General features: G+C 40.7%; 1 protein-coding gene across 2 annotated transcripts; it reads right to left on the minus strand.

The window, feature by feature from the left end:
- Positions 1-9,610: 9,610 nt before the first annotated feature.
- On the minus strand, positions 9,611-88,476 carry Itga6 (integrin subunit alpha 6). Of its 2 annotated transcripts, XM_027946072.3 has the most exons (26): positions 88,103-88,476; positions 54,552-54,676; positions 52,779-52,858; positions 50,777-51,032; positions 49,044-49,175; positions 45,742-45,952; positions 44,772-44,965; positions 44,554-44,642; positions 44,012-44,130; positions 38,378-38,476; positions 38,066-38,127; positions 31,392-31,552; positions 31,067-31,210; positions 29,773-29,888; positions 29,218-29,407; positions 29,044-29,127; positions 28,869-28,948; positions 28,639-28,716; positions 28,449-28,551; positions 26,573-26,746; positions 25,232-25,330; positions 25,026-25,136; positions 24,833-24,931; positions 17,608-17,733; positions 14,175-14,304; positions 11,720-11,808 (listed from the first exon to the last, which is right to left on the minus strand). In XM_027946072.3, the coding sequence occupies exons 1-25, from the start codon at positions 88,282-88,284 to the stop codon at positions 14,197-14,199; spliced, it is 3,222 nt and encodes a 1,073-aa protein (XP_027801873.2). In that variant the 5' UTR covers positions 88,285-88,476; the 3' UTR covers positions 11,720-11,808; positions 14,175-14,196. The 2 variants fall into 2 exon arrangements, with proteins under 2 accessions (XP_027801872.2, XP_027801873.2); XM_027946071.2 differs by lacking the exon at positions 14,175-14,304 and having other exon boundaries at positions 9,611-11,808.
- Between the last annotated feature and the right edge of the window lie 55,703 nt (positions 88,477-144,179).

Raw genomic sequence — 144,179 nt, forward strand, 5'->3', positions numbered from 1 at the left:
GACCACCCCAGCTAGGTATGTCTCAGGTGCAGCAAAATGACTTTACCATTGGCATGAAGTTTATCAGTTAAATAGAATTTATATGTCTATCCCCAGCAGTTACTAGTACAGAATAACATTTCATTTCTCCATGGTGGTCAGGTCTTGGATTGTGTAAAAATAGGAGAAATGAGATGAGAGATTATGTTCAGCACAAAGGGGAACATTGACTACCTGGAAACAAATGTAGTGATTGGGCTTCTAGTGGAGGAAATGTTAAGTTTTTCTTCAAGCCTCATGAGCCCTTTCAGTTAGAATGGACGCCTGAAACAAGAGACAGATGAATAAGAGAAAGACAGTTGTTTATTAACATGTATATTTCATGTATACATGGGAGATATCCAGAGAAAAATTCTCCAAAAGTGACCTTGAATTCCAGCTTATAGAGCCTCTTCAACAAAGGAGTAAATTTTTAGAGAGTGTCAAGATGTAGGAAGAGGACTTTAAGTCTCCTTTATAAATGGAAATTTCCTTTACTGAAGAACAACTTGTGCCCTGTTTTTATAGCTTTCCCTGTGTCTGCTGGCTTTTCAGTGGCCTTTAGCTCAAAATAATGCATATGCCAAAAGAGGCATATTTGGGGGTAGTATATTCTGGCACCTTTCAACACCATATCTTCAAATGTCAAAGAGCCTGCTCCATGAAAAAGGATTAGGTTAGGTTTGTTCTGGGTCAGCCAGACAGCAGATGGAAGACCAGTGGGTGGATACTGTAGAGAGACAGATCTGACTGAACATGGAAAAACTGGCAATGGTCGCAGCTATTTGACAGTGAAATGGGCAGTCTTAAGAGAAAGAAAGTGACCTTGTCAATGCCCGTTAGCCAAGAGTCTGGACAAGAGCTTTATAAGGATGATACAGGGAGGATTATAGGGAATCAGGGTGATGTAATTGTTAGGTAGGAATTCAGGGTCACCAAGATGATGGAGGCAGGGTATAAGAAAAAGGCCGTTAGAGGACAAGACAGGGAGATGAGTCATCATGTCCCTGTTTATAGTGTCCCATTACCATGACAATTTTCGCCACTGGGGACTCATCACCCATGATAACTCCTACCATAGGTGTGATATTCTAAAATAACCAGTGGGAGCAAGTGGGATAAGTTTTTCAATCAGAGCCACATAGGGAAGAGAATGCCTCACAGCTCAGCATATAAAACATGAATTTCCAGATATGAGGCCCTCAAGCCTCTCTCTATCTCTTGCTTGGCCCACTCTGCTCTATCTTAGGAAATGCTACTTTCACCTTCAGTATCAATAAATCTGTACCTTACCTGTTACTTCTAGGTATCTTGATCAATTCTTAGTTCAGGACATTGGACCCCAGCTGGATACCCAATAATAACATAATGAAAAGAGCCTGGGTTCTGGTTTTAAATTTTGACTCTGGCTTGTGCTGGCTAGGTGCCCTTGTGTGAGTTTCTTAACCCCTCGACTTCAGTCTATTTACCTAAAAAATAAAATAAGTATGTCTATCTTACTGGGTCACTGTGATATAACAATGTTAGCACAAATATTTAACAAATGGCATCTATTTTTATCATTATTACTGTTTTTGATTATTGCCTTATTAGGATTTTACAAGAATCACTCATATACATGTTTTGCTTAAAGCATACTTTACCAAAGCTCTGGGAGAAAACAATTTAAAGTTTAATATTAGACATCCTTAAAATAGCCCTTCAACCATTTCCATTACTTCAACCTCTCACATTGCCTTCTTCTTTCTTTTTTCTTTCCTTCTAGATCATTCCCAGAGCTCTGGATTCTTTTTACTCTCCCAGGCACAGTATTATCCAGTTCTTCTCAATCCCTATCTGCAACTTGGTTGCTTTCCACTTGAGCATTCAAGGTACCCAGCTGAATATTAACCTGCATGGAAGCACCAAGGCCCAGCAGAAGCCATAAAAGTTATTTTACCAAGGTTCTTCCAGAATATAATCACCTGTTTTATAGTATTTTTTCTTTCCTCCAAAGTGTATTCTCTGAGCTTCCACCAGATAGAGAAAGATTATATAAGAGCACAAATAAGTGGTATGTCAAATCCCCCCGCCCCCCACCCACACGCAACCACCATTGACTTTTTGCTTCTTTAGGGAAAAGTTTAAGGTCCAGAGCTGGAGAGAGACTTAAGGGACTCAACTAAGAGGCTATATATTACTTACCTATGTAGATATAAATTTACAACTGTAACAGTGATCCACTTTATGCTTTGAATGTAACCCTTGCTGCTCTGCCACTGCAATTTATTTTTTTTAATTATTTTTTTAATAATAACATTATTGTATATTTTAGATCTTTATTTCGTTTATTTATATTTTTTATATGGTGCTGAGGATGAACCCAGTGCCTCACAATGCTAGGCAAGAGCTCTACCACTGACCTACAACCACTGCAATTTATTTTTAAAGTGGAAATGTTTCTTTCTCTTCCTCTCTCCCTGCTCCTCCCTAATCTCTCTCTCTCCCTAATCTCAGGGGAAACAGGATTACCTTTCTTCCCCATCCTAGGCAGAGTTATCTGTCTCTGAGTACACACCCACCATAGGAATCAAGTAATCCAGACTTTGGGGATGTACAGAAGATCTCAGAAATGACTATCTTCAAAATCAACAAGTGAATTATAACTCCAACAAAGAACATGTGGAATGTAGCCTTTGAATCACCTCTTTAAAAGCCCCCTGTTCCTGCTGATGGGCAGAATCACAGTCTTTGGGACAGGAGTCCCTGTGTTTCTCTTTTGCTAGCAAAGCAATAAAATTTTTTCCTTTTTCTCAAAACAGTGTCCTTGTAATTGCATTGGCATCGGGAACAAGGACCAAGATTTCAGCAATATAACCATACTCTCAGACTTCTTAAGATTTTTTTTTTTTAGCTAGCCAGACTGTCTAAATTCACTGAGAATTTGTGATCCATATTGGGCCGATTTGACTCAGAAGAGGTGGGGTGGGGGTGGGGATGGAAACAAGCTAGGCTGTATTGCCCTGTCTCTATTACATGCTGGCTTTGTGGGGTTCAGAGAACAAAAAGAGAGAAGAGTCATATTTATTCCCCTGGACTCTTCCTGCTAGGCCATGGTTTGTGTTCCTCTGTGTGGCTCCAGTTCCCTCCCCATGCCCAATGAGCATGTAGTAGAAGTTTTCCTCTATTGCTAACGGGGTGCTTCACCAGCCCCAGCTGCTTAACTCAACCTACATCCCTATAAATAGTTCTTTCATCAAACACTCTTCAGTTTCCCTTTTGAGTGTGCTAATATTTCCTGCCTCGACTTCTGTTTGATACACTAGAAAGATAATTTTCAAAACAAAGGTAAAATCAAGTCTCATGAAGCTATAAAATGAACACCTGCCAAAATTTTTATTTAACACATTAATTTAATGAGAGAACCAGGAAAAAAAAAGGTACAATCAGTTCAAAGGAGAAGTCAAACAGTAGCAATACAGAAAGGAATTTGCAAAGGCTACAAAACTGACTTTTCCCTAGGGAATCAAGGAGGGTGGTCGCTCTATCTGGCAGATTTATTTGCATTGTTATCAGTTATCTCCAATTTACATAGTTATAAAACTGAAATAGTTATAAACCCTGGAAAGTTTTGCTTTAAGCAATGTTTAGCATTCCACCAAAGGTCGGTTTATTCCTATATACATTTGACTGCTTTCTTGAAGGGGTACAGTCATTCAAGTCATTACCAGTGCCCATGATGTGGAGGGATTTGTTTTAGGGGAAACACAGGTTTTATTTGGAATAAGTACTTTGATATGCTGCTGGAGTGGAAGGAGCAATCCCAGAGGAAGGCTCACAAAGAGCTCTGCAGGAAGCCAGAGGAGGAATTCACTTTGTAGAGCAAAGGGGAGGGAGAGGGGGCAGATTGCTAAGGCTGGTTCAAGCAGTGAGCACTATTTGTAACGCCCACATTTAGTGGTTTACTAAAAAAAAAAAATGTAAAACCTTGTGGAGACTGAATTCCTTGTGCCTTTGTGCAAAGTGGAGGAAAAAGGCAGACTTTTTCCCCCCCCCCCAGGAAAATTGGAGCCAATTGGGACAGCATTTGTACCTAAGGCGTATAAGTGGGGATGAGATGGGGGAGTATAAAGTAGTAAAGCCCTAAGAATTTTTAGACACAAACAAGTAGAACTCTGGACTTAGACAAATGGGAATTGGTAATGTTAAAAGATAAAACTCAGGGCTGGGGACATACCTCAGTGGTAAAGCACTTGCCTATCATGTGCAAAGCTCTGGGTTAAACTCCAGTAAAACAAAACAAAACAAAACAACTTAGACACATTAAAAATTTAAAGATCTTGGGGGGCTGCGGTTGTGGCTCAGCGGTAGAGCGCTCGCCTTGCACTTATAAGGCGCTGGGTTCGATCCTCAGCACCACATAAAAATAAATAAATAAAATATTGTCTCCAACTACAACTAAAAAATATATATATAAAAAAAATTAAAGATCTTGAACAGACAGACAGAAGCAATTCATGCTTTGGGCAACTCTGGTCTGCACGGGGTTCCTGGTTCTAATGAAGGGGCATGAAGGGAAGGCAAGAAGATGACGCTGGATCAACAGGCTTATCTGGATCATTCCAGTGGAAGGATCTCAGTTGAGATTATTTTGCAGTCTGCTTGGTTTATACTGGGTTGGGCTTTAGTTTGCTTATGTAGAAACCCAAAGCCCTGGGGCCCCTTACATATAATGACCTCCAATTAATTATTTTAATAGTGATTTGAACTTAAGCCCGAGGGTTAAGAAATCTTCTGGCAAGGTCTGAATTACATGTGTGTGCAAGACCAGAATGCACTTCCCCCAAAAGTATAGATTTGTTGAACTGAAGACCAAATGAAAGATCCAAGAGAGCTCTCCACCCTCCGTATATTGATCTAAAAACAGGGCATGGATTTCGAAAGACAAGGTTTCCTACTCTTTCCCAGGGAGAACAAAGGTTAACCATTAAAGCCAACTTTAGATACTTAACAGCCTGGAGATGGTTCCAGAGGAATTTATATTTACAAGTTTCATTAGCCTTTATTTGCCATTCATTTGCTGTCTCTAGACTCAAAGTGCTTTTCCTCTGTCACTACAATTCACTGTTCTTTGTTGAAGATGCTGTATAAACTGTAATTCAAAGTTACCTCTAAGGAACTATTCATTTTCCCAGGGTTTCTCATGTACATGAATTATACATATTAATAAAACTTGGTTTTTCTTTTATTAATCTGTTCTTTTAACAGGTATCTATTTCAACTAATATTATTTTTTCCCTACATATGCATCGGGTAGTTCAATGTCTAGTTTCAGCACAGATTTTCCTTTATTTCTTCCATTTCATGTCTTAAGTTCTTAGTTATTTTTCTGGAGTTCATTTGTTCAATAATTTTCTTAGAACATGCTATGCGCTGGGCAGACACCATGTTAGGCACTTGGGAATCCAGGTCCCTGTTCTCACAAGACTTCTAAGGGGAAGAGACAAATAATAAATACAGTTATTATCTCAGAAAGTGCTCAACATTACAAAGAGAAGGATACAAAGTCATTGGGTTATTCATTGCGGAAAACTACAAGTTGCCACTTGGGAAAGGAAATATCAACTTACAAAAGCTCAGCTTTTTGAGCCAGCCAGAGCTTTACTTCAGTCTTACTGCTGATTTAGAGGAGTCACTGTAACTAGATCAACAGAACACTGCTTCTGTGGGTCAGCTACCAGGACTGGCACATGGTTCCCTATGCAGCTGTAATGTCACTCTGCCTCTCATGGGGTATCTTGATGGCATGGCCCACAAGGGTAGCTTAAGACAAATGTCTCACGTATCTTGTCAAACTCAGACACAACAAAGACTACTGTGTGCCTCCCAATGTTCTTTATCCACACATTGGAGGAGTTAGGAGTTAGGAAATTGCACAGAGGTAGGTAGGATACCCCAGTGGCCCAAGTTATATCCTATTGATTTCACATACCATTTTACACATGAGGATACTAAGGCATCAGCTATTTAAACTTGCCTGGGACATACAAGTAGAAAGTGGCACAGAGGGACTTGAATGAAGACCTGGCTGCAGAGATCCTTGATGCCTGAAATGTGATCCATGGGCCAGCAGCAACCCAGGCCTTGGCACCTGTTAAAATAGGAGGCTCTGAGCCCCATCCCAGATTGCCTAAAAAACAAACTTGCACCTGAACAACATCCTCAGCTCATTCTTAGCATGTTAAAATCTTAAGGACTGTTCTATATATATATAGTTTAGTCGTAGTTGCACACAATACCTTTATTTTATTCATTTTTATGTGGTGCTGAGGATTGAACCCAGGACTTTGCATGTGCTAGGTGAGTATTCTACGGCTGAGCCACAACCACAACCCCTAAGGACTGTTTTTAACCACTCTGTTGAGACTTCCTAACTACCCTTAGTTTCCTCAGGTAAGAATCCTGAACTTCAGTTCCACCAGCAATTTGGTGACACCTTGGAATCAAACATTCCCCAAGTCTTCCTGGAGGGGGAAAAAATTGCATTATAATAGCAGTTAACAGGTCTTTGAATCAATGCATTTTGGGATGTGGGAGCTAGGCATGGAATTTTTCTATCTGGTCTAACATATATGATGTAACTTAAGTGTGAGATGGGTACTGTGAACATTTCATCTTCTGCCCAGCAAAGGAAACTGCAGCCTGTCTTCCCACTAGAGGAAATCAAGTAACTGAAAGTGTGAAAATAACTCCAAGAAAATATCCAAAAGAAAAATCTGCTGTTTAATATTCTTCCATTTCAGGAGGGGGAAAAATTAAGAAGAATCAGTACATAGCAATGTCTAGATACCTACTTGATGATTGTAACATACCGGCTATGAGTTACCTGATCCCAATCTACCTGATCATAATCCATATTATGGTCATGGTCTTAAGGAGAGTGTGTCTAACAAAGAAATAAGATAGGTCTTGTTCAAACTGACCCATGCTATTGAGTACCTTAAATTTAAAAGTTGGGTCACACTGTGTTGCCTAGGTTGGTTATGAACTCCTGGGCTCGAGATGCTCCTGCCTCAGCCTCCTAAGTGACTAGGACTACAGGCACGTGTCACCTTGTGCACCATGGCACCTATGTTATGGTGTATATTTTTAGCTTGCGGGAAGACATTTGGGCTTGCAGATTGTAATTTCAACAACTACTACTAAATCATGGGTTGACATATTGACGGATGAGGAGATAAAGTTCCAATGACAACAAAAATTAACTGTTTATCTGTGAGAGGAGGAAATAGATCTAGATTTCCATGCTCCTTAACATTTTATGATTCTACATCAACATGTAAAAGTAGGTAACATTTAATGAGCACTTCCAACTTTTCTCATTTACTACCTACAAGAAACTATGAAAGAGATTATCAACCATATTTTACAGATGAAGAGAATGGGACCAAAGATTTGAATAACTTCCCCCAGCTTATATCCTTAGAGGTGAAGCTAACATTTTCCAACACGCTTCATGCTTTTCTGTGTTGTCAATCATGTCTGGATGGCAAAAGCACCTCTAGCTACTTAGCTCCTATTACTGATGCAGTGGGAGAACCACAGAGATGAGGCATTTGGTGGGCAGAGCCCTTTTAATACACAGGCCATCCAATGATCTAAAGCAGGTCTCATGACTGCACTTTGTGTCATCTGGGAGCTTCAAGCAGTACTAAAGTCTGGGACTTACCCTCCAAGATTCTGATACGGTCAGTGTAGACAGAATTCTGGGCATCAAGACTTGGGGGGTAAAAAAATGTTCCTTAGGTGATTCAAATGTGTAGCCCAGGTTGAGAAGGTCTACTTCAAATGTTATGTAAAAAGGAATTTTCTAGGGTCAAGTTTCACCCCCAAAGTATCAGATTGTCTTATATATAACCATTAATATCTAGATTCAAGGTTTTTAATTCTGCAACCTATAAAGTGAAGTCACTTATGCTTGTCAATACAATGTTATTTTAGATTATAAGCTTCCTATAAATTGTCAGAGGTAGTGTCTTATTAGTATATGTATCCCCAGAACTTAATTTAATATCCCTAGGGTTTGTTTTTTTTTAACTCCCAATTGGAAAATGATCAAACCACATCTCACAATGACAGACCATCTACTTAAATCCACTGGTTATTTGCAAGTTGAATTCTTACCTAATAGGCTTTAAGATAATTCAAGTACCACACTCTAACCCTATAGTTTTGAGATCTGGGGGAGGTGGTCCAGGTTGAATAGTGAGAAATTACCTGATCTCTCCTAACATGGGTCTGTTTCCATGTCCTGGAACAAGCAGCATAATTGAGATGGTCCTGGGCAAGGGCAAAAGATTGAGGCACTTAAGCTTGGCTGACAGCTACAAAAATTGCACTTGACTCCCTCACTCCAGTGTAATCATCAACCATTACCTGGTTAGATTTGCGCTCTGTGGTGCCTGGCCCTCCCTTGCACAGGGCTGGACCAATTTTCTTGCTCTAGTTTTTTAGTTTATCCTTTGAGGATTTGACCATGCGTGCCTTTATGACTTTCCGACTAAATAAAGTCTTCTGGTTATACTCTGCAGACATGGCTTCAACTCCTAATAAAGAGCAGTCCCTAGTTCTAACAGCTAGATGAAATGCCTTTCCCAGACTGGCAAAATCTGAATTTTAAGGTATAAGAGAAAATGCATACTTGACAGCGACCTTGACCTATAAGAACAGGTGCCCCATTAGCTTTGCAATAGCCACTCTTTTGAGGTCATTCTGAAGTTCATTTTCTTCACTTCTTTGAACCTCCCCTTTTCTTCAATAAAAGTGGTCAGCCCCATCCTTTGATCTTGAGGAACTGCCTTAGTCATTCATTTTATGCTATGCAAGCTGACAAAATTCTTCTGCATTTGTTTTCTCAGCCCTGAAGATGTACACATGCAGAATCCAACCACCTACAGCATTGTACTTTTCCCTTCTTTAAACTCTCATTCCAACTTGGTCCTCCACAACATCCTTTCATCTCATTAAGATGTTTTCATTTAAGAAAAGGCTTGGTCCTATCCCTAAAAATTGTAAGCAGTTTTATGGAAGTCCTCTAAATTAAATGCTCGGGCAAAGAACATATTTTCTGACTATTTTGCCAAACCAGTTCTGGTGACTAATATAATGACATGCCACATCCCACATGCATTCTAGAAAGCAAGTGACTCAAGCCATAAGAACTTTTATTTTTTATGCCATGGTCTCATTACTGAGTAATACCTTATCCTTCACAGCCATAGCCTTTGAAGCAGATCAATCAATGCAAACTTGCCATTTATAGGTATCTTGAACAAACCACTATAAGGCCATTTTCTGTAACTTATAAAAAAAAAAAAAAGGAAATTTAAAACATCAAAAACAGTTTCAAGAGGATTTAAAAAAAAAAAAAACCCCTCAATCAAATTTACATTGCACTCCTTTGGGTACTAGTATCTTTGGCTGATCTGGGATTATTTGGGCTCTTAAGAATAAATATCAAAAACTTTAGTTTGGCTTGATGAAATAAGAAAGGGAATTCAAATTGTCATTTATGAAGTTGTTTCACAATATAATGTTGTGTCACTAAGGAATGAACATTTTCATAAAAAATTTATTTCACACTTTTATACAAATATCCACAGGTATTTTCTAATCATGAAATAATTTTACAATGATAGTTAGTATAAAAACGTATCAAATGCAAACAGACCAGTGACTTGACTTGAGATGACATTTTTAACAACTATAAATTTAAACACCACAAACATTCTTGTTTTGTTTTTGAACTACCCTCCCACCCTTCTTTTTAGGACATTCATTTTCATAACAATGTTTAAAAACACCGTCAAAATATTGGATTAATATCCTATAAAGCCAATGTGTCTATTAGGCTCCATGTTATCCAAATAAGAAACTGAGACTTAAAACACTGTTATGATCTGTTTTAGAGAAATTTTTGTAAATAAAACATCATTTATAAAATTTTTATGAATGAAAATTCCAAGTACAACCAGAATAAAGTTCTTAGTATCTTCAGGGTACAATATTTATGAAAATAAAAAATTAAAACTCCAAAGCAACAATGGCATATATAGCTGTATTTTGTTCTCTTAAAAGATTGAAACACTGCTTATGCTATCGCCAAATGAATTAGCACCTGTTTGCTCTTGCTCCCCATATAACTTTAACATTTTAAAGCAGAGAATTTTGTTTAAAATTCCACTTTCATATATATTCAATCTCTATTGAATGTCTAGAGTCATTGCTGTCTTTCCTTCCCACCCCAGCCAGCTTTTACAATTAAACAATCTGAAGATCTTCTTAAAATAGTTCCAAAGTCATCTTGGAAATTTTGATAGGGAAGGACACTAAATATAGAACACCAACTCACTAATTAAATGGTTCCAATAACATTTAAAAAGCTTACAGCCATGATGTTCCATCTGACTGGGTCACCATTTGGGTAGCAGATACTCATTCAGTAGTCTTACACTGGATCGGTTTGGATCCACCATAGGCACTCACCGATTAGTTCAAGTCCTGAATATACAGTATTTGCAGCAGTGAGTAAACAAGCCCTAGAGTTCAATGAACAAACTCATTTTCTCCACAAAGTTCCTGAAAGTTATAGCACTAAATTCAGAAATATCACACAGGGCTCTAAACTAAAAATAATAATAATATCAGGTGTCAGGTAAGAATTAAACATCTTTGTTACATCAAACATCTTGATTGTTTTTTCTTAAACTTTTTGTGTTGGGGGGGAGAAGCTGTCATGAAGGAGATGTCATAATTTACAGATAAGTTATTAAAACAACTCTCTGGTATATTTTATAAAGGATTATTTTCTTTTTGCAAGAAATAACTTGGGTCAATCAATGATCTCCCATGTTCCAATTCTGATTGTTTAAATCAACCTGAAGGATCTTTGGCTTGTTAGTCAATAACAAAATGGTTTAAAGAAAAAAATAAATATCACATACAAACAAGTATCACTAGCATTCAAGTCTGTTGCACCTGTGTGTTTTAGTGAAAAGGGAGAAGGGAACCTGTGTGCACTTGGTGTGAGCAAGGAGTCACATCTAGGGAATGGACAGAGAGAGTAGGATGGCAACATCACCTTCTATTGCACACTTAACTTTAGACAGCACTTGAAACTGAGACACAGCTGCCTTGATGGCAGAGTCTTGTGCTGCAGGACACTTAACTTGCAGGTTCTCTGATCCTACAGGAAGGATGCTCACAGCAGCAGGCTAGGACGGCCATTCTGTTAGCGCAGGTGAATGTGGGTGCTACCAGGAGGATGTTGCCTGAGTGCACCTGGGCAGGCCCGTCCCCAGAGCGTGTGGGTCAGTCACACCAAAAACAAAGGCAACCCAGAAAGTTAAATTAAGGCAGTTAAAGAAAGATCCATTTCAATAGTCTTAAATTTGGCTGTGCAAAACAGAAGCTTTAGGCTGTGTAACAATATCCACAGTGAAAACTGTAGGTTCGTACTGTGTGTAGTCAGTCTGAAATTAATCCTCAGGTACTGAACAGGCTCTTAAATCCATTTGTATTTGAGTTGGGAAAAAAAAACAACAAATAAACCAAAAAGCATTTTGGGTACTGTGAAGCTTTTCTGGTCCCCTAGGAATAACTTTCATTTTCATTCCACTTTGTGACCCACTGTTTTTTTTCAAGGTTATCATTGTATTTTTCATCTTTGATCTCTCGCTCTTCTTTACGGATCCTTACAGCATGGTATCGGGGAACGCTATCATCGTACCTAGAGCGCTTAAAGAATCCACACTGGAGAAGGGGGAGAGAAAAACAGACACAAATTAATTAGTCTCAAGAAAACCAACTACATCAAATTGGAATGGCCTAAGCTTTCTGTTCATCTGTATCTACCTTTGGATTAAGGGGAAAAAAAGACACTATCTTCTTTCAAGAAAGCACTGGTAGGTTGAAAAGAAATAGCAGCCAGTGGAAACAAGAGAACAGCCCTAAAACTCAAAGAAAAGTCCATTTTTTATCTGGTCTTTTCATTGTACAATAATGTAGGTTTTTTTCCTTTCCTCCATACTGGGAATTGAACCCAAGGGTGCTTTACCCCTGAGCTATATCCCCAGCCTTTAAAAAAAAATTTTTGAGATAGTGTATCGATAAATTGCCCAGACAGGCCTTGAACTTTCGATCCTCCTGCCTCAGCCTCCTGAGTTGCTAGGATTAGAGGTGTGCGCCAGTGCACCCAGCTGTAAGTTATCTCTTGACTAACAATTTAAGAGTTTGTGAAAGCATGCTTCTATTAAAAAAAAAAAAAAATCATGATATTTGTAAAATATCCAAATTTCAGATTACTAAATGACTTGAAAAACAATTTTTTAGAGTGATTTTTAATAGACATAAAACAAAAATTATTTCATGCCCTTCTCCCACTAGTTAGGTGGAAACCAGGTCACAAATACTTTACAAATTTGAAAATATTGTGTTCCAATGGGTCAATTTAAGAGTCTTTTCCTGTCCACTGAGACTTCAGTACACATCACATTTCTCATTAGCTAGAAGGTATTTTATATCACCTGGATTTGCTGTTGTTTCCAATTAAGATGTTACCACAGTAAATCATGAAGTAATAGTGTACTGCAATAAAATCAATCGTGTACCACACAGGACTTAAGAAAAGTAATGGAGTTTGAATTTTGGAGCATTCCCTAATTTTTCTTCTTCTTTTGCAAAAAGACAGCATTTACATTCAAATTGGTAATGAATAGATATTTTATTCACTTTAAAAAATTCATTCTGATCCAAAGTATGTGGAGAATATACCTGAATATTTTTGAATCAGATTGAATTTTTAATGCATAAAAATGTGGGGGTTTTTTTGAAGGTATGTTTTCAAGTTAAAAATGCAGCTTAGAAGGATGAAGAAGATAACTTAGAATGGTTGATTAATGTGTTTATTACATGATGGCAACAGGAATAGAACATTTATGTTGAAGAATGTTATATTATAAAAATGTCAGGGCAAGACAAAATCATATGCCTATGAACCATGAGGTTTTATTCTAGTCATTTCTACATGGACTTGTTTAGTATTCTGTGCAAAAAAAAGTCAGTATATTTATCACAAAATGAAACTGTTGCCTATTCCATTTTTAAAAAGTAAATTAAGGATAAAATGTAAAGTCAAAAGAGCAATGCTGGGAATTCATTGTGACAGTGCCACATGAAGGAATTCAGGAATCATTCTTTCTTTTTGTGTCCATAGAAATGGAAAAAGGAATCACCCAAAATTCCTCCTTCCATGGCTTTTCAAACCAGAGAAGCAAAACATGAATTAAAATTAACTGAGACTCAAGGCAGAATAAAATCTCTATAAGCATGAAACATGGTCAAACTCCATTACAACATAATGAAATAAAAACTACCCAGAACTTTTTTGTACTGGAATTTTGTATATAGAAAGTTACTTTGGCAGATGACTATTTTTCTGAAGTTGATCATAAAGCCCATAAGGCTGACAGTCACTCTTTGTTGTAATGGTCTTTGGCCTGAAGGAGATATGCAGGGAAAGGAAGTTGCATGCTTAGGTAGCATAAAATGATTTCCAAGCAACCATAAAAAGCATTCCAAGCCTGCCCCATCATTTCATAGCAAGGAGAACAAAAAGAGGAAACCTCTTTGTCAAGAGAAACACAAAGTTTCCAACATGCAACAGGTTAATTAGGCAGTCAACACAAGCTTCTATCCCTGGGAAATTCCAAAATGAACAAGAAATCTGAGAGATTTCTTATGCACCTTTGAAATTCCGAGTGGGATGCTACACACTGGATTAACAGCACGGGGCAAACTGGGCTACTATGGAGGTCTAAAACCTCCTTTTATGTGTGCAAAGGTTGCGATTTTCTTCATTGCTGTGGGTGATGTTTAACAAGAACACAAAATAACTCACCTGCAAAAAAAGATTCTTTGTGCATTGAAACAAACAAACAAAAAACAAACCTGTGTATTTTCAAGTGACATAAATAAAATAAATCCAAGCAAGGCAAGCCAGTGTGGACATTTGGAAACATCTGTTAATGGAACACATAGCAAGCTGTCGCTCTTAAAGTTAGCCACCACAACCATAAGCAGGTCCCACAGCTAGCAATTAAAAAACATTGATCAATTACCAATTACAGAAGTAGATCAATACTATGCATCAGAAGTAAGCCTCTCTTTATCAGACGGCTGAGCATGGATCTCAGCCTTGTGATATGTGGCATCATAATGATCTTTCTTATTTCTCTTGAAGAAACCACACTATAAGGAAGCAAGGTATTTAGTCAATTTTACAGCTTTGTGGATAAGAGAAGAGCTAAACAAAAGAACATCTCAGATTTTAACCTGCTTTCTATTTATGGCCCCTTGCCAGAGACCTGGTCAACCAGAAGTGAGCTGCCACTGCATATATTATCCTGGGACAGCGTTCAACACATGCTATTATTGAGGGTCTCTGGTCAAATGGTTACATGGAGATGCTAATCCACTAATTTTTTTTTTATTTGTAGACAAAATCCTAAGGACAAAAATCATTCTAAAAAGGAAAAATCTATGCATGTTTGATTGTAGTTTTGGCTGATTTCTTCTCACAGAATAGAATCCAAAAGGGCAAAAGAGTGACTTTTACAGTCTATTGAGACAAAGGTTAGAAACTAAATTCCCTAAGTAAAACTTAGCACAAATCCAAATAAAATATAGACATACTGTACTTTTCTGCCTTTTGCAGTAAATTTTACGGAACAAATTCCATTTACTTAAGACCTTTGGATCTGTGGGGTGAATCGCAATACAAATTCGAATACACTGTCATGAAAGCATGATTGCTATCATTTTCCCAAATTCTGAACCACCACATAACCCTTAAATGGTAGGAATCTGTGTTCCTCAGGTTAGGACACTCTAAATAAGTATAAAAGTATAATTCCACTTTCTACTATAATTTCCTTCATTCAAGAATGGAGAACTTTTTTCTGTTTATTTTTATCTAGTTCATAAGGTCATGGAACTGCTCTTTGGAATAAACTTGGCTGAACAAATCTTTCCTGGAAAATTCTGCCAACTAGTGAAAGTAAAAATCTAGATCCATTTTGCATGATATGACAGCTACTAACTACATGTGACTATTCAAATTTAACATTCAGTAATTCTGTCACAATAGCCATATTACAAGTGCTCAATGGCCACATGTGACTCTTGTCTACCATACTGGACAGTGTCATTCCAGAACATTTCCATTACTAAAGAAAGATGTGTTGGGCACTGTTGAACTAGACTACTTGAGATTTATCTATGACATCCAATGCAATAGACAGTGAACACACCCAGCCAACTTTCAATAAGTACTAGTAGATAGATAACGAGTAGGAAGAATGAACCAGGATCCAAGAGTCCTGGGTCCTGCCTCCAACATATCAACATATTTTTTGGCAGAAGTGCGGGGGGGTGGGGGTGGGGAGAGAAGGTATTTGGGGATTGGATTGAATCCAGGGATACTTTACCACTTAGCTACTTCCCCAGTGCTTTTTATTTTTATTTAAATTTGAGACAGTGTCTCATTAAGTTTCTGAGGCTGGCCTTAAACTTGTGATCCTCCCACTGTGGCCTCCCGAGTCTCTGGGATTACAGGTATATACCACCACAGCCAGCAGCAACATTCTTAATATCCCTGATCTAAAAAATGAAAGTGAATGGATCAGCTGAAGACTTTTACATTCTAGCAAAATCCTAGGCAAAGCAGATAAAAGTAGAACTTCTCTGTTTAAAGTAGAGGTCTCTATCTGCTTAGTTTAGTTGTGCCACCCATGCAGAGGTACAAAACTCAAATTTAAAGACCACTGAACCAGAATCTTTTCGGACCATAATATTCTATGGCCTTAAAAATAAATAATTTAGTTTCAGAAAGAATATAAAGTAATAAGAATTACTTTCATGTGGGGATTAGAGAAATTATCTGATAGAGTCCCCTTGAGGGTCTGGATACTTCAGAGCTTAAAACAAAAAACAAAACAAACAAACAAAAAAAAAACCCAATGAAATCACCAAAGTCCAATCTGCTTATTAAACAGCTGAAGCAAATCAGAGCCCCAGAGAGGTGAAATTATTTGCCCAGGATTATAATCACAGAGCATGGTCTCTTAACCCTCAACCCACTGCTTTGTCTCAGTGAGGATTAAAGACTGCCAATAAGATCTGCTCTGAAGATTGTCCTTGTGACCTCCTCAAAAAAAACATAAGCCCACACCAAACCCCAAATTTAGTTTCTGAGATAATAATAATTGTCATGGCAACTCCTACATGGGCTGGCTATGCGTGCTAGAGAAACATACTGCCTGAGGTAAACATCAGGGATAAAACTAGCTAAAGTCCCATCAATAGGAGTCTTGGTATGAACTGATAAGTGGCATCAATCACATGTTAAGAGCACCTTAGAAAATTATCTTAGGCTGAACCAGGAAGTTACTTGGAAGAATAGAGCAAAAGAGAGATGCCTGACATTTGAAAGTAAACAAATCCTTGAAACCTTGTCCATTTATATTTTTGAGTCAAGGAAAGGAAAAGGAACCCTTTGATTCTAGAAGGTGATTAGTTCAGCCAAAACTCTCCAGACCAGATGTGTTTAGGAATCCAGAATATGGGGCATTTTAGAAATGCACTATGCTGCATACATAATGCCACTGTAATAAAAATATTAATATTTCTGCAGTAAAACTGATGAATAAAGGACAAAGACTATACATGGCTTTTCTTCATATCATGTCAGGTTTTCTGGTAAATCAATCCTTAAAAACCTTTCTTGGAATCACAGATAAGGTACTAGAGACCTTTGATATTCACTGGGAATAATACAAAATCTATAGGTTGGTTTGTATCCAAGTCATATGCCCTTTTCATGATATAGATTGTTTATTGGTGGGGAGAAAGAGGGATGATATCATATGTATCATATATAGTCAAGAGACCAAATTCTAATGAGCATCACATTGAGCCCAGACCTCGCTTATGTTTGATGTAGGCTATGATGAACCCCTTTGAGATGGTGCTATTCATTCATTTCATGTTTTCTTTTTTTTAAATTTAATTTAATTTTTTTATTAGCTACACATGACATTACAATGCATTCATTTCATGTTTTCTATTTGTACTCTAGCTGCAAATGTAACCAACGCCAATGGCTGCCTTGAATTTTTTTTTTTTTTAAATAAAAGTTGAAACTAGCTGGAATACAAAATCAGATTAATCTTATATCCAATAATTTATCTTAGATCCAGACTTTGATTTTATGTAAAGAAAATGCTAAAGTAGTAAAATTTAAATTTGTTATTTGCCAAATATGCTAAATTATATGCATGAGACAACAAAATGTATTATTTGAGAATCTTCTTGTGTGCTAGTCATTGTAAAATCCTCTCAAATTTACTATATGTTGGAAAAATTTCATCATAAAATGTTGGGAAAAAAGGAAGCAATGAAAGAGAAAAATAAGCCATACTCTGATATTAATTCACCCTTTTTAAAATGTGAAATAGTTTGTATCACGAAACTCAAATGCTAGATATGACTTACCTTCCATAGTAAAAACACTAATAGAGCAAGCATCAAAATCCCAGCAAGAATAGCAACGAGAATGATCCACCAAGGTACTCCGGAGTACTGAGCTGCAGTTTTTGAGGGAAACACAGTCACACGAACCTACAGTGTATAAAAGAAAGCAAACTGCTGTAAATTGGGGTGTCGGTTAATGCCAGGGGTCTATAGTTCTACTTCTGATTCTGAACATATTTTGAACAACAGTCTATGGACAGATAAGTTGACTTTCTGGTGAAGATCCTTTTTCTTAATGTAGTGGAATCACAGTGCTCCAAGAGATATTCCCTGAAGATCTTTTCCCAGGGACTGGAAAAGGCTGGGCTATGCTCTAACAAAGTAGTTATTTCTTTGCCAACTTATCTTTTTTAAAAAATGTTTTTTTAAGCAAAGGTAGAGAAACTAAAATGAACCATCATGTATTCATTGCCCTGTTTTAACAATTATCAATAAACAGCCAATCTTCTTTCAACTATATAACCTAGTATCTTTTTTTTTTTTTTTTGGTCTGGCTAGGTACAGAACCTTCCATTTGCTAGGCAAGTACTCTGACACTGAGCTACGTCTCCAGATCTTAACTTGGTACCCTTTTGAAAAAGATCACATTTTTTTTTTTTTTTTTTAAGTACCCAAGACTGAACCCTGGGATGCTTAACCCCTGAGCCACATTCCCAGCCCTTTTTGAATTTTTTATTTTGAAACCTCGATAAATTGCTGAGGTTGGCTTTGAATTGTCTTGGCCTCCCAAATCCCTTGAATTACAGGTGAGCAGGTTCACACTTTCTTTTAGTTACCTTTTGGCAAGGAAAATAAAAGGGCCAGTTTTCACACAATTAACATACAAGCTTCAGATTTTAAAGATATAAAATACAAATAGAGATGGAACTGCATGAATAATAGACAGCATTTTATCTTTTTCCTATGATATTGAAATGAAAGGCCTTATAAACAATACGATTTCCTGAAATGGCTACAAAACTGTGTGAACAAGCTAGACCCTAGATTCATTCTGAAGCAGTTTAAACTCAACTTTTTATTTCTTTTTCGTTTTTTGGTAGTACTGTGGATTGAACCCAGGGGAGCTCTACCACTGAGCTACATCCTCAGACCTTTTTATATTTGAGACAGGGTCTCGCTAAGTTGCTGAGGCTGGTCTTGCATTTACAATCCTCCTGCCTTAGTTTACTGAGGGCTGCGTCACCATACCTGGCTTAATCTCCGAACATTTGAGAGTTGGCAAACACTTATAAAAATAAACATAGTGTTTATCCAGAAACCTAAAGAGTTGTTTTTGGCAATTTTGCAACCACTCAGATGCGCTCATTCACATTTGTCCACTCTGTCTAAAGGAAGTCCAGTAGAATCCAAACGGATTTTTGTGATGCCAAGCACGATTTTTCAAAGCCTAGAAAAGACTGTGATTGCTACAATGATTAGAGAGCTGCTGGCTTAAAAGTTTCCAAACTAAGAGACTATAAAGCAAAGGGTAAACAAAACTCCAGGGAGTACTTAACTTGAAAGACACAGGCTTCAACCCTGAATACTGCTTGAACGTGTAATTATGTCTACACTGGGCTACAATATTTCTATAGTGTACTATAACTCATTTTTTAAAACCTCTTCATTAAAGTACTTCTTTTCCCACTTCCACTAGAAAACAGTTCATCAACCTCATGTGACTTACAGAAAATAAGTAAAAAAGTAGAACTGATTTTAAGCACTTAATAAACAGGAGGTTACATCAGGTTAAACAGGAGGTTAAACAGGAGGTTACAGGAGTTTGCAGTCAACAGTCTACGATAGGCATAACACATTCACGAGCTGCCATTTTTCCTGGTGTGCCCTGAATGAATTTTCCCCCAAGCTTCCAGATCCAAGGTCACATCATGGCTCTTATGTCCCCTCCCCTCATCTCATAGGTGTCCGGCTTTAAGCCCAAACAACCCTTTTTTGAGATTGCTGGGTCCAGGTCAGGGGCATCAATACAGGGAAGAAAGAAGAAATGTGGGTACTTACTTTTACTTATCATATTTTCTGTTATATTTGGCAGCCAGGAAGCTTTGATATTCTCTACCTACTTCCTTAGGAATAAAGTGGAAATACACACCCCCCTAACAAACAATCCCTCCTTCCTTAGCCTGCTTCAATAATTCTCTCCTGGTTTAATCACCCAGATCATGAAATCCTTGACTGTATCTTTTTCAATTTTGCTTCTAGGATGCAGCACAGAGAAGGCAGATGTGTCCTTAACAGGTGCTTAACTGCATGGACTTAATTTAGTATATATTGGTAAAATATACTGGTAAGGCTGTAAGCCAACTACAACAAAACGATGACTTCCGCCAGCCTAGGCTGGACCTTATTTAACCTCGCTCCGTAAGTACCTAGCACAGGGAAGACACAGTGTGTCCTTGGGGCAAGATGATCAATGGATAGTCTCATTTATAAGAATAAATTCTCATAAATCTGAAGTGGATAGTGGGGATAGGTCTGTGGCAAGGGCATCAGCCTATGATAATTACATTGTGTACCAGTGCCTTTAAAACATCCCAGGATGGGAGAAACCATGTCCATCAATGGCTGCTGTCCAATAGGGTTAAACAAGATAATTTTTGGTTTTGTAGCCTGGGCCGAGATCCAGCAGAATCACTAAGCCCAGGTCTAGCCATTATTCCAACCAGAACTGAGAGACTTTAAATATTATAAAAACAAAACAAAACATTTCTCTGGGTATCAAAGAGTGAAGATTCAAGTCAGGACCTGGGCTAGCTACACATTTAAAGGACAGATGTGATTTGGAACAGGGAAGGTGAGAGGCCCGGTATCGTTTGTTTACTTTGTCAACTGAAGGGATTTTTTTGGCATGATAGTCACCCCAGCTGGGAATGGGAAGATGTGGGGAGCTGGCTGCAGGACTAAGTTAAGGGGAGACCAACTATGGGCTATGATCCCCAGCTCTGAGAAATTTTGTTTTGTCACTGTAATTGTTACTAATGAACAAGGATAGCTTAAGGCAAGTAGAAGTTACTATAGAGTGTGATGTCTCCAAAAACAACTTCTCCCCTTCGGTGTCATTAAAATGTATGCATTTCCACTAGGGTGATCTACACATGTGAACCTTATCCATAAGGGGAAAGGGCTCAAGCCCTATTGATACTTTACATTCCACATTAGTGAGCAGTGCAAAGACTACACTAGCTTGCCAACTGCCAAAATACTTTTGCTGAATTACTCTATAATGTAATGCTCTCAATTCTTATTGAACATCAGAACAAGAAATCACCTGGTGAAGGGATTTTCTATCTTTTATAAGGCTCTCTATTAAAGATACTATCCACTCTTAGTGAATGTTCCTCATATAAGAACCCATCTTATAAAAGGTATATCTCAGGGCTGAGATTGTGGTTCAGTGGTAGAGTACTTGCCTAGCATGTGTGAGTCACTGGGTTTGATCCACATAAAATAAATAAATAAAATAAAGGTATTGTGTCCATCTACTAAAAAAAAATATATGTGTGTGTGTGTGTGTGTGTGTATGTATATATATGATATATATCTCAAGGTCTTCTCTAAACTTAAAAGCAAAAAAGGAAATCTCATTCTCATGAAGAATGGAGTACTTACTATTATTATTTATTATTATTAGGTATCAGGGATTGAACCCAGGTGCACTTAACCACTGACCCACATCCCTAGCCCTTTTTTATATTTTATTTAGAGACAGGATCTTGCTAAGTTGCTTAGCTCCTTGATAAGTTGCTGAGGCTGGCTTTGAACTCACAATCCTCCTGTCTCAGCCTCCTGAGCCACCAGGATTATAGGCGTGTACCACCACGCCTGGCTGGGGGTACTTACTTTTTCTTATAATATTTTCTGTTATATTTGGCAGCCAGGAAGCTCTGATACTCTCTACTACTTCCTTAGGAATGAAGTGGAAATACACACACCCTTAACAAACAATCCCTCCTTCCTTGGCCTGCTTCAACAATTTTCTCCTGGTTCGATCATCTGGATCATGAAATCCTTGACTCTGTATCTTATTCAATTTTGCTTCTAGGATGCAGCCCAGAGAAGGCACATGTGTCCTTAACAGGTGCTTAACTGCATGGACTTAATTTAGTTGTTAATATGGAACCATCTTATCTAGTTCAACTGTGTAATTTTGGCTCTGATTCTGTTATGACAGTACTAATATAAAAATAAAAATGTTTTATTGAAACATTTTGGGTAATAAAGAAAAGGCTTTATCTTATTACTTTTTAAAATAGCATTAGAATAAAAGCAGTGAGAAATTGTTTTGATGTTAATGTCAAAAAGAAGACCAAATATACCACCTTTTATGCTTATCTGCAAAGAAAATAATCTTCAGACTAGAAAGGAGAGATGAAACCAAGATGAAGATGAAACTGCATCCCATAATAAGTAAGGGAATAAAGAAGGAAGTACAGTCTGACACTTGAATTAAGCTCAAATCTTCAGGCCCCAAAACTGCACCTTAAAATACTAAAGAAAAGTATAGGCATGATATCTGAGCTATTGTATCTCAGAAATCACAGAAAATAGGGGAGATATCAGAAGACTAGAGATGAGAAAAATGTCTCAATTTTCAAAAGAAATAGGCTTTAGATAAAAGAGACTAGTAATCCATTTACAAATCTACCAATTGTTCAACAAAGTAGTATCACGCCAAAACTCCACTTCTCATTGGAGTCTTCCAAGTCCTAAGAACAAAATTCCCAAGGCAGTCTCCTCCTCACTCATGACTCACCATCCAGACTGGACACCAGGTCCCCAATTCCATCACCTTGAAGACTCTTGAGACCTGAGACCTGGTCTCCACTCTACTTGCTGGTCATGTGACCTCAGAGGAGGAACAACTTTCCTTCAATTGTTTCTTTTCTGAATTTGAGATTTGAGGGCTTAATAGTGACCAAGTGTTACAGAGTCCAAGGACAGGAGCCCTGAAATCATTTATGAGTTTAATCCAGAACTCTTAAGTTACATCCTCCGAGTCTGCAACCTTGTTGTAAAATAAGCACAATGTCTACCTTGGTATTCTTCTGAAGTCTAAACAAATAAAGTATCTGGTACGTTATGGACATTTTATTAATGTCAGTCTCTTCCATCTTAAAGTCTTTACCTTTTTCCAGTTTATTAAAACTGGAAGAGTTATTAAACTCTTGTGATTCTTGGAGTTGCTGATTGTTGCAGGACACTAACAGTTGCCCTTGGTCAAAGATGCAGATGAAAAATTCTCAGGGGGAGTGTGGCTTATCTGAAAAGTCCTTTAAGATGCCTTATTGATGAAAAGATGCAGAAAGGTAGGCTGGAGCAACTTGCAGAAATAACTGAAACCCAAGGTAACCATACGTCCTGGTGCACCTGTATCAGCCCTGGTTTATACCACTTGTTCCAGTGTCCTGCCCAGTTTAGCATTTTTCCAATATAAATGCATTCTGGTTTGGATGATAAATTATTAGGATATCCACTATATCTCAGAAGCCAGAATGATCAGGGGAGACTCACTAATATTTCAGCTAGCTAAATAACCAAAGCCAGAGCATTTCCATAAGCAAACCTGCAGACAAATGCAACAGTGGCAATTCATAATCTTCCCTTTTTTTTTGGAGTCTTTTGCAAAGCATTCCCATTCATGATTCCCACCCTGGCACGTAGTCATTTATCTGGAGTCCTTGTGGATTCTGGACCCTCGACAAGGAACCCCCCTCACTAGTGGTTCACCACAGAATTCTGTTCCTTGCCCTGTTCAGTATTTTTATTAATTGCCTGAATGAAGACATAGCAGGCATGTTGCTCTTTTGTTTGTTTTTAAAAATTTTTAGTTGTCAATGGACCTTTATTTTATTTATTGATAAGCGATGCTGAGAATCAAACCTAGTGCCTCACACATGCTAGGCAAGCGCCCTACCACTGAGCCACAACCCAGCCTGCCAGTTTATTTTTAATTTTTTTTTTTTAGTTATACATGGGCACAACATCTTTATTTTGTTTATTTTTTTATGCAGAGGATCAAATCCAGTGCCTCACATACGTGAGGCATGCGCTCTGTCACTGAGCCACAACCCCAGCCCAGGTTTTTAAAAAAATATTTTTTTTTTGTAGTTGGACACAATACCTTTATTTTATTTATTTATTTTTTTATGTGGTGCTGAGTACTGAACCCAATACCTTGCATGTCTAGGCGAGCGCTCTACCCCACAACCCCAGCCCTCCCACTCAGTTTTGAAAGACAGTTTCCAGGGATAGAAAGTTGAGACAGCAAATGAGCAAGATTCAAAATTACTTTACAAATTTAAACAATGGACCAGAAGCAAATCACATAAAATGTGAATACACATCTAAAGACGTGCATTTAGATTTGTTTCAAACTGCTCAGAGACAAGCTGCAGGAAACATAACTTGACAACAAATTCTGATGAAACCACCTGGAAATTTCAGAAGACTACAACATAAAAACTGCAGCTGCCAGAAATTCAAATACACTCCTCAGCAAAAGTATAAAAAAATCACATTTTAGGCTGGACTGACAGAAGCATGGTATTGAGGTGCTGGGAGGTAAAGGTCCAGGGTAAGCTGAACAGAGTAGACCGCAGCTCAGCTGCCCTGTCCATGTGGGATCACACTGCCAACAAGGGTGGGCCAGGAAGGGGAAAGGCCAGGAACCCATCTGGCTGTGTCCTGCATGACTGAAGAACTGGGTGCATCTCTCTGAAACAGAGTAAGAGACACCTGTCCAAGGAGGCAGGACAGTTGCCTTTAACTCTTGGAAAGGCTGTTAGATGGCTGGGATACAGAATTTATTCTAGACTTGTAAAATAAGGCATTAGTTTTGCCCCTTGAAACAACATTCAGTTTTGGACTCATATGAAGAGGTCTTTGCAAGTAACCACAACTGGCCACAGTTGGCACAGGTTCCAAGAAGGGCTGCAGCATCAGGAATGGTTTGCTATAGGGCTGCAAGTATACCCACCAGCCAAAGCTCTCAAATCTGCCACAGGTCCTGCTGAATGGTGGACCCTAGATTTACTTCAATGATTCTATTCAAATACAGGGTGGGGTGGCAGAACCTTAAGATTATCTTGTTTTTCTCTTAATGGGTAACAGGGTTATAAGGGACATAAGACCAAAGAACGTGACCTCAGGCTGTGGGCTCTAAGCAGGAGTATAGCCGGGAGCATCTCACCTGGGTGCCTGCATTTGGCAGCTTGATATTCTCTGCGGCATCAGTCACATCAATAGAAGCTCGCACAAGAATGTCCAAGTAGTTCAGTTTGGAATATTCCTGATGGGAGACAGTGAACGTTATTAAAAAAGTGACAGATGTCCTAGGTGGTGGCAAATGACTTCCTGGGGACAACCTCATGGCAGGGGTATACCTCTAGAAATGTGCTGTTCCATAACCTTGAGCGCAAAACAAGGGAGGCCTTGCTGTCCAGCCCACGCAGAGGACACCTGATGTTCACACACCTCACGTTCACACTACAGTTCTAGAGCGGGAGGAGGACATGGTCAGAACCCACCATCCAGGAAAGCCCCTCCCCCATCCTCTGTCTTGTGTTCATAGTTCTGGGAAAACACTCACCAGGGTCTGGTATTTTCTTTCAGCAAATAGAGAAAATTTTCTGCTATCATCAATCTGTTTTTCAGCAATTGCCCGCTTTTTTCTTGAGTTGTGAGACTCCTAAAAAGAATTATATCCAAAGTAATTCCGCTTGCTGTAGTTGTTTATCATTACTATGCAAACATCCCAAATAATGCTGAATTCATATAATCAACAATTAATATTCATCCCTCTCCCATCAAAGTGTAAAACCAGTGTTATGACCACCCTGACTTCAGTTCACTGACAGATTCATAGGACTATTTAAGTGTTTTATTCTTACTGTGACCTTTATACTCAGGGAAAGAGAAAGATGCTTCCTTTGTTCCTGTGTCCCTACCAAAATGTGAGCAAGTGGCACCAAACCATGTACCTACTGAGATCAGGGATCAGTCCTGTTGCTGTATCCCTGGCACCCAACTCAGTACCTAACATATGGTAGACAGCACATCTGGAATGACTACATGAAACTGAAGAACAGAAAAAGAAGCAAAAAGACCCATTATATGATCAATTCAGGAAAGATCCTGAAAAACTAAGCCAAGTTTTTAAAATTGATTTTCCTTATACAGACTGGGTTTGCTTTATCTAAAATGCTTAAGACCAGAAGTGTTTCAGATTTGGGAGGAGTTTTTTGGATTTTGGAGCATTTTGGATTTTCAATTTTTGCATTAGGGATATTCAACCTGTAATAAAGAATAGGAATGATGGGCCATTTTGTTTTGATGAGTAAGGGAGTATGCTATCACTAAAAACACTGTAACTAAGAACATGGATCACACCCAGTCGCCCAAGAATTTAAAATGAAAGAAACAGGCAGCATTGACAATGCCAATCTTCATCAAGCTGGAACATAAACAGGCCAGTTATAATAGTGTGCAGCAGGAGAGAGAAGGGTAAAGAGGGGCAGGTTTTGATTTTAAAAAAAAGAAAAAAGAAAAAGAAGCTTTCCAAGTCATTTGCTAAGGTGCCAGTATCTTTGGTGATGAGTTCCTAATGATCCTCCTTGGGGTTATACTGGCTGGTTCACTCCCCAGGAGTATGTCCTAATTCTCCTTATATCTCATTTTTGGGTTGTATTTAAAAAAAAAAAAAAAGTCATTTGTCCCAATAAGCACTGCCTTACACACCATAATGGTAACTGGTCAGCAAAAATGCCTCAGCCCGATTTGGTTTCTAAACTATAAAAGAGAAATTGTGACAACCAAAGAAAAGTCAACGTGCCAGAATGCTAGTTTCTTAAGGAGAGTCATGATTTACCCCTAAAAAGTCAGCTTCTTTTATTTACAAACAGGGAGATGTTAGATAAACCCACCAACATACCTTTAGGTTCAGGAGGTTTATTTCACTTTGTGGCTCACACACTATCTTTTCCAATCCTTTGGATTCTACTTTCACCAAATAAAGCAACCATTTGCCATTGCTAATTTCTTTTGGCCACTGAATATTCAAGGTTGCCGTGCCGAGGTTTTTAAGAGGTTTACCTAAATTAATCACCTGTTGGAAAATAATACACATATCTCAATGAAATCCTTTCAATGTAAAATTAAGTAGCACCTCCTATTGCCAGAGGAAAAAAATGGTAAAATATCTGTCATAACATAATAAGGCTCCAAAAATGGACTATGGATAGGGTGTGCAAAATGCAGATTTGTGCTTAAACATTACTGTGTCAACAGTTGGGGAGAAAAGGTCAAAGAGATTGCTAATTTAATCCAGGATCAACTGTTGTCTACAACAGCATCAGTGGTGTTTATCTGCCATGTCCTCAACAAGCCTAGGGTAAAGGCCTGTGTGCATTTGTGGACTTCTTTCCCAGCCATACCTGCATGGAGATCATAAGCACCTCCAGTTTCTGTCTCAATTATTTATGTAAGGCTAAGAGAAACCAGTGGAGAATTCACTCTCTTCATCCTGCCAGGGTGGGCTCATTCTTGCTATTCCAGACTTTCACCTCAACAATCACTGTGTTTTCAGGAATGTGATTTGAGCCACACAGATAAAAACCCACGTTTGAGTCATGAATGGATTTCATATTATGTGTTTATGTTCATGCAACTGGACATAGAGTCACTGTGACTGCCTACTTTGAAATGGTTCAGAGATAACCATTAGCCTTCCTTATTGGCATATGCCAAATCTACTAAACTTGCCATCACAAAATTGGGCTTGTAAGACATAAGCAAACATTAACATTCATTCATCCATGAGCAATAAGAAAGATGCCCTTATCAGGGAGGAATAAATAAATTATAACATTCTATAAGATGAACTACTTTGAGATTTTTCTTTTTTTGCGGGGAGGGGGATACCAGGGATTGAACCCAGAGTTGTTTAACCAGAGCCACATCCCCAGTCTTTTATTTATTTAATGTCCCCTCAACTTTTTTTTTTTAAAAAAAGAGAGAGAGAGAGAGAGGAGAGAGAGAGAGAATTTTTTTAATATTTATTTTTCAGTTTTCAGTGGACACAATATCTTATTTTTATGTGGTGCTTAGGATCAAACCCAGCGCCCCTCGCATGCCAGGTGAGCGCGTTACCACTTGAGCCACATCCCTAGCCCCAACTTTTTTTTTGAGACAGGGTCTCACTAAGGCTTTAGGGTCTTGATAAATTGCTGGGGCTCGTCTTGAACTTGTCCTCCTGCCTCAGCCTCCCAAGTTGCTATAATTATAGGTATGCGCCACAATGCCCAGCTGAGGTTTTTGTTTTACAGACTCTGGGGAAAATAAAGTTTTACTTTATACCACATATTAAAATTCTCTAGTCAACTCAGGAGGCTGAGGCAGGAGGACTGCAAGTTCAAAACCACCTCAGCAACTTAATTAGGCCCTAAGCAACTCAGTAAGACCTTTTCTCTAAATAAAAAATATATAAAAGGGCTGGGGATGTGGCTCAGTGGTTAAATGCCCCTGGGTTGAATCCCTCCACCCCCATACCAAACAAACAAAAAAACAAACTCTCTAAAAAGAAAAAGACTAAACTGTACTGGATTCTGAGCCAAAGGCCTATGGTGAGTGACAGTTGTTTGCCATTCTGGAGGATGAAGTTTTTACTGTAAGCCAGTTTGCTGTTTAAAAACTGGCAAGCTCATTGTTTAACTGAGTATTTATTATTATTTATTAAAATTACATATTCAAGACCACATCTAGGATATGTTAGTTCTAGTTCAAGAAAAGGCCCAAATGCTCCAACTTACCCTGAATTCATACTCTATCAAACTTCCTACTTCATCTTCAGATTTCATAGCTTGCTCCCCGACAACTGTACCTCCAAAATACACCTGGGAAGGTTTAGCAACTCTGTTAAATTAAAAAACACCAGTTTTAGTAAGGATTGTAAATGGTTCTTTCAAACATTGATTTGTTATGCTAAACACAAACACTTACCCAGAGACCGATAAAAGCAGTTCAATAACCACTTTTGCTTTAGCTGTAATTGAAGCCAAATTATCTTGATTGCTCGTTCTGAAAATGAAAAGGAAACAATAGGGTTTTATTTTAACAGTCAGTTTTCTCATTTCAATTATACTTCTTTTATGGCTTAGATCAGTGCCAATTCATTGACAGCCAGGGTTTTCATAAAATAATTCTGAATGGGAAGGTTGAAATAAACTTACGTCTCCAACTGCAGGTTAATGTCCAGATCTGTAGTGTCAAAGGTGACCTCAGTTGTACTTAAAATCAAGTAAAAAGTAACCTAAAAAAATAAATAGCTATTAACACAGGCCAAGCATATGGGCACTTAAATGGTATTTAGAACTGTAAAATGCAATATGTAAAGGCATCACGTACACTGGAATTTCTTTTAAAAGGATTTCCGAGCTCACAGTCAGCTTGGGAACCATTCTGGTTGGCAACACAACTCAACTGTTTCTCCTGTAACAGAAAAATGCCCCAGGTCACAGCAGGATCCTGTGCCCCATGGTGTTGATTTTTCCCTCTCAGCTAGTCTCAGAAAATACTTACAGGGAAAGCCCTCAGCTCTCTATAAGCAGAATAGGTCAAAGTGTCCGGAAACGTTGCAATGAGTTTGGCTTCGTGGGCATCATCACCATCTTTTGTGGGATCTCTTGGGTTGGAAGGGCTATTTGTCACTGTTATTTCCAAAGCAATATCTTTCTGATCTTTTAAAACTAGCTCTGGTATGCCTTTTTGACTATTAAAAAAACAACAACAAAAAAGAGAAAGTCATCAATACACACACAGTAACTCTCATTTTTCTTTTGTGGTGCTGAAAATGGAACCAACCCAGGCTTGTGCATGCTAACCGAGATCTCTACCACCAAATCCCAGCCCCGGCCTTTTAGTAACCTCCCCCTTATTTATTTATTTAGTTGTTGATGGACATTTATTTTATTCAGTTATTTATATGTAGTGCTGAGAATCAAACCCAGTGCCTCACACATTCTAGGCAAGTGCTCTACCACGAACCACAACCCCAGCCCCTCAGTAACCCTTTCTTAACAAAAGGCCACCTAGAAGCCAGAGTCACTTTTGCTAGTACTATAGGGCGATTCTTACATTGGAAGGTAAGAAAATTTGTCTTGATTTCCTTCTCGGGTACAAAATTTATATTCTAGTTTAAGGTTGCTGTTACATACGTTGTCGTCTCCACATCCCTCTTTTAAGAAGTGCACCTGTAGGAAAAGAAAGCCAGACAGGCATCTAAAACAGTTCCCATACAATCCATTTGCCTGAGTGCTGACGACCATGACAGAATTCAAACACACCTTGCTATATACTCAATTCCTGCTTGGTCCTTTACCAAAACACTGGCCAGGTGGGCGGGCAGGCAGCCTGGAGCAGCAGAGTGTGGGCAGTGAGTGGAACCACAGAAAACCTGGCTGGGCCACTTAGATGTGTGGCTTGAGGCCAATACCGAACCTTTCAGAATCGAAGTTTTATAATGGGTCCACTGAAGACACTACCACCCTGTGTTCTAGCCCACGTGTAGGAAGAATTATCAAAAACAATGATGGTGCCAGCTAACACATCGTTTATATATTTAAACTCAATTCTCACAATAGATCACTGAGGAAGAAAAGGTCCCAGTATCATGAGCTCCGCAGTGGAGATGAGGGAAGAGAGTTTAAGGTTAGGAAGGCAAGTGGCAGGGTTTCTAGCACAGTGTTTGATAATGAATTCAATAATCACACTGCTCCATAAGCAGGAGAACTGTCTTCTTTCCTTTATATTTAACAGAACTATGGATCTGGGAATATACACAAGAAATACTTGCTGATAACAAGCAATAAAGTCAAAGCACACAAATTATTCAAAAGTATAAGCCCTAGCAAACAGATTCCACCTCATGAGGATCCCATGAGGTGTCCATCGAGCCATATAATGTATATTTTTCTTTCTAAGATGACCTAGGTTGCATTAGGCCCTAACTGATTACTTCATTGTGAGTACTTCTTTGCCTTGCATAATTTTGATATTCCTTAATTTTTATGTTCTAACAGTACTTTGTTTTCTGTCTTACTTTTCCCAATGGTAAAACCCAATGAGTTTTTCTTTCTACACACAGCTACAAGAGAAAAGATCTTCGAACATAAGCTGTCAATGCCAGTCTCAAAAAATTATAGTGGCCCCAAATCATGAAGACAAATACTCTCTGGCCTCAAATTATATTTCACAAGTTTCTCTATTCATTGCTAATTTGGGAAACAAGTCTTTTGAGACCAACTTTGTATATATTAAAAAAGGATATAAATACAAAGGAGGGGCTTTTAAAAGCCATCCAGGGTTCCATTGCATTTAGCATCATGAAAATGGCAACAACACTGGCAAAGCCATAGTCAGGGAGACTTACATCTGTGTGGGCCATCTTGGGTTCGTTTGAATTCAAGATTGGAAGAACTTCTGGTAGTGAATTCACTCGCCTGCGAGAGCTGGGCTCCTGGATCTCCACGGAAGCAGTTATGGGGATGGGGCGCAGTTTGTCTCTGATGTTTTCCTGCAAAGTGCGCAGCGATAAAGCTAACCATGGTGAAAACGCAAGAGGGGAACTCCTCCTAAATGATGACTGTGTGTTGATTAACAGGCTGCTAGAATCAATTTCAAAAAAGCTATGTGTGTGGCCATAAAACCCAATTGCTCCCCTCTGTAAGAGCCAAAGTGACCATCACAGTCCCCACCTGCAGCCAGAGGGTTTCCTCCATGCAAATCCGCTGCTTCTGCCTGTTCAGAGTCAGTTCTTGAGTGTACTTGGGCTCAGTAGCTTGGTTTCGAAACTGAACTCTGGATGACAGCCCAGATTTCCTTCTTTCTTTTTCAGCTTCCAGGGTGCCCACAATTGCTAGAGAAAGTTAACAAAATGACATTAACTTAAAGCATGCTCATGTACCATCCGGCTGCAAGGGGGTTGACCTCCTTTTAAAATATTTTAATTCCTCATAACGGTTTTTCTCAGTGTCTTTGCTGCTCTCCATATTTCCTGGTCAGGTACATTTCAAAGATTTGTGATGTTTAGAATCAAACTGTCTTTTCCTTCCCCCTGCTGTCAGCAATGTCTTGAAGTTAAATTTCCATTGGGCCACCTGGGGGAGCTCCAGAATAAGTCAAAACCTTCCTGCAGCAGCAACCAAGAATCAATCACTTGTGGATGGATTTTGGGAACCTACAGAGTAGATAACCAAACACACCCCAAACTCCCTCAGGACTCTTTCCCTTCAAAGTGTTTGTGCTTCAAGGACCTCGGGGCCTTTGCTATTCAAAAAAGGTCTCTGGGAAGCAGCATCTCCTGCCAGCTCAACCATCTCCTGCCAGCTCAACCGGAACCTGCATTTTAACAGCATCCCCAGGTGATCTTATACATATTCAAGTTTAAGAAGTGCTGATAAAGAACAGTTGTCTAAACAAAAAAATAACATGTATTAGACATAAGAGGTCTTGAGAGTCAGATGAGAACTTTCATTAAAAAAAAAAAAAAAGGAAAAAAAAAAGATGCTAAGTGACGTTTCTTGCAGAGGCTGCTGGAGGGCCTGTTTGTCAACAAAATGCAAATGGATTCCAATCTTAGCAGTCTAGGACGGCCTGCCCTCTACCAATGGAACTAAGAGGCAAGCCAGGATTTGGATGATCAAAATCTCATTTCTGGACTTCAGAATGCATTTTTCATCAGGTCACTGGATGTAGCTGCTAACTATGTTTTTCAGGGCTCAGTACTTAAATTACTTAATTCATTAAGCACTCACTAACCACTGGCAGGGAAAGCAAATCACGGGGTGCAAAGGGCTGGGGAAGGAGAAGGCCGCAGAGGGAAACACTCTACCATAGAAAATAAAGGAATGAACAACTGACATTCCAATACTCATGCAGGGCTAGGAGCCATCTTTTTAAAAATTTTTTAAATTTTAATTTTTTGGTAACAGGGATGAAACACAGAGGACCTTTGCCCTACCCAGTCCTTTTATTTTTTTTGGGAAAAAGTCTTACTAAATAGCCCAGGCTGGTCTTGAACTTGTGATCTTCCTGCTCAGTCTTCTGAGTTGCTGGGATTACAGGTGTGCATCACAATGCCCAGCATGGAAGAAACCTTTACAAAAGCATCTATTTTAATAGTCTCTTTGGTAGATGAAGAAAAGGAGGCTGGGGTCATGTAGTGAGGGACAGAGGCATCATCAGCTCTAAGTCTCTAATATAAACACAAGAGATGGCAGCTTTATCTAGCCACTTAGATGCCCAGGTTTCAACTGTCCCTAGACCTCTGCATGGGTCCCATCCCTTCCTCTGCTGGATGCATTCCCTCCTTTCCCACCATCCCTGGCCTAACCCTACTCCTCCTTCAGATCTCAGACTGGACATCACTTCCTCCAATTAGTCTGTGCTGGCCTCTCCTACACCACCCAAGAATGCTCCATGTCTCCAGTCCTGCTGCCCACTTCACTGAGATTGCCGGATTGTCTTCTGCAGCAGGGCCAAGCTCACCACTGCATTCCAAGCAACTAGCACAACACCCAATAGAAAAATTATCTGCAGAACAGGTGAAGAGGAGTGAGAGGAACTGCCCCCGCATCTACACACACAGTGACTTATTCTTATGCTGAAATGATTGATAGCTATTCAGATATGTAAGGCCAAAATTTAGAAACACTGACAGTTTTAATAGTCATTTCTGTGTCTATCTGAAATATTCTTAAATGTCACAGCTGCCAAATGGAAGGCTCCTCCATTTTAGGCCCTCTGTAGCCCTGACACCATCCATTTATCAGTGACCTGCTACCTTCACAATGAACCAGTCGGCTCACATGCCGACTGCCCGCTCGGCAAAAGCACAGGAGGGTGTGGGTGCATTAAAATCATTTATCTACCAAACTCACTCTGACCCTCTCTAGCCCTCTAAACTGTCCACGTCATCTTAAAATCCCTTCATGTCACTTTTGCTGACTTTTTGAGGGGGGAGCCAAGTAGAATGCTCATTAAAGTTCAATTATGAATATCTGTATGTATGGGACACTACATCTGAGCGTTTAATATCCTGGTCAAACAATAAGCTCACATTTTGGGATACTGGGAGAAGATTCTAGATGTATTGAGTTATGCAGCTTTGTGCAAGCCCTATTTAGCCGCTTCTAATACTATGGAAGTACAAGCTATGAAAAATAGTGTGCTCTGAATGCCTTCAAAGAAAAAAGTTCCAACATAATGAGACATCAATAAGCACCTGGTTAATGGGACAGTCAAAGCAAACACATGGCATCAAATGTTGCATTGAAGCTAGGAGAAAGCTTATGATTTCTCTTATACAAAAGATTAATTTGGAAGAAGGAGAGCTCTGATGAGGTTTCATATTTGTTAGTGAAACAGAATGGCATGAAAAAAATGGCAATCAGCATGGAATAAAAAATGTTTCCCCATTTCCTCTCCCCATCCAAGAATCACTTGCTTCTCGTCTCTCGAATCCATGTCAAACAAAGGAAAAAGGCCTATTTTCCAGGAAGTGTAAGATAAGTAAGTTAAGGTACTGTATTTGGGTAAAATAACACCAACGAGGATGAGAGGATGAGAGATCCAGAGGAGACATGGTATATGTTGTCCTGTCATTAAAAGCGGTGCAGCCAAGGCTGGCTGCCCCAGAGAGCAGAGAGTTCCCCTGCACACTGGGATACATCACACCAAAGCCCTTCTCACAGTTCTGCCAGTTCCCCTTCAGAGACAAGACAGCAGGAGACAGCCCAGTAGAAAGGGAGATGGGGAAACTACCTGGGGATAGATTAAAATCTGGAAGGAAGAAGGCTAACTAGGCCTACAACAATGAGAAGTGGGTAAAGACAGACATTTAAAAACCTGCTATAAACAATATGTTTATTTAAACTGTTACTTCTCATAATTTATTAAATGTTCCCACTTTCTTACTGGGTGTATTCAATACTGTTACATGAAACGTTATATGAAGTTAAATAAGAATGAAAAGTACCCCTAAGAATACAGTTGTGACCTGGTGTGGTGGCACACACTGTAATCCCAGTGACTCAGAAGGCTGAGGCAAAAGGATCACAAGTTTGAGGTCAGCTTCAGCAACTTGGGTCCTAAACAGCTTAGCAAGACCCTGTCTCAAAAATAAAAAATAAAGAGGTTGGGGCTGTGGCTCAATGGTAGAATGCTTGCCTAGCATGTGTGAGGTACTGGGTTTGAACCTCAGCACCACATAAATAAAATAAAGGAATCCCGTCCATCTACAACTAAAAAAATGTATTTTTAAAAAAATTTTAAATAAAAAATAAAAAGGGCTGGGGATGTGGCTTAGAGGTTAAGCACCCCTGGGTTCAACTCCCAGTACCAAGAAAGAAAGCAGTAATGATCTGTGTAAGATTTACCACTGTGTATCCTAGTCCCCCAGTGTGGTTATTTTCTTCTATTTCAAAGAACCACCTTAGTTTATTTGAATTAAATTCTGGTACATTAGAAGGGACATCTTTTTTTTTTTTTTTTTTTTTAGTTGTTAATGATCTTCATTTATTTAATTATATGTGGCACTGAGAATCAAGCCCAGGGCCTCACACATGCTAGGTAAGCACTCTACCACTAAGCCACAACCTCAGCCCAGAGGACAACTTTTTAAATAAAGAAAAGAGTAATATTTTCAATAACAAAAAGAAGCTTCAAGCTAGGTATAATGTTGCATGCCTCTAATCCCAGCTTAGGAGGCTGACGTAGGAGGATCCCAAGTTCAAAGCCAGCCTCAGCAACTTAGCAAAGACCTATGCAACTTAGTGAGACACTGTCTCTAAATAAAATACAAAAAAGGGCTGGTAACATTCCATTGTGTATATATACCAGTTTCTTTATCCATTCATCTATTTAAGAGCATCTAGGTTGGTTCCACAGTTTAGCTATTGTGAACTGAGCTGCTATAAACATTGATGTGGCTGTGTCACTATAGTGTGCTAATTTTAAGTTCTTTGGGTATAGACTGAGCAGTGGAATAGCTGGGTCAAATGGTGGTTCTTGCACTTTTGGTGCTTGCATTCTTGATAACTGCCATTCTGCCTGGCATGAGATAAAATCTTAGAGTAGTTTTGATTTGCATTTCTCTAATTACTAGAGATGTGGAACATTTTTTCATATATTTGTTGACCGATTGTATATCTTCTGAGAAGCATCTGTTCAGTTCCTAGGCCCATTTATTGATAGGGTTGTTTGTGTTTTTTTGGTGTTAAGTTTTTTGAGTTCTTTGTATATCCTAGAGATTAGTGCTCTATCTGATGTGTGTGTGCCACAAATTTCTTCCCAAAATGTTGGCTCTCTCTTCACCTCATTGATTATTTCTTTTGCTGAGAGGAAACTTTTTAGTTTGAATCCATCCCATTTATTAATTCTTGATTTTATTTCTTGTGCTTTAGGAGTCTTCTATACACATGATGGAACATTACTCAGCATTAAAGAGAATAAAATTATGGCATTTTCAGGTAAATGGATGGAGTTGGAGAATACCATGCTAAGTGAAGTAAGACAATCCCAAAAAACAAAGACCAAATGTGCTCTCTGATAAGTGGATGCTGATCCATAAGGGGCAGGATGGGGGGCATGGTAAGAATGGAGGAACTTTGATTGGGCAAAGGGGAGGGAGGGTAGGGGAAGGGGAATGGGAGCAGGAGAAAAGGTGAAATGCGATGGACATCATTCCCCAGTACATTTATGACTGCACATATGGTGCGATGCTACATTGTACACAACCAGAGAAATGAAAAGTTGCATTGCATTGTGTACTATGAATCAAAATGCATTCTGATGTCATATATACCTAATTAGAATAAATACAGGAATAAATTTAATTTTTTTAAGGGCTAGGGATGTGGCTCAGTGGTTAAGTGCCTCTGGGTTCAATCCCCAGTACCAAATAAATAAATAAATATATTAAAAAAACTACAACGACCAAAAACAACAAAAAAAGAAGCTTCAGAGAATTCATTGCTCAAGGCAGGGAAAAAGATATGAGAACAGATTGACCCTGTCCTTCCCAAAGCCTCCCTTGGTGGTATCCATATTACAGAACACTGAGCTGAGATGGAAATTCCCTCATTCTTTTTCTCTTTGGAAAAAGAACTCCCCCCAACTCCCTGTGGTACTAGGCATTAAACCTAGGAACTCACAAATGCTAGGCAAGCACTGGGCTACACCCCCAGCCCATTTTATTTTTATTTTGAGACAGGCTCTTGCTAAATTGCCAAGGCTGGCCTCGAACTTGTGGTCCTCCTGTCTCAGCCTTCCAAGTAGCTGGGATTACAGGTAAGAGCCATCACACTGGCAGAAAAGTATTTTCTTTAAATTCCCATGCCTTTGCCTCAACTCTAAAGCTGGGTCAGGTGGCTCAAAACTATAGGTGTTGCTGTTACTAAAACATACCAGAGAAGACCTTAGCTACCATTGGTATTTTAGAGCATAATTAGCCAGGTCAAAATTTGTGGCAAAAATCCTATTTTGGATTACAAAGAAAGGAGGCAGAATACTACAAAGCCTTTATCACATTTCTGGCAGTGGGGAGTGGGTATCAGGAATTGAACTCAGGGGCACTTGACTACTGAGCCACATCCTCAGCCCTATTTTGTATTTTATTTAGAGACAGGGGCTCACTGAGTTTCTTAGTGCCTCTGTGCTTTTGCCGAGGCTGGCTTTGAACTCGTGATCCTCCTGTCTCAGCCTCCCAAGCTGCTGGGATTACTGTGCCCAGCCCTTTATCACATTTTCATTTGGTTACCATCACTCCAGGCACTGGTGCCTAATAGAGGCATTGCTTTTAACTGATAGAAAATAAAAATTCAGAGGTTAGGGCACTTGCCCTGGACTGTGGGGTCAGGGACACTGCTAAAACTAGAAGCAAGCCTCAGTCTCTTCACCCCTCCCTACCAGCAGGGGCTGCCCTTGAGAATACAACTTGGGTGTCCCAGCCTCAAAGCCCCTGAGAGGGGACCTTGAAGGAGCAACAAAGCCACACCCTGCTCCGGCTCCTTAGCCCCTTTCCACAACCACCGCCCACCACCTCACAACCACAAAACCAATTTTCCACATTGCTTTTCAAAGACAGAAACGGAGGAAACCGTTGTGGTAGCAAATAAGTATTTTTCCAAGGCATTCTGTCTCAAACCATCTGCTTTGGAAAATTCAAATGGGGACCAAATGCAGAGTTTTTCCTGCCTCACTGAGCTGCATCCTCTTGATTAAAAGGGGAAACCACAAAAACACTTAATTCTTTAAGCAAGAATTTATGGACCCACTTTCGACAGTGCAGTTTTGTTTTTCTGTGATGTTTGTAGAATTTTCAATCTGGCAGAGAGAGAATATATATTTTTTTAATGTACTAGGTACTTACATATTGAAGGATTATAACCAGCGGGTTTGGCAGTATATTCAAAACAGGCTTTAACCTTGAGGCTGTATGAAATCAAACACGTATTTCTTAAAAGATGTATTGCTGAAGTAGGAAAAAAAACAACACTCTCCCCAGCTCTCCAATTCCCCCCGCTGCCCACTGATGAGTAAAATGTCATATATTCACTGGACAGATTGCTCTTTTCTTTGCCCAGCATGCCCTTAATCTTCCCTGTGGCTCCCCAGGGCGACAGGGTCACCATAAAGCAGAGGAAACTGAGCCAGGCTTCTTGGAACCCGGAATAACTCTCACCATATTCCACTTGGCGCACCGCATGCTGTTTTTTGGCGGAGGTCAATTCTGCTAGGAGTTACTGTGATAGTTTTCGCAATGTTAATCACAGGCCGGGACCTGAAGACAAAGGAGTGAAAAACAGCTCAGCCTTTGTTACCTTGAATATGAGATTCATTCACATAGTACATGGCCTTTTCAGCTGTCCTGGTACATCTTAAAACCCACAGCAGAAATTTGCACATGCGACTCCCTCATCATCATCAAAGCAATAACTGTTGATATAAATGTATATCACTTGAAGGATACAATATTTAAAATTATACAGTATTTAAAATTTACAAACTTATGAGTAATACATACAACATGTAAGTTTCACAGTCTTGGCACAAATATCATGCCTCTGATATACCCAAACCCCCTAACAGTCTATGGGTTTGTTACAAATATTATCTAATATTAAATATTAAAAAGTTTCAATTAAATGGGAGCTTTTTATGCTTATTGTCCTGTACACTGCTTTGCCTAATTCACTGACATCTTCAAGGTCTTCTCAAATGTATACACTGAGATCTCATTCATATTTTTCCACAACTAATGGCTACACTGTGTCAATGCAGTGTTCTTTATTTAAATCAGTCCCAATTGGTAGACTTTATTCTTGTTAGGCTTTCTTCTCTGACAAATATCACAGCACAAACTCACACATCCACGTGAGTTCATCTGTAGGATGAATTCCTAGCAGAATTTCTAAGTCAAGGAATATATACATTTAAACATTTTTATTTAAATTTATTTTAACATAAACATTTGAAAATTCTACACACATAATTATACATACGTAAATTCATAAATATATGAAAATTCTATAGGGTCCCGTGTGATGTTCTGATACATGTGTAATGTGAAATGTGTCAATCAGGGTACACATACCGATCTGCTGAAACGTTTACCATTTATTTATGGTGAAAACATTCAAAATCCTTTCTTGTAGCTTTATAAAATATAGCTTAGTTATTTTTAGTCAACCTATGGTGCAAGAGCACATGCCAACTCTTTGCTCCTATCTGGAACTTAGTCCCCACCGAGAAAGTTCTCCCCACCATCCCTCTCTATTGCTCTCCCTACTCTCCTACTCTCAACTTTCATGAGATCAACTATTTTAGATTCTACCCAAGTGGAATCATGCAGTATTTGTTTTTCTGTGCCTGGCTTATTTCACTTCACATAACGATCTCCAGTTCTAGCCAGGCAGTTGCAAATGACATGATTTCCCATTTTTTTATTGGCTGAATAGTATTCTATTGTATATACTAGCCACATTTTCTTTATCCGTTCCATCAGTTGATGACACAGGTTGTTGCCATTTCTTGGCTCTTGTGAATAGTGCTGCAATAAACACGGAAGTGCAGATGTCTCTTTGAAATACTGATTTCATTTCCTTTGGATATATAGCCAATAGTAGGATTGCTAAATCATATTGTAGCTCTTCTTTTGCGCATGTGTTTGGTACAGGAGATTGAACTCAGGGCCTTGCACATGCTAGGCAAGCACTCTGACACCAAAAACTACAGTCCCAGGCTACCCTTTGTATTTTTATTTTTCAAGACAGGGTTTTTGCTATGTTGTCCAGACTGGCCTCAAACTTGGATCCCCGTCTCAGCCTCCCAAATGTCTGGAACTACAAGTGTACACTAACTCGTCTGGTTATTTTTACTTTAAGGAACCCTCTGTACTGTTTTTCCATGATGGTTACACTAGTTTACACTTTTACTAACAGTGTGCAAGTGCTCCTTTTCCTCCACCTTCTTGCCAGCACTACTTCATTTCTTCTGATTTATGAAAAGCCATTCTTACTGGGGTGAGGTAATGTGCATTTTTAATTCTGAGTAATCTTGCCAAAATACCCTTCCACCACATCTTACACCAACATACATCTAAACCTGGGCTGCTGGCAAGGAGTCTATGTATCTGTGAATTTTAGCAATACAGCCAATCCTGAACTTTTTAATCTCCATCTTATAAACATTTGCCCTTCTTTTATCCTCCTCCCAAAAATCCCACCACCTTAAGAAGGTGTAGTCATACAACTTCCTTAGCCCCACAATAACTCTGAGCAAACACTCGAATCCCTCCACCTATTCCCATCTCTCTTCCTCCTGGAACCCACAAACAGCACTGGGGAATTACACCTTTGTCCTGCTCACCATGTGAAACATCTTTTCTCTCCCTAAGTATTCCTCCCTGCTCAAGACAGTCAAAGAGGTCACCATGAGTCAGAGCTCCATCACTGCCACAGGAAATACCAGTCCATGGTGAGCTTGGAAGATCCTGCTCACCTCCATGGCTCCCCAGCCAGAACTCAGAAGGTGTCAATGTATTCAGCAAGGCTTATTTTTGTGAGCTTGTGATAAATCTAGCCATCCTGGAGAAAAGTGTTTTTATAGAAAAATGGGTTCCAAATCCCAAACAGTGAGCTTGAACTTCTGGAATCAATCTAGGTTATGGGCTGGAGAGGGCATGAGTCCATTCAGGGCAAACACAGGGACCAGTAAAAGGGAAAAATGCCCATATTTCCCATTTCTCCATTTTCCTGTCTCTTTTTTTGTTATATTTAGCTAGCTGTTGGTTTCCAAGACACTGATTCAATATATTTTTGAGTTTTGAGAGCATATTTAAAAGGCAAAAACTCACACTTTTTTTTCTTACTGTATTTTAAAATCAGTAGCCACAGATGTAGAGTGTTTTACATGTCATAGCATTAAAGCATTAGTGTGGCATAAATTCTAAAATATTTTAACACATTTCTGCCTTAGGCTTACTTTAACTTCTGTTTTTTAAACAGACAACATATAGTTTTGAGGGCACTATACATAAAAATGAAAAAAAATGTGTCTAACACATAAGGCAAATCTTACTTGGCTGCCTCATGTTTAATCAGTGTTCAAATACCCTGAAGTACTTGTACAATTTAATAGGACTGAGGTTGGGAATATTTAGGTACTATACCCTGTTCTCTAAGGACCCAGCCTTAAAACCTCAAGCAAGTCCTGGGCCTCAGTTTCTTCATTTGAAAAATAAGAGGATTGGTTCTCTTCTTACCAAAGGGTTTTGAAATTTGCTTTTACACTATCTAGGGAGAAAGAAGGAAGAAGTTAATAGGGTTTAATCACCAACCTAGTTATGAGGACTGCAAAGTAAGGACAGTAAAATATCAATTACACCTAGACAGAGGCAAATGCTTATCTAAAGTTTGGTTATCTATTTATGGGGAAAACTTGGTAATGAGATTATTGGCAAAAGAAGTCTAGTGTCTTTGATAGTATGATACCTCACACTAGAACTTTGAATCGCCTTACCTAAAAAGCTTGCTAAAATAGTTGAATGTCATAAACTCTACCTTTTAAAAATATTGAATTACTTTAAGGCTACTACCTCCGTGAGCAGAGAGAAGCATGCATGTAAAGGCAGCATCTGAGGATTGCTGAGGAACCCCTCCTGAGCATGTTAACCTGGGAGGACACACAGTGCTACCTGCTCTGCTCTCCAGCATGGTGGATCGGAAGGTCAAGGGGATCTTAAGACTTCAAGACTTCATCACCAAGAACACAAGCCACCATCTACGTAGCCTCCTCTCCCCCATGCTCTTTCCCTACCAGGTCCCATACAGATCTTCATGTATTTGGTTAACTTTGGTTTCTTTCTCATATCCTCTTCTCCACTTATTTTGATATCTCGTACTTTTGCCATCTGTAACTCATTTCCATGGTTCTTAAGTTTTCATGAGATAGCTTTCCTAGCTCTTGCTATTTAACCAGAAATTGATTTTTCTTTCACTGCATCAAAACAGTCTCTTCAGAAGCATTCTTGGAGCCCGGTGCAGCATTGCAAACCTATAGGTCCACCCCGAGGCTGAGGCAGGAGGATGGCTTAAGCCCAGGAGTTCAAGACCAGCCTGGGCAACATAATGAAACTCCATCTCAAAAAAAAAAAATCGTCCTGGGGTTGGTTTCTAATCTCTGGGGCTTTGAGGGATTATCTTTTAGGTGTGGCAGCTGTGCCTATACCTGGAAATCTTCTGAAAGAATACAGGGCAATGAAAGCATCCCAGTATACAGAGAACACAGCTTTTCTAATTTAGAGTTTTACCATATATTACTGCCCATTTCTCTAAGGTTACTTTTTAAGAAATGAAAACTACTATAATGACAAATAGCTAACAAAACATCCAAATGGTTCATTTTCACTAGCAAAGAAATGCAAATTACATCAAAAGGTGAGATCATTTATCACACTGGCAAAAATTAGGTGCATTATATTCAACATTGGTAAGGCTGAGAGAAAACAGGCCCTCTCCATGAACAGAAACTGTTGCACCTTATCTGGGAGTATATGTACTAATGCAAAAAAATGCTAACCTATATTCCCAGAATTCTATTTCTAGGAATTTTTATTAAAAAACATCATCACTCAGACATGAACAATGTACTATGTATTCAGAAGCATCCTTGGAGCCCAGTGCAGCATTGCAAACCTGTGTGTATGTGTGTGCATGTGCACATATTGTTTATAACAAAGATCAAACTATCTAAAATTTTTTATCAACTGAGGATTGATCCACTGCATATGATGGATTAATATTAAGTCATATTACATGTCTGTATATATGTTTGTATTGACAAGGAAAAGTACCCAAAAGACATGACATTTTTACACACCAGAGAAAAGCAGTTGTAATATGGCCTTTGAAGATCCTAAATATACAGAGATACTCAAAACTGCTAAAATTTGTTTTGTAGAGGATAAGAATACTTATGAACTCACACTTTCTACAATTCTGTTTTAAAATAAGGATCTGCTTTTATAATAAAATTTTTAAAAATAATTTTTTAACAGTGATTCTCAGTAGCAATGAAAACACTGGGGAAAGGAGATTCAAAAGCAGCTGATGGGCACAGTCACAGCCTTTCTGGGGAAACTGAGTCAAGTCTTCAAACCTATACAGTAATTTCACTTTCAGGAGGAGTTTGTCACGGGGAAAAAAATCAAGGGCATGAACAAACATAAGCATTGGGACCACTTCTTATAATATGACAGTGGTGGGAACTGGGAAGCAATGTCAATGACCAATGACAGTGTGGTTCAATAAATCATGAATCTGGCATGGGAGGCCTCCCAAGCTGTTAATTTCATTTTAGAAAAGCACTCCCTGGTATGGGGGAAGTCCTCTATGCAGCATGAGTGGACAAAAGCAGGTTACAGGCAATATGTACATTATGATCTCAAGTTGGTAAATATATATATCCCACCAGGAAATAAGACTAAAATCATATGTTTGGAGTTCAAGAATGAATAGTGAATTTGTAGGGTATTTTTGTTCTTTACTTTTTTTGTACTGTCAAATGTTTTGTTTTGTTTTTGCATCAAAAGAAAGGTTTCAAAGGTGTATTTATAGTTCAAAATGAACAGGATATTACAGAAGTAATTCTATGATGATATTATACCCAGCTCAAAAGAAAAAGGAAACATCTTTAAAATTTATACAAGCTGTTGCCTTTAAGCATGAGTATTACAAATTTCAATTTAAAAGGTCAAAACCTGATATAGAAGAACTTGATTATAGAACATCCTTAACCAAAGTTAAAGAAAACAAACCTGAAAATAGCTACTGAATCTGAGAGGGAACCAACAGCAACATCAGGATAGGAATTTCTATCAAGATCCATATTTCCAGCAATTGAATATCCAAAAGAAGGTGTTGTACCCTCAAGAACCTGAAATACAAAGGACATCAGAATGGATACCAAGCCACCAGAAATGAGCTGATTATCTATGCTTTGAAAAAAGACACGCAAGTTCTTTTTTGAACTGAAGTTCGAGTTCACTTATGCTTTATATTAAATTATAAATAAATTACAAATACACATATAATACTTCATACATTTTATTTCATAAGACTCATGATTTACACAGTATCTCAAAGGATAAAAGAGCAAATTTTTATGTCTATTTTACTACATTAAGTCAATCAGAGCAATGCAAATCACTCCTCCCTACCTTAATATTTTTTAAAAAAAGAAAAATTCATACTATTACAGACTAGTAAGTAGAACAATTCACTTAAACGTAAATATTACAAGGCCAGAAGTCTTGGGTCAACTTTTTGCTGAGACTCCACTTATAGAAATCCAGGTTACCTGTGTTGGTTTGGTATTTATTCCATTTGCGGATCCATGATAGATAAAAACCTTCCCCAAATCATCATAGGGAGCTCCAACTGCAATATCTGTCGACAACACCACAGTTTTACCAACACTCCAGTACAATGTTTTTAAAATAAGAAGACACAAACATTCATTGAAATAACCAAATAATCCACCTATAAATCATTACCATCTCATAATTTGTTATCTACCTGGATAGCCATCTTGATTAATATCTCCAATATTTTTTACTGCAATGCCAAACATAGAATCTTTGGTTCCATTAAGACGAATTGGCTTGACATTATTCCATCTGCCTTGCTGGTTAATGTAGACATACACTGCACCTCCAACTTCTCCATCTCTGTCAAAATACTGTGGGGCTCCAATTACTATATCTTGCCACCTAAGAACATGAGGGGAAAGAACTATGAACCATTGGCTAACAGACCTGTAAGCCTGGGGAGAATACAAGCAGCCCAGTATTAAGGACAAACAAAAAGATAAAATAAGACCTCAAATCAAGATTTATGTAACACCAGTTAAAACATTTTAAAGAAAAATCAAAGTAGCCTATAATAATTACCCCAAGAAAAGTATTAAAGGTAAAAACTCAAAGTCACTTCCTCAAGTTACAACAGTACAGCAGGATTCCCAGCAAAGATCTCACTACTTCACACCTGTCTACCTGGCACCAGTTACCACAGATTATTTACATATTGACTTTGTCACCAGTCCCTATTTTTTGGGTGGTGGTGGGAGGTGCTGGGTATTAAACCCAGGAGCCTGTGAGGGCTCCAATACTGAGCTGCACCCAGGCTACTAATCCCCACCTTCAAGGAGACATTCTGGATGCTCTATGGCCCCTTAGGAAACCACAGAACAGAATCATGTAGATGTAATTTTCTGAGTTAATTATTTTTTCAAGTTTTAATTCTCATGAACCCACGTTTCCAAGACATGAGTAAACACTGAGCATTAAACGTGTAATCCTACACCCTGGGTAGGATAATGAATATCTGCTGCCATACAAATGATGAAGATGGGGTGGGATGGTAAAAATCTAGCAGCAGATACAATCTTTACACCCACTAACCTAAAAGGATGACTGTTCTTAAGAATTACAAAAGGTGGTAAAAGTAGCCACGATTCCCAGCATAAAATCACCTCCTACTTCCTTACCCGTCTTTGTTGAGGTCCACCACTGCCACGTCATAGCCAAATGAAGAGGCCAGACCTTCTCCATCAAATATGTGCTCGGGGAGAAGATGTGCAGACTTCATGTCTCTTTTTAGCAAAACCACAGCTCCACTGTGATTGGCTCTTGGTGCACCAGACACAAAAGTGATCTCATCTTTAGAAACAATACCTTTCCCTGAGTCCAAAGAAAAGCCTAGAAAAACAAAATAGAACCTCTGGCATCAATCCTGTATTTCAGGAAGTATATGGCACTGGTAAATTCCATCATTACCTTCTCCTCTGGCTTCCCACCCAGCTCTCCTCCTGACTATCCTCCAGCTACCATATTTATAATGGGAGTTAGAGAGCTGAGATATTTGACACTAGAACAAAGTACTAGGGCTACTTCTCTGCTTTCTGAGTTTTTAGGACTTTTAAAGAAAAGTGCCTATGTTATTTAGCATTTGTGTAATTTGAATTATGAAGTATTCGTGTATCTTAAGAATCAGTTCAAATCCTACTTTAATATTAAAACTGATAAAAGGACAGCAACCCATATACTCATCATCCATGTTCATCAATCTCCTTGGTAATCAGGCAAGAAAAAATGCCAGCATCATTAATAGACCATAGATAGCACTGCATTATTTTGGATGAACTTAATTCTCAGACACAAGCATGCAAACAAAACCATGACTGATGATACACAGTATTTGAGAACCTACTGTGAACAATAGAGGTGAGTAAATTGTCACTGGTATCAATTACATTCTTGCTCAAAGGGCAGAAAATGTTGAAATACTGAATTATAAAGCATCAGGTAGGATGTCAGATTACAAAAGCTGAGATTTGCTGGCCAGCAAAAATAAATGGCCATATCAAACTTCTTAAAATTAAGCAAATCTTTCTATATAAGGGTGAGGCAGATGTAGAAAAATATAAGCTCACCCTTCCTGTAGGACTTTATTCCTGAAAAGCTTCACCACTACTGTTGCAGTTCTCAAATTGTGAGTTGAAAAATATGATGAGCCACAAGTTTAGAATAGGGTGATATAATTGAATCCAGCTCTGAAAACCATCTGGCAGCAGAGCCTCAACCAATGGCATGCTTTTTGTGTGTGCTTCACTTGAAATGAAATAGAAAATAAAAAGATTTATGCTCTGTATGGATCAAAAAAATTTTTAAATGACCATGACCAAGACAATTTATTTGTCATCTCAGAGGTCACAAACCTAGGTAGCTATTCATCATCACATCGGGGGATGTGTCAGGCTGCTCCCTGGGAGGCCGTGTTTTATAAACAAACTGATCGGGATCTGTATAGGAAATGCTGGTCAAAAACAGCAGGCCTGTACACATGCACGGGATGGAAGAGATTGAAGAAAAAATCATTATGCTTGGTAAGAGGCAGGAGCACCGCTGCCATTCTGGCTGGCGGATAAGGCTGCTACCATATCCAGTGAGCTACCCTCCCAGCCAGCTCCCCAGACCTCAGGCAGATCCACTGTATTCCCATTCTTCTCTTCAACCACAGCTTCACACACAAGTAAAATGGAATAATACCAACTGATTTCTTTCTCAGACATTCATATTGGAGGAAATCCATTCTAAAGGTGGCAAACGTGTTTAAGAAAAAATGTTTCATATTTTCATATGTTCTGACAGCAACTATGTTTAAAATCCACAGGCATCTGTCATAAAAGCCCAAAATATTGGTTTCTTGACCAGAACAATTAAAATTAATACTTCTCAATCCCTAAATAATACATGTAAAGAAAGGCTGTTGGTTAACACAACCATAAATAAAATATTGTTTTGTTGCTACTCACCTTGAGGGCTTTTACCTTGAAAACCCACTTTTTTTTTTTTTATTTTTTTTTTTATTTTTTTATTGTTGGCTGTTCAAACCCACTTTTAATACTTGAGGCTACAAACCCTTGACACCCCCCGACCCAGCTCCCTTCCTGTCCTGCGAGGACACTAGTAGACTATTCACATGACCAGCTGCTCCCCAGCTTCCTCATTGTCAGGAGGATTTCTTGTCTTGACTGAGGGATTACTTATGTGGTGGCCTTGGGTTAGAAAATTAAGCTCCCTGAGCCACAGTTTCACTCAGCAGTTAAAAAAAAAAAGAAGAAGAAGAGGAGGAGGAGGAGGAAGAAGAGGAAGAAGAAGAAGAAAAGGGGACGGGGACAGTAATACTTATTCATAGATATATAAGGCACTGCATATAGCACACAAGAGGCTTTTAACAGAAAGCATAATTTTCCTCTTCTTTTACACCTTCATAGCAAGTTTTTCTTCGGGAAAAGAACGACATATCAAAAGTATTAATTCATAGTACCATTCATACATATTTATGCCATTAGAACAACTTAGGTATGTCTACTAGCACATTGTTTCAAATTATTTATGTACCATACTCTAGGATTTTTTCCTTATTTTTAACCTTCCATTGTTTCAATAATATCTCTAGCATCTGGGTACTTTGTCTTTTTTTCTTTTTTTTTTTCAAAATAGGTTACTATTCAGGTTTAGAAGATTTTTTACATTTTTTCCAAGAAATGCGCAGTAATTATTCTTTATGTCAACTCATCCCAAGAATTAAAGCTTTTAAAAGCCTTTGTGTAATTACCATAATGCACAGGAATAATTTAGAACGCCCATTAGTAATGCAAACAAGCCTCAGGAGTTAAGGAATTGGCACTTAGATACAATCCGGGTGTCCTCTGAGCTGCTTTTGCAGTCCCGCCCACCCTCAGCCCAGAAGGCCTTGTGCCACCCGCCAGAGCCCTGTGACATAGGAGCTCCAATCCAGACGCAAGGGCCAACCCCTGAAGAATGGCAATCACAGAGGAAGGAACTGGAGGTCTCGACCTACCACTTATGAGTAACTTTGTAAGTTAGTTCTTAAGAGCATCTCCAGAGGAAAGGCCTCAAAGGCAGAGGGAAGGCAGATGGGCCTACTGTGAACACCCAGGCCACATTTTCTCTTGGCCACATGAATGGCCTGCCTCAGGCCACCACTGGTTCAGGAGACAAACTTCAAAGTGATAGAATGGATGGTTTGAGATGATGGCAAGTTTTTTTCTCCCCTCTTTGAGGGAGCCCAGATCAGAAGGGAAGGTTCCCAGGCAGTCAGGTTACCTACAGATCACCAAGACTTATTAAGCTCCAGCAACTGCAGCCAAGGCCCCTAGCTCCTCCTGTCCTATCTCAGCCTATAAGGGCAGGGACCCAGAGCCCACTGAAGGAGAATCGCAGTGTCTGAAAAGGTAGGCATGCCACCTACACTCATTCCTACCTAAATAACTGTTAGCAGGAACAGGAACGAGACTTTCATCATGGTCAGTCTCTCCACCAACTTCATAAGGCCCATCTTCAAAGATGTTCATGTCAAAAAAAGTATTATTCTTTTGCTCTACTCGAACAATCCCTAAAGGAATGAAATGGTGAAACAACAACAAAAAGAATGAAGATGAAACAAAATAAAATAATGGTTCCTAATAAACACGCCCCCCCATGTTATCAGAGAGAACAGGTAGAAAAGGTTAGAGGAAGAAAAGGAAGAGGAAAGACATGACCTTAAAGGTTGTTAGATATGTTCATGTAAATTTTTATGTGAATGAAATCTGTTCTAGTAATTGGAAAAATGCCCCATGCATTTTAATGAACCATCTTTATAATGCGATGAAATTAGATGAAAAATGTAATGTTCATGCTTAGTCAACAAAAATCTTTACAGAAAACTAATTTTTTAAATGATACGAACTTGATATAAATGATATTTTATGTTCTCTATAATCCTAAATTAATTTTGCTTTTCTATAATGTAAAAGTATGATATATTGGATCATTTCTTTATATTGCTTGAACTGAAATTTCATCCAAAAAATTATTGCAGTTATTATAAAGTTTTCATACAGTAAATACACAACTTTTTAAAAAAATGCCAATATTTTAAACCAGAATGGGTAAAGCAGATAAGATATATTTACCATGAGTTAAAATACATAGTTGGCAGGTGTTTTCACTGTTTTGTTTGTTCGATGGTCCTAGGGATTGAACCCAGGGCTTCATACATAGTAGGCAAGTGCTTTACGTTGGAGAAACGTTCCCATCTCTTCTTGCTAAAATAAAGCTATTTCTAAATCCAACGTGTCATTTCAATTAGGTCAAAGCAACCTGATGATTTGTCTCATGAAAGACTCTTTTTGGGGGCACAGTGGGCACAGGAAATTACTCTCCAAGGTTACAATGACAGACACACAGAGGACATGTGCTCAAGCATCACTTGCGATTGTAAATAAAACTTGGAAAAATTTTTTAATGGAAAAGGGAAAATTTTTCTATGCCTTTCTTAACTGTAAAAATGTTACACAATTTTAAATAAATTTCTCAAAAAAAAGTTTAATGTCCGAATCAGATGCATCATGCTTTTTAAAAATATATATATAGCAATTTTCTATAGTGGCTTAATTTGTTCAGAGAAGTTAAACTTTATCACAGGAAGTGACCAGGTGTATCCACTCAGAAAATGTGGGTATTTTCATCTTTTCCTACCAGTGTCTCCTTTTACTCCTTATAATAAACAATATCATTAAACAACTAACAATTTTTATTAGTAAAACAAGGTCATCTGAGACAATGTATAATGAAAGAAATGTTCCTATTTTCCAACTGTTATTGGTATCCACCACTTGATTCTTTTCAGTTTTCAGATCACTTAAAATGAAAACTAGTTTCATGAAATAGACAAATATAAAATAATAAAAGTGACTTATGTTAATTACTCTATTACATTAGAAAAACGTTAACTACTCACACTAATGTAGCATACTAACTAGAAGAGGGAAAAATGTAGACATTTTCTTTATTCGTTCTTAATCATATTAGACATTTCAACATCCTAATCCTTTTTTATAATACATAAATGCCTTATAACACATTTTAACTTGAAATATACTAAATGTGATGCACATTATAGGAATTATACAGACATTCTAATATCCGTTTCTGTAAATATAAACACCATACCTTTCCAGTTATAAGTACCCGGGGCTCCAAACACAATGTAATGAAAGTCTTTAGTAAAAGTAGCTGCTACACCTTGCTGGCAAGAACCAAACTTTTCATGGCCTCTTAATCGACCATCACAAAAACTCCAGTCTCCTCCATCCATATCATCTTCAATTTTAAGATTCTGACTCAGGACATAACACCTCCCAAAGATGTCTCGAGACTCCTGCTTTGTGTTAACATGTTGCCTTTTTTCATATCGATGAGCACATGTCTGCAAACACATGGAATAAAGTAGCTCATTCATGTCTATATACCTTGTTTTAGAAAAAAAAAAAATGTTGAAAAAACTGTCAATAATAAAGAGGTCAATTCTAAATAGGATGATTAAACATGTCCTCTTCCTAGGATCAAATTCCAAATCAGCAAATCTTCCCCAAAATGGTACTAAAGAGTCTATTAACAAAAATAGAAGGAGGAGGATTTCTGCTTATTCTCACTCAGAATAATGCTTCAATCCAAATATTGAATGCCAGAGTATCCACAGGCAATTTGTCTGTAAATTTACTTGTCACATAAACAAAGAGAAACACTTTCCTGCTTCATTTTCTTAACTTAATTGGCTTTTAGTGACTAAGAAACTTCTACATCAGTGTGAAAATAATTACATTCTGGAAGAAAGAAATCATGGACTTGTTTTCAAAAGAATCAAGCAAACACAGCTAAAACAAAGATATTTTCTTTTTACCTACACTATTTCCTTCTAATAAGTCCTAATTTACACTCTGCATTCTGAGATTATTTCTGGGAGTATGACTATTTTAAAAAGGCAGAGAGAATTATCTTACCAGAAGAGATGAAATAATCTCTATAATCTCTACAGGGTATTCTACATAACATAATCTGGGTATCTGAAAAATATTTTACAATACCCAAGACAATTTCCCATAATTCACGCCTTAACTATAAAAATTCAGTGTTCATTAAAATGTTAATTTTTCTCATTTTCTGTATAAATTTTGCTATAGCAATCAGATTTTGAAAGTAAGACAAAAAGATCTTCATATCCTAATGTGGAAGCAGTTCCAAGGCCACCTAGCATAATCCATCTAACAGACTCTCTTTTCTTTGCTACAACTTCTATTGGAAGAAGTTCAATGTTAATGGCTGGGAAATAAGATGTCCTCCAAAAGCTCCTATATTAATGCAGGAGATGAAATGACTGGATTATGAGAGCTGCATCTAATTAATGGATCACTCCATTTCACGGATTAATGATTTGAACGAATTGCTCGGTGGTTACTATAGGCACATGGAATGTAACTAGAGGATGTGGGTCACTGGGGGCATTCCTTGGGGGTTATATATTTTGTCCGTGGCTCCTCCACTTCTCTCTCAGCTTCCCACCACCATGAGCTGAGCAGCTTCTTTCTGCCACATACTTCTCTCATGATGTTCTGCCTCATCTGGGACCCAAAGCAATGGAGTCAGCCAATTATGGACTGAACCTCTGAAATCATGAGCCAAAATAAACTTCCTCCTCTAAGGAACTTCCTCCTTGTTCTTGTCAAATATTTTGGTCACAGCAACAAAAAACTGAATAACACATTCAGAATAAACAAGAGTTTAAAATTACCTGATATTACTTTTCAAGATCATTCCCACATTTTTTATAACTTATCTATAAAAACTAGAATATTCCTACGACAGAAACCACGTCTAGTTTTGTTTTGCTTTTTGTTTATGACCATCTAGAGTTTTAGGAATACTTAGTAAAGGTTCATTGATAAGTTCTTTGAATCTGAAAGTTTGTATGACTTTGATCAAAGCGCATCAGGAAGCACAGGGAAAATGATGGTTGGTTTCTTCTTGAAATCACTTCCTGCTATAATGTAGGAAGTTTGCTATAATGTGCATCTCCAGAGGTAGGGGCTCTGCCTGTGTTTTCCACTGCTGTAAGCCCAGCGCTATCACATAGCAGGCATTACAACACTGGAATTAACTATTTCTTGGCACTTACCACCACTTTGCCCCCTGGACCTTGACTCTGGACAGTGACCCCCATCCATTGATCTTCCTTGCTTTCTGAGGTAGGGTCAGCTGTGGGAAGCAAGACAGGTTATATAGACTCAGATTATAAAATAACAGATGAACAAAAATACAAGAAACCGTTTCCAAATTGCCTTAACTCCAAGTCTAGCTACTCATTAAATTTAGTCAATACAGAAAAATGATTTTTCATCTCAAGAAAACAGAGAAATTGTTATTGGTAAGAATGTATCATAAGCTTCTATAGATAGGGGCATAGCTCAGTGGCAAAGTACAAGCCTGGTAATGCATAGGCTTGTACTTTGATCCCCCACACTGCAAAAAAAATAATAATAAAAATAAAAATTTTATACATAAAAGACATCTCTCTATATGATGGCCCATGTTACCCAACAATTCCCTTTGCCCTCCCTTGAAACCCAAGGCCCTGCATATAGAAAGGTTTTGAAAATTGCATGGCTAAGGAGTAGCCCTAAAAGCAATAATGTAAACTCCAGACTCCAAAGTCCTGTTCCATTCAAACTAACAAAAAGTTGGTGCTTCTCTATGTACTCCTCATTTTTACAAAATAGCATGAATTATCCTTTTCTTTACTAGAGACAAAGATAAGGCACCAGATTCACTCACATTTGACAAGTGAAATCTTTCACAAGTACCAAGAAGAGAGAGAGGTACTTTTTTAGCCAGAAAAAAGAAAAAGCACAAATACCACCATGTGGTCATTTCAGCATCAACTCAAACCCACATGTTATGACCCTATATCCAGATTTCTGTCTCTTTCAATGAGAAGCAAGACAGGCACAACCTTTAATCCTACATCATTACAAAAAGTATAAAAACTAGACACCTTTACATAGACAGAAAGAAAAGTGCCAAAATATTAAAGAGTATACTAAATACTGAGGTTACCAGTATATCTTGATTTTTTGCTTTATATGTCTATGTATTTTACAAGTTTTTCTATTATTAGGATCTATTTTTTAATCAGTAAAATAAAACACCAAATGCTATTCCTATAAGATAAAGAAGAGAACATAAGCATGAATCTATATATTCATTTAGAATGAGCACATTAAATTAGGTTTGGCAGGAGCATCTCAGTACATTAATGGCTCTGCTCAACCAGTTAAATTAAATGTTAACATGGTCTACATGATGGCAGCTTCTAGACACCCAGAATCCTCAAAAACAAGTCTATGAGAGTGTAGGACATATTTTATCCATGTTAGTCAGCCCTGAGAGTGGTCTGATATTTAAAATAATCTTTTTCAGGGCTGAGGATGTAGCTTACTGGCAGAATGCTTACCTGGTATATGTGAGGCCCTGGGTTAGGTTTCCAGCACCATAAAAAAATAAAAAATTTAAAAGTCTTTCTCCCAAATATTTTCAACAACAAGTGATAACTTTTGGCTGTTTGGGTACAAGACATACACAATGAATTTTCTTCACTGTTATAAATTTAGCGTTCCAACAGCCTCCTGCAGAACTTCAATATAGCACTAGGTGGCAATGGCAACACATGGTAAGAGTTAAGGAACCAGGATTAGAGGACACAGCAAAAATGCCTCATCCCAGTGTGAGCCAGAAAGTAAATATTTTCAGGGCAAATAAAAAAGTCAGGACCAGAGGTCCTCTCTGCAAGAATAAATGCTTGCATCCTCTCCTTTCCTTCCTCATGAAAAGAGCAAGTAGGGTGCAGGCTGGGGTGGCCAAATGAATACCAAGTGAGGGCAGAAGAACCCACCATCGTTATCAAATTCAATCCGCGTGCAAGGTCCTCGGGAGGTGATGTCACAGCTGTACAGGCCTCCAGTCCTGTTGGCCCTCTGCAGCGGGAGGGCTTCTGCCCGAGGTGCTCCCACCAGCAACCTGGTGATGAAACAGAATTTGAGGACCTCAATTGAATACACATTTAATAATTCAACATGTCAGAAGGCAGAGCTATTGGGATTATTCTTTGTCAGGGGCTCCGTGAATTCTCAGCCAGAGAGAATTCTCAGTCCTGGTTCACACAGCACAAATACACATGACACAGTAAGGCAAAGGAAGAGGGGTCTCAAAACAAAGGGGAAATAAGACTGTCTGTCACAGTGTCAGCAACTCCTGCCAGGTATGATTCTGGTGTTTAGGATACTTTTCAAGAATATGACCTCTGCACCTGAGCCAAGGATGGCATAGGCAACTCGACAGAACAACCCACACCAGCAACCCATTTAATAAGCAATGACATGTCAATCCTGACCCTGCGTATTCCTGAAGTACTTTTCAACAGTAAAGTACTAGACTGTGACTAGACTCTAGACCTTTAGTTTATCTATTGACTTTGCATAAGATACAACTCAATTAAATTACTCTTTTGCAGCCTCAGCCTCTTTCAATTTTTTTTTTCCCTTCCCCAGCTCTCCTGGGGTGTGATTAACAAATAGAAACTGCATTTATTTAAGGTGCAAACTTGATGTTTTGTCCTCCTAAGTAACTTATTGCACTCTCGTCTTCCCATAGGAGCTCCTCCACCACCATCAGTTCTCCCACAAAGGATTAGGGATGAATTGGGGAATGCCAGGAGGAGAGATATTCCTTCTCTTGCTCATCTGTGTTCCTATTAAGAGGGCCCTCAATTGAAACCCACAATCCTTAAAACTTTACTATTTCACAGCCAGAAGGTTCTTCACTCACCATTGGTTTATAATCTTTGGGGTCTGCCAGACTAATGGAACAACTAGGAGAATAAATAGGAAGAAAAACCAAGGACTGAAAGTTCTGTAAATAAGGCTGGATCTGGGAAAGAGCTGGGAACAGAAATGTACAAACAACAAACTCTCAGAACAGAAAGCAAGCCACTCCTGGCCTTCAAGAGGCCCACAAACTCAGGTGCAAAAGGAAAACAAAACACAATCCAAACCCAATAAAGGACTTGATTTTTTTTGTTTGTTTGTTTTTGTTTTTCTTTAAACTGATACAATGCAGCTGGTGCAGCAGGAGGCAAGTACACTTGGAAACCCGGCTGCCGGTGGGGGTGCATCCTGCCTAAGGAGGCTCAGTGAGGAGACCCAGGGTTGCCCTTCCTCCCACATCCCAGCCTCCACCTCTAAGCCATCCCTTTTTGAAAGAATGAAAGAATACACATCAAGGTACAGAAATGAAGCAGAAACTTAAGAGACCAGTCAGTGACTTTGGTGCTAAAAACTTCTCACTAGAAGGCAGAAACAAGGATGGGCTGCCAAGGTCTGCTGAGGTCCACCCCACATCTATCCCACTCATGTTGCTCCTGACCCTGCAAGTTTGGTCAATGGCACTTGTGGGGATGGAACCTGTGCCAGATCAGAACGGGGTAAGCAAGGGGATGGCACATTGACTCTGCAAGCCCTGATTTTACAGAGGGAGAAACGGAGGTCTGGTGGGAGGTTCATCACTCTGCCCATATGATCTCATAGCTACTTGGCAGATGTGGACAAAATTACCTGGGGCAATGTCTCCATTCCTTTAGAATGCTTCCTAGCTAGGAAACAAATCTCAGGATTTTAAGGAGTTCACAACCAGTTGAGAGGGCACAATTTATACCAATGAAACCCTGAAACAAGAACTCTTCCGTATATTGACAGATTTAAAACTAAACCCTGACAAGTTGAGGGAAGGAAGAATCAGCATTACTGCAACTACAGGGGTAAAGGTAACCAACTGCCAGAAGGACGCTATAAAAAAGCAGCCCAGGAGGCCCAATGTTTTTACTGTGTCTTCTCTAGCAACTTCCTCTTCTTTCCCACACCCAAGGAGGCTCCTAAGCTACCTAAGGCAGGCAGGAGGCTGGTTATTTCCATTCACCCCATTTGCTCATTCATTCACTTACTCATTCAACAAACACTCACCAAGAGCCCTCAAGTTGAATAAGGAATGGCATCCACCCCTCAAACTCTTGGTCTGGAGACCTTGAATCCATATATAGGACACTAAACCACAGGGAGGTAGAGGACATAACAGAGTGCTGCCCCACTAACACCTGCCTGGGAGGAAGAGTGTCACCAAGAGATGACAGCAGAGCTGCAGGTGGCCAGGTGAGGAGCACAGCACAGCAAAGGATGTAGGGGAAAGCACTAGAAGAAACAGAGAAGTGGGACACAGTGGCATGACAAGCCTGGGGTGGGGATGGGCAGCCTGGTGGGCAGAACTCTGGCCCAGGGGAGAAGGGTCAGAGGGTGAACAGCAGAGCCCCAGGCTTCCACTATCTCTCCTTCTGGTGCCCTGCGAGGAACAAGGGATCCAAGGCTTCCCGAGCTGTGGAGGTTCAAAAGCTGCTTCAAGGGAGAGTCCTTCAGGGCTTCCTCTGGCCCTTTTCTCCTTGGTACCTCTAACCCTCAACATGTTCCCTCTACCCTGAAGGCCAACATGTATGTATGGAGCAGCACAGGCATCTAACTCGAATGCACAGGCTGGATTCAGGGGCTGTAGTGAGAAGAGTTCCCATGTACCAGTGCCAAGCTCTTGCAGACAGGTCCTCCCATTTTACATGTGGAGGCTCCTGCAGACGAAAGTACAGGATACAGAAGGAAGCATCAGGGCGGTTTGGGGGATAGAGACAACAAATTCAAAAAGACAACTCTACAAAATAGGGCAATGTATCTATGGGGAATGATGTTAGCTGTCAAAGTCCAGACACATCCTCATCCCACCTTCATGCAGTCTACCCGGGGTGCAGGAGGACAGGTGCTTCACCGCCTTTGGCAAATCCCCTGGTGGTCGTAGGAGGAAGAGTGGATGTGGACGGCAGAGGGCACCCTGCTCTGATGCAACCCTTGCCAAGGGACCACTGCACTGACCAGGTAGAATCTGAGTCATAGGAAAGCGAGGCCACAACATGATGGAAGAACATGGTAACCCCAACCACGCTCAGCAAGTGGTAGGGCCTTAATCCCCAAAGCTGCCCTTTCTGGCTCAGAAAATAAACAAGGGCTCTTAATTGTGCTTTGAACCAGCCTTAAATGCAGGAGGTCACTGTCCATTAGCTAAAGCTATATTTGGCAGGAACAAGAAAATAAGCAAAAAATAGAGCTGTGTCTAAACAATGACACCAGGGAACAAACTACTCACTTGCTAATCTAAGTCATTTAGGACCTGGGTGCTGGTCTAAGCTGTTCAGCATAGCTTACCTCCTGAGCCAGCAGAGTGCAGGTACAGAAGGGACAGCCCACCAGAAAGGGACTCTCAGCCCATGCCAAAATGCCATATCAGCTCAAATCCCAGCTTTCTTCCCTCTCCATCCAGTACCCTTTGATGCCAAGTGCTGGGCCCCAGGCTGCCCAGGTAGTTCACTGTGAGAACCAGGTGCTCTCTGGGTACCACCAGGATGCCCGGCAACTCTCCTGGGACCATCCTGTTCAGAACATTCTCTTAGGCAGCCACACTCATTACTGACCCTTCCAGAGCAGAGGGAGGAAGTCAGAGCTAGTACCAGCTCTACATTCAGAGCAACAGGCCCAAGGGATGTGAGTCACACCTTTGTAGGGAAGTGGTGGAAGTTAACAAAATAGCAACGAACAAGTCCATTCCCATACCAGGTCACAAAATAAAATTTATAAAAATGAAGGGCTAACATCTGGGTTTGAACGAAGATCATTTCAGACACCAAAAGGAATAGGAAAGATCACTTTCCAGGTTGCTTTCAATACAGCTAAGGGACCATCACCCCTACTAAAGCTGTGCTGAAATAAAAAGTGCCTAGGGATTTCAACATATAGGAAATCCACATAAAAGAAAAAGACTCAGAATTTGCAAAAACACAATGTCATCTTTAAAGGTAAGAAATAAATCTAGAAAATAAAATGCACCAAAGTCTAACTATACCCATATGACAGTAAGTGATAGGTATGATATGAATTCAAGTATTTGGGATCTCGATTAGAAGTCTTGGCACAAAGGTTCAGGACCCATCACACCATGCTATTAACAGTGTTATTTCAAAATCTTCAAGTAAGCCAGCCTTCTGTTCATATATTCAAATCCTCTCCCAAGGAGAGCTGAATTATTTTTGCCCACCTACTTCAATCATTAGTTCTAAACACTGGGGCACTTTTAAAAAGTCAAAGGACTTTGCTTTATTGTCTTTGGCAGTAATTCATTTCCTCAAGGATTAAAGATTCTGCCTCTAGCTATGCAACTTTGTCCCAGGAAATGTGAAATATCACTTCATTAGAACAAGGACACTATTATTGCATAATCTGAAACACAGCACCTTAGTTCATCTAAATTATGACCTGAAAAATTAGAAGATGGCATTACTGTTGGTAATCTCTCATATGAAACCCATCTTCAGACTCAGTATTTAATATCTGGTAAAGTAATAAACATCAATTATAAGAAATAAAAAATAAAGAAGTTTTGGTGGAAAGCAACAGATTCCAAACTCATTATCTGAAGCTCTACTCTCTAGGTGAATCTCATTTTTTATTCTGGGCTTAATTCTTTTTAACTCTAGATTATGTTTATTTCTTGATTTATCAGTTTTAGGCAATAACAGTTTGCCCCACAAAATGAGAATGGAAGAACTTTCATACACTCAATTCTATTTGCTACTCTAATTTTTAAATACTTAAACTTCTATCTTCTCTTCAACATTTTTTTTTTAACCTCAGGATACCATTTTATTTACTTACAATTTTAAGTCGTTCCAAAAAAATGTATATTTTTAAATTTGGAGGCGAAAAAGAAAATACATTTCCTTCACTTCATGTTCTTTAGCCCTTCAACATTTAACAAAAAACACCACTCCCCAGTTGGGACGTCAAAACTATCAGCATTTTGACCCTTTCCTCTATACTTTCCTCTTGGTTTCTCCAAGTCCTACCATCTGTCAGCTCCCCTTTTACACACCATGAGAGCTATCACTATTTGTACCTTCCAACCACAATCATCTACTTTTACATACCCAGTTAAGTATTATTCAGTGTTGAACCAAATTATCCAGATTATCCTCTTTCCATCTAAGGCCAGTATTGCACACCCTGACCTCAACATCCTATCAACTGCTTGGTGTCCTTCACCTTTGGACCATGACTTCTACTTTTCTTGGCGTTTCTCATTGCTTTTCTTTTTTCCTACATTGTTTGCTTTTACTCAAGCTCTATCTTCTTTCTGCTCCCAATCACACCTTGTATTAAATTGAGACTTCATCTTAACCCTCTCAGAGTCTTGGAACCTTCTGTTATGACCTAAGACAGATTGGCCTTCAAGGTCTGCTATATAAAATGAAGCTAAAGCACCTTCCCTGCTATCCAGGAGTAATCTGCTTTGACCTGGGATCCCATGTTTTCCTCTTGTTTGTTTTAAATATCATCTTAATAGTATATGATAAGTAAACCAAGTCTTTTTTTTGGGGGGGGGAGGCAGAGCTGGGGATGGAATCCAGAGCCTTGTACATGCTAGCTAGGCAAGTGTTCTTCCACTGAGCTGCACTCCCAGCTCTGACCCTTTATTCTGCTCCACCACCGGGTTGAGAGTTTGGGTGTAGCCAACATGGAGGAAGACACTTCTCCAGAACCCTGATGATTCTATTCTGGCATCCAGTGTGGCCAGTGAAATTTCTGCTGCTTGGCATTCCTTTGAGGGCAACTTTTCCACTTTACCCCAGGTGTCCTGGACAGCTTTACAGTGGTGAGCCTTTATTCACATATTTCACACTGCAGGCCAAGGACATTAATTTCTAGGAAACACCTGTTAGTGTGCATGAATCATGTCAGGCATTACATTTTCTCTGTCCTTTTTCTGGAACCTCTGTTAATTAGCTAGGTGTTGAACCTCCTGGGGTAACCTACTTTATGTCTCACTGTCCACCCCTCTGTGGCTTTGATATTTTTCAGCTTTATTTTCTAATATTTCCAGTGAAAACTTAAACTTCATCAGTCATATTTATAAACTATAAAAGCTCCTTTGTTCTGATTGAGTCTTTACATGAAAAATCCTACTACTTTTGTGCATTCAACATATTCTCTAAATTCTGAGCATTTTGAAAATTCTCCTGAAGTTCTGTGATCGTGGACTGTTTCTTTGAGCTTTTCCATTGGTTTCTCTGGCCACACTGCAAGTATGCTGCTAGGTCTCATCGTATGCCTGATAGTCCTTATTTGTTTGGCTGTTGGAACACAAAGCTCCATTTCTGACTAGGTCTCACCCCAAACAGGAATTCTGAAAGGGAGTCATGGGTGGGGCCTGTAGACTCCAGGGATTCCCTGCAAGCAGCAGGTCATCAGGCTATGCACCAACCCTCAAATGCCAGAAGGAGGCTTTATTCTCCCAGTGCCATCACCCACAAGAGAGGCCCTAGTATTGGGCAGGGGTGTGGGATGGGGGGGGTGTGTTGAGTGGCTTTGCTTTGTTGTTTTTTCAGTGTCATGGGTTGGCCTTTCCTACCTCTAAAGGAATTCATTCTTTTTGTGCTCTGTAATTAAATTTAACCTTTATAAAACCTACACATCAACCCCCACCCCCACCCCCCCCACCCCCCCCCAAAAAAAAACTGCTGTAGGCTTTTGTGGCTAGGATGTTAAATGACAGCAGTTTCTACTCTGCTGAGGTGGATGGTATCGACTGTTGTCCTGGCCTCCAGACCCACTCCTTGTCCCCAGCCCCTGCCTCACAGGATGACTGGGGAGGGGGAACATCCAAGAGCCAGCCATCTCCCTCTCTTCCCTAGGCACCAAGGGCTCCAGACTGCGGTTCCTTCCCCTTGAGGTCATCTGCCAGATATCATCTGCTTTCTGCCCTTTGGTGATCTCTCAGATCCTGGAAGTAAACCTGGACACCCAGTGTGCCATCTGGGTCCTTTCTCGAAGGAAATTCAGTCATTTCTCAAAGGAATCTGAGGAACCAGAGTTCCACCCAGCCTCGTTTCCCTATCTCTTATCACTACTCATCTTTCATACTCTACTTAATGCCACAAATGTATGCCTAGATGAATGAAATGGGGGGAAAAAAATCCCAAAAAAGTTTTTTTTGCCAACTTGTACACTATACTTCTATGAATGAAAACAGTCAATTGACAATTTATACAAACTTAATTTATACAAACATTTAAAATCATTGTATTAAATATTTTTAAATAATTTTATTCATCTCGATTTCATTCAAACTCTAACTTCTTTGCTATTCCTTTGTCAAAAAAAAAAATTTAACCCAGTTTTCCTGAGCATTTTAAAGTTTATAACATCTAGGACTTATAAGTATGGCGTCAAATCCCATTTGAATGTGACTCTCCTTTAAATCAACTTAAATGTATTTCAATTTAAAATATTTTAATACCAATCTCTATAGGCACCCATATTAATTAAAACTGACCAAGGTACTTTTAGGCTAATGTGTTTATAACAAACAGAACTTGGTCATTTGAAATAAAGTAAGCAAGAGAGCAGCTCCTTTAAGAATGCTTTTGTGAAGCCTCAAACATAAGAAGCAATAATTTGGGTGTAAAAAATAAATATAAATGAATATAAAATATAAATAAATAAAATAAATTATAGTCAGGGGTATGGGAAAAAAATACCTCTTTGAGACCACAATATGATAAAGCTCTCTATGCTATGGACAGGCTTGTAAAGAAGGGTACCTGGGCCAATCCTTCTCTTTCTGGGAATCCTGGGCACTTCTGCATAAAATCCACACTTTACTGAGCCATTTTTGGTCATCAGACTGTCAGATGAAATGGTCACTACTTCCAGGCCTTAGCTGGACTGATACCCAGGTTTCCCCTGGACAGCCCTCGGTCTGAAAGCTCAGTGCTCACCCGGCACCTTTTCTTTCATTCAAAAATGTTGCAGGTTGGAAGATAAATGATATGGTCACCCCATCCTCATGCACAAAGCTGGCTGAGGAACATGATTGACACAGCAGACAAATTCCACAGTGAGTCCTGCTCAAAGGTGCATCTGGCAGTGGTGACACTGGCACTGATGAGTTCTGGCTGGGAGTCCAGTGGTCAGTCTCCACATGATCAGGTTACCAAGGGCAGGCAGCCTGTCTTGTCACCGAAGGTCCACTGGCCTTATAAACTCCCCACCACACACACATTGACTTTCCAGGAGCCCACTGAGAGAAGTACTGTCCCTCTTCCAGAGGAAGAGACTGTGCTTTGTTCTCCAAGGACCAGTGGGTTATTAAATGTCCTCACCCTGCCACTACTCCCTGGCCACTACTACCTTTTGGTCATTTCTCAAAGTAAGTATAAACAAGTTGGACTAAGCTCTAGTTTTCCTCTCAGGAGTTAAGACTTCTTTTTCAGGGAAAAGTTTCTGCCAGTCACAACTGCCTTGCTGTGCTCCACTGCTGGGTTTCGCATGCAGACATGAACTCCCACCCTTGCGGGCCCTCTGGGTGGGTTGGGTTGTGAGGCTTCTAGACTGAGGCTCCTTGAGAACAGACGTCTTGCCGCTTTTACCCATGAGCTCATCCAAGCAGGGTCAGGAATATGGAAGGCCCTCAGAAAATATCTACTGAGGAATGATCATAGGTCAACCACCTCGAGGGTGTAATTTGCAAAGGTACTCTCCATGCCAACAGCAAGGAAAGTACCAGAGGCTTTATGACCAAGTGACCTGGTGTAACAGCAATCTATGCCATGAGTTGTGGAGCTGGGCAGTATGTTAATTTTCTATTGCTTCTGGAACAAGTCACCACAAACTTAGTGGGTTAAAACACACACCGACTTATCTCACAGTTCCTTAGGTCAGAAGTCCACCCATAGGTCTCTGGGGCTAAAATCAAGGTTCATCGGAGCTGAAGGTTTGAGAACAACCTGTTTCCTGGTCCTCTCCAGACTCAAACCTGCCCATTTCCTTGCCACGTGGTCCCCTCCATCTGCCAAGCCAGCAGCACAGCAGCTTCAAATTTCTCTTGCCTCCAGTTTCCACATTATTAAGATCCTTGAGACTGTGTCCAGTCCACCTGGAGAATTCGAGATGATTTCCCTAATGAAAGTCAACTAATTAGCAGCCTTAATCCCCCGTCCTTGTCCTTCACCAGAAGGTCACCTCCATGGGGTCAGAGGTTACATCTGTTCTGTTCACTGTACTGTTTAACCTAACATTCACAGGCTTGGCAGGTCAGGATGTAGATTTCTCTGTGAGCATCATTCTGCCCTACCACAGTAGGACATCTAACAGTATCTCTTAGTCACATTAGACTCTGCTCACATACCAAGAACTCAGAATTTGATGATGGCCTTGGTAAACAGGTTTTAGGTTATATACTCTCAAGGGCAAACTCTGGGTTGACCCACCCTCTCACTCTCACCACACTGGGCTTTCTTCACACTCTTCCAGCTGACCCAGGACCTTTGCACAGGCTCTTCTCTCCCGTGGAATCCTCCCATCACCCTCCAGGTCTCTGCTTAAAATGTTCCTATGCCTTTCAGGCCAAGCCCCGCCTCTTACTTCTTATTTACCTTTCCTTCCTCATAATAACCACAGGTGGCCATTTTCCCTGTCCTTATCCCTCACCAGAAGGTCACCTCCATGGGGTCAGAGGTTACATCTGTTGTGTTCACTGTTGTTTTCCTAGGACCCAGGTCAGTGTCTGACACACTTAAAAGAAAGTCCAGTTTTAATAATTTCAACCCAGCAGATTTAACCCATTAAGTCTGAAGTTTTCAATTCTATGACTATTTCAACAAAATTGACAGATGCATTAAAATAGGTTGGAAATCATAACCTAGAGTTTATATAAGTTATTATAATTATTGTAATATCATTATACCATCATATGTTACATAAATCAAACTGTATTTAAATTTTTTTTCAGTGTTCTACATCTGGGATAAGGTGACAAAATGGATTAGAACTTTAAATTTTCCAGTGTTTCTAAAAATAGATCTCTACAAGCAGAGGAAAATGGGCAGAACTTCCCGCCAACACCCTGCCCCTTATCCTTGGCCCAATACCAGCGAGCAAGAGACTCCTTCAAAGATTCTTGTATGTCCTTAAAAATTATTTTCCATTTGTACTATGATTTTTAGAAATTTCACATGTTTATAGTTAATGTAGTATTGTTTGAAACAAAAAGTTTTGCCTGCAAATCTTTGAGTAAAGGTGACACAGAAATGCCAGCTGCCAGTTTGAGAGCACAACTTTTCCATGTTCCATGTGCCCATTCATTCAGAAATATTGTCCAAGCTTCTTACCAAATGCCTACTCTGCACTAGCTGTGACCCACTAGCCAGTGTCTCTACTAGCAATGTCTACTAATAAGTATATTTGAAAGACAGAGAGAAACGAGTCTCTCAAAATTGAATGTTTAGGAACATTTTCACTTTGCAGCAGTTTGCCCCGAAATGCATACATTATGTTGGAAAACCTAGAGAGGGTGAGAGGTTTCCCAAAGCAGCTCTGAGTAAGGCAAATGCCCTCACCTATAACGCACCAGCTACAGCTAACACCAAAATGAGCCCAAGAGAAGGGTTTAAGAGAAAGCTGAAGAAATGTCAATTTGTCAAATGAAACTTGAACTTTATTTCTGGTTTTAAACTGGCAGTTTTTTTTTTTAATATTTATATTTTAGTTTGAGGTGGACACAATATCTTTTATTTTTATGTGGTGTTGAGGATCGAACTCAGCACCCCACCCATGCCATGTGAGCGCGATACTGCTTGAGCCACATCCCCACCCCTAAACTGGCAGTCTTAATGTTTTGTTTCTTTTTGCAGTGCTTGGGGTCAAAACCAGGGCCTCATGCATGCTGGGCAAGTGCTCTCCCACAGCACCCCAGTCCCCAGTCCCTTAACGTTTTTGTCTTTACTGGACCCATTTTGGCGTCTCCACTTGAACACACACAGATGAGAAAATACAGCAGAAGTACCACGTGAAGCTGGCCCAGTGACACTGTAGCCTCCACACTAATATCACTTCTCTGGGCCCCAGCCACTCTCCTCCAGGCAGAATACCTGAATGGCACATCCAGCCCCCAACTCCTCCCTCAACAAGCATCACCTCCAGCAGCAAAGCCTGCCATTCACGCCTCCCATGTCACTGTCTGCACTGTAAATGGGCCAGCATCTCCTTGGCAGTATTGCTACCCATCCACCCCCACTGGTCTCCATTCTTGATCTCCTCTGAGCTCTGAATTTTACAGGAATAGGGATGAAGGCTCAGAGAGGGCCTCACAGGTCACGTATCAACGATGAGCCTGCATTTGAGACCTCTGAAGGCCTTATCAATAAACCACCTGAAAGGAAGAAATGGACAGCTGCAGGACGCTAGACAAAGAAATAGCTGTATTCTACCTTTCTCCACCAACTTAAATTTCAAAACCAAATTTCATTACAACATTTAAGTGGAATCCGCGGAATGTCACATTCCTTCATGGCCTTAATATATAGTCACCCAGCTAAAAATGGAGGGAAGAAAAGACACCAGACAAGGTAACACATAGCCTTAAGTACCATGTGATTTCAAAAATATGTGGGATGACAGGAGGGTGGGATCACTGCTCTGGTGTCTAATTTTATGAGTGGAAAATGTTAAGACTGTTAGGAGTTTGCTGCAGTTCAGAGGAATGGAGAGGTCACCCTGAGGTGAAACCCAAAACACACTGGGCCAATGCAAACCTGGTTAAAGCTGGCAATGAGAATGTGCACCAAAGGTGCCTCTTGGCTGTTGGCACTTCAAATGTTAACACGAGGGCCTTTCTAACCCTTTGGGAAATGTCCTGTTGCCTGTCCATTCTTCAAGGTCAGATGCTGTGGCCGCTGTAATCATTCCACAAGAGGAGATTTAAACTGGGGGCTCACCTCCCTTATTTAAGAGGAGAGGGGTCTAAGGGTCTGTCTCTGTGGCTTCCCGTATCTGGTTTGGCTTTGACCTTCTAATCTGATGTAGCTAGGAACTGGACTGGAGAATTGGAGGACGGACAGCAAGGCTGATGCACAGTTCAGGTCGAGCCTGGCAGACTGACCCTCACCTTTGCTGGCTGCTCCTCTTCCGTCGCATCTTAGCCCCTTTCCTAGTTCCATCCTGTGTCTGGAAACACCCATTCACTAGTGACTTTCAAAACATCTCTTTTCAACCCAAACTTCACCCTGACCTCCACATTCAAACACTCCATTGCCCACTAGATGTCTGCACTTCGCATTCCACACCTAGTATAGTATGCCAGGCCCCACCCTGTGATTCCCACACACCATCTGCCCAGGTGCTCAGGCCAGAAATCCAGCACCGCCCTCGATTCCCCACTTTCCCCCACCGCCCACAGCCCTAGCTTCCATGGGTTCTACCTGCACATTTCTCTCTGAATCTGACCACTACCCAGTGGCTTCTCCGCTATAACAAGTGTCTGAGCCACCACCAGGTCCCACCTGGACAGTGGCAAGTGTGTCTGCTTCCTCTCCTGTGCCACCCTCACATCCCCCTCAGAGGACCCTCCACAGAGCAGATGCTATTCTTCCTGTAGCTCAGGTCACGTCAGTCACTGCTCTGGTTACCCCCAATGGCTTCCCATGGGCATCGGCCCTTGGGGAGCTGCTCATCTGCCTCTCCAGCCTCATCACCTTCAGGTGTACACTCTGGCCACACAGACCTCCCATCCTTTTGAGCATACTAACCACATTCCCATCATTCCTTGCGGCTGCTTCCTTCAGTTCAGAGCATTCTTGCCTTGGGTCTATGTGTGAGAGACCTCCTGTGTCTCCCTGAGGGCTAACCCAACCACCCCCTCCTCAAAGATGCTCCTCCTGATGAGCCCTTCCTAGAGAGCTGAAAGCTCTCCCCAGATCTGCCCCACATTCACACTAGCACTCTTCCCTCCTCCACTAGGGTGCTACTAGCTCCAAGGGTGCAGGTGCCCTTGTCCCTGAAAACAACATACCCTTGGCCTTCTACAGATGGGACAAACGCAACTCTAGGAAGGCACTCACTACTCATTCATCACAGGATCTTTCTTGGCAGGGGAGGCTGCAAACCCAAGCAGTGCACAAACTACCCACACTCACAGGACATTCTATAATTACAGAGTCCTCCAGATACATTTTTTCTAAGTATGTCTCAGCAGTTGGAGAGAAGAAGCTGAGGCTCAGACGTTCCTGACAGGGGCAGACCTTCAGGCCCAGCACCCTTCCCTGAGGGGCTGTGGCATCCTCTCCCCAGGTCAACTGGAGCCATCCCTGCACCACCAGGCCATGGCCCCGTCACTGCCCTATGCTGCCTCTACTCCCCTCACTTCCTAAGCGAGCCAGGGCCAAGGCGCCTCTGCTCATGTGTTTCCTGCCAGCCCACCCCACCTCTAAGAGCCTGCTCATCTACGATTCCCAAGCTTCAACTGCAGGCGGTACCTACCAACCTGCCTTGAAGACCCCAGCTCCACTTTCACCCTCTCCCAAGTGAGCTTCCCTGGCAGGCATTTCTCCCACCTCCACTTAACATGGCTACAAACTCCTTGAAGGCAAGAATCTGGGCCTAGTTTTTGTAACCTGAAGGGTGTTTGGCCAAGAAAAACCAAAACTTTATCTAACTACACCAACTGGCTGATCCAGTTGGGCAAGTAGGAGCTAAAACTCACGGCGGAACAAAAATGTTCACCTCCAAGCTTGGAGTTTTCATGTTTATATAGAAAGTTGATTACAAGAGTAAGATTCCCTTTTTCAATGAAGTACAACCTCATGTTCAAAAAACTAAATTTCTATACTTTCCAAGAAACCCCCTACCAAGATAAACATACCCTTCCTGAAAATTAGGGTAAATAAGATATTAAGAAACTATTGACAGCCATCATCTCCTACACTCTAACTCTGCCATGAGTTCATTAAATAGACAGTACTACCACTACCCATTTTACAAATTCAGAGAGGATAAGTAATTTGCCCAAGGTCACACAGCAGGGAAGTGACAACACAGGAATTGTGCCCAGCACCCTTGGCTCCCAGATCTTGTATTACTGTAGCCCTATTCTGCCTTTCTACTTGGTTATAAACATCACTAGAGAACCCTGATTAACCATTTTTTAAAAAGTATTTATTTACAAGAGGTCATTCATAATTAAAATCTATTAAATGCTTTATGATATATGCCACAGGAGCCCAAAGAATTACTTGTAGCCTTTAGCTGTATCACAAGATCAGTAATTTTGTCCTGGCCTTCCCAAAATTTCACAAGAGCCTTTTCTTCCCGTCTCCTTGACAGAGCATGCCGGAACTAAACTCAGGTTCCAGTGGCTACAAAACTTGTGATGTTTGTGCCTGCGGGTTCTAGTTCTTGCCTGACTCAGTGCACCTTCCCATAGGTGTGTCCCTGACTAACAGCACAGGAGCTCTTGCATAAAGGAGCCTCCACAGTAGAACCTGTTTTGATTACCCACAACATTCTACTCCTGCAGCTCAGAAATCATTACTATGTGCTGGGGTTGGGGGTGGGGGTAAAATCGCAATCATCAAGTTCAGCTACCTAAATAGAGTGCCAACAGAAGTGATGAGATCAACAGAACCAAGAGGAGACGGGAAAGGAAACCTGCTTCTATCCCTGGGATTGAGTTTTGGTGTGACCTTGGTTTACCAACACTGATCTCCTAACAAGAAGTTTAAAAAATCTCCAGGAAAAGAAATACCATCGGCACTGACAAGGTAAAAATCACAACAGCTACTGGCCTGTAATTTAGATGGCCACTTCAACAAAAATTTATAAAGTACAGGTTTAAATCTATAATCAGTTCATTTAAAAAACATGAGGGGCTGGAGTTGTGGCTCAGTGGTAGAGCACTTGCCTGGCACGAGTGAGTCCCTCGGATCCTCAACACAGCATATAAATAAATAAAATAAAATAGATGCATTTATGACTAAAAAATATTTTAAAAACAACAACAACAAAAAAAAAAACCACTGTTAGCTCTAATGGGTTTTGAGCTGATTGAGCAACGCATACCTGTAAGAAAGAATTACAATTAAAATGTTGCCGTCTATAATAGTAAGAAAAGGAAAAAGACCCAAGTTCTGCTGAATGGCTCCAAGCAACCCTATTCTTTCACTTTCACAAAGTCCCTGCCACACCTTATAATATGTGGCACTTAACCATTTCCTGCGCCTCTAAATTAACAGATACCTGACTTTTCAGTTGCCAAATCACACCTGTCCATAGGAGGCCAATCTCTAGTGAATTTTCCTTTCAAGGGAACAAGTCTAAGAAGCTGTCTACACTGGACTGAGCCCACTTTCTCGTTGTGTACTACTTGGCACACAGTAGTTGCTTGCAGTAGTAGCTTGGGAAATTTCTGTTTCAGAGAATAAAGATTATTTTATAATTAGTCATCATTCTTAATTTTGTATTCACATATGTAGTGATCAAGCAGATTTTTATATGCCAGGTATACAACCATCAATATTATAAAGATCCATTTCTTTTTTCTTTCTTTCTTTCTTTTTTTTTTTTTTTTTAATAGTTGTAGATGGACAGAAGTGGTACTAAGGATCGAACCCAGTGCCTCACACATGCTAGGCAAGCGCTCTGCCACTGAGCCACAGCCTCAGCCTAAGACCCGTTTCTTAAAAGCTGTTATCAAATAGCTCATAGCTCATTTGCAAAAGAAAACATGACTTAAGTTTTATCATTTTTCAAAAATATTTTTTTAATTAAAATCAGGAAGAGAAAAGGTATGTTTAACAAGCGTATACCTGGTAGGTCGCCATATCCATTTTATTATTCCAATAACTTAGGAAATCCAAAATTTTCAGTGTTTTCAAAAGGAAATTAATATGATCGCATAGTTTATTTTCTAAATGAGATAACTGAAACAACAGACTTAGTAGCTGTGCCAGGGCTGCTGGCTGTTGCCCAATATCAGTTCTCTCCTTTTTCCATAGTAAAGGACTTGTAAGCTGGGCATAAGGCCACCCCAAAAAGGGGCCTCATCCCAGCCTCCCCTTCCAGCTGGACATGCCAGACAACTTGATCCTGCTGAATGGGATGCATGACAAGGTGTCCCAGTGCTGCTTCAAAGAATCTTCCTTAAAAGGTGGTGTACATGTGCCTTTGGCTAGACCCTTTTCTTTTCATGAACTACCTAGAATGTAGATGCTGCCATCTTGGATGATGAGGTTGAAGCTCCAATGGTGGAGCGACAAGACAGTGGGTCCTGGGTCCAAACACCTCAGACCAGCTCCAGCTACTCATTTTTATAGACCAGGAAGACAAAAGCAAAGTACAAAACAAAAAGCAAAACCAAAAGAGGTCTTTCAGCTTTTAAGTTAGATTTATAAACAGAATACTGTGAACAAGAAAAGAATGCAACTTGAACAGTGTATAGATTCACAGAAACCAAGTTCTGAGGCTAAATATTTACAGTATTTACTACTGTATGCCTATGCTTAGATTTTTAGAATATTTAGGAACCAGTATGGCTGGATAACCAATTAATCAGTATTGATGGTGGCTGTAGCTCTGGAGCTATGGTCCAGAGGCTCACAACTGTAGGAGGGCATTTCCCTTTTAGTTGCTGGGTTGTGGGGGACATATGTGGTGGTAGAGGCAGGGGTTCCTATGACAAGGAGCGTATGACAATGGGAAAGGATGCACAAGCAGTTTGGGGGCAAAGCTATTTACTGAAAAGTATTTCCATATTTTAGCAACTACTACCAGTTCACTGGGACATACAGGATTAGTCCTCCTCTGGCCTGTTCTTACTAGGATAATATGGTACTATCTTATATTGACTACCACACGGAAAGCTTATGCCTTCTTATCCTCCTGGTAACAGCTTGGCAGGCCAAAACTTTAATCAGAAATACCAAGGGAGTTTCAAGACAACTGGATGGGTTCAAGTCCCAGGTATACCCACTGTTTTTTAAATATGGATTATCTGAAATCATTCAATGGGGTGTTACAAGGATCAAAGGAAATAATGCCAAATAACTTTGGAAACTCTTAACACAATGATGAGGCACTGTATGTGACTTTATGCATTACTACAAGCCACTCCAAATTTAACAGTTACATTTCAACAAGTATAGGTAGGACACAAACAGTGAAGCCATCAGAAACTCAAAAGCTTGGGCAACTCCTGTTGTCAAAAAGATTCTCCCAACCCCACTGGGAGTGGCCAGTGGTAACAACAGATGGCTAGGAAACAGTTTGTGACAGAGAGAAATGAGAGCAGTTACTCCTCCAGAATCAGCACAGTTGTTAGAAAAATGACTCTGGGCACTCCACGGCACCAGGAAGTGACCCTGTACTTAAGGTGAAATGTGGGAGGTACAAAGTTCTTCACTGCAGCACTGCTTTTAACAGCTAAGGATTAGAAATTGCCAGAACATCCAAACTGGTTAAAATAATCACTGTTCGTCCTTTAAATGTTAGGCATTTAAGGAAGCAGCTGGACACAGCAGCATGCACCTGTAATCCCAGTGACTTAGGAAGCCAAGATAGGAGGACTGCAAGTTCCAGGCCAGCCTGGGCAACTTCAATGAGCTCCTCTCTCAAAGTAAGGTTTAAAAAATGAGAAAGTAGGGGCTGGGTATGTAGCTCAGTGGTAAAGCATTTGCCTACCATGCACAAGGCCCTGGGTGGAATTCCTAGTAGTGCAAAGAAAAAGGAATAAGAAAAAAAGCACTAGGGAAGCTATTTACAACATAGAACAAGTTCTAAAATATGACAAGAGAAAAAAAAAAAAAGGTGAAGAATATGCCTGGCATGCTACCATACAGGTAGAAAATGTATATGCATATATCTGCTTATAAATATATGGGCAATATTTGTCCGTTTGCTATTGCTACACCAAAATGCTTGAAGCTGGATACTTACAAAAAAGAGGTTTACTTAGTTCAGTTTTAAAGGCTAAAAGTCCAAAATGAGGCAGCCGCTTTGGTTTGGCCTCTGATAAAGCTCATGACTAATGACATCACAGTGATGGGGTACATGCAGTCTTGAAGAGATCACATGGTGAGATGGGAGCCAGAGAGAGTCAGGGGCCAGGCTCACTTGTTTTATAACAATTCATCCCAAGGGAACATATTTGTGTGTGTGTGTGTGTGTGTGTGTGTGTGTATTTTTTTGGTGATGCTGGGGACTGAACCTAGGGCCTTTATATGCTAGCCCTTGAGAACTTTATTAATCCCTCCAGAAAGCTTGACCTAATGACCTCCCACTGGCCTCCCTACCAGGCCCCACCATCTCTCAATATCACCACACTGAAGATCAAGCCTTCCACACATGAACCTTTTAGGAACAACCCACATCCAACCCACAGCAGGAACCTCTGAAGGGATTCACAACAAACTGGTAAAACAATGGCTGCCTCCAGAAAGAATACAAACCAAGCATGGGAGGAGGACTTCCACCCTAACTCCTGGTGGCTTTTAAATCTGTATCATACAATTGCATCACCTATTTACAATTTTTAAAAATGGTATCAGTCAATGGACACTGGATGCAATGGAAGTCTCACCAAGAAAATGACATACAGTTGCAGAGGTAAAAATCAGTGGCCAGATGTCATGAAGTAAACCTCATGGTTGCACAAAACATGCTCATATTTGCTATCTTTGTGCAGCCAGTTTCAGGCAAAAAGTGGAAAAAAAAAAAAAAAAGACAGTCCATTCAAGAGGTATGACAACCCACCTAACGTGTGTAAACACACCTACTATGCACCACCACTGTGCTGGCAACTTGGGCATGACAATGAAGTGCAAATCCAAGGCAGAGGTTGGACAAGGAAAGGAAGTGCAAGTAGCTGAGAAAGTGAAGTGCAGCGTGAAATGTAGTGCCATCAACAAAATCTGTGGCACTGACAGCATTCTAGGGAACATCTCCACTATGGAAAAATATCCAACATGAACTCCTCATCCCCATATCCTCCTTTTGGAAGGGAATGAATTAGTCCAGTTCTGGGGAGTTCCAATGTTGGAAGCTAAAATATGGAAAGTACTGCTTCTAAATAGCTGTGGGGTCCTTCATCTTGGATGCCCAACCTGCCTGCAGCAGTCACTTCCCGCAGGGAGGAGCTGGGTTTACCCAGCAGAGTGAGTCACAGCCTGAGTCAGGGACCTCACCTTTCATGGACTCTAAAGCGGTGAATGAGAGGTGTGGAGCAAACCAAGGCTCCTAGTTCAGAAAGGTAAGAGTGGGTGGAGACCAATATGGGGAACACACAGCTGCTTCTGCATTTGTAGTCCTAAGGCAAATCCAGGCCGAGTTCCTAACTGAGAGATAATTAACTTGAGAGATCAGACAAGTTTGGAGGGATTTGGACAGATCTGTTTAAGCTCCAGGTTTTTATACATTTTATACAAATTACAGAGATTAGGTGGACCCCTGTATAGGAATGAAGGTGGGTCAAGGGCTTGAGTGGGAAACCAAATGGAAAATACTATGGACATGAAGGGGATTGTGGAAGTAGCCGTCCAGAGCGGTGAATGGCTATGACAAATCCTAGGTTGCTCGTTTTTTTTTTTTGGTACTGGGGATTGAACCCAGAGGCACTTAATCATTGAGCCACATCCCCAGCCCTTTTTTTGTATTTTACTTAGAGACAGGGTCTCACTGAGTTGCTTAGCACCTCACTAAATTGCTGAGGCTGGCTTTGAAATTGCGATCCTCCTGCCTCAGTCTCCAGAGCCACTTGGATTACAGGCATGTGCCTCCATGCCCAGCAGCTGCTGTTTCTTCATCTATCTTTCTAGATCATTCCCTGGCTTCCTTCCCAACATATGCAGGTGGTAAATAATTTCAATAGTAAAGAAATTCAGAAAAGTTTCACTGGGCAGTAGAACTAAAATATGCCCAACTCTCTTGGTTCACATGAGAATACCTGTGTCTTGGGTTTTGATTTCTTTTTTTTTGGTACTAGGGATTGAACTCAGAGGCACTAGACCACAGAGCCACATCCTAGTGAAGACAGGTTTTTTTTTTTGAGAATTTTAATATTTATTTTTTAGTTTTTGGCGGACACAACATCTTTGTTTGTATGTGGTGCTGAGGATCGAACCCGGGCCGCACGCACGCCAGGCAAGCGCGCTACCGCTTGAGCCACATCCCCAGCCCCTGGGTTTTGATTTCTTTTAAAGCATGTTTTTATTTTGAAAATGACAGGTGTCCAGTTCTATGTTGTTATTCTATACAATAAGCCAACAAGGATCAACCAGACCCAAGTCCCTGCCTTCAGAGTCCTCAAAATCCAAAACCCTCAGTAAACTTCTATCAGATGCTTTCAAATGACTTTAAGAAAATTTCATGATGAAAACGTGTAAGAACAAAGGACCTATTAAACTCATCAACAGATCTGAGCAAAAGAGAAATATCTTTGGAAAAATCAATGACATGAAGGTCAGAAAAGGAATTAAAAAAATATAAACCTGCTCGAGTAATAGATTACCATGGCTCCAAAGGAAGTAGGGTGGGGGTGGGGATGGGGGTGGGGGTGGGGCTGGTGAATAAGGAAAGTATTTGCAAGACAAGCTAAAGATGGCCTTACCACCAAGGGACAGCTGTTAGTGCAATTGGTGTTCCCTGAACAAACAGGCACTTCCTTTTGAACTTCGACCCCTAAATGTGCCATTGTCACATCAAACCCAGGGTCAGCTTTCAGTATGTGACTAGAGTCGCTCTATTTCATTTTAAAGCTACCAAGAGTTAGGAAGAAGTAGTAGCAACATGTAAGAAACACCCTAAGATGGCCAGGCTTTTTAGCCACTGCAATTTCCTCTTCAACACAATTAAAAACTTAATAAGACAACATCCTTTGGTTTCTCAAAAGATACTAGTGAAACACCCAGAATCCCACAGAATTCAGCACAACTATTTCATTCAACTAGCAGCAGTCCTTTATCAACCTAGAAAAACACATTGAACTGACACTGAATTTCAACTTCTACTATATATCTGATAAACTTAATTCCATTGCCTTTAGCCTGCATTAGGATATAGCAGATGATAGATAATTTACCACAATTCTATGCTTAGTTCAAGTCTGGCTCATCAGTATCTTATGGTGGTCATCATTCCTCAGCACGACAGAACAAGTTTAAGAAGTACGGGAATGCTTCAGTATGAATATGTTTAACACTACTCAACTGTACACTTAGAAGTGGTAACAATGATAATTTTCACATTTTACCACAATTAAAAAAAATGTATCAGGGTGTAAAGGATTATTATCAGGGTGTAAAGGTGGTTAGCCTAGTTCCTGCCATCTAGAAGTCTTTAATTTATTTGAGGAATTAAATCAACTCAAAGAGCTCTCCTTAGAGGCTCACAAACCAACAGGGGTCTTTTCCATCAGGCAGAAATTTACAGAGAGCCTTCCACATGTAAGGGGTTTGGCTGGGCCAAGAGGGCAAACAGGTGCTGCGGTAGGTGCAAATACCTGTATATGCACAGAGGCTGACTTCTGTTGACTTGAGGAATTCTGAGACAGCTGGAAAAAAAAGTACTATAATCATTTAGAGGGCCTCCAATTATCAGGGGTAGGGGCAATAATGGCTGCATATTTGCTCTCTCTATCCTAGGCCACTATGTGGAAGACATTTAAAAACAAAGATATTGTTCATGAAGGGCAAGGTTATGAAGCCTGGGTTTCATTCTAAAAATTGGCTGCTTTACTGACAGGTGCAAGTATGTGGCAGAGCATTAGGATAGGCTGGGTATCAGATAGCTAGGATTCAAGTTGCATATTGCCACTAACTTGCTGTCCCTAGACATCTTGGTGTCAGTCTTCCTTTCATAGGTTGGACTGGCTAGTGCTTCTCACACATTTTCACTCAATGAAATTTTCTCAAACGTTCTACTCAACGATGGAGGGAGATGGGTATATATGGTGGCATAGCACAAAGTGACCACCTTGAAATGTCTGTAAAACCCCATGTTTCATATTAAAACTTACATATCTTTCATCCTACACTCAAATGATGTAGACTTTAAAAAAACAAGAACACTAACCACCACGTCACCTCAGGAAGATGTTCCATATTTGATTTGTGGCACACCCAGGGGAATAGATGCTGACATCCTGATTATTCATATTCTTATATCACTTCAAAGATATTCCATTTCCTTTCGGATTCATATTTACCTAAAGTCCATACCACTCATCTTGAATGAAGAGACTGAAAACTGACAGTCATTTAGAACCCTTAATGCTAACTTGGTCTCATTTTCCACACCCTGGAGACTCAGTAAGGCCATAGGTCATTTTTACTGACTCAATGCACTGACCATTGGACTAGGATCACAAAGACAGTCAACTGAGCCAGTGGGCACAGGAAGCAAAGACTAGGCTCTCCTGCCATGGAATTCTAGCGCTCACTTCCACTCTGCCCATCGCACGTCCACCACTCAACACCCTGGTATCCACCCCCTCTGCAGGACACTTGGAGACTGCACCAGTCAAGACAGTACCAAACTCCGGAGCTGCTGCTACATGGGAAAAGATTTTGCCCTACCTCAAACAAGCCTTGGAAGAACTTCACACAACAAAATGCTGCAGTTCTCTGTAGCTCAAATATAGTTTAAGGAAATGGAGTCTGCCAAACAATTTTAACACATTGCCATTTTCTCCTCCTCCAAGTCCCACATTTCCCCTTCCTCTCCTCAAGTAAACAATGGCATGGCTCCCATCTGCCTGTGAACTGCCCCAACTCCAACTGCAGCCCCCCACCATAAGAAAACTTAACCTTTGACCTGACCACCAAAGGGTAATCTCTGCTATCCACCAGACTGTAAAAATAAGAGCTACAAAACTGCCCGCATGTGAGAGAACTACATTCCTATTTTAAGAAAGAACTCACAACTTTTTCTGAACAACCCTTGAGGCAGGGTGACCAGCATCTCCATTTTAGTGATGAGGACAAGTTAACAGAATATCATATGAATAGAAAGTGAGGGAGCTGGGATTCAAGTCCACAGCCAACAGTCTCTAGGACTAAGTTGTTAGTCCTGTGAGGCCAACTTCTGTGCAAGTATCTAGTAACTTATGGCTAGTGACCTAATATTCACTGAGAAATCAGAAGCAACCAAAGAAATTTACACCCTCCCCCCAGGACGCCTACCTTCCTACCTGCACCTGCACCTTAACATGCCTTCCTTTCTCAGACCGTGATCAGCTACCTATGTTCCAAGACCCAGGCTAACTGCCCCACCTGGGTTTCCTCTCACCTCCTCGCAGACATCCCACCTGCAATTCTACCCTTCCTACATTCACTTTTCCTTCTCTACTGAATCATCCTCAATGAACCAGCTTACTGGGACTTTCTCCCATCTTGGTCCCATTTTCCCTCCAGCTTCTTGGCTCTGCTCCCCTCCCCAGCAAACTTGAGAGTTCCCACTCTGTCTATAGTCCCTCCTCTCCTGTCTCTCACAAACCTACTCCAGTTGGCAATGTTCCTGTGCTCTTCCTCACCAATCCTAGGTGAGTGTCATTTGACACTAGTGACCCATGATCCCCTCTGAAACCCCTGCATCAGGTGGCTTCCAGGACAGTACTTCTACTCTTCCCCCCTTGCTGGAGCTGGCTGCCCTCCTCTCCCTAACTCCAGCATGGAGGAACCCCAGGGTGCAGTCCTTAGCCTGCATCCTTGATGATCTCATTTAGTTCGACATTCTAAATAAAACCAAGAAGCCCTTATTTTTTTTAATTTGTTGTTTTTAGATATAGAAGCCCTTATTTTTGTCCTTAACCCACCCTTTCCACCTGAACTTCAGCCTCATTCAACTACCCGTCAATAACTCTATTTGCATATCTAACATCTCAAATCTAATGTGTCAAAATCAAAACTCCTAGTCTTCCCCTAAAATCTATCCTTCTCACCACCCTCCCTAAACCATAATACAACTTCATCCTTCCAGCTACTCAGGCCAAAACCTTGGACACCTTCTTTTCTGTCCTCTGCCTCTCTCACCTCCATGGAGTCCAGCGGAAATCCCATTTGACTCTACTTTCAAAACATACCCAGAATCCAACCACTTACTATCATCACTACTACTACCTTGATCCCAACCACTATCCCCTCTCACCTGTCATTACAGAAGCCTCTTAATCACCATCACTACTTCTTTCCTTGCTCAGTCCATCCTCATTGTAGCAGCCAGAGAAATCCAAGTCAGAAAGTGTCATACTCTTCTCAGAACCTGACAATGGCTTCCCATCTCTTTTTGACCCACCAGGCCCTGCAGAGTCTACTCTCAAGGAGACTCCTTGCTGCCTCGTTTTCCTGACATGCCAGGCATACATGCTGCTCTCTCAAGGCCCTTGCACTCTGTTTTGCCAAGAATGCTTTTCCCATTGAGGTCTTCCCTGGCTCTCCCATTGCCAGCCACTCCCCACCCCCAACTCCCTTCCCTTCCTCTATTATTTAACGCCTTCTAAATTCTGCACCTATTACTTTGTTGTTGTCCGTCTTCTCGGTCAGAACCTACATATGGAATTTATTGTGCTTGCTGCTGTACCTCCAGTGCATGCTCAGTGATATCTGTTCATCTGTTGAGATAACTATTTCTACAGGGATCGGGGAAGCTGGCTATGATTTCTCTGGCAAATCTAGAGCATAGTCCCTTCAAAGTCTTCACTTCTCTCTCATGTTCAAATAGGAATAAAACTCCCTATGCCTTTTAGATTGAAATGGAAAACAAATATAAATCAATACACATGCACACACCAAAAAATAATGAACTTACAGAGACTAGTTTCTTATCCTAAGTTATAGAAAAACCATGTCAGACAGCTCCTGGATGCTTCCAAGGTTTTGGTGGGGGCAGGAATCACCATCTGCCAAAGCTCACCTCTTGGGATCATTCTCTAGGGAGGGTCCCTAGAAAGCCTCTCCATACACTTACGAGCCCTTTCTCAGTTAGTCCTCAGTATCAGCCCTAGCAAGCATTAGAAAGTTCTTGTCTTCCTAAATTGATTTATCTGATAAAGTATTGAAGTGGCCTTACCTTGCCTAGACATTAAAATGCTTCACTGATCCCTAAAGTCCCCTCCTGCCTTTGCATCTACTTCAGCAGATCTCCTTCATCCTTCCCCAATACCTAGTCCTTGAGCATCTAGAAGAGCCCAGCACAGTCCAGACTGATCTCTGCACTTCAAATTCATGAAAGGCCTCTTTATCACTCTGGTTGTTATATTTTGGATCATAAATGTCCTCCAAAGGCACATACACCAATGGCTTGATCACCAGCCTATGGCACCATTGGTAGGTGGTAGAACCTAGTGAAAAGAAGTTAGTCACTGGTGTCCCTGAAAGTGGTACTGGGATCCTCACCCCTGCCTCTCCCTGTTTTTTGTTCACCATAAGGTGAGCAACTTTGCTTTACCATGTGCTCCTGCCATGGTGTTCTGCCTCACCACAGGACTTTAAAAAAAAAAAAAATCATGTAGCCAACTGATCACAGACTGAAACCTTTCCTCCTTTTAAGTAAGTTGGTTTTCTCAGGTATTTTGTCATGGTTTTCTCAGGTATTTTGTCATAGCAATAGAAAGCTGATTAATACAATCAATCTTAAAGTCCGTTAAGTTCTTAGCTTCTTTCCAACTATTGTCTTAGGTTGGCTCCTGGGCCTAGTATCACTAGCAGTCACAAGTCAGTGACATTTACCTAGAATTATGTCTCTGAATGTCCATCTGATCATATCTGAGCTTCTTTAAACTTTCCCTCAGTTGCAAACTCAGGTTGATTTGTGTTGCAGCAATGCTAGATTCCTTAAGCACTATACACAGATCTCTGTAGCTCACCTCCTCTTCAGGTCTTCCATGTCTTTTTCCTACCTATCTCTAATCTCTCTAGAGTCTTGGAGATTTCTCAACATTTCCATTCCACTACTTTGATGTTTCAATATCTTTGTTCTGAAGAAACAAGCAACCGCACTGCCAACAGAAGGGAGGTCTGGCCATCATCTGACAGACACATGGCAGGAATAGGCCGAGGAAAGACTTCTCCCTCTCCTCATTACGGAGAAAGGGGGACAGGATGGCCCCTCAGTCTCAGAGCTGCTGATGGCCCCCTCATTCTACACCTCTGCCTATAATTCTATTGGATCCTTTAGTTCATTTTATATCATGGTACTTTCCAGGACCACAGAAAACGAACTCTTTGATCAACAGCAGCATGACCTGAAAAGGGTCTGATCTGCAAGGACCGAGTGGGTATTTGGTTCAGAAGGCTTACAGTTCATTTTAGACCCAGAGTAAGATGTCACTGTTTATTACATTTCCATGACGCCCTCATTATGAGTCTACTTTTCAAAATGAAGAAACCAGAGTGACCTTGATATCACTAAGCAAAGCAAACAGGCCTTGAGTAAACAGGCATTACCCTATGCTTCATTTTCTCCTTATATCACAAACCAGTGTGCCCCTTCCTAATTATTCCAAGGTTTAGTTTTGTCTCTATACTCCCAGGATTAGAAAGCCTATTTCTCCAAAAGTTTTTTTCTTATACTATATCTGACATGGCTTTTCATAAAAAGTGAGCTTCAGACTATATGACATGCAACATAATCTACCTGGTTGGCAAGTAAACATGCAGACACTCGTGGCTTCACGTCACTTTGTTTTCTCCCCTCTGTGTGATTGCTTTTAGTGTCACTTTCCTCTACCTCAAAATTCAGAACAGTCTTCTTTAGCATTCAATTGGGTTTAGAGACTCAAAGGTTTTTTAAATGGTCTTTTTGCCAATTTGGGAATCAATGACGTGACAGCAGCAACCAACACTGAACTCCAGCATGAATGTAAGGTGGGCAGGAGGTGTGTGTGTGGGGGGGTCTGCTCCCACTCCAGCCCATGGAAGGTGGTGTTCTATAAACTTGTCAACCTCAGAATGTTGATGTGCTGATTTGGGATTGTCTCGCCTCCTTTATCTAAACAGAAAAGCCAGATAGCAATAGATCAGATAGTGGTCATTTCACCCTGTTATTAGGCTGACAGGAACTGAGTCTGGTGAAGGGCCCATCTGCCTGCCTCGATTCAGGACAAATTAACAATTAGCCTCTGACATCAGTTCCAAGAGATCACCGTTTACAATTCTCAATGCCAGTTTAACAAACCAACCTGCTAAGAAAATACTACTTCTACAATTTGACCATGAATTGTCCAACCATAGGCAGTTTCCCTGTCAATAATCAGCTCTATTTCCATGCAAGCTCCTTCCAACCGCACATCAATGGAAGCAACAGATGAAGGAAAAGAAATCATCAACTCTGCCCTGAGTAGTAGGCAAATGACCTAGCCTCCCAAGGATAAGGATGGGCATGTTTTCTGAGCCAGAGGTCTGAGGAGTCCTGGAAAGCAGACTGCCCAACCCACCCTCAGAGGGTATTCCAGGCTCTGGGCCCAGGGAGTCTCGTCATGCATGGGCACCCATCGGCCCATTCATCACCTCTGAAAACTAAAACCTCCCTGGGATTTATTTACTGCTTGGTAGCTACAGAAGACTATAGGGCATAGTTCTTCTGAGATGTATCTTCCAACATATGGTAACTTGTTAGAGTCTGTAAACAAGTCAAGATGGCACCTGGCATTTTGCAGAGGGAGTGGTTTGTGAAGTAATGTCAGCGAGCCATTAAGTGTAGAGATTCCTTATTGGTTGACTGCTGTATCTAATTTATGTTAATTAAGATAAGCTGTGTGTAATGTATATATACCTCTCCTGTCCTACAATAAAGGGCTCCCACTCCTGCTGTATCAATGTACACAAGTTGCTCGTCACCCCCTGGTTATTTTGCTGCAGCCGGACTGCAGCAGTAACTGGACTGCAGCAGTAACTGAATTAAAGAAAAGGAAAACGTACACTTAACTAGTATAAAAATCAAATCCAAAAAGGGAAAGCACATCTAGTGCACAGGCGGGCAGCATGGGAGATGTGGATGGAAGAACTGGCCACATCCCCTGTATGACCTGGTGTCCACATTTCTTTAACTGAACAAAGGGGCAGGCCAGAACTAGTCTAAGGATGATTATCCTTGCTTTATAGCCCAGGAAAGGGAGGCATGAAGAGGTTAGGTATCTGTATCATGTCATAGCTAGCAAATGGCAAAACCAGAGTTGGCCCTGCTGGCCCTAGACTCAGTCCTTACCCATTACACTATGTGCTGCCTTCTGCATAAAGTTGACTGTAAACTTACACTGCAGGAACAGAATCCTGGAGCACACTTTGGAGCAGATCTGGGCTGAGAGAATCCCACCTTTCATAAAAAGAGAGTCCCCAAGTAGCAACCCTGATGACATTTAAGAATCCCTAAGGATCCTTCCAGACATAAAGTTATTAATTATAGAGTTGTACCCAAATCCAAAAGGGGAAAATAGGCGGGGGGGGGGGGGGGGGTGGCATTGGCCCCTTACACATTCCTATAGTACTCAATCTTTACCATCCTCCCAAGAGGCTGGTGGGAGTGTCACACAGGCCTCCAGACCCCCATTCTGTAGCTCTTAGGACCCCCATCAAGGGGTGAGCAGCCTCTCCCCTATTCCATCTAAAGAATTAAATATATCTAAGATTCCCTTGCTATCCTTGAGTAACTAAACTGTTCACTATCAATTCACAAGTGCCCTAGCATGCTTATTCCCATTTGACCCCCAACCTAGTCAAGCTGCTTTCAGGACTTCGATGCTCCAGCCATGCTTCTCTAGCTAGACTCCTTGTAACCAACAACCTGGCATCCTGAACACCCACTGTAGTGCAGGTCAACCTGTGTCTCTGGGATTAAGTTCTAAAGTCTGCCTCTAGGGCAAAAGCCAAGTGTAGTAAAAAAAAGAAATCATTCACGAAAATCCCTGAGTTGGGACATGGGCCCTTAAACTCAACCAGCAAGAATTCTTGTGTGACTTTGCATTACAGCTATAGCCTCCATTTCCCTCAGCACAGCAGGTCACCAAGGCCTGAGCAGGGAAGGGCAAAGGGTTAAATAAAGGGACTTCTCCCTCTCTTTACTCTCAGCAGAAGAGTTGATTTCACAAGTTAAATTGAGTGTATGATACGACTTCATTGTACTTGCAAGGCACAGGCTAGGTGCTATCAGGCAAAGAAATGAGCATAAGATCCCTGCCCTCACATAAGCTGTAATCCAGATGGGAGAGAGGAGACCATCCCTGAAGATGAAGGACAATAGTCAAACATCATAACTGTCAGATACGTTGCTATCAATAGTCACAGGAAGAAGTTGCTGTGGGGTAGGACAGGTTCTTGAGATTTGATTAGATTCTTTCTTTAGATGGGCTGACTCAGCACTCACCAGTGTTTCAGGCACAACTGGCCTATCATCCAAGCATATGATGGTATTTTGTTTTGTCTCCAGTGTCCCTCTTAGAAATACCACAGAATTCACTGGCCATGTAAGATGTTAGGTCAAGGTCCTTGGGGGAACCTTGTACCACAGTTTCAATACTCCGATTATAAAAAACAAATTAAATCTCAACATAGTGTTAGGCTTAAACAGTCTATACTCTACATGAACTGCTTCATTGTAATAGAGAATCTTATTCTATGACCCTTGAACCTGGCTTTCCCAGCAAATTATTCATACCACATAAATACTTTGACCCTTTCTTCCAAACCTGTCATTACCTGGATAGTCTCACACCAGTCTGTGTTAAAATTAAACCCACCTATTTCTGCTTGTTTGCAGATTCTTAAGACTTCCTCCAAGTCTTCTTGCCCATTTTGGCTTTTTCTCTGCTCTCAGGACTCAAGGTGACCCAGCAACACCTGAAAGATGGCCCTGTGCCACATGGCACTCTGAAGAATGAATGAATGCAAGGAAGCAAGTGCTTAGGTACACATCCTGGACACAGTCTGATCCCTGGCTAGCAAGTCGCACTCCAATGCACTTTTTCAGAAGTAAGGTCCTAAAACTTGATCCATGGCCAGTTGGAATAAGGGTCAATAGGAAGAGAGTCCAGGCACCAACATTTAAATAGACAACCCTGACCCATATGGGAAGCAGTTTAATAAATCAACACAATATAGTGCATTTCCAAAACTCAAAAGCTTGCCAACTTCTCCAGGTCTAAAGGATATTTCTGATTTTTCCTTTTAGAGAGGGCATGAGCATGAGTCAGAAATACCAACTTCAAATCCAGATCCGTTAAGATTCTGTGTAAACAGCTGTGAGACTTTGGAAAAGTCTTCACAACTTGCAACTTAAGGGAGTCAGACTAGATGATATTTAGTTAAGAAAATATGATTTAAATGCTAGGACATCGCAGGTCTGAGTAAATCTAAGAACAAACATCATGGAGTTATAAAAATAGTGATGGTGGGCTTGGAAAGCTTCTAGAACATAGTGGTGATCAGAGAGAAGAAAGTGAGACTTAGGAGCCATTCAAAAATCACTGACACTTCATTCTCCTTCTAGGTCCTGCCCTGTGGTCATACAGACCCCTCTCTCCAGAAGGGCTGGGGAATGATTCATAAGATGCATATACCCACAGTCCTCACCTTCACATACCTTCCACCTTTTTGGATGACTCAACTTTAAGTACCTAAGAGAAATTAAAGAGTCCAAAGCACTCAGACCTTGACCTCAGTCACTTCAGATGACCAGCTAATAATCATCTTTCGGAATCTGAAACTTCTGGAGGAAGTTTTACACCATTCCCTCAAGTCCGATGGCTCCTAGAGCTTTAAGAACATCCAATGTGTTTAAGGGCTTTAAGACACAGTATTATTCTGTCATAGAATCTTAACTAGTGTTAAAGACATTATTAAATATTTAGGTGGCATTGTAGAAAATTTAAACCATGAAAATCTATAATGGGTTTTCTATAACAGAGTATTTATCTAATATTCCCACACATCTATGATATTTTACTTCTATCTCAAAGTCATTTGTTCATTAAATTTACTTTTGTTATGAGTCTAATTACAATTCATTGATGTTAACTGCTTTAAGTTTCATAAATGTGATTGAGAATTTAAGATATGAATCAACCAGACCAACAACAACCTTTGGCTTTACTATTTCGCAGTAATACAGTCACAGAATATCAGAACACCTATGCAATATCTGACACACAGTAACTAAGAACACAGATACTGCTTTTAAATTTATCATTAACACCTACCATTTGGTCAGCAAGTATCCTTGCTGAGGAGGCACTGAGTACTCTGCATGTCCCTTTAATCCTCTCAACAACCCTATTAAACAGTGTATCTCCTTTATTATATCTTTATTTTGTAGATAAAGAAACTAAAGCCCAAAGTAAATGAACATTTACTAAATGGCCAAGAAGGGACACTCTCCACCAGTTTCCTGAAATATTCCTATTCATCTTTTCCACGGAGTTTAGGAAACCTGACCAGTTGTTTTAATCTCACTGGCTCTATTATCCACATCCTTGTTACTAGGGATAAGGGATGCGATACGGGATGCATATGCTGGTTCTCCTGGGAGTACTCCTGAAGCTGGAGTACTCTAGCAAAGTGTGGGGCAACACCAGTCACAAACCACTGTCACCTAACAGTGTGGTTACTGCCTCTGGGCTCCAGAGAAAGACACAGTCCCCTTAAGGTGGCCCTTTTCCCATCTGATGGTCTGACCAGCTACTCCCCTCAGTAAGCCCTAAAGAAAAGCATTTCTATTAGAAGGCCTCAAGCCCAGTCACAAGCTTCTTACCCTGGGGAAGGCCTACAGCAGCTCTAATACCAGAGAAGCCCAGCAGCAGTGACAAGTTAGAGCAGGCATGTTGCTCACCTTCATGACAGAGATTCCTGGCTAAAGGCACACTGTACAAATTTCCATCCCAAGGACAACTCTTGCCCCAGTGCTTCCCCTTCACATCTGCTTGGACAAGTACCCCCCAAAAGCCAGAATGCCAAGGGGAATGCATTCCCTCTGCTGGCCCACAGACACTTGTGCACTAACAAGTTCAAATCATGTGGGTGAAAACACAGCTACACACAGTATTCTAAGACACTAAATGTCATCCATTAACTGAATTAGCAGAAACCACCTTTCATTTCAGATTTACAGCTTAACAATTTCTTCTATAAGAAAGCAGAGTATAAGCAGCTGGCCAGGCCTGCAAACTCAGACCACCTGCCTGCAGACGCCCCTCCCTCAGCTAGTGTCTCTGCTTCACCTAGCAGGTGTTGTCAGAAAAAAAAAATGACTTTTAGATGCGGATGTACACAATGTTCACAAATTCCAACGATGTTAACCAATGAAATCAATGTTCCCACAAGCTCCAAAGTCCCAAAAGAGGGACAGTAAAATATCCTTCATGCTGTGGCTGCACTTTGCTTTCTCCGGTCTGTTGGTCCTGGAAGGACCTGGGTTCAACTAAAGGCCTGGGTGGGGAGGGGGTCCTTTTGTTGTTAGAGTCTGTTTTTCCGTAGCACGGATCAAGAATGCAGCCCCACAGCGATTAAGGAGGCTTAGCTCCAGAATACCCTCTTGGGTCTAAAGAGATCATGTGGGAACCAAATAGTTTTAAAAAGAAAAGGAGAGGCAAAGAGCACCGGTCTCCACTTTCTCCTCTGAAGAGCACAGCCCTGGTGGGGGGTTGTCACTTCCGAACCTTGTTTGCTAAGTCTCAGCTCAAGATCGGACATTTTGCTTTTACCCACTTGGCTGAGCCTGCCCAGTGCAGGGGTGCAGCGGGTCTCGGGTGCGGCCGAACAATTGATTAGGGGACCAGGCGGGGGGGGGGGGGGGGGGGACTAGGCACACCACTCAGAGAGACTTACTTTCTTAACTTATCTAGTTCTGTGAACAGGTGCTTGGTTAATTCCACCTTCCAAAAGAGGGGTGGAGAGCGAGTAAAAGTAACCCCTCTAGGAGCGTACGCCCTGAGGGTAAAGTCACCCAGGACACTAAGGAAAGTGTCTTTCCAACTTCCGCGGAGCGCGCGAGTTCGCCAGGGGACCGGGTGTCCTGTGAGTTTGGGAAAGGCCTGGAACGTCGCTCCAGCAGCCCCGAGGCAGCGATGCTATGACCCTGACTCCCACCCCCTTCACCAAACACACACACGTGAAGCTCAGAAAGCGTGCCACCTGCTGGGGTTCCAACAAACAGGCCCGGAGGGAAGAACCGGCAGAAAGTACTAAGTTTTCTTTTAAAAAAGTAAACTCTCCCGGGGCCCCGGACGCCGTCCGCCGAGGTCCGACCTCAGGTTCTCCTCCTCCAAGGGCTGCACAGGGGAGGCACCAGCGCGAGGTGAGCAGCGGAGCGTGAGGGCGGTGGGCGCGGCTTACTCGCGACCCCCGGGACCCGCTGAACCGTGGGGCCTGAGGAGTCCCGGGAAGGGTAGGGGTAGAGCCGGCCGGCGGGCTGCCGACAGGCGGGAACAGGGCGCGCCCTCGCCCCTCCTCTCGCGGGCCCGCGCCCCGGTGGGGGTGGGAAGAGTCGGGGAACTCACAGCCGCTTGTCCTCTGGCTGTAGCTGCCAGTGCATGGCCAACGAGAAGCCGAAGAGGCTCCCGCGATCCCCAGATTTCCGGATCACATTGTCCTCGCGGGTGTCCAAGTTGAAGGCTGCGCCGAGCTGGGGCAGGAGCCCCGCCGACAGGTAGAGCAGGCACAGCTGCCCGGCGGCCGCCATGGGCGGGCGCACGGAGAGGGGAGCAGGGACCTGCAGCGGCCGCCGTGCGCTCCGGGCCGGGTCTGAGGCTGCCTGCCGTGCTGCAGCGGCCGCGGCCACCTTCGCCTGCTCTCGCCACTTCGCCCGGCCCCACCCCCGGGACGGGTCGCGCTCTATGTCCTGCCGCTCCCCCTCGCCGGCAGCTCCCGACCGCTGAATGAGCTCGTTGTTCTCTGGAGACTAGCAAGCGTTTTATCAAGTGACGAGGACGCCGGCCCCGCCCCTCCCCACCCCGCTGGCCCCTCCTCGCGCTCCCTGGGCCGGGCCAAGCCGCCAGCACCTTCCCGACCGGCCCCGGCTGTAGAGCGCCAGGCACCTCGCCCTCTCCCGCCGCCCTTCACCTGCCCGGAAGCAGCGATGCGGGAGACTTGGAGGGAGCTCCGGGCCGAGACGCCCATCCGGCCGCCCCCTCTGAAGAGAAGCTCTTGAGTTGTGGTTGTGCGGTGCAGGGCTCAGCGAGAAGGATGTTACTACCTGTCAGTAAAGATAAGTGCGGGCGGTGCGCCGGCCTCTTTGCCCTAAGCAGCCTGTTATTGAAGCTGTGGGCCCACGTGCAAATGCACACTACAGTCATTCATTCTCTAAGGGTTCATGGAGTGTTAACGTGTCCCAACACTTGAAGACTGGAGCTGCATACTTTTTGGCTCTTCGAATACCTAACCGTCAAAAATGATAATAGTACACACACTGTGATAGTGCTATACAATTTACAAAGCACAGCCCTTACCTCATTTAATCCTAACAATCCTATTACGTGGTCATTTTCTTTTTGCAAATGAGAAAACCGAAGTTTAGCTTTGCCCAGATCACCCAAGGATCTAGAAGTCACCCTGAGGTCAAAAATTTCAAACTTGGTTTCCAAGTGTTCTGATGCTGGGAAGAAACCCCTCAAGCCATAAAGGATGAGTGTTTCAAAGTGGCGCTTAGGAGCTCAGGCCTTGCCCCCTCTCTATAGCCCTAAATTCCTGGTCTAGTTAGGGGAAAAACTTCCAGACCAAGAGGCTGTTAGTTCTGAGGTCAATGTGGGTGGCCTGAAGGCTCCTGCCTCCAGGACATAGGGTGGAGCCTCTCTGGGGGACTTAATTCATCAATGATTCAAAACCAGGGGAGAGAGAATTTAATTCAGGTGTACTCTGAACTTGGATGAGAAAAAAAAAATTACTTTTAAATTTTTCACCAATATCTGAGATTTAGCATTTCCTTCCATTAGGAACGTAGGCAACAAACCACAGTGGTAGAAGAATAAGTATCAATAACCTAGTCACCGGTAGAAACTAAGTTTTTTACTTGACATTACAGTTGTTACAAGTATTAAAATAGTTATTAGAACCCTCAGATCTTTCTTGTATGTCAAAAAAGTTTATATATTGCTATAGCACAATTTTTAAAAACATTTTGCTAACTGTATTACAATATGATTGGTTTCCTTTGTGAATCCATGCATTTTATTTTGTGTGTCTGAAACCTTGTTCCAAGAGAGGTCCATTGTTAATAGCAGCCTTCCAAAAGGGCCTGTGGCATGAAAAGGTTGAGAAGTGCTGATCTGAAAGCTCCTGGAATGCCCTCATTGGAACCTGACATTCCCGCATTGGAAACAGAAGCAGGGCACAGTCCCAGGGGAAGAGCTAGAGCTGTGTGCAGTCTTCCTCACCTCAAGAATTTGGTCCAAGAAACAGCCTGAATCACTCAGAAAAACTGTGTGAACACCATCAAGGGTCCCCACAGGTGGTAGCAGCTGCTAAAGTGAGTCCCTCAGTAAATGTGTATGCCTTCCTCGCCAATCAGTAACTCCAGGCAAATATAGTCCAAAGTGGGATATAGTGGCTTTAAATGCAGTGGATTATCTTGGAAATCACACTGCTTTAACAAATGCTGATAAGGTTGAATGTGAATGCAGGGCACAAGTGAGCTCACATATTCTCTCTTCCTATGTTTAATTCCCATTACCTGAAGCTGTCTTGTTTCATTTTCTAGTATTTGCTTTACTCTTGTTTTCACGGTCAGTAAATAAACAAGTTTTAAATGATCATCTAGTAAATTAGGGAATATCTGCAGTATAATTTTTCATGTTAGTTGCAGGTTAGCCTTTCTTCTTCATGATAAACATGCTATTGCAGAGAGAGGGTCTATGCTATTATGGTTGAGTATAGTGAACCTCACAGCAGGGTGCTACTCAGTCTGAAACCAGCAACATGGCTGCAGTGGTAACTGAAATAGTTCTGATCTGGTTGATAGAAAGCTGTTGCCCTGAGCTCCTCAAGTGCAATAGCTCCTACCCTGCTCACTTTCCTAAGACTCACTTTCCTAGGACTCAACCCTTAAGGGCTCCTTCTGATTGTGTATACCCATGTCATATCAGCAGTTAACTACTCTAAAAATTATCCCTATCTTCTAAGAGTAATTCTTTGAAGTATTCATCACTTCCTTCCTAAGATGTATTTGATAAGTGATGTATGAATGGCCAGAGTTATCTACTTGATTTCAAACACTGATTCTGCTCAAATTGAAATTCTAACATTAAACTTAAATATCATAAACATTTAGTGCTACTGAATCAAATGATGCTAGGCAGAGAGTATGCCTATGGGCCATCACACGTGAAAACCTTAGCAACCATAGGCCTACCTTCTATGGATCTCCTGCCCAAGATTGCCATACATACCTGAAGTTGAGTCAAACTCTCAGACTCCTAACATAATCTTTTTGAAGATAGTCATCTCTTCCTATCACAATCAAGTTTTGTGACTCAGTTGTTATTTCCATGACAAAGCTGACTTGGGTATTTTACAAAAGTGTGTTATAAAAGAGATATTTAGAAGTTGTTCAGGATCCACCAAGGATGTGTCAGTCTCTGGGGCCAGAAATGGAAGAATTGAAATCCCTAAAAATTTTGAGGTTAAAAACCTGGGCAGGGAGATACAAGTTTTAAAGGAAAAAAGAAAGCTGAAACTCGAAGATACTTGTCTGTAACCAAAGGGAGAGAGGTAGCTGGATGAAAAAGGCGTGCTAGCCATATAGGACATGGAGTGGTGTGTGTGTGCGTGCGCATGTGTCTCTGTGTGTGTGTGTGTGTGTGTGTATGTACACACATGCATACATGGCTATAGAAAACAAGATGTGGTTTGGTGGGGTAGTGGTGCATTCCTATAATCTCTGCGGCTCTAGAAGCTGAAGCAGGAGGATTGAAAGTTCAAAGCCAGCCTTGGCAACTTAGTGAGGCCCTAAGTAACTAAGCAAGACCCTGTCTCAAAATAAAAAATCAAAAGGGCTGAGGATGTGGCTCAGTATTAAGCAACCCTGAGTTCAATCTCCAATACTGGGGGGAAAAGAAGAAAAGAAGATGTGCCCATTGCAAGAAAGTGCCACAAAAATCCAGTTAACTGACAAAAAAGTAATTATAAAACCAAAGGAATCTAAATACACAGTTATACAATCACAGGAAAAAACCTTTTTTTGTTTTTAAGGCAGTGAAAGCTAGGGATGTGGCTCAGTGGTAGAGCACTTACCTAGCACATTGGAGGCTCTGGGTTGGAGCCCCAGCACAAGTTGAGGGAGGTGCATAAAAAACAGTAAAAGCTATGAATTGAGGCATTTGCTCAGATGAAAGCTTTGGAATTCTTGTTTTGCCAGTATACTTTTTGAAAGAAAATTATCTTCTATATTTTACCTTCGGTAGGGGAACTTGCAAATAATTTAAAAATATTGGTCATTCTTGGAGAAGGCTGACAAATCCATGTCATACCTGATATAGTTTCCATTTTGTTTTGCTCTCAGGTTATTTGGACTTCATTATCATCAATAGCAGAGAATATCATATTTGTTGCTTTTAGACAACATAGAAAGATGTACTGAGTTTCTATGAAACATCTCTTATTCTCCCACAGTTATATTATACAGTTTTACATATCCCTGGAGCCTTTCAGTGAGAGGCCACATGTCAGTAAGTAGTTTCACATAGGGTTTTACATATCAATGACAGATTTTTTTGTTTGTTTCAGAGTTTTCCCACATTGCTCTTTTATTTGCCCCTTAAATAAGTGTTCTTCTACACTGAACCTTAATGCTTTTATTTTTTTAAAAAAGAAAGAAAAGGTGACATTTATGTGCTCTAAGTAACAGCACATTTTATAGGGGCAAACCTTCGTTTGGTTTGTATCAGAAGAAACCAAACTACCAGCTGTCCCTTATTTTAACACCCAGATCTATTTTAAAGTAAATTGCATTTGAATGTTTCTAATTCACTCACAATGAGCTCATTAAAATGTAGAGTGTTTCACCTTGCCATTTTAGGTGGGATTCTTTTTTCCAGTTTGTTTTGAGGGAATTTTGTTAAGCCAGGAAGCCACAATTGGCCAGCCAGAAATAAATTCAAACCTTAAATCAATCAAGTTAAATTTAAAACTGGGCTCCCAAGGATGGGGTAAAATCTCCACCTGGCAAATTTGGTTTTCCATCCCAGCCATCATTAGAAACAAATATGAAGATTGTTTATATGTATCATGTACCACCCAGAATGTACTCTTGAAAGGCCAAACATGTAGTCTACATTTTTAAAGTAAATTATTTAAGGAAAACATTTAGTTGCTTTCTATTTAAAAAAAAAAAAGTTCTATAAAAACCAAAAAGACAAGCTGATTTTGAATTAAGTCTTAAACCAGTGTATATCAGTTCAGGTCAAGGCAAGCACTGGAGGAGAGTAGCTTAGCTCATCCACTTGCCAGCTGAGGACCAGAGCAAGTTACCCTACTTCTTTAGGACTCAGTTTTCTAGTCTGTTAAATGGCCAGAATCCTTACCTCACCAGATTGTGAGAGGATTTAATGAGATGATGTGTGTGAGTTCTGTAGCACAGTATCTAATATTAAATATGTGCTAAATGAAATAGCAGCCGTGAAAACAAGAGTAAAGCACATACTAGAAAATGAAACAAGACAGCTTCAGGTAATGGGAATTAAACATAGGAAGAGAGAATATGTGAGTCACTTGTGCCCCGTTTCACTTGGTCTAAATGGTCAGGATAAACCATTCCTCTGGTTATAGCTTGGCAAATAGTTCCTGTTGAGTCAGTTTCTCAGCCCCTGAGGTTTGGGTAGCAGCACCTTCGTGTTTCACTCAGGTTCTGAACATCTTCTCTCTCTTGCCAATGTTTAGAGAAGCAGCCAGGAGTCCCCCACTCAGCCTCATAACTTCAGAAGAGACAATTTAGAGGCCCAGCCAGCTAGGAGGCCTGGGGGAGAAAGAGTTGAAACCAGAGGGACATTTCCAAACACAACCCTGTCTTCTTCTTTTCACAATCCGTTCAGCCAGGAGGAGAATTCATGCTATGAAGGATCCAGAATCACAGCCAACAAAACCATTGTTATTTTGTTTGGAGCTTTATCTTAAAAACATCTTGCTACTGATATTAAAGCAGCCTATACTACTTAAAATAAATTGACAGGATGAATAAGAACATGCTACTGGATAGTGAAACAAGACATTGAACTTTAAAATTTCTTCAGAATGTTAGAATCCAGAAAGCAAGTTATTTGTACATGAATACCTAAGGATTCACTATAGGTGTTGAAGAGATTTCTTCTATTGGTACATTAACAAAATATCTGAAGGCAATGCAATAAATTCTACACTGTGAACTGGATAGAACAAATAACAAAAGAGAAAAAGAATGCAGAAATGTAGACCACTGAATAGCTGAGAATGTCCCTATAACAATGACATGGCTATCCCAGACCACATGACCAAAGTGAAGGGCCAAACATTTCTTTATACACAAAGTTGTTTCTAGACATTTCCTGGTGACAGAAGACAGAAATAGGCCCCTGATACTTACATCACATTTCAGATTCAAAAATCTACAGGAACTCTAAATTGGCTGCATCTCCTTAAGGCAAAAGACATTGTCCTCATTTTATGTCTGGAGACACTAAAACAGGGAATTTTCATAAGACAGCTTGCCAGTGTCTCTGACCAAATTAAGATTCAGGATTTCCCGACTTCTGATTTCATAACCCAGACCACTCCTTCAGACCCCTCTGAAGCCTTGGCAAACAAATAGTCCACTGAGACCAAATTTCCTTCTTCCCAAACAAGGAATTGTAGCCGTTCACAAAGTGTGATCTTGATCTCATGTGTTTTCTGGCAGGAAAAAGCAACCAGCAACATTTTGTCGGTTGGGTTGGGATGTTCAGAGGTAAACACATGCTACTTGCTTTTCCTGCTTAGAGGAGGTTGGAAAGCTCGGGAAGCAGAGCCAGGGATACTTGTGTCCCTCTCCAGTCTGAGGAACCAAAGGAAAAATTTTAAAGCCTTGGACCCTCCTTGGAAAGAGCCTCTACCCAACTGCTCCAGAAGTTTACTTTCCCAAAGTAGCCAACCACCCCTAGTTGCTGTTGGTTACAGAAACAGTTGGGTAAATGCCACATGGGTTGGAAAAGGAGGGAAGAGTGTATGGGATACAGTCATCTCTTTGATTTTGAAGAACTTTTAGAATTTTCTAATTTACACTCTGTAAATAACCAAACTACTTTTATTTCTCTAAAACTTTATATGCTGGCTACAGTGACCTAACGATGCCTTCAGTGTTTATAAACAGTTTTAATCTGTATTGGGGGCTACTAGGGATTAAACCCAGAGGTGAGCTGGGTTAAACCCACTGAGCTCCCCTCCCCTCCCCCCGTCTTTTTTATTTTTTTCATTTTGAGATAGAGTCTCACTAAGTTGCTACCCAGATTTATTCTCACAGAAACGGAAAACCCCTGCATCAAGGCCAATTAGCAAAGCACAATTTGGGACTCGAGGTCTTATATGTTATAATCTACCAATAATTCAAAGATATCTAGGAAAAAGTTTTGTGGAGTATACAATATGGAATTGAAATTCTTAGTTCAGACATCTGGATGAGGTTGGAGGAGCATGTGTTATGGTTTGAATGTGAGGTGTCCTCCAAAGCTCATGTGTGAGACAATGCAAGAAGGTTCATAGAAGAAATGATTGGTTTATGAAAGCTTTAAACCAATTGCCAAATTAATCCCCTGATGGGTTTAACTGAAGGCCGGTAGGGTGCGTGCGGCTAGAGGAGGTAGTCATTAGGGGCATGCCTTTTGGGTATATGTTTTGTATCTGGCAAATGGAGTCTCTCTCTACTTTCTGATCACCATGTGAGTTGCCTCCCTCTGCCACACTCTTCCTTCATGATGTTCAGCCTCATCCAAGGAATGGAGCCTGCTGTCTATGGACTGAGACCTCTGAAACTGTGTAAGCCCTTAAATAAACTTTTCCTCCTCCACAGTTGTTCTGGTTGGGTTTTTTACTCACAGCAAAGAAAAAGCTGATTAAAACTGTGGAAAGGGCAAGCTATTGGAGAGGGGGCCATTCGGTTGCAAATCCAGAATTCCTTTCAGCAAAACAGCAGAGTTCTGGGAGGACTGATTTCCCTCAATTGGAAATTTATTTGTTTTAGTTTTTGGTCTGCTGTCCTAAGGTGCACACAAAGCTGTCCCCTTCATTGTGACTCATCCTTTTGCCACCAAGTAAAGGCAAGACAAGGAGACATGAAGTAGGAAAGAAATGGTTCAAATGATAGACTCCCCTAACCATCCCTCACTGCTCACCCCGCCCAGCAGTAAATAACTGGGTGCGTCTCTGCACCCTATCCTTTCTCCATTTCAATAGCAAGAAGTCTAGATGGCAAGAAGCTCAATGTCAGGTAGGCTTTTTCAGGAAGAGGCTCCTGGGAGAAAGTATACATTGAGTATTAGAACAAGATGGCTAAGGCTTATGAAACTGAAAATACTAGAGTATTAAATAACATGCGACAATGTTAAATAAAATAAATAAAGTCACATCTTTTATTGCAACGAAAACAAAACAACTGAAGGGAATAGGCATCTGTTCGTACTTGCAATGATGATATGATATGGTTGAAAGCCACAACTAGAGTTTACACAGATCCTGAAGACCTGTCTGGTGAGTTATTCAGTGTGGCTACTGTGACAAGATGGCAGACCATGAAGCAAAAAGGGAACAGGCGGCCAACATGTGAGTCCTGGAATTCAACATTTAGATTCAACTATTTTACAAGAACATTAATTTTCTCTGTGATTTATTCAAGGTCAATAGTAAAATTTGTAGCCAAGATGTATCCACTTGAAAGTTGTATAATTACTCTCAGTCATATATTCTCTTTAGTGGATCTCTCCAGTGTTAGCATACTAGGATTAAAGCCACACTGAAAGGAGTGGGCACCAACCAAACCAAACCTAGAGTTTATTTATGTTCTAAGAAAAACCAAAACCAAGCCTGGCAAGAACTATACCATTTCTGATTAAATAATATGCCTTTTTCATTTGGGGTGACAAAAAAGTTTTTTGAGAATTTTCTTCTATTTTTTTTTTCCCATTATGGGCACGAGATTTAAAAATGACTTCTAACACTGAGTTCTTTTTCTCATGTTATAAGAAAGTATTTGAGGCAGATTCAGGATGGCTACAGATGTTTTTTACATTCCTTTCATTGAAAGGTAGTGTCTGCCTTTGAATCTGAACTGGCCTTGATGACTTTCTTGACCAATTGAAGTCAGTAAATGTGACATTCTGAGACTTTCAAGGCTAAAACATAAGAAGCCTTGCAGCTTATTCCTGGGACTCTTGGAACACTCGTTCTTGGATCCTGAACCACTACTTTAGAAGTCCAACTTCTATGGTGGAACTGTAAAAACACATGGAGAGGAAGGGGTGCAGCTGAGCCCAGCCTGCCAGCTGTTCATGCCATGAGGAAAGTTATCTTAGGTCCCAGAAACATTCCCAGCCACCAGTTAGATACCACTGAGTCACTTCAGCTGGTGCTGCATAGAAGAGAGGAATCACTTGGTCAAACCCTACCTGAATCCCAGACCACAGAACTGTGTGGTATTAATAAAGTGATTAACTGCTTCAGGGTAGTTTGTGATGGAACAGTGGATAAACAAAAGAGAAGAGGTACAAAGTTTCCATGGGGGACTCCTCTGATGATTGGTAGTAGTTGGCCACCTCCTCTGCCATTTTTACAATGGCAGTAAATATACCATGCCAGCTATGGCTGACAAAGCTATTGAATCTTTTTGACTCATTTTGAGAAATGACATCAGTTGGAGTGATGATGTCATGGCTCTGTGACTAATTCCCAAACACTTAATAATAGTTCTGAAGCATGTGCCAGTGGGGTAGGTTTTATACACTTTGCCCCAGCTTCTAGTTTAGGGTGGGCGGGGAAGATCCAGACACAAAAGCAACTCCATCTGTCTGTGTGGTTGGTGGTGAATTCCACAGATCCACACAGTGCTCCCTGACCCACTTTATCTTAATTTTAAAGAGTCTTTTCTAGTACTGAGTGGCATCTAGTACTTAGTGTTCAACATGCCCATGATCACAAAGAATTTTTAAATGGCACTGAAGCATCTCTAGTAAGCAGGAGGGCAAATCCTAAAGTGTCATTTCAACACTGAGCCCAAGGATCCCAGCACAAGGGAGGCTTTCTAAAAACTTAAATGATCCCCATCAAAGTCTCTTAGCCTCCCTGTTCATTAAAGGTTTTGTGTGTTTTTCTCCCTCTCTGGCTCTAGTTTCATTTTGTGAAAAGGTTCGCTGCCTTATGCGCCATGAGCAGACAAGCTTATCGAATGAACTGTAAATCTAATCAGTTTGGCACAGGGGTTTCATGAGAGCCATGTAAACAATAGCCGGAGTTGTGTTAAGCTTCAGTGACTCCAACTGATTCCCAGTTTGGTTCATTTGTGCAGAACAGTCGGAGATACAAAGCCAAGCCCGTTAATTTCCAAAGAGCAATTCTAACCCAGGAATGAGCTGTTGATCCCCAGGAGGCTTTCGATCCAAGCTCTAACTTCAGGGTTTTATTTACGGCATAAGGTATGTCTCTGAGTTACTGAATTTCCTTCCATTTCCCCAATATTCTGTATTTCTATGGAGATCCTGGCAACTCTTGTTGAAATTGGAATCCTGTAGAGAAATGAGTGGTGAACTCCAAATTCCGAAGGCCTCTATAACAGTGATCAAAATATAGTTGTGGATCATCTACCCAAGAATTTTTCTTTTTCTTAACAAGGTGTGCCCCAGGTTATTTCTGAAAAATGGACTTAGTTTCAGTTCTATTTCTCATTTACATATTTTTACAGAAACACTTTTTTTTTTTCCAGTGTTCGGGTTGAATCCGCAGCCTTGTGCATGCTAGGCAATCACTCTGCCACTGAGGTACACCTCTCCACCTGAAACATATTCATTTTAAAATGTTCATTTCACTTTCAAGTTTGCAAAGTTTAGGTAGTTGTAGCACTGAAGTCACACCAGTTTTCAATCTCCTAAATTGTACATGTTTAGTCTCCAGATGGAAAAATGAATATTCACCACAGCTCCATTAGTAATGCCAATTTCCCATCACTCCCTGAAACTGGCCAATGCAGTTATAATAGTGTGTTAATTTAAGACATTTTCTGGTCCTCCAAGCCTTGTATTTGCATACCAGCTGAAACTGCAAGTGGAAGTGAATGGAGCTGATGATATTTGCTTTATCCCAATTTTTCTGTGAGAAGGAGAAAAGCACTTGTGTTTGAAATAAGCAGATGTAAAAACACTTCTCACTAATCAAAATGTTTACCAGCACTTATGAGAGACTGCCTGTGTAGAGGCAGTGAACCTGATATGTATACTTACTGAGACAAGCATATTTATTGTGACAGACCCAGGAGTAGAACTTTTGCGGCTTCGTTAAGATGACCACTAGCAGCAGCACATTTCATTGTTTAGGAGGCTTTGGGCAGTTCATTAACTTGAATCCAAGAGCTCATGTTGTATCTATTTCAGCAAAGACTTTCTTTTTTGGAGGTGGGGATGGTACTGGGGATTGAACTCAGGGGCACTCTGCTACTGAGCCACATTCCCAACCCTATTTTGTATTTTATTTAGAGACAGGGACTCGCTGAGTTGCTTAGCACCTCACTTTTGCTGAGACTGCCTTTGAACTCACGGTCCTCCTGCCTCAGCCTCCTGAACCGTTATGAAGTAATATATATGAAAATGACAAAATTACCAATGCAATTCTGTAGAGAGCTTGACATAACAAGCCATCTAATTTCTTTGAGTAATAAAATTATGGCCACATAGATTATTAGAAAGTGACACAGAAAATCCATCTGTATTTGTTCAGTTAAGCTCACTGTGACTATAAAGTTTACAGAATCCCACCTGAAACTAGCTTAAGCTATATAATTGTTATTAAACAAAAGGTTATAAAATCAATTATGAAAACAAAAACTGACATTTATTGTGGATACGGTTCAAAACATTTTTCCTTTATTAAATCTTTTAATCTTCACAGCAGCTTGTCCCTTAAATACTCTCAGTGGTCCCATTTTGTACACGAGAAAAGTGAGGAGCAGCAGGGATGTGTAAGTCCCCAAGTCACACAGCTCAGAAGTGTTAAAACCAAGATTTGACGAGAAGTAGGTTGGCTCCAGAGTCTATGTGCATGAACCCCACACCATCTGCTCCCAAGAACATGTGACTCTTTAAGTTACCAATAAAGAACCAGTGTTAATCTTTGACTTTATTTTGGTATGTCTTAATATTAAGACTAATGGGTTGAACTCAAAGTAGTAGCATTCCACTGGCAGTGTCCACCCGGGATGCTTTTTTGTTTTGGTACCAGGGATTGAACTCAGGGGCACTTAACCGCTGAGCTGCATTCCCAGCCCTTTTTTGTATTTTTTTGAGAGACAGGGTATTACTGAGTTTCTTAGGGTCTGGCTAAGTTGCTGAAGCTGGCTTTGAACTCTTGATCCTCCTGCCTCAGCCTCCCAAGCCACTGGGATTACAGGCAAGTGCCACCACGTCTGAGCATCTGGAATGCTTTGAAGGAAGTTCCATAGGGTTCATTCTTATTATCTATTTAATATTAGCATGTATTAAGTGGGTTAAAATATTAGAGAATATGCTCCCGATTTTAATAAGTTTAGTGAAATTATGAATATTCTGTAATATAATAAAAATTCAAACTCTCAGAAAACGGGGAGAACAGTTCTACAAAAATTATTCAGTTCATTTATGATGCACCAGAGATGTTATTGATCACAGTGCTTAATCTGTCACTTCAGGCTGCATGTTCTTTGAAAATGATGACCTCACATGACCAGCTAGATGAGGACATGAGTGAACACCTGACCTGAGAGTACTGGGTCATCCTTGGGTCACAGTCATTCCACATACTGGAGTCAAAAACTGAGCTGGGGGGCTGGGGTTGTGGCTCAATGGTAGAGTGTTTGCCTCACATATATGAGTCACTGGGTTCAATTCTCAGCATCACATATAAATAAATGAATAAAATAAAGGTCCATCAACAACTAAAAAATATATATTTAAAAAAACACTGAGCTGGTTCAAGATGCTCTTAAAACAAGCCCCATGGCCTAAGATAACTCAGGAGGGTCTTTGTTCCTTGCAAACAGAAAAGCCCAATCCAAAACTCAGATCAATGAAAAACCATTTACTTTTGGGCAGAATCCCTATGCTTCCAATTAAATTAGGGAAATATTGATGAGCAAAAAGAAAAAGAAAAATCACCTCAAAATAAGAACAATTTACCTATATGAAAGCATTGCTGAAAAAAAAATAGATGCAATACTGTTCTACATGTGAAGGAATGTATTCTATAAATAATTATCTTCAAAGAGCTGCCTATGTTTTCCTGCTTTTTAAAAATCAGATATTTTGCTCGGCATGGGGGCATACACCTGTAATCTCAGCAACTCGGGAGGTTGAGACAGGAGGATCACATGTTCAAAGCCAGCTTGGCAACTTAGTGAGACCCTGTCTCAAAATAAAAAAAATGAGAGCCGGGGATGTAGGTCAGTGGTGGAGCACCCCAGGATTCAATCTCCAGTACCAGGGGAAAAAAAATCAGATCTTCCTTGAGCACACAGCATCATTTTAGCTACCCCTTTAAAAAGAGATACAGAACTCCTGGCAAGGGTTCTAATAATAATCAAAATTATTAAAGTATGTCATACAATCATAGCTACAGGAACTGGTGCCATGTGATCAGAGAGAAGAAAGCTAAGGCACGACTTTTTTACTGTCTCTAAGAACATGGAAAGTTTTAAATCACAATTATCTTCTGTGTTCATAGAAGTAGGAATAAGCTTTGATCAAAGCTTTTCTGTCAAACATAAGGAAGAATCTGTGGCCAGTGTGCAGAACACGGCCAAGGACTGTCTAGCCCTGGAAGCCTTCAAGAAGAAATTTAGAAAACACCTGGAAGTTGAATTGTTGACAAATACGGCTCCGTGGCATCTTTGGATCTGAGCTGCAAATAGAAACACACAATGCTCATCCGTGGCTGCCATTAGAGTCATGAGTCAGATTTGAAGGAAGAAATCGAGTATAGAAGAAAAAGGAAGAAAATTGCCAGCAAGGCAGGGCAGTATGTCCAAGGAAGTTGTCAAGTTCATACTCACCTTTTAGATGATGTCTGAAGGTCACTCTGAGCTTTCTCTTTGCACTCTATAATATAAGGGAGGCACTGGGTTCAATTCTCAGCATCACATATAAATAAATGAATAAAATAAAGGTCAAATCATATCTCTGCTGCAAAGTGACTTCAAAGGGGCTGAGGATACAGCTCCATGGTAAAGCATTTGCCTGGCATATGCAAGGTCCTGGGTTCAATCCCTTGTACCACAAGAGTCCAGACCCGCTTGGGGATCGCTTAAACACCCGAGGGAGTCAGGCCAAGACTGACTCAACAACTCACTTCAGGAGCCCACCTGGTGGTTCCCATGTGGCCCTCAGAGACTGAAAATAATTTGGCTTGAAGAATATCCATTACAGTTCCACCCTGTACCTTCTGTATAGCTCTGTCCCTGAGCAAGGTTGTAATTTAAAGGAAAATGAGTGATGTGGTCCTTATTTCTAAGACACTGTGCCAATGAAGAGTAGCTTAAAGCCCCCTTGTTTGCATGCTGAGCACTGAGGGTGAAATCTTCACCCCTGACCATGTGTGTTTCAGGAGAAACCTCGAACACACCCCAGCTCTCAGTTCTCTACTTCCATCCACACAGAGCAGGCTGGGCTGACTTATCTCCGACTGACATATCACAGTGCAAATGACATTGGATACAGACACAGGTGACTTTGTATCTAACAAAGTTGCTGTGTTTTTAAAAAGTCAGGCTTTAAAAAAAAAAAAAAAGGATGAGAAAGGAAATGTACGGTACTCACAACTCAAAACTTTCAGAGTAGGGACCACTTAGAGGTACAAAGTTTTTTGCTACAAGAGAGATCACACAGAGTCCAATTTTGTGTGTATATAGTTGAGGAAAGTGAGACCCATAAAAGAGAAGGAGGAGACCCAGGACCAGATTGTGAATCTCCCTCAACTCAGCAAGTATTTCCCCAAGAAACCCAATTAGAGTGAAAGTAGCATGGTCTTCTCAACGATAGCCCAACAATCTAGGATCCATAGAGTCTGTACAGGCACATGACCATGGATGTGTCTGCCCAGAAACCGTAAGGCTCAAGAGCAAACCGGTGGCAGAGGTGAGGTGATTCCATTGCCGTGTCCTGATGCCATCCTTCCACTGAGGTCAGGTCCTTTGCTTTAGTAGGGAACAGAAGTCACTAGTCACTGCCACCCAGGCTGCATACACAGGCTGACAATCTGCCCAGTTACACACACTACATCTCAACCGAGGAGTTTGGATGAGAAACAAACAGCAAAAAACACCCCTCCTGGCAGGATGCAGTGGTGCATACCTGTTATCCCAGTGGTTCAGGAGCCTGAGGCAGGAGGATAATGAGTTCAAAGCCAGCCCAGTGAGACCCTGTCTCTAAATAAAATACAAAAAAGGGCTGGGGATGTGGCTCAGTGGCTAAGTGCCTCTGGGTTTAATCCCTGTGCCAAAAAATAAGAGAGAGAGAGAGAGAGAGAGAGAGAGAGAGAGAGAGAGAGAGAGAGAGAGAGAGAGAATATGCCTCCTGCTCATAGGGAGAGATCTACACTGTGTCAGCCTAGTCTACAAGTTCCTCCTAAAGTCAGTCCGCTTAGATGATCTTATTCTAATATGCTTTGAATCATATCAACTCACAGAATGAATAGGAATCCAGTTTGATTTTCATAAGTGGATGAAGTTATTCTAAATAAACTATGTTTTTAAAAAGTTAAAGTATGAGTCACATGCACATTATTAAACAAAGAAACTTAGACAATAGAAGGGTATAAAACAGAAAGTGACATTTTCCACCCCGACCGATACCACTCCCTTGATAATCATTGTTAACAGTTTGGTTTACATCCTCCCTTTTGTGCATGTAAGAACTTGTTTATAAGCATTTGACTTTCAGACTTTGACTAATGTTAAAAAGCTCCTTATAAAAGATCATAAGTCAGACTCCCTCTTAATAATGTATTAAACCCTTTCCTGGGGATCCTAAAAGTAAAAATAATAATACAGGTACAGGCTGATTGTATAAGTACCTGGCTTGGTTTGGGCAGGTTACCCCAAATATGCAAACACATCAAATTTGGTCATTTAAAAATAGGACTCCAGCTCTTACTACAGGTACTAATAAGAACTTTAGAGCTAAAATCATTTTCTAATGCTATTCTGCCAAGTTGCCAAAAAGCCTCAACTTAGGAAAGCTGTATTTAACTGTTTTTTTTTTTTACTTAATACTCCTTATGAATCTCCTTGGCACAATCTCTCTGGTGCTTTGTATTCTCTGGTGATTTCTCTTGGTTGCAATAGTAACTGTGGCGAGGGTGATGTTTTCTTGATAATTGGGGAGGTGGCTTGAACTTGGTCTGATCCAAAGGCACGTTCTCTCCAACCTCCCTATGACTAAGTCAAGTTCACGCCCAGATATCTGAGAGCTGTGTCTCCACACGCCACAGTTGAGGCAATGTAACCTCAGGTGCTATTTATCTGAAGGGCTCCCTAGGCTGCTGAGCACCTGGCAGCTGTTCAAGGAGTGACACCTGTACTTGGGAAAGGCGCTCAGCTTTCTATGGTAAGCATCCACCCCTTGCAGGCCTATAATTAGAAGGGGATAACACCTTGCAGGCTGACTGGCTCTCATGGTCTCAGACACTAGTTTCTTCTCAGTCCCTTGTAGCTAAATAGGACACATGGGGTGAGGCACAGGGAGGGTGGATTTAACACAAGTCCCAGAAAAGGCCCTCTGCATTGTGACCAACAACACCTGTGCACCCAGAAGAAGAATGGAAAGGCCTGAATGATTGTCAGCAAGCTGAAGACTCCAAGATGTGGGTGATTACCCCTAATGCTCCCTCTCAGGCATGATTGTAACCTCTAAGCTAAATGTCACCATCACTTTCCCTGTGCCCCCGAAATACTTATCTGCCTCAACATATGCATTTGCAGTACAGGGTTAGCAGTCCCCATGTTAGCTGGTTAGCTGGTTCATGCCCAAGATTGATGTTGAAATACACAGTCTGTTATCCTGGAATTTAAGAAAAAACAACTACTACATGCAATAATCTAGGGCAATGTTTCTCAAACTGAGATTCACAAGTTCTGAAAGATTTTTTTTTTAATTTGGAAATTTTCTTTGAATTATGATAGAAGAAAAGTAATATAAGAGTGTTCTGGATCATCAGAATGAACAATTTGTAAGCAAATACTGCCTTGAGTTCATTATTTGCATTTGTGTTTCGAAGAGAACTGGTGCTGAACCTTCAAGGCTACACACAGCATTCTATGCCAGACAATGTACAGAACAGATCAGACAATCAACATAGTTGGTCACTGGACAGAAACAGAAATATAAGAATTAAAAAATAACAGCAGTGACAACAATAAAACCTCAAGTAAAGTTTCATCATATTCAACATCAAAAGAATCCAGTCACACAGCACAATGTGAAACAATCAAACACATCTTCCTGTTGTGAATCCCAATACCAGCAATTCAGTTTCCGTAGAACACCTCCTACTACAGTTTAAAGTGTTGCTCATCAGTTCTCCTTTAACTCCTGCTGACCCATAGTGGTGGCAGTGTTGCCTCCTTTGGGGGAAAAGGAAAGGGTATGTGAACATGACTCACGAGCTCAAATACACAATTGTATAAGTAAAGTATTTATTTCAAGCCTCAGTATGTTATTTAAATTTTTAGGTAATGTGCTTCTTTTGGTCTGTAAAGGAAAGACACATTCAGTAAAGAATTCAGGTATAGTTTTGGGTAAATATTTGCAGATCACATTTTATGGTAGCCTGCTATTCAGGAAAGATATTCCTCTATAGGACTTTTTTTTTTTTTAAACCTTTCAGAATATTGACAGGTAAGACCATGATTCCTTGAGATGTGGACTGAATGGTGGTGCTAAATTAGTTTGCTTCCAATGTGGTCTCCTACTCAGAGGCCCTAAGTCCAGTGGAAATTAAAAGCCTTAAACTTTTTATTAAACCTATCAGCAAACTAAGATTATGATCATAATGAATGACATGAAGAAAATAGTTGACCAAGTTTGTTTTTTGTTGTCCCAATTATGAGATGTACATTCTTCCTCCTTCTAAGAATGTTGATGTAGGAATGTGAAGATGCCAGAAGAGCTATGCTCAGATGGTCACTGTAAGTGTCCTTCATCTATGTGTTGTAGAATTTCAGATTACTTACTGATAGTATTTTTTAGTAAGACTGTGTTAAAGTTACAGCAATCTTTTACAAAGATTGTGCAGTTCTCTACTCATTGTGTTATGCCTGGTCCTAAGTGTAGGCCAGTTAAATAAGTTTCCTAAGTATTTTTCCAGTGTTCAATCTCACACATTGTATCCCTTGGAAATTTCCTTCCACTCTGAAGAATGAATAGAAGAAGCTACATATATTGCTGCCTTATCTTTGAGATTTCACTATGTTTATGTCAAAAGTTATGTAAAATTATTAAGATTTATGAAATACTAAAATAAATAAATAAAATTGTTGCCAATTTGAACTTTACTGATTTTTTAGATTATGGATATTTAATTGGTAAGTATATTTTGGCATTATATTTGTTTGAATCAAAGACAAAATATATAACCAATAGTATGAAACTAGTTTTGTATTTGTATTTAAGTATTGCTACTTTAACAAAATAATTTGAGTCATTATTTGGGTTAATCAGAATTTTTTCCATCAAAAGCAATCTATAAATTGATCAAATTTGAGAAAGATGAAATGAAGGCATTTGCTGGGACTAGGTTTTATCAAATAGAAACTTTCATTCTTTTTTAAAAAAAATATTTTTTTAGTTGTTGATGGACCTTTATTTTATTTACTTATATGTGGTTGAGGATCAATCCCAGGGCCTCACACATGCTGGGCAAGCACTCTACCACTGAGCTACAACCCCAGCCCCGAAACTTTCATTCTTATGTTAGCTACTATAATGGGATTTTCTTGGTAATCTTCACTCTTTTTTTCTTTTTTAAATAGATAAAGCCTTTCTAGGTTGCCTAGGCTGGCCCTGAACTCCTGAATAACTAGGACTAGCGGCATGTGCCATTGTGTCTCTAGTACAGCTCATCAGGAACTTTCAAGCAGAGATTTAAAGCAGATGGATCTTCCTAATATTATTCAAACTTTTCTTTTTTAAAATACACCTTTTTCATATATTAATTTACTCGTGCATCAAATATTGAACCCTTACTATTTTCCAGGTGATTTATTAGGGGTAGCATCCTATTAATCAATTAATCAATTTCTATAATAATGCCATACTGGTGTTTGTTTGTTTTTTAAATTTGTTTTGGTTTTCTTTTCTTTGTGTGTGTATGTGTGTGTGTGTGTGCGCGCGCGCGCCAATACCAGGGTTGAACCCAGGACACTTAGCCACTGAGCCACATCTCCATCCCTTTTTATTTTTATTTTTATATTGAGACAGGGTATGGCTAAGTTGCTGAGGCCTGCTTTGAACTTGCAATGCCCCTGTCTCAACCTCCTGAGCTGCTGGGATTATAAAATATTTTAAAATGTATCATAAAGTTATTTTGTTTTAATCAATTTTAACACTTGGGAAAGTCCAATATCATCATTCTACTTTGTCAGGATTTTCCCAGATACTTGTATGTAGATTTTTTTCAGACATTCATTAGAACATTTTTGTCAAATTCTTTCAAAAATTTTATTGGCATTTTAATTAGGATAGTGTTAAAAATCAGCTCAATTTGGAGCGTTGACTTAATAATATTGCATCTTTACTAGTGAAAAAAATCTTTTCCATGTATTCAAATCCTTTTACATTTCTCAAAAATAAAACAAACTGAATAATCAGTGAGCAGATTATTAGTGTTTTCCCCTAAATGTAGATTTTAGCATATTTTTATTGCTGTCTTACTGTTTTAACTGCTGTTAAAAAATACAGGTGACTTATAAACAGCAGACATTTATTTCTCAGTGTTCTAGAAGCCAGGAAATGTAAGAGCAAGGGACTAGAAGATTCAGTGTCTGGAGAGGACATGCCTAGCAACCGCTCCTCACAGACAGCGTCTTGCTGTGTCTTCACATGGTAGAAGAGGTTAGCTAGCCTTCTGGGGTTCCTTTTGTAAGGGTACTGTCTTGGTCATTTTTTGTGACTGTGACCAAAATTCCTGATGAGAGCAACTCAGAGGAGAAAAGATTATTTTAGGCTCAGGGTTTCAGAGGTTTAGTCCATGGTCAGCCACTCCATCTCTCTGGGCCCAAGGTGAAGTTGAGGGTCAATGGCTGCAGGGCACAGTGAAGAAAAGCTGCTCTGCTCAGGGTGGCCAAGAGGTGGAGAGGGAGGAGAAGGGGCTAGGAAGACACATTCTTCCAGGGCACATCCCCAGTTAACCACTTCTTCCAGCCAGGACAAGCCTGCCTACAGTTACCACCCGGGTAGTCCATTCAAACTAGGATAGACTGATTAGGTCACAGCTCTAATAATCTAATCATTTTACCTCTTAATATTCCTGTATTAACACAGGAGCTTTGGGGGACACTCTATATCCAAACCATAACAGGCACTATTCCCGTTCATAAGATCGGAACCCTCATGATCCAAAGCATTCTCCTAACAACATCAAGTTGGGGATTAGGTTTCAATGTATTAACCATGGGGAGGGAGGAGGCAGACAACAGTCAGACCATAGCACTGTGGGGTTCTTTTGTTTGTTTGTTATCTGTGATGCTGGGGATCAAACCCATGCCAAGCAAGTGCCCTACTACTGAGGGCACTGTACATTTTATGGTGTATATGTATCTTACTTTGAATGGTATCTGTATTCTTATTATATTTATCTTATTGCTTGCATATAGGAACAGTATTGACATATTATGATTTTGTAACTCATCTCTCTGAAAGCTTATTAGTTCTGATAATCAAATTTTTTCACTTGACTACCACTAATAGCAGATGCCATTTTAAATGATGTCATTAATTTGAAAATTTAACTCTATTTTTTGGTGATATTTGCAATCAATTCCTTAATGTAGTGTTTGCTGAAATATAAATAAGTTTGAAGATACAATTTTATTAATAATATTGACCTTCTGGAGTGACATATCGTTCATGTTTCCCAGGATATTCGTCTACTTAACATAGTTTTTTTGGTTGCTTCCCTTAGTTTAGACAATTTTCTAATAGTCTTCTAATTTTTCAATAAGAATTATCTTTATCTCCTTTAAATATTTGCATCTTATAAAATAATATTTTGTTGTAAAACAGCAATGTAATAATTCCTAATCTTTACCTTGTATTTAATCGAATGCCTTACATTAACTTTTAATTTAGTGATAACATTAAACAATAGCCTGCTGTTGCCTATTTCCAAACAGTGACAGGTCAGAAGCAAAAATCCGGTTTCTAATCTGCTGTGCTTGTGCCACATCTAACTTTGGTTTTTAAGCAGCAGAATTTTGGCATTTTTGTTCTGCTTGCTCACTGCTTTGGCCCAAGGAAATGAGTTGGATGAGTGCCTTTCTTTTTTTCTTCAGAGATGCCATAGATTAATTTTAAAGACTTTCTTTCATCTACATAACAGAGTGAGTTCAGATAGCCTTTTAAGCTATTATCTGCAGTTAAGAACTTTGTGCTGGAGAGTCATACCAGTTCTACAAAAGGGGTCTGTTAGGAACACTGAACAATGAGAGTTTGACATTTTTCTCCTTCTGCCTCCAGAAAAGAACCAAAGAAACTATTTTATTGCATTTATGTATTTCATAAAGGAATGTGAGGTTATATTTATATGCCAGCAAACTTCATGGAAATGACACAACGGCAGAGCTCATTCAAGGGACACTCTTATGAATACCTCATTCCCACTGAGTTGCTTGAAGGGAATCAGTAGTTGATTATTCCATGTGTTCTACGAGGTGTTCAAACTGCATACTTGTTGAAATGAAAGAAAAAGGAGCAGCGCTGACCTAGGATGAAACATCCTTATTTTGTAGAAGCAGAGCAAGGAGGAGGGGGACAATAGAAAATAGGCTGCAGTGCATCTTGAGTTTTCGCTGAAAGAAGGCTATGTACACATTGAATTTTAAAAAATTATTTTTGCTCTTTCTCGTTAACGCTTCTTGGTTACGTTAGTTTTTTTTTTTTTCTGTTTCCTCTCTTCATTGATTTTGTGTGAGCCTGCATATGTGCACATTCTTTGAATATAAATTGCTTTCATTAAAAACCACCTGAGCCAGAGAGCTTGCCCTGGCTCAGGAAACTCAGTTCTCAGTTTAGCAGGGTGAAGATTTAGTGAAAGGATTTCACATCCTGGTTGCCCTTCCCAAAGAGCTGTGATTTTTCCAGGACAATCTCTTCTTTGAAACCAACATGAAAACACATTAGTGCTCTTTTTGGAACAAAGAAATATACATAGGAAATAAAGACATTGTTTTATCAAAACCTCATCTTGGGTTGTGACGCATGCTGGCTGGGAATGAAAGTGTCCCTTTCCAAGAGGAAAGTGGCTCCAATCTGTTTTCTCCATATTTAAAAATCCTGCTAAACCCGATTGGAATTGTAAAAACCTGCAGGTAGGCGTTCTGCTTCTCCCCTCCCTGGAGCGCCTGATCTTCCCTCATTTATCTGGCACATACCACCCTCCTGTGAGTGTGAATCAAACGCAGGGTCACCATGGCTTGCTCTGTGCCTCTTTATCTGCATTGCATCAGACATGTTATTAATCAGATTTATTGAAGCTGATTCGACCTCATTCTAGGATGAGGAGGAGCGTTGTTCTCAGAACCTGAGCTGTTCAGAACACAGTTTGAAGACAGCAGCAACCCCTGTCTAGCAGCCTGGGCATTCTGTCTACATTGTGCTCTGACACACTTGGTATGTTTTTGGTGGCCCTCAAGCATGACACTGTGTGTCAGTTAACAGCTGCTTTCTGCCCAGAACAATCCCCTTCCACCCAAAGACTCATCACAGGTTTGCAGGGACCAGGCCCTTTGCATTCCAGTGCCTCTGGAAATCTTTCTAGTACCTCCTTTCAGGGCTTTCTCTAGTTTTCTTTCTAGAATTTACTTGGAATCCTTTTCTAGCTCTCTGCCTCCCAGTGTAGACTTGATGGAGCCCCATACTTATTTTTGGATCCAAGCTCCAATCCATTCATTTACATTACCAATCTGATGGATGATGAGCTGGGATCCTTCAAAATGGCCTAATAAAACACATCTCAGGACCTAATAGGGCTGTGGGACACACAGGGTGCCCACATTGTGTTCATTGTCTCCAGGTTTGTTCTCTTCCTTCTGTCAAGAGTAACAGAAGTCTAAAAGTGCTACTTAATTGTCTGCCTGAGGAAATTTAAGGAATATTCAAACGAAGTGTTGACAAAAGTCATATGAATTTTGTTCATACTAAATTAGGCAAGCACTTCAGGAGATACAAACAAAAGGTTTAAAATTTTTAGTTAATGCATGCCTATAATCCCAGCTACTCTGGAGTCTGAGGCAGGAGGATTGCAAGTTTGAAGTTAGCCTCAGCAACTTAGCTAGACCCTGTCTCACAATACAAAGTAAGAAGGGCAGGGCTGGGGCTATAGCTCAGTGGCAGAGCGTTTGCCTAGCATGTGTGAAGCACTGGATTTGATCCTCATCACCACATAAAAAAAAAATAATAAAATAAAGTTATGTTGTTCATCTACAACTACAAAAATAAAATTTTTAAAAATAAATATTAAATAAATAAATAAAAAGGGCTGATTAGAGATGTAGCTCACTGGTAGAACACTCCTGGCTTTAATCCCCAGTGTGTGGGGTGGGGAGGATTTAAAGAGATATATATTTACAAATATTTTCTACACTTATTTAGCACCTACTGTATATGCCAAGCATTGACTAGGTGTCAGATAATAGAAATGAATAAAGGTACAGTCAGTTACCACAAGAAATTTTACAATGTAATAGGGGAAATGAGAGAGAAATACCATGGTAATGGTGTGCTAATAGAAGTGCATGCTGGGAACATCAGGGACCTAAGACCTGAGCCGAGGGGTGGGTCATTCCCCAAACATTCATCAAAGTCTACTATGTTCCAGACACTAGGAAGAGAGTTGAAAGACAGTCCCTGGTTTTAAGGAGCTCCCTGGTTACTAGGTGAGCGAGATAAACAAACAAGTGCATACAAAACATTGGGATGCACACAAATAGGGATATATGCAAGCTTTGTTGGAATTCAGAAGGGCTCCAAGCACAGTTGATAGTTAACTACCCAATCCGACCTGACTCCATCAGTCCACATTGGCACCATAAGTGGCTGTACTGGCTGATTTTGAAAGAATCCTGTCCTTAGCCTAATCTGGATAACCACGGAGCTTCCTGGAGGAAGTGAGGCCTGATTAGACACACAGAGGACAAGTAGAAATTGACCTGGCAAAGGCATTCCAGACAGAAATAACAGCACAGACAAGTGCTCATGAAGTTTCCTTAATGCAACACCCGAGTGAGGCCACTTGCAGTGGGTGTAGCAGAAACAAGCCTGGTGAAAGGAGGCAGCTGCTTGTTGAAACCAGCTCAAAGTCATCAGATGTGACATGGGAAGATGGTCAAGACCCAGAACCACACACACACACTTGACATTGTTACTAACCAGAAACCTAGATAGGTCCCACAGAGTGAACACCAACTATGATGCTAAGGATGGAAAGGAAAAGACTAATAAATAAAGAAAAGCAAGTCAGGGAGAGAGGGTGGGAAATGAAAAATAGGCCGCCTTAGAAAAGGCCTGAAAAGATTTCCCAAAGGGGGGAAATAAGAGTCAAACCATAAAACTGTTCTGATAATAATCTAATGAGTGACTTAAGTGAGAATAAGTTATAGGAACTGAATGCAAAAATGAAAATTAAATGAAAAATAAGCAAATGTGACGTGCAGGGTAATGTGCCATGTAACATGTAGTGAGCACCCAATGTTCTGCTTGTCCAGGGCTCACCCCCACTCTTCAGTGAGGGAGCCTCCCTTTCTTGTGTGGGCTCAGGCCATGCAATACAGGTGGATCTGACCCTTCCTTACCCATCCTGTGCCATAGGTATGGAAAGATGACCCAGGCCCAGCTCAAGTCTCCCATTGCCTTGGGCCCTAGTGATGTGTTCACAGGGAGCATTTGATCTGGACTCCACCAGTCAGCCTCAGGACTCTACCAGAGTCTCAGGACTTTCCCAATGCAGTTAACATCAAGATGTTCTTCCTCACCTTGGGTTGATGAGCAGGCTGCATGTGCGTCCTGCGACACTCAAAACCATCTGTAGCAATGAAAGATTAGGTCTCCCCATTCTGGGGAGAAACTGCTATCCATTCTGGGACATCTTGTAACTTGAGCTAATTCACATTTTTGCTTGAGCTAGTTTGAGTTGGATTCTGTCACTTGCAACCCAGAAGGTCCTGATTAATTAAAAAAAAAAAAAAACTTTTAGTCACCAAAATAATGGTTTTAGGTAACCAGCATTCTACCAAGATACTAAGAACTTCACTAAATTGCTAGATGCTACCTGGACTGAACTCTCACAAATGGAAATACTGGATGACAGAGTTAGATAGCATTCACAGAAAGCACTTGGTTTTGATTTTTTAAAGAATTTCTGGTACAAGACGTTCATACTAACAAAAAGCCCTGCAATAAGGTATCTCCCAGGAATATTTTGCATGTGCCAGGAACACCACCAAATTTATTCCTTCTCTCCATAAACATTTATTGAGCAGGTACAGGCCAGGCTGTGTGCTTAGTGCTCTGGAGAAATAGTCAAGCCACATCCCTGCAGAGAGAACCTCACAGTCCTGGGGGAAACAAGTGTGAACAGATATGATAATGGAAGAGAGCTGTGATCCAGTAAGAGTAAGGTGCTGAAGGAGCCTGATGGTGGGCAAACAGCTGCCTTCCGTGAGAAGTGGAAGCAATCCCTCTATATCAGTGGAGAATAGATCTGCAGACACAGTCACCTTCCACACTCCATTTAAACACATTAATTGGTGGAGAAATTTCCCTCAAGCTTTGAGACATCTCCACACTTAAGAGTGGAAGAAAGGTATCCTGTGCTTGTTAAGTTCTGGCCCTGTGCCAGGCACTGTCATGTGAACTGTTAACTCAAAAACAAACAAACAAACAAACAAACAAACAAAAACAAATGGATGTGGATGCCTAGATGTCTCCTTGTACTATGCAAACTCCAGGGCCTCCATCTGCTCTCAGCCCATCAAGAAGACAATTTAGCAACTAGACCTAAACTGACTAAGGTGTGATTCAATCATGGCTGACTCAGACAAAATGTAAGGGGGCATCAAAATTATCAGAAAGCAAGATAATATTTTACTACGAAATATCAACATTTTAAATGAAGACAGGAATGGGTCCAGCCCTGCATGCAAGTGATTCTGCCTCACCCTCATTTGGGCCCTGCTTCTGAGTGCTCTATGCACTTCATAAGGGTTGTGATTTCCTATCTTTCTGTCCATAAATAGCATAACAACCCTTAAAACACGCAAGACTTTTGTGCTCATATTTGAGGATACCAGGGTAATATGAGTCCAGAAACGATGGTAAATCCCTAAAGAAGAGAGAAGGAGACCCACAAGAGACCCACCTATGTGGAGAGTAGTAATTTGAATCATGGTCTTTCTGACTCTCTGGTGGCTGCATTTTCATTGGGAACTTCCTGAGCAAAGGTGAAGTTTTAGATAGCCCAGTTGCTATGGTGACACCAGCCAAAGGAGGCTATGTGCAAAGGTGCACAGCTGTATTAGTTGGGACCTTGAGTTCAGGCACCAGCTCCTAAGAACAGAGAATTCTGAGCATAACAATGTAACCCTAAGGTTGCTCCAGTCCTGCGTCCATCAGATTGCCTGCTTTACCAAAACTTTCCCACAAATAACCTTTTGATGAAACCTATATCATAAACGTGCTGAGCTAACTCTGGGTCAGTCAAACTCCATCAGAGGTTGGCTACCCACCTGGCCCCAGCTTTTTCTCTTTATGTGTGTCTGTTTGTCTTTTCTTCAGCCCCCATCACCCCTTTTCTGGTTTTCTTCCCTGAATTACTGACTGCAGCTGAAAGAAATGAGATGGTCATGGCACATCCATACCCAACCAAGACTTGGAGGGAGATGGAAGGGCTACCTTAGGACCCTGTTCTCACTTCTGAGGTGGGGACAGGGGGTGGGTAGATGGTGAGGGAATGCCTGCTCTGGAAAAAGATCTCTGTCACCCAACCACCTGAATTGCTAAGAACACTACTAGACCCTCTCAATCTCTGAAGGAATTAGCCAAATCTCCTCAGGATTTTGAAGACATCATTAAATAGTGAAATATGTTATTTTCCCTCTTGCTATGTTTGAATGTTTGTCTCCCAAACTCAGGTTGAAATTTAATTGCCGTTGTAACCATATTAAGAAATGGAACCATTACAGATGACTAGAATAATGCTGTTATTTTGGGAGTGGGTTCTTTATAAAATGCTGTTACCATGGGAGTGGGCCCCCTTTTCTGTTGTTCTCTCTTATCCTCTTTTCCCCCTACCACAGTGTGATGCCTATTGTCATATTGTATCTGAAGAAGGTCCTTGCTAGATTCAGCCCCTTGACCCTGGGCTTGCCAGACTCCAGAACTGTGAGCTAATGTGTTTCTGTTCATTATAAACTACCCAGTCTGTTAACAGCAGCACAAACAGACCAAGACACCCTCTCTTCTCCATCCTTTAATCCAGCTTCATTTTAGAGGAGCTTTTGGGCCCAGCATCATAGTTAATCATTCTCACCAGACTTCATGGAAAGCAAAGGAAATGAAGCAGAGTGAAAAGGAGAATTAATGGCTACCAAGCTCAGAGATAGGCCATAGAAGAGAGATTGGGCAGGAAGACATGGGATCTACCCGTGTCTTGCTCCTAAGCTACTGATTTTTCCATTTACAAATTGAAGATTCTATTTCTTACCTTGCTATATCAAGGAATTGTTGAAGAATAAAGACCACAAAACAAAAAGTGCTTTGGAAAAAATTATACTATATATTCAGCTAGAGAATTTTTCACACATTATTTTTTATTTGCATTTGATTTAAAGAAAGTGTGAGGGAGTTCTTAACATTAACTATGATTTGTATTGGATGCCACTTCCTTATCTACATTAACATAATAAAAATAGCTACCATTCATGTGCTACACACTATATCAGGTGTGTATGTTATCACATTAACAAGACATAGTTTTGTTTTAATTAGTAGAGTTCAAAAAAAGTTAAAGAGAATTTCTATATATTCTACTTACTAAGGGACTAATTTTTCATTTATTTAACAAGTACTTATAAATGGATCATGAACATATAGGCTTTTTTACTTCTATATATTTAAGGCATCAAAGGATTACTTCATCTTAGGAGACCTTGGAGTCTTATGTGCAAGACAGAACACAGATTTAACCAATAATTTGATTATATTGACAGCACAGTCTCTAAGAGTCAAATGTGTTCCCCCTACTGACAACTTAACACTGTGCAGTTCTTTGTGGTCTCACTTTTTCTGGAAGATCATCAAAAATCTGTGATGTAATTCATATAAAGAAGTCATTCAATTAACATTTAGTCAACACCTACAATGTGCTAAGAACTCTGTGCTGTTGGTTGCTGACTACAGTGATCAATAAGGCCTTACCCTTCAGATGGTTGTTAAATGAAGAAGAAGCACACAAAGACAGGTGGTCCTCGACTTACGATGGAGCTATGTTCTGATAAACCCATCATAAGCTCAAGTCAGTAAAGATTTAATATATTTAACCTATTGGACATCATAGCTTAGCTCACCCTAGCTTATTGTGCTCAGAATACTTAGAGTAGCCTACAGTTGGACAAACTTGTCCAATACAAAGCCCATTTTATAATAAAGAATTTGATGTCTCATATAATTTATTGAATACTGTATTAAAAGTGAGAAACAAAATGGTTGTGTGGGTACGCTTTCACATTATCATAGAGTTGAAAATTGTAAGTTGAACTATTTTAAGACCAGGGCCATTTATGATTAAAAAATACTATGATACATGGCAACAGGGAGGTACACACAAACACTGTGGGAGATACAAACCATGGATTGTGGATCCTTCACATTCTAAGAATGAAAAAAGTAGAAACTTGCCTCAATAGAACATTGAGGGGTCTCAGTCTAACAACAGAAAGATCTGCAATCAAATAAGAAAGAACCCTGGAAGATGGTGTTTGGACACTTGCCAGGAAACATGGATTATCACACTCTTGAGATGTTCCTGTTAGCTCTGGCATGCAGTCCTTTAGAGTCAGATGATATGTCAGTCACTGAGGCATCTGATTTCAGAGCCAGCTGGGAAGAACTGGCTGGACCCCGCCTCTACGGAGTGGCCTGGGACACAGTGCTTGGGGCAGCTATCCCTTGCTATTTACCCATATCCCTGTTAGCCCCTGCAGTGGGCAGCCATTGACTTGATTGATCCACCCCTGTCCCTACACCCCTGTCTTTCCCAGGTGTGATGGGAGAATCCACTTCAGGATTATTCTGAACCTGGAGGAAGGAGGGAGAGAGAGACAGAGCACAACAGAAATTCACAATTGAGCTAGAAAAATGAATTGTCTGTTTCATTAAGCCAAAGGGTATCCATTTAAATATACCAAGCCTATATCTAGGAGGCAACAATTTCTTTCCAATTAGTCTTTTATATCTGCCACGTCTCCATGAAATAAAAGAGTTGACATCCTTGAACATTCAAGTTACTGAAAATCACCCCCTACCATTCTTGCCAATAATTATAATTAGTTTCCCACATGTTATTTGAAGGTTACCGACCTTAGTTAATGAATAATTTGCTGAATTGTAAAAATGTTGCTAGAATGGACATTAGATATACAGTCATGAGAAATCTGAGGCCCAGACAAATTAACTGAATTGTCGGAGGTCACAAGCAAGTTAGTGGCAGAATAAAATCTTGAAGACTACAGCCAGGCGTGGACTCCTCACAGAGGGCATTTGACAGAAGGTATCTTATATATGTCACCTCTCTCACCCGTGCAAAATACTGAGGAAGAATGAGAGTGCTTGCATTTGAGAAAGATTTTCTCCATGTTAATGAGCTTTTAGGTCCATTTTTTTTCCTGGCAAGGTCCATGTCTGTTTGACCATCAGTTCAATTTCTTATTGTGCTTAAGATTCTTTGAGCTCAGGGAGAACTACCCTGAGGCTCACCCTGAGAGCTCTACACCCACTCCCCAGGACTCTGCACACACCCACAATGGAAGGTCCTCTTAGAAGCCTCCCAGGGCACATCCCCTTGAGGGAAGGGGAGAAGATACCACCCAGAGAGCTCCGTGAAGCTCCGCCAACTCCAATGTGCATCTGTTCCCAGGCGCTGGCAGAGACTATCATTGGAATTTAACAAAAAGGCTACAGAATAATTACTATTGCTCTGGGGCTGACAGCTGTTAAGGACTTGTGAGGGGAGTGTCAGTTTTCCACAGGCAACTGCATTTCTGAGAAAAGGGCCTGAACTTGGACCAAAAAAAAGAAGAAAGAAACTAGCAGTTATTTCTATTTCAAGAGAACAAGCTGTTAAAACTAAAGTGGGAAGAGAGTTCACAAACTCCTTGATACCCCACTGCTGGCACGTTCCATCCACTCTTGACTAACAAGTGGGTCTGAACTATCAAATAAGCACTTGATGAACTTTCCCTTCCCCTCCTCCAAAACACACTGAGAACTTAGCAAACACTGCCTTAGGCACTTGAAACCTAAAGTCTTCTTGACTTTCCCAGTCAAGGTGGGAGTTGGGAAGACTTAGGTTTGAAAGATAAGGCCAGTTGATGGTGACATGGACTGGGATACCTATTAATCTCCTGTATTTGGGAATGCCATCAAATGCAGATACTGTGGCTGGCATGTTGGAGGAAATAAAAGAGGCAGCCTATATCATTCCTACACTTAAGGAACAAGAACTTGCACTTTGGAAACAAAGCCCTAAACAAAACTGAGCACTACACATAATTCAGAGATGGTATCTCATGGCACAGAGCATAGGGAGTAGAGGTCACTGAAGGCTGGAGCATTGTCCTAGGTCTTCCTCTTCAGGCCCTCATTAGGTGCTGTCCTCTTAGAAGCTGGATGCAGTCTTCCTCTTAGTCTGCCTTTTCTCCTAGATAAGTGGTTCCTGAGAACCCATTTTAGACCTCCTTATGAGATGCTGATGGACAACAAATTCAAATCACCTTAATCCAGCAGGTCTTCATCTTGGCAGCACATTAGAATCACCTGGGGACCTTTAAAGCCAACCTTGTACCCAAATCCTATCCAAGACCAGTTGAATCAGAATCCCCAGATGAGGGTTCCCAGCATCAGATCCTAATGGCAACTTGGTTGAGAAGCTCTAGGTTAAGCAATAAAGGGTAATTTTCCTCACAGAGGAAAAGCACAAGAAAGGCCAGAACTTTGCATACAGTCAACATCCTCTGTTCCACCTCTTCCACGTATCTGCTGCATCTTAGACCAATCCCTTCAAGAGATGGGAATCCTGTGGCTGTGGATCACACTTTAGCAAGTAGAGAGGACAGAGCTTTCCTTCTCTATTCCATATTGAGATTGAGCTCCCCTATCCACCACTGGAAAAAAGGCAAAAATGCTGTTTGGCTTCCCCAGAGGAATGTGACACCCTTGGCTTGTGTTGAGATATTATCATTGGTCCAACTTTGTTCTTGATTAGATTTCAACCCTGGTGAGGGGTGCTGGGGAGTCTAAAGTAGAACCTTCAAAGTGTGGTTCATGAAACAACAGCTTAGGGGTTACCTAAAAGTTGAATAGAAATTAAAATGTGTACTGTGATAATTAATGTGAAGTGTCGATTTGATTGGATTAAGAGATGCCTAAAATTAAGAGGCTTCTGGGTGTGTCAATTAGGGTCTTTCTAGAATAATTGGCATGTGGGACAGAAAACTGAGTCAGAGACCTACCCTAAGTGCAGACAGCACAGTCCAAAGGCCTGAATGGAACACAAGTTGGAAGAAGCAGTAGGCTTAAACTCAATTCTCATTGAGGGAGTTCTTTGATTGTTTCTGCATTCACCTGAGGAATGCAGACTCTGATCAGTGACTCTCCAGGGAGTTTCCAGGCCTTTGGTCCAGAACTGGGGCTGCATCATTGATCCTTCTTGTTCTGAGGCTACAGCTTCTCAAACTGAGCAGCGACTGGTTCTTCCAGCTCTCCAGCCTGCCACTGTGGGACTATCTAGCTTCTGGGCACGTAAGCCAATTTAATAAAGACCCTTTTGATAATCTTGTGTGTGTGTGTGTGTGTGTGTGTAATACAACACACACACACACATATATCCTGTTAATTCTGTTCCTCTAGAGAACCCTGATTCATGCACATCTTAAAATATTTTTATATATTATTTAAAACAATTTTTAATTTTTAGAAAAGCTCCATTATTGTTTTTTCTGATTGATGAAAATTTAGGACTCCTTTCAATAGGTATCTTGCCAAAGCCTCAGAAGAAGGATGACGCCATTCTTCCATTTCTTCTGACAGCAGCAGTACCAACACCAGGTCGAGAGAGCCTAGTTGGCAAGAAACCCAATCAAACTCCCCACACTATTCATGTTTCTCCTTCTCTAAACCTGGCTCAGATTGGGCTATGGATCAGGTCTGTGACTTTTCTGCAGGAGCTGATATAGAAGAGGATGTGGTGATCCAGGCCAAGTAGGGTCCAGCAGCTGGTGCTTATCAGCCACACCCCGCCGTCCACAGATGTGTCCACGCTGACCTTCCTGGCTGAGGATGTGTGGGAACTCAGAGCTTCCCATGGGAATGGATGACAGAGCAAGGAAGCGGGAAGGTTGATGTAGGTGTGATGGCATCTGGCCAGTTGCCTCAGTACAGACCCTCAGCATCTCCCTGGTCAGCCTGGCAGCAGGATTTGCTTATGAAACCCGGAAACACAGGGGGAAGTGTAAACATGTAATCTAAGTGCCTGGTCACTCTGTTTGCTCAGCCATGCTCTGGTCCTTCCTGGAAGATATCATTTCAAGTTCAGTGTCCTCTCCTAGTCACAGGTCTCACCTTGTGTTAAGACAGTCAACCAGTGTTCTTCCTTCACCTCTTCCTTTCCCATTCCAAGAGGAAAAGGGAGATATTGTAGACATTCCATAAATACTAGAAATAAAACAGACAACACAACAAATTATTTATTTATTTAGTTTTGCATTTTTTTGGAGGAAAGAGTTGTGCTTTGTATTCCTGTGCTTTGATGGATAATAGCATCCCTTATGGGAAACTATATAGAATTTTTGTATAACAAATTTCTTCATTTGTGCTTAGGTCTCTCCTGCACTTCTACCCTCCACAAATAAGAAATCATCTATATATTTGTACCACTTTTGAAAAGTGTCACTTTTTTATTCTCCCTCATGTGGGCTTTAGAAAAAGCCTGCCCTTTGGCCTTAATGACTCCTTACCAGCAATGTCTATACAATGTGAAGATCATTTTCCTGTCATTTGTTTCATCTCAAGAATAAGCATATTACTATCCCCTTATTCTAGATCAGAATTAGAACTTGAAAAGGCATTCCTGGAGAGCTGGCCTAACTGTTGCATTTGATGGAAAAGGCCCCAGAGAAGGAAAAAAAAAAAAAAAGGTCATGCAACTAGTTAGAGGCAGTGTTCTGAGTAGATCAGGAATTTCCTAAGTTTCAATCCAGTACTTTCTCCTTTCTTAGGGTTGATGCCCATTGACGGCTCTGCTCTCAGCCCTCCCTCATGGGCTATGGTGCTGCCACTTTCCTGGGACCAAAAGCAAGCCTATTTAAGGGCATCATAAGTGGTCAGTTCAGTGGCTCTTCCTCTCCTGGGGCTGTGGATGAGAAGACACCATGCCAGTGGCCAGATCCATGCTACCCAAAGTTATAGATTTTTTTTTTTTCAAAAGTCCATTTATTTCTGTCTCCTTTACCCACTCAAACAGCCCTGGAGAGGATTTAGCTCAAACTTTCCAAAGTAACTTCCCATTGGGCTGAGACCAAGCCTGTGCAGCTTCAGGCCAAGGAATATTGAGTTTATGAGCCACTAAAAATAGTTAGTTACAACAGAAACTCCCTCCTACTTCTGCCATTTTCCCCACTGGCTATACAGATACACAGGCAGACTACCCAATGATGAAGGGTGGAAAAAGGCAGCCCACGCTCCAAGCTATGTTGGGAAATAAGTTACAGAAAGAGCAGTGCCACTTCAGGAATGAGTCTGACCCCAATATCACAACTGGAAAGTAGAAGCCCCATCAGTGCAGTCTCTGGGCCTGAATTCTTCTTCTCACAGCCAAAGAAGGCAGAGGCAACGGTAGTGGTGGAACTCACAGCCAGACTGGCAAACTCATTGTAGGCCTCTGCTCATAGGCAGCCTCTCATCACTTTTGGGAATGGAAATCAGGTTTAATCATGGTGTCTGTTCAAGAACATTCTAGAACAGGTCGGACAGGTTGGGCTGGTTGTCCCCACTATCCCTTGTCTTCTTCCTCGACAAAGTGTACTCGGCCACTTTGAAGGATCTGGTTTACTTTAGAAGGTTTGGAAAATAACCAAGGTAAGTGTTTTCTTAGGTCCTGTCAAAATTAAACCTGTAGTATGAGTTTTCTAATATGTAACAAAAATATATTTGCTATAATCTAAAACCTAAACTTTATAATAGGTAGTTAGTTAGGTAGAGCTATTTTTCTTTAATACCTTTATTTTATTTATTTATTTTTATGGGGTGCTGAAAATCAAACCCACACATGCTAGGAAAGTACTGTGCCATGGAGCTACAACCCCAGCCCCTGGGTGGAGCTATTTTTAAGTTATAAAATTACGTGGTTGAAATGTAGCCATTTTGATGTCCCCCCCAACATATCTCCCTTTGTCTTCAGTCTTCCAATCATAATACCTATAGTGTAGTGGGTGATCCAATCATAACTACAGCCCTTTCCCCATGCCCTCCCCAATTTTAAATTAGTCAATCACATAGATTGTAACTCTGAACTCCTCCTATCAGAGCAAGAGGCAGTGTGCTGCCTTAGTGATACAAACCTGGGCAGTCTTCCCATCCAGGGTGCTTGCTTGCCAGATTTTCTCTGGTAGCACACCCTTCTGCAGGAGTAAAATTTGCCTTGCCAAGTAACTTTTTGAGTACATGTCTGATTTCTTGCAAAACCCTGATATTTCTAATAGTCCCAACATTCCCGGTTTCCTGCCAGCCACGTACCAAAAATCCCTGAACCACCCCCACTGAAGTAAGGACTATCACTTATAGGCTAGTGGTATTCTAGTTGTCCACTGGGCCTGAATGGCATGGGATGAAGTTATGGAATCTCGCCAAGAATGGGGATCCACCCAAGTGCTTAAGAAAAAGCAATTGTATGTTGGGTTGGTCTTGAAGCAAATGACTTTCAGGGCCCTCAGGCTATACAGACATGCCTCAAAACATCTGAAATTGCAAAGGAACAAGGAATAATGAAGGTCTGAAGAGAAGGCATATCTTTTCACCCTCTGTGCCCAGAAAGATGAGTGAGGCCCTACGTGATTCTCAGGATTCGGGTTTCCCCTAAAGGAATAATTTTAAGTTGTGCTGAGCACCATCTGTGCATTTCTCATATTTGTATTCCATTTTATACATACTGCACTGCACAGCGACCCACCAAAAGATAGCTTTGTGCTCCCAGTTGGGAGAAAACCAGAGCCTTCCTTTTCTGGCCTTTTAATGTTTCAACAGCTCTTTAGAAGAAAGAAAGTCATCCTTATTCCTAATCTAAATTCCTTGTGCTGGGATTTAAATCCATTTCTCCTAGTTTGGTTCTTGATAATGATAGGAAACACCTGGAGCCCTTCCTGTGTTTATTGCACATGTTGACTAGGGTGTTCTGCTTTATTCTTTTTTATCTTCTTATCCATCTCTTCTGAGTCCTTTCCCAATTCTTCACCTCCATGATGAAGTCCTGAAGTAGCCACAATACTTGGAATGGGCTATACTACCCATAATATGGAAATTGCCATGGGTAATATCTCATTCTGTGGAATTTCTACTTAGTAGATGAGAAAATTTAGGGATTGAAGTGAATTGCTCAGGGTCATAAACTCTAGCCTTCTGATTCTCAATGCGGGGCTCTCTTCACGATATCGTCTCACCTTTTAAGACCTGGTAGACAAGGTCTCTGTCCATCTAGACCCAATCCCTTCCCCCTGTTCCTCCTCTGCCCCCTATTCACAGTTGTGTTAGAGCACACCAAACATTCCACTCCACTAGTTTTTTCTTCTCGGAAGGCAAAGACCCCATTTACTAATCTTGGATTCCTCCTGCCTTACAGAGTGGCTTAGTTCTTTGTAGGTAGGTGCTCAACCAATATTAGGTAGAATAAAGGAATAATAGATGATTGAGTGGAGGAATGACAAAGCATTATAGGGAAGCATAAAGATATGCCATCAAATATACAACTTTGAGGCAAATAGACATAATTAAATAAAGGTACAATTATATAACTGCTTTATGGCATTAAATGAAGCCTTCTGCCTTGATAATTTTGTACAGAAGCTTTGCTACACATAGCATATCTTATAGCATTAAACATTCCAATTATAAGCATGTATTGCTGTGTTTATAAACTATCACAAATGTATGACACTGAAAAAGGGGAATAAGCAATGTGTCAGTTATTTGTCATTGTGACCAAAATACCTGACAATAACAACTTTTAGATAACTCATGCTAGATATTAAGTCAACTGCTGAAGTAACTTCAAATCCAGGAAATTTTTTTTTCATGTTCGTGATAGCCTTATTCTCCATGGTGAAATTATTCTCCCTCCTTTTTTATCCTGAACCTTTCTAAAACCTGGATGTCTAAATCTGTCACTGTGTGCTTGTAAAATATTTATTGCTTACATTGATGGGTCATATTTTTATTCCTAACTTTCCACAGAAAAGTGACATAGGATAAGCCAGTTTGACATTTACAGAAAGTTGCCATCACTGTTTATCCCAGATAACAGTATATTAGAGAATGGCCAAGCTTTTAACATCGTATGGCTAAGGAGATGTTTCAATTTAAATACTCAAAACTAAATATTGGAGCTAAAGTTCACATCTGAAAACATATTTTTTTTAAAAAAATATTTATTTTTTAGTTTTGTTTTAGGTGGACACAATATCTTTATTTTATTTTTATGAGGATCGAACCCAGCGCCTCACGCATGCCAGATGAGCACACCACCACTTGAGCCACATTCCCAACCCCAGAAAACATGGCTTTAATCCAAGAATTCATTTGACTGGGAAATTTATGAACCCAGTGACATACTATAAAATGGTCACATTTTCTGCTTGGGGTGTAAACTTTGCAATCAGTTGCATAGTCGTGTATAGTTAACAAATTAGGAGACAGCAATGAATCAATAACAGTGTCTTCTCACCATTAAAGTCCCCCCAACTAAGACTTATAATATTTAAGTTTTCTTCCTATTTTTATTCACTGTGGAAATTGAAAGGAAATAGTAGTGTTGATGTTATTGCTAAAGTACCATTATAGGAAAAGAAAAGCAAAGGCTGAGTAATTGTTTATATAATTATTTATGGACTTATCTAAGATTAGATTTTTTTAGGTCCTCTAAAGGAGAAGGGAAGTGGTTGTTTCCTGTACACAAAAATTGCTTTGTCACAATCAACAATTTGAAGACCATAATATATAGTAAAGAACTTGATTATTTCTCCACCAGAAAAGATAGCTCCTTGTCTTTTTGTCACTTTGTCACTGTGAGCTCCAAGATCTTGATAAGCCCACATCTCCCTTGGGGCAGCCATCATGGTACTCAACAGCATGTAAGGGGAGGGAATTTCTGGTGTTCCCAATTCTGGCAGAACCTCAGCACTTGATATAAACAAATGAGACCTCAGTCTTGATGGCACTCAGCAACCTAGAAAACTGATAAGTAAATGTGGCCTGCAATAAAGCACATGTCAGAGGATCTATCTGGATTCAACCTCCATTCTCTCAGGCTGGGTCATGTGGGAAGAGAAAGAGGCTGGAAGGAACATGCGGTATCCTCACTGTGGTTTGAAGTTCAAGAGTTTGGGAAACATGACTAGGTGCAGAGCAATGATTAAAGGGTAAGACACTGAAAAAGGGGAATAGGCAGTGTGTCAGTTATTTGTCACTGTGACCAAAATACCTGACAATAACAACTTAGAGGGGGAAAAGTTTATTTGGGGCTCAAAATTTCAGAGGTTCAGTCCATGAACATTCAACTCCATCCTTATGGGGCAGAGGTGAGGCAGAACCTCATGGCATAAGGGAATGGTGGAAGAAGCTGTCAGCTCACTACAGCTGAGAAGCAGAAAGGGGGAGGGAGAGAGAGCACAAGGAGCCAGGGACAGGATATATAGTCCCCGAGGGCACATCCTCAGTGACCTACTTCCTCTAGCTGCACCCTACCTGCCTACAGTTACCACTGTAGAGGAGTGCTTTCAAATTATATTAACTCACCAAATGGATTAATCCACTGATCAGGTTACAGTTCTCATAATCTAATCATTTCACCTCTGAATATGTCAGAGGTGACCAAAATAAAAGTGACTTTATTTTTGTCATTGTGACCAAAATGATATACAACATTCCCGTGTTGTATATCACCTGAGCTTACTGGGGGGCAATTCATATTCAAACAATAATGTGCTGATGATAGGTTTGACCTCAACTTGCTTCTTCAAGTTTATCTTGTGCTTAATTTTCCAGCCATATTGAATGACTTGTAACTTTTCTACAGGAGCTAAATTTTGTCTTATTTGGGGGGCTTTGCACATGCTGCTACCTTTGCCTGGAAGGTACACAATTGTCCCACCCCATCCTATATCCACTGGGAAATCACTTTTTATAGAAACTCTTAAATATTGCCACACTCCCAAGAATAGATTAGGGGCCCTTTCCTATGCATCCTTGTGGCTCCATTGAAATATCACCAGAGTTTTGTCATTGTATACTTAACATGAAACCCAGTTAGGATTTTATTAATTTTTTTTTTTTCCAAATAGGATTTCAATCTTCATTCTAATTAATGGAGCACTTTCTTCAAAAGAAATACAACTCAAAACCCAATGAAAGGGCTGGTGTTGTAGCTCAGTGGTAGAATGCTTGCCTAGTAGAGGTGGGTTCAGTCTTCAGGACCACATAAAAACAAATAAATAAAATAAAGGTTAAATTCTAAACAAAACAAAACCCAGTGGAAAAAAGAGCAGGTGCTCAAAAGAAGAGAAAGTAGGAGACCCTGCCTGCTTGTCCCCAGTGCTTAGCCAAGGATATCCCCAGTGAGACACTCCCAAGGAGAGGTTTAAGTGGCTCAGGAAATGCTTTTTTTTTTTCAATAGTTATTTCTTAGTTTTCGGCGGACACAACATCTTTGTTTGTATGTGGTGTTGAGGATCGAACCTGGGCCGCACGCATGCCAGGCGAGCGCGCTACCGCTTGAGCCACATCCCCAGCCCCTCAGGAAATGCTTTTAAAATTGTAGGCTAATATATAAGTTTTATTATATATATAAAATACAGGCACTCTTCATTTAAAATTGTCCCATGAGTACTTCTTCGTGTTGACACTATCAGCCATTCTAATCTGTCATGGACACCAAGGAATAAGAAATATACAACCAGTGTAGCTGTCCCAGAGCATACTGGAGGAATATAAGCACTGAACATGTAAAGTTTTTCTCTGCTAGAAATCCTCTATGAGTGTTTATTTTCTCTATGCTGTCAGCCTGTACTCAGCTCCCTTGAATTATACGACTACACTTTTAATTTGATGTAGTCATTCTTCTTGCCCCTTACTTTATATTATGGTCAACACCCATCATGGCCCACAAAGTGTAAAGTGATGAGGTTGAGCCTGCCCACAGAAGCAATGAAAAGAACTCACGTAGGTTTTGGAATGCAAGTTTTAAGGTGCCTTTTGTAAGCTCCAAAGAAGTGGCTGAAGAAACAGTGAGTACCAAGATGAGTAGGCAATTAGAGATTAGTACCCAACATAAAAAACTTAGTAACCTAGGAAGGTTAACCCACAGGTGCATAAATGGTAATTGAAAAGAATGAAAGTGTTTTCTAGTATAACCAGACTGGGGCATAGCTCCACAGGTCCCTCTAGAGTGATGCTGTATACTCACCACTTTAAGTAGAGTCCCCATGTCCAGATGGCTTCAACTGTATGTCCACCCAACCTAGACACATGGGGCATACATATGCACATATCCCTGGGAGAATTTTAATTAATTGGTTGAAGTTAGTGTCAAGGAAAACTAGGAATCTGCACAACAGAAGTGGGAATTAAATGTTTTACTGTGACTCTTCCGTATCATGTAAATTATTTATGCCAATATGTAAAATCACTGGCCTTTTTTGTTTGCCTGCCTTTTCCATTAAACTGTAAGTTCCTTAGGGACAAAAACCATGTCCTACTTATCTCAGGATCCCTGAACCAAAGACAGCACCTGGCATGTAATAGGTAATAAATGAGTGGATAGATGAATGGTAGATGGGTAAATGGATAGATCTCACAGAGAAGTGTGAGATCTATCTAGCACCAAAGAGATATGATAGCTGGGACAATGGGCCTGGGCAAAGAGCCCTGGGGAAGAAGATATCCATAGAACTGAACAAGGGAGCCCAGAGTCTGATGCAGAGCAACTAGGAAGCAGGTACAGATGGGTACAGTGGCAAAGCTGACCCTTGTTAAAGGAGGTCTTTCCCTGCCCTGGCCCTAGTCCAGGATCCAGGGTCCTTCCAGAGACTTGGGAGTAAATGCAACTGCATTGTTCACAGTAAGATTTCCAGGAAAGTCAATAGTGGGACATACGAAGCCTGGTGCTTAGTGCTTGTAAGATACTTATCTGTCTCTGACTTGAGTGGCTTTCTCAAGCCAGAGAAAGAACATGAGCATTATGAAAGGGCCTTAATTGGCCTGGACAGTGCCAATAGTAACATAAGTTACCATGGTAGCTAATGCACACACTTCCTTCTCAATAAATAATACCTCCTTATCTGCTTTCTAAAGTAAGATTGAATGAAAGAAGAAAAGAAAGCAAAGCTATACCTCCTGCAAAAGATGCCCGTTTTCCTTTTACTGCTACTTTTCCGGACGCTAGCTGTTGCCCGAGAAGCTGCCACGGAATTGTTTGGATCCCGAAGAGCAAACAACCCTTACTTCCTAACAGGCACTGCCAGAGCCAGGCAAGGGAACATTTTCCTGTATTTGACAGCCATAAGGCGGAAGCACCAGAGAGAACTGGGAGAATTATTCAGGTCTATTCCTGATGACATATGTAGTAATTATGGAAGAAGACATGGAAACACGAAAACCTTTTGGAAATGAGGTCTTGCTTTTAAAATAAGATGATTTTTACAATACTTGGGGGATGACATTATGTGTGGATGCTTTTAAAACTTCTCTGGCGGAAATGATCAGGAATCAGAACCCAAGTAAAGATTAAAGGGCTGGGGGCGGGCAGGGGTGTGAACTTAACGTTTTTTTGTTTCAATGGTTCAGCTCCAGCCTTTCTCCTTCATAGAAACCAGATGCAGGAGAAAAGCTCTGGGGTCATCTCATGGATGCCCCACAGGGTCAGTGCCGTCTATTCTCCTTGTGTCTGAGTGAAGTGCTTTATTCAGGCAATTTTGAAAGGCTTTAAGTAATGCAGCTTCCACCACTTCCTTCAGCAAATTTTAGTATTCAAAGCCTTGAGCAAAGGTTTGGTTTTGCTTTTTTTTTTTTTTTTTTTTAACAAAATGGCAGGCAGACAATGGCTGGCAGTTATTCTTAGGCCAATGACTTACAGGCTCTGCTTTGGTAGAAGTGCTACACATATAGCAGGGACCTTGCTAAGGATGGGCTCCCAAGGGGCCCCAGCATCAGTATCACTTTCAGGTTGTTGTGGAATAGGAACAGTTCCCTCCCTTTTCACACTTTGTCGTGTGAACTGCAGAAAATAAACCAAGTGCTAGAAACCCATAGTCCTCTTCCAGGGAAAAGACCCCATATCCCTGTTAAGGTCTAGGTAAGGAATCTACAGAGTGATGAGTGGCCCTGCATGAAATCCGGAGGATTATTGGTGTCAGAACTGGGCTAGTCAGATTCTGTCTCCTGTAGAGTTTGAATATAAGATAGAAGAGCACCAGATGGCAGGGAGAAACAAGAGTCCACAAATGAACCAGAGCTATGAGTAGGCAGAAGACATGGGCATCCCTGATCTGTGGGCTGATGGGATTCCCTGAGGGGAAAAAAAGATATATGAGCATTACACAGCTGGTGGGAGATGCTGGAAAAAGCCAACAAAAGATAAGAAGTGCTCAGGTACCTGCAAAGAGGGGATACAAAATTGTCACTCGGAAGGAGTAACAAAATACGCCATGGAGAAGTTTTGCTACCAGCTCAGTGGGATCTTTAGCTCATCCAAGATAGAAATCAAAGATGGTAAAAAAAGAGAGGGTTAGAAAGAATCATTTATTTCATTGCTTCTTGCAAGGTGGCTGCCCCATAGGCAGAGTAGCCACTAAGTCAAGGCATCAACAGCATATGAACCTTTTCCACAATTAGAAAGTAATACATTCATAAGATATGGGGCAATCTCTCTTTGCTCCTCTTTGCCAATTTACACACAGTCAAAAATGCTTGCTTACCTCAAAATGTGCCTAAAATTGTGTTAGTTGGCCCCCCAGCTTGTGTATCTTTTTGCCGCAGTCTGGCTGGGCACACAATCACGAGCCACCACACAGCTTGTAGATTCAAACAGCAACTCTTTATTCCCGAACTCACACCAGCCGTCTACAATCACGTTCTGGGGAAATCCACGTTCTCTGCCCAAATCCACATCCACTGGGCTTCTGTCTCCCAAAAAATACTGTCTGAATCCCGTGAGAACTCAAGGGGAACTCAGGCAGCAGGATACGCCCTATTCCCAGCAGGAATAATCTTAAACCTTAAACCTGGAACCTAAACCGGGAACGCCCTAATCCGCCTTGGTCCTTGAACAAGGTCACCTACATTCAATGTCACTGCAACATGGGGTACGCTGGCAAGGAAATTGTCATACCTACTTGGCTAATGGCTCCCAGCACTTTTAACATGGAAATGTATTAAAAGGAGGGTCCAGTTACTTTGGATCAGTTTTGTGATCAGACCTGCTTTCCTGGTTTTTGATGTTTTCTTATTGTCTGTCTTGAACAATGGATTTAGTTGGGGGAGATCATTAGTTTTACCATTCATCTTTAATGTAAAGATGGTGCTTTTCTTTTAACTGTCTCCAACTTAAGCTTTGACCTGATATTCCTGTCCCTGTTATTTATCTCAAGCATAGAACATGTAGTGCTTTTCTGTTAACTGTCACCAACTTTTAATCCTATGCTCCTGCCTCAATTTTAGATCATTTCAATTCCTGAAATGTATTCCCTCCCTACACCTTCCATTCTGGGCTCTTGTGGGATTGCTATCTCCTGCATCAATAACCTGAGGAGACCATGAAGAACGTTTCCTCCTTTTGATTAAAAAGCTTGTGAGTGGGGGCCTCCTAGGGAGAGACCAGTGGCAGTTATTTGCTGCTCCACTTTCCTCCCTTGAGGTTTGGTTTGCTCTTTGATCAAAAGAAGCAGGGGAGGGTGCTAAGGAAGGAACACCAGTACAGAGCAAGCACATCTGCCATTAGCATTTCTCCCCAACAATTTATCATCAAAATAAAGTGTACGGAGAAAGAAATAGGGCAACTTCAAAAGCAAATATGCAGCCTCCTAGAATGTTTGATTATATGTAGGCACAAAGTGTGGAAAGGTAATTTGTTGTTGTTGTTTTTAAAGTTCCAAATCTAGTACTTGTAATGTGCATTCTTAGTAGAAAGTGGCCGGCTGAGGTGCATATTATTGAGAAGATGTTTTTGTCTTGTCTTCTAGTTGACACTTTTAGAATATCAATTCCACAAGTTCTGGGGAAATTGCAGCTAGAAAAGTAGATGGGGGCAAAAAAGCAGTCCCCCCTCATTGTAATCTCATAGCATTATTGTTATTTTATGGGTTTTTTGGGGGAGGGGTACCAGGGATTGAACTCAGGGGCACTGGACCAATCACTGAGCCATATCCCCAGCCCTATTTTGTATTTTATTTAGAAAAAGGGTCTCACTGAGTTGCTTAGTGCCTCATTATTGTGAGGCTGGCTTTGAACTCACAATCCTCCTGCCTCAGCCTCCCAAACTGCTAGGATTACAGGTGTGCACCACCATACCCAGCTTGTTCTTTTATCTAAATTTTGAATTTCTGTGCACAATTTTTGCTCCCAAAATGTTGCTACACATTCAAGGTGACCCATTGTTTAGACCCTATATGTGGAGGCTCTCCATTATCTGTGGACTACATCTGCTGTGGTCCTAACAGGCAAAAACTCACAGGTCACTGTGTAAGCCAAGGATAGGTGGCATCTAGAAGGCTACTCAGGTAAGGTACATCTGGGGGGAAAATGGAACTAAGGAAGACATAATCAGGCCTGCTTCTTCCAGAGGTGCATTTCTGGAGGAATTGTATTTGACTGACACACCCTTCTTCTCACCCTGGAAGCCAGCATGGGTCCATCAAAATCTGTGGAAATGTCTGCAGGTTGCAGGAAGATTCCCTGGTTCTGAAAGATCCGGCTGGAGAAAAGACTCTGTATTCTCAGAGAGTAAGTCATAGAAGAGCCACTGAGGAGTGAAAAAGAATTCTTGGCTTTATCTGAGTTCCTTCAAAAATTTAAAATACTTTCAGTTGTTTGTTGCAATGAAGCTGGGAAGCTGGCGGACCACAGCATGCTGTTATTTTAGTTAAGACCTCTCCCCAGAGCTTAGCTTGTTTGCAGTAGGGCTTTGCAATGCATGGGTTTTCTATCCTGATGGCTCCATTCCCATGCATGTAGCTCTGAAATTCTTTTGGAAAACAGTGCCTCAAATCCCTTGCTCACTCCCGGGTCTATCAGGATTCTATATGAGGATTTAGAACAAGGCTAGGCATTCACCAGCATCACCCAGCCTTTTTTCTCTCATGCGATTGCTATGTTAATGAATCTGTTGGATGTTACTGTCACCTACAAGCTGCTACACAGTGGGACAGCCCTGCTTCTGAGCTCCTGATATGTCACACTAAGAAAGAAAAAGAGACCTAGGCCAGACAGAGGGGTCTAGGAAGTTTGGGAAGCCTTCCAAGATACGGATCATTGTATAAAGATGTAAAAGATCACAGTTCCCCTTGTTATTACTAGTGATAAATGGCTGGGCAGGCGGTTCCACACCAGGAGAACTACAGAAATTGAGGAAGCCTCATGGAATGAACAAGCAGCTGAGGAGGAAGTGAGAAGCCCATGGCAGTGTGACCTTAGTGGCAGAAAAGCCATATGTCACATTGTTGTAATAATTTATGGCAAATATTTCTCTGTCTGGGGAGAGCCTCTAAATAGAAATTGCAGATGATGCGAATTTCAGGGGCATCACCTCCAGGCACAGTCCTGCCAATGGGAACAGTTGCACAGAAAGTTTTCATGGGTTTGGGGAACTTTGGCATGAAGTGGCCCAGCTGTTTGAATTTTGTCTGTTTTTTAAAAGACAAAAGGATTTGTCAAAGTTAAAGGTGGAATGAACAGCTTCTCATAAGATTTTAACAAAAAAACTCAGTTTGTCTTTGTGCCTAGGTTCTCATAAGCAGCTCAATTGCTTGGCTTGCTTCTTAGGGTCCACCCAGGGGACCTTCATGGGTATCTTGGGCATCAGAGGAGGAGCCGCAGTGTCCTCTGGTTTGTACTAAGGCATCTCTGGCAGTAGAGACCCTCTGTTATCATGTCAGTCATAAACATTTTCTAGTTTCATCTCTCTTTCTTCAGAAGCAATGCTATAAAAGAATGACTGGGTTGAGCTGTCTCTCCAGCAAAGCTAAGGAAATACTCAAGACCAACATTTCAGAAGTCGGATGCCCAGGAATTTAAAAATGGTGCCATTGCAGGGCACTGGCCACAGGAAATACTTGATCCAAGAGAGTCCTTAGGCTCCCTAGCAGGTGAAAGACACAGCCCACCCCTTGGTTCCCACCTGGCGAGCCTTGGTCTTGGGCACACTCCTTCCAACTGCAGCTCTGTCTGTGCCTTCCCAATTTGTCTCCTTTTCCCTGGATCTCAGGGAAATTTATATCCCTATAGTTCCTCAGGGAGAATTGTCTCATATCCTATGAGCTGAAGGAAGGGCCTGATCATTCCACTTAAATACCATCTTCTTCTTCTGTCCACTCCCCACCCCAACCCCAGTCAAATAAGGCAACTTTGATGGTTATCAGGTAGCGGATTCTGCCAAGGCATTCCACTTACCAGGGCTTGAAGTGAGTCAGCAAGGAAACAGAATCTACTCTATTGTTAAGCAAACTCTCTCTCTATGGGTATGGGGCCTAAACCAGTCCTGTCATGTAGAACACACTGATAGAACATGAAATGTAGAATATTAGAAACTTAGTGTTGAGGATCAGCAGCTGAAAATAAATGTGGAGGTGAAAGATCACAGAACCTACGTCACAATTACAAAAGAAAATATAGTATTATTGAAGCAGAGATCAGAAAAATGTTTATAATACAGAACAGAATCAGAAACAAGCTCTTACATCAGGGCTTATACACACACATGAATGTAGGTTTGTGTGTGCATGTACACACATATATATGTATGCACACACATGTGCGTGTACACACATGTATATGGGCAGAGGGAGAGAAAGGAGTAGAAGTGGGGAAATATCTGGCTATCATTCTCTCTTCCACTATCTATTTCTAAGAAACAAAGAAATGGCTGGTGTGAAAATTTTAGATTAGAAAGGACCTCAGGGGACAAGAGACAAGGGCATCGGAGCAGCTAGTAGAAATTCTTGTTACTTTCACATGCTGCCATGTGATTTGTCTTTACACAGGACCCTAGTGACCCAGGGCCCTTTCTCTCCTCCCCTTCATTCACTTCCTTCCTTTGGCCTCCTGATCCCTGCCCACAGTAGTGCAGATCTCTCTGCAGAGGCAATATGGACTTTTTTATGGAATTACCCACAAGAATCTTGTCTACTCAGTTCATTTCCATGGCTGTTGTGTAGATGAATTACTTTCTGGTCAATAGCGTTGAGCCTGAATGCAAGGCTACATTTGCAAAGGTAGTTGTTCAGACCACAGTCTTCTCAGACAAAGGAACAGAGAGGAGGGACAGGTCAGCTCTCATCAGCACTGAGAATTCCAGTTGAACTGGAAGCAGGATCTCAGAACAGTGGTTCTAGACAGGACCTACGGCAGCAGCATGTCCTGTTTATGAGCAACTGGAATTCTGCTCCATTGGCCACGAAGATCCATCATCAATTCAGGAACCACATGCTTCTTTGTTCTAGGAAAAATATAATCTTCCCAAAGCAGTCTGAGCTGCCCTTCAGCTCTCGGATGTGGGAGAATCTTCAGTGTCTGAGGCAGGATGCCTGACCTTTGTCTTTCAAGGCACTTTGCTACTTCCAACACTTCCAGAGACTCACAGGACAACATGGAAACCAAAAATCCAAAAGGAAACTCCTGGGGCTATGAGAAAACTGAGATGAAGGAATTTATTTTCCTACCCACACTTTTTATGAATGCCATTACTAAAAGATGCTAAAGTTGATACATATTTTTTAGGCATTTGGCCCAAGTGCCAAACCATTTTAAGTTTGATTAGCATGAGAGTTATTCCTTCAAAATTGCTACCTTAATAAGTGCTTTTATTTTATTCCCTGGATGGATTTAATTCAAAGTCATTTACTTATTGCACTGAAAGATTCAAGCTCAAAGATATTTAATTATGTCTAACCTTTATCCCATTAAGCAGATTAAAAGTCTAATGCATTGGCTGGCCCCCTGTATGGTTGGTCCCTTAGATATGCATGTTCAATTGCAGCTTGCAGAAAGCAAGAAATTACATCAGCCTTAAAACAGTATTTATTCAGGATTTGGTTCTATTTTGAGCTTACGCATGGCTTAATTGTACTAAGCAAGGAAATAATATTATACTGAAAGCCACTGAATTCATAAATACATTTCAGTTAGCAAGAAAGGCCAAAAGAGTCATCCAATGTAAATTTATCCTTGGCAACTGAGCAATTACTCTTTCAAGGACTTGGGAAATTGGCAAGTCTTCTGGTTCTGTTCTTAAATGTGATCTTAAAATAATAGGGAAATAACCACACCTAAGAACATAAGTATAGCAGGTTTCTTATTTAGGTGAGTCCTCTTACAATATGGAATTCCTAAAAGGGAGATCAGGAAAAAAAAATCTCAGTCTATGATATCTAGTAATGTTATTTTATTTATTGTACTAAGCAATCAGATAAATATCTTGGTATGAGACTCCAATTGTGAATGATGTATATATAGTCCACAGTATTTTGATGCCTGACAAGGTTTTCCTTGATATGCTGTGCTGAGGACTACAGTAAATAGAGGACATCTATGTTAAAAACATGCAAGTCTACACTGGGGTATGTGTGCATGTGTATACACACAGTGGTAGGCTGGTAAATGTTTAATAACTAACTCTGTGGAATAAAAAGACCTTATTATAGTGCTTGCCAATTTCCATGATGTAAATATTCCCACCACAACCAGTTTCAAGCTAGCAACATGAATTTACTGATGCACAGTAGCATACCACATAAAATAGTATTCCCACCATACAAATCTAATAGATGTAAATAATTAGAACGTGATGAATTTTCAGAATTTTTTATATTGTTTTGTTTGTTTGTTTATTTGTTTGGTGCCAGGGATTGAACCCAGAGGCACTTAACCACTGAGCCACATCCCCAGCCCATGTTTATATTTTATTTACAGACAGGGTCTCGCTAAGTTGCTTAGAACCTCACTAAGTTGCTAAGGCTGGCTTTGAACTCAAAATCCTCTTGCCTCAACCTCCCGAGATATTATATTGGTTTTTAATATAATTTATTTAATTGTTACATTTACATAAATTTTAGTAAATGTATTTAACCATTGTCTTGCCAAATTCCTAAAAAAAATATTAGTGTCAGCTCTCAGAAAGCAAATCCAGCACACTGATGTGTGTGTGTGTGCCTGCGCATGTGTGTGTGCACGTGCACATGCACACACATGTGCAAATGCACACTTGTGTCCATGGAATATAACTGAGGTCTGGACAAAATACAAGCATATCTCTGGGTTGAAGAAATGTGTCAGTGCTAGAGCCCTTTCCTTTGAGCTGAAAAGAATTTCAGAGTGAAACAGAACACTTAGCTTAGCCTGTAAGGTAGAAAACTGGTCACAATCAGGAATCCAGTGTAACCCCCAAATCCAGAGTCTAAATTCAAGAATTCCAAAGACTTTGGTAGAACTAGGTGATATTGCTGTGCACGTGGTGCACACCTATAATCCCAGCAACTCAGAAAGCTGAGGCAGGAGGATCTCAAGTTCAAAGTCTGCTTCAGCAATTTAGTGAGGCTCTGTCTCAAAAACAAAAAAAAAAGGTTGGGGATGTGGCTCAGTGGTTAAGGGCCCCTGCGCTGGGTTTAATCCCCAGTACCAAAGATAAATAAAACAAACAAAAAGAACCAGGGAACATTGATGTAAAGCTGCAAATGTGAAGGTACTTCCCTTTTGGGTAAGCCCACCCCTCAGCATAGGATTGTAATACCACCCAGATGAGTAGTAAAATCTTTTCAGATTATTACTCAAAGAGTACTACCTTTTGCCTCCTGGTATCTGAATCTATAGCAAAGAAATTATATTTTTATTGCCTAAAAATATTCTTGTTTGGGGACCAAAGAACATAAAAAACATAGCTGCTGCCATTCTCATTTATCAGTTTTTGGGTGTAATGGTCTGTGGTCACATTTTCTCCTTTTGGTCTAAAACTTCATACTCATCCTTTTTTGGATAACTGATCTAGCCCTTCTGCTACTGGAGTGCATATATGATTCAGGCCTGGAAAATTAGAATTCTGTGTCCCTCTGGGAACAACAGTTGGTCCAAGGAATCTGTGTTGACCCTTAAACTACCTCTGCCTGAGATAAAATCAACTTCCAGTTACACAAACTAATCAACAACTCCTCCTCCTCTTCTTTCTTCTACATGAGGCTAGTTAATTTCCACCACTTGTAATTAAGAATCCTAATTAATAAAGAGATTGGAACAGGCAAAACGAAACAAAAGAAAAACAAAAAGCCAAAAACTAAAAACTCACTGAAACCTCTTTCGTTTAAAACACTGGGAAAGAAGAAAGGAAGAATACGAAGGAAAATAAGGGTGGATCAAAATTAAGAGAGAAATTCTCATGGACAATATGCCTAACAGATTCTTGGTTATTTAGGAATAAACCTTTATAAATAATTACCAAAAAAATCATCAGAAATATACTTCTCAAACATTCAGCATTTCCCACTTCCCTCCCACAAATTTTTTCTTAATACAAATTGTAAATAAAGAAAGGAAGCAGGATCAGCAACTGCAGATCAGAAGTGATTTGTTCATATGAGACTAAACAAGAGTTTCATCTAAATACCTCTTATATTTAGAGACACCCGCCTCACCCTTCTCCTTATCCAGCCATGGCCCTGAGTTGGGCTCTCCTTGTCTCTTACTGGAACTGTGGCCACAGCTTCATTTCTTAAATTAACACATAAATTATCTTCCTTAATGGAAAGCTATCATGCAAAATAAATATGAACACCTTAACATAACCCAGGACACCCTTGGCTCAGACTCTCCAGCCTCATTATCCACCAAGCCCACCTTGTACTCTGGTACTCCAGCCATATGTTTCAAACATACAAGGATTTTTTTTTTTTTGTCATACTTCTGCTCAGGCTGTTCCTTCTTTCTGGAATATGTTCCTCTATTTTCTGCCTGGGAAAGTCCAAAATTTCCTTAATGACCCAGCTGAAATGTCACCATGAAGCTTTCTTAAAATTCTCCATGAAGGAACTCCCTCTCAGCACGTTAATAACACTTTTAGATAATACCTTAATTATTGCAGTTATTACACCATAGAAGAATAAACTCTAGTTTAGCTTCTCACTAAACTGTGAGCTTTTTTAGGAAAAACATGGTTTTGTTTATTACTATTATTTTGTGCATTATTTGGTACATTTTGGGCACAAGCATATTTTTTGAATAGGTGATCATATGAATGATTTAATGAAGACAGCAGATGTTTTCTAAGCAATTATGAGGTCCTAAGTACTTTACATGGATTATTTTTGTTTAATGTCTCCAGAGCCTCATGAGGTAGATACTTCAATTTACTCATGAGGAAACTAGACAAAAATATTTGAGTCACACCCAAAGTCTCACAGGAAATAGTGGTAGAGGCAGAATCCAACCCATGACATTTGATTGCTGCTCTTACTCTTGGATGTTAATTTGTCTCCCTACATCAAAAATCTCCATTTCACTCCATATAGTCAGCTATTTTGGGAGTTGGGAGTTTGGGATTGGAGATCCATACAGTCAGTTCTTCTTCTGGAAGCCATTCAGGCATCCCATGAGACTTCAACCCATAACCCTAGTTATGTTCTCATTTGAGTTTGGAAGGAACAGTTACCCAACCCCAGCTCACAGACATCTGGGTACAGGGCAGAGAGGATTACTCATCCCCCAGGATAAAGCCCTCTGGGAAAAGTCATTTCTGTCCTTTCAGGGTGGGGCCTTAAGATGTAAAGACCTAGTCTTAATTAGAGCATTTTTTGGCTGAGCAAATATTAAATTTAAACCCAGCTACGCCTTCGGTTAGCAAGTCACAATTTGAGGCTTTGCCTTCCATGTCTCCTCCCAGATTCATGGGGGAAGAGAGGTGGAGAACGGAGACAAGAAGAAGGCCCAGTCTAGGGGAACACGGTGACCCAAGGAGTGACGACCAGTCAGAGACCAGGTCAACTTGTGCTGCAGACCTTACTAAACCCAAACACACAGCTACTCCTTGCAACAGGTTAAATATTAATTGGTGGCATTGTTCCTTCTGTTGGGCATTACTCAGACCTTGTTCATAGAATTCTGAGGAACACCTTCCAGAAAGTCTACCTGCAAGGATCTCTGCACATTCTAAGAAGCCAGATCCATGGTGGCCACAGAGAAAAAAACTCTGTTGTTCCATGGGGAGATGGGACTGTCACTGAACTTTAATCTGGTTCTCATTTTTACTACAACACTGCCCAGAGAACCAGAATGAAGCATGCAACACCTACAAACCAACCCAGTTCATTTTTCTGAATATACAGGAAGCTGTCAGACTTTCCATTGACTTGACTTGTCTTTTTATGTTGTGTTTATGGGGACCATGGGCATGATGGGCTAACCAGGCACTTTACCTGAGCTGTTTTTACTGTGGGAACTATTGTGTGAACAGATTTGGGTATTATAGAAAGCTGTAGGTTCGAAAATAACAAAGGATAGAAGCTATGAGAAGTAGAGGTAGGGGACTGAACCCAATGACATAGTCCCAGACATCACTGGTCAAAGAGGTCAATGCCAATGGAACCAGTTAAGAGTGGGCCATCCAATCAGTGGCTGCCTGCTCTTCTCAGGCAGTACCCTGGGGTAGTACACTAGTGAAATACTTTCTCCCCTTGGTCAAGACCATCAATTAAGTTGTGTCTCCTACATATAGCCCACAGGGTCTCTAACATAAGGGAAACTATTCAGGTGTCTGTATCATGAACAAAGTGACAGAATGACTGTTGAAGTTGATTGCTCCCGTTAAGATAGCACCCATCACGTCTGCTGTTTAAAACATATCTTTCCCTTCCACTCAAACTTTGAAATTCCTACCTGTCCTAAGTCTGATTTTTCAGCTTTCCTTTTGAATCTGAGTTACTCCATAATAACTCACCTATCAAGTTCTTGCTTTACTGTTTAAGTTAGTCAGAATTTGTTTCTGTTGCTTGACACCTAAGAATCAGAACTGATATACTGTGCAAATATATGTATGTTTACATTATATTTCCTTATAGGTTGTGTTTATGAGTATGTGTTCAAATGTCCTCCTCCTTCTGCACACACTCAATATTTTTCATGTCTGTATGTCTTCAGTCTGAAGTCTACCCACTGGACATGGTTTGAAGAGTTATTAAAATGTAGACCTGGAGAACAGACAAGTGTCAGAGACGATCAGTCCAACACCAACTGGTGCCAACCAATTCAACTGGATTATTTTCAAGTTGCCCAAAGGAAATAAGAGTTTTGTTGGGGCAGAATAGAGGAAAGTCACTGACATGCTTGGGGCCCTTGGGGAAACTGCACCAGCTTGGGTAGGGTCCCTATAAAGCTGCTGGTTGGTACTATTGCTTGGAGCAGGTCCAGGGAGGAAAAAGCATGAAGAAAGAAAGGTCCAATGCAAATACCTTCTTACTCTTTCTTCATCCTCCTGATTCCTGGGCCCTAGTAGTAGGAAATCAGATCACCACTACCATCAAGATAAGAAGATGCCTTCATTGTAGGCTGCAATGGTGGTGGACAGGCCTGGGACTCTAACTATTTCTTTAATACTGTTTCTATGGCAACATGCTTTTCCAGTGTCAAGGAAGTAAAACATTTTCTGGACCCACCATTTTCTAAATGTCCCATGGCCCTGTACCTCCAGGCATTACCTCTGGCATTACTAGTCTATCTGGGAGCCTTGGCATTATTATTGCCATTTATCTGTGGCCTTCTTAAACATGAACATGAATTCTTTATACACTGCTATCCCTGAAATGCATGGGTTACCCTTGTCCTGGCCAAATTTGATTCTGGATCAAGTTGGATCAATCCTAAATCATTCTAGTTAGTTCGTATTTTAACATAATCAGGTTGGCAAATCTGATTATCAATGATGCTCAGTAAGTAAAGAAAACGATAAGTTGTTATAGATGAACAAAAAAACATATATACAAATTTGGCCACCAGGAGATTTCTGGACCCTTTAAATTCTAATTGACATAAATTCATGTTTATATATCCTTGGAGTCTATGGCGTGGCTTTTATTTAGTCCTGGAACATTGGTGACAGTTTTATAGGCCAATTTATGGGTTTTTCAAAGAAACTGCTTCCCAGATCAGACACTAGAGATGGCTCTGCCATAGCTCTTATTCATCAGTTGTCCATATGAAGATGAAAAATTCAGAGTCAGGACCAGACCTGTCCTGTTAGTTAAGTTTCCTGGATGGTCTAAGAGGGTAATCTTCCTAGGCAATGCTCCCAGAGGGTAAGGAAAACGGAAATTCCATTCTTCTGTGAGTCACTTGCTACAGCATCTTGGGTAATCACTTTAGCCACCCAAGGCTTTACGGATTTGAAGGGTGAGATGTGGATGAGGAAATAAGAATACCAAGGGCATATATAATCTGTAGGAACGGAGGAGAGATTAGTGATTATATCTGTAAAAGATTACAAGAAACCACAAACCCCTCTTTTTGGCAAGAACAATCATTATCAGAAATGTAAATATGCTTTGCTGTAGATATTCTTTCTAAAGTCTTCTCTTTATGGAGATAGTTGAGACTACTTGAAAGAAAGACAAATTGAGATTTTAATAGTTACATATTATCAGGTCAAAGAAATAAATGTTCCTATGTTTTATCATCTCTTAAATCTGGATGCTTCCTACAATTCTTATTTTCATATTGCTGAACAAGGGAGGCATCCTATAATTCATGGCATCTTAAATTTTACAACCATAGAGCATTTCTTTTCTCTTACACCAATAGGTCAACAGAGACCTATCTCCTTTGTCCAACCTGTTTGCAGAAAGGAGCCCTGAAGAAACCTTTGCAAAAGGTTCACACAACTTAGAGGGGACTAGTGGGACATCCCTCCCCAACTCAGGAGGATAAATCCATTTCAAGCACAGCTTGATCTGTGCTCTGACAGGGGGACACACAGGATTTTCTGAGATCACCCTGTCCAGATGTGGGTTTAGAAGGGGATCATCAGGAGAACTTCCTGGAAGAGGTGATGTCTTAACTGGCTCTCAAAGAAAAGAAAGGGTTGCTGTTTTCTAGAGCAATTCTACTTAAAGTGTCTGTGCTCTCTATTTGTTACCAGTCTGCACTAAGGTAGAGAAATTGAGAGTCAGAATTTTGAAATTTGAATAACATTTTATCCTCATGCACACACATAACAAGCAATTTCATGTCTAATAACTAAAACATTGAGAATGCACTTTATATATAATCTGTTTCTTTAGTTTCATTTTCCCAGTAATTAATTTTATGGTGTTTTGTAAAAATAATGGTCAGGAATAGATTGGAAATTTTTTTTAAGGAATGGAGGAGAGATTAGTGATTGAATCTTCAGGATAGATCTTTGGGAAAACACTGAACTAGATATAGTGAAAGAGGGAAGACTTGAGAGATGAGCTATTTTTATAACATTCTGGGCCTGAGAGAGAGGAAAAGAGGGAGAAAGAGAGGAAAAGATGGAAAGGTTCAAGGGATGCCATTTTTATAAGATCCCACAGGGAAAGAAGAGACTGTAAGTTACTCATCAAAATGTTACAAATTTGGGCTGGGGCTGAGCGCTTGCCTAGCATTCGTGAGGTACTGGGTTCGATCCTCGGCACCATATACAAATAAACAAATAAAGTAAAGGCATTCTGTCCATCTACAATTACAAAAAAATTTTTTTTTAAGTTACAAATTAATTATCTCCAATAGTGGCATTTTAAGGGATTCCACCTCAATTCACCACCAGAGATCCTGTATGGATGGTTTGGTTTTGCTTGAAAGGCTCCTCAATGTCCTTCCAGGGCACCTCTGCTCAGGGCATGTGTGTTCTTGATGGAACCATCTTCCCAGTTTCCTACTCTTCCAAGGGAGAATGTGGTGTTGGATTCAAGCTCCAGTAGACCAGCAGGTCTCTGCCAGGGATTTGCAAGGACAGAATCTTGTAGGCGCTCCTTCAGCCCTTTGTGGTAGAGTTCCTTCAATCCTGACACTCAGAGCTCTGAGCTACTCTGGCTTCTGCTTTGTCCAAGCCTGAGACTTCAGCATTTCCTTATGAGTTATTTCATTCTCTTTGGATAAATTCCCTTTGGTTCAAGTTAGTAGAATTTATTTCTTTGCTTGCAATGAAAGATTTCTGTCCATTAAACAGGTATGTAGTACCCCTGCAATAAGAAAAGTTTTGTTTGTGAAATAGAAAGCCTCTGGGAATTGACTGACAGCATCATGGAACCATGAAAAACATGGCTTCCAGAGTCCAAATGCAAGGCTCAAATATTCCTCCAACCACTTGCCAACTGTGTGATTTTAGGCAAAATTTCTTAGCCTGTGTCTGATTTCTTCTTGAAAAGAGGGAAGGGTACAAGCACCTCATGAGGATTAA

Source organism: Marmota flaviventris, chromosome 11, assembly GCF_047511675.1.
Source record: "Marmota flaviventris isolate mMarFla1 chromosome 11, mMarFla1.hap1, whole genome shotgun sequence".
NCBI lineage: Eukaryota > Metazoa > Chordata > Mammalia > Rodentia > Sciuridae > Marmota > Marmota flaviventris.

Excerpts from the sequence above, each read along its gene's own strand:
- Itga6 (XM_027946071.2), bottom strand. The coding sequence starts at position 88,284 with ATGGCGGCCGCCGGGCAGCTGTGCCTGCTCTACCTGTCGGCGGGGCTC. Across the intron at positions 38,128-38,377 it reads GGTGCGCCAAGTGGAATATG|CCTCAAGGTTAAAGCCTGTT; the intron begins GTGAGAGTTATT and ends GATTTCATACAG. Across the intron at positions 29,128-29,217 it reads GAGAGCTGAGGGCTTTCCCT|GAGAAACAGTTGAGTTGTGT; the intron begins GTAAGTATTTTC and ends TTTCTGTTACAG.